At 42.3% G+C, this 121896-nt stretch overlaps 1 protein-coding gene across 1 annotated transcript; it reads right to left on the reverse strand.

Moving 5' to 3' along the window:
- Positions 1-9824: 9824 nt before the first annotated feature.
- ITIH6 (inter-alpha-trypsin inhibitor heavy chain family member 6) lies at positions 9825-114154 on the reverse strand. The gene is made up of 15 exons (XM_077479416.1): positions 113840-114154; positions 88702-88737; positions 71349-71503; positions 62254-62364; positions 54968-55215; positions 52776-52945; positions 52562-52678; positions 28921-29092; positions 23329-24882; positions 20345-20374; positions 18623-18679; positions 17795-17839; positions 15409-15522; positions 11946-12326; positions 9825-10282 (listed from the first exon to the last, which is right to left on the reverse strand). Exons 1-15 carry the CDS (start codon positions 113942-113944, stop codon positions 10041-10043), a joined length of 3537 nt encoding a protein of 1178 aa, XP_077335542.1. The 5' UTR covers positions 113945-114154; the 3' UTR covers positions 9825-10040.
- Positions 114155-121896: the final 7742 nt, after the last annotated feature.

Consider the following 121896-nt stretch of genomic DNA (forward strand, 5'->3'; position numbering starts at 1 on the left):
AGCATTGTATTCACCGCTCCAAAAGCGCTGCAAAGAATCTGCTTGCAGGACTTTTTTTTGACGGCCTGCAAGCGCAGCGCCTCGGTGTGAAAGCACTCAGGCTTTTACATTGGGATTGCAGTTGCGGCTTCTTTCAGGCGCTTTTTTTAAAGCTAAAGTGCCTGAAAAACGCTCCAGTGTGAAAGGGATCTCAGTGTGAAAGCACTCGGGCTTTTACATTGGGATTGCAGTTGCAGCTTCTTTCAATCGCTTTACAGGCGTTTTTTTAACGCTAAAGCGCCTGAAAAACGCCCAAAAAATGCCCTAGTGTGAAAGGGGTCTTACTGACTCCCAGACTGAAAAGCTGGGTGTCATTGTGATCTGGTGAGTGGGGATGCATGTGGGGTGTCTTGGGACACCTGAATATTTTTTATGCAACATTCTCTTTGCACTTTTTGCACAGCAGATGTGAAGCATTCTCTGCAACTTTGCACAGCAGTTGTAAAGCATTTCTGTAGTTTTATATGGACTGTATATTTCGTGTTTGCATTTATTATGGGTCTTTGTTTGTGAGCGCTGTATTTTTATATTTTGTCAAGTTGCAATTGTTGGCTTGCATGTGATAATGTCATATTAAATAAAACATAATAAAAACATCTGAAAAAGCTCAGTAAGATTACTAATATATGAACCATGATAATATGGACACATTTGGTGTGAAATTATTAACCACTTTAATACCGGTACTTTCACCCCCTTCCTGCACAGGCCAATTTTCAGCTTTCTGCGCTGTTACAATTTGAATGACAATTGCACGGCTATGCAACACTGTATCTAAATTTTATTTTTATATATTTTTTTTCACACAAATAGAGCTTTTCTTTTGGGGGCATTTAATCAACGCTGGTTTTTTTTGTTTTTTTTTTTGTTTTTTTTGCTGAATACATCAAAAATTTTGAAAAAAAAGTGTTTTTCTACATTTTTGTTATAACATTTTGCAAATAAACAATCTTTCTTTCTAAATGTACACTGCTACATTTCTGTGGTGAAAATAACCCAAATCAGTGTATATTATTTAGTCTGTAGGAAAGTTATAGAGTCTACAAACTATGATAGATATATCTGAAAATGGATCCCGATGTACTGACAGAATTCTTGAGGCCCAAAAATACCAGGACTGTTCAATTATCCCCCCCCCCCCCCAAATTGCCCCTTTTTGGAAAGTAAACAGCCCAAGGTATTTAGTAAGAGGCGTGGCAAGTTTTTTGAAGTTGTATTTTTTTTCATCACAATTTTTGGGAAAATGAAGAAATTTAAAAAAAATTTTTTCACAGTTTAAAAAAAGTTTACATACTGTCACCAGTGCAGTACAGCATCATGATATAATTGGTGTGGCGATGATCAGGGACATTGACAGTATGTAACAGAAAGAACAAAGTAATAACAATATATATTTATTTTTTATATTTTTTTTATTACTTTTTTTTTTTTTCTTTTTTTTTACATACAGTGACCAAAGAAATACAGTGTTACCATACTAACACTGTACTACGCTAGGGAGGTGATTTTTTTTTTTTTTTACACACTATGATTGCTTATACCAGTGAATTTTACTGTTATAAGCAACCATTTTTTCTGAATGAAAACTATTCATTCAGGGGGTAATTTACCAAAATTAGTGCACCCAGAATCTGGTGTAGCTGTGCATAGTAACCAATCAGCTTTAAGGTTTATTGTCAAAGCCTAATTGAACAAGCTGAAGTTAAAGAGGATGTAAACTTCCCTTGATTGTATGTACCTATAGGTAAGCCTAAAATAAGGCTTGCCTATAGATACTGTAAATATCTCCTAAACTTGCACCAATTAGGAGATATTTACTGTATACACCGCCAATGACGTCATCACCTGTACTGTTTCTTCAGAGCCCTGTGCCGTGATATCCTGCTCCCGCGCTCATGTGCGGGAGTGACGTTACACGGCTCTGGTCAGTCACACAGTCCGTGGACCCAGAAGGAAGGTGGGTGAAGGTGGGTGAAGATGGATGAAGATGGATGCGGCCTCCAGTGGGGATAATAAAGGCTTGGTTTGCCGGTAAGTTCCACATAACCTGCTAGTATACGATGCATACTAGCACATTATGCCTTTACTTTGCAGTTCCAAAAAAAATAGGTGTTTACTTCCTTACTTTAATTGCCAATTGGTTACTATGCACAACTGCACCAGATTCTGGGTGCACCAGTTTTAGTAAATCTACCCGGCAGTGTTTACTACTGTGATTAGCTGTGATTGGCCACAGGTCATCATATGGCACAGATGGGCTGTGATTGGCCCTGTCTGTACCATGTGATCACTGTGACCAGAGAGATCAACACAAAAGTACACAATGAATGACATGAATTAAAGCCATTCATTGTGTTAAATTGTCATGGGATCTGCTGTGATTGGTAACAGCAATCACATGGTACCGGCAGCAGGCCGGTAAACTGATCTGTCACCTGCTGTGTCCAGTCCGCCTACTGGCCTTGTTTCCACCCCTCTTCATAATGTTATCACTGCTGCGGTTTTTGGGAGCTGAAAGCACCCTTGCCACTGGGCAACTAATACAAGTGCATCTAAAAAATATCAAAAATGTAATTTATTTCAGTAATTAAATTCAAAAAAATGAAACTTGTATATTATATAGATTCATTACACACAGATTGATATATTTCAAGCATCTCTTTGCTTTACTTGTGATGATTATGGCTTACAGCTAGTGAAAACCCCAAATTCTGTATCTCAGAAAATTTGAATATTGTAAAAAAGTTCATTATTGTAGACTGATGGTGTCACACTCTAATCAGCTAATTAACTCAAAAGACCTGTAAAGGTTTCCTGAGCCTTCAAATGGTCTCTCAGTCTGGTTCAGTACCTTACACAGTCATGGGGAAGACTGCTTACTTGACAGTTGTCCAGAAGACAGTAATTGACACCCTCCACAAGGAGGGTAAGTCACAAAAGGTCATTGCTAAAGAAGCTGGCTTTTCACAGAGTGCTGTATCCAAGCATATTAATGGAGAGTTGAGTGGAAGGAAAAAGTGTGGTAGAAAAAGGTGCACAAGCAACAGGGATAACCACAGCCTTGAGAGGATTGTGGCGCAAAGGCCATTCAAGAGTTTGGAGGAGATTCACAATATGTGGAGCATAGCTGGTGTCAGTGCTTCAAGAGCCACCTCACCCAGATGTATCCAGGGCATGGGCTACAACTGTCGCATTCCTTGTGTCAAGCCACTCCTGAACCAGAGACAACGTCAGAAGCATCTTACCTGGGATAAGGAGAAAAAGGACTGGACTGTTGCTTAGTGGTCCAAAGTCCTCCTTTTAGATGAAAGTAGATGTAGAAGCTGCCTGCTCAGGAACCAGATCATTAACATTGTCACAGACCTAGCTGGGACAGAGGCTGTTGGAGGGGACAGAATGCTAGCCTCTTGCCTTGCGATTATGGGCCCTGGCATTTGGGGGAACTGTGCTCTTTCTGAGCTGTATACCTGGGGACCCCTGAGGTGGTGTTACTTGGATTCAGATCCATGTCCCCCCCAAGACACACAGACTCTGGATATGTATTTGCCATATTAGCAATAGACTGAATCACACTGTTGGGACACAAACTGTTAGATGCTAATGTCATCAACTCCAGCCACCTGTCTTTTGTGTAAATGAGTCTAGTCTGGCTTGTAAGAGTATTCCACACATTGTTGTTTGTGCTAATTAACCCTGTGTTTATGTTTATGGTAATGTGTATTGAATAGTCAGTCAGTGAGCTAGGAGACAAAGTCTTACCCTGAAAAGTCCTATCTCTCAGACAACTAGTCTGAGTCAATGATTAGATAATTAGCTCATGCTAATTAGGTTAGGTTTTAGTCATCCTAACTTATATATTTGTGGGACATCTCAAATCAAAGATTATTCCTGGTGTACTTCAAGACTGGTGTTGTCTAGTTCTTGGGGGTTCCTATAGCCAGATCCATTGGCGTTGTGTTCCAGGACCAGGAAGCGGTATACTGATGGAAGCACTCAAGCGGAGCGTGGGGAACGTTCCGTCACAAACATCAACATCAATACTTTAAGATAATAATACCGGTGAGATAGCCCTATGGGTCAAGTGATAGTTTTCTACTTTTGTCAACTAGGCAGCTTATAGGAAGTATCCACGTCATCAAAGCAGCAAAGTTAAGAACAAGCATTCTCTTGTGCAGTCCAAAAGAGAGAAGACTTTGGACCCATCAAGTAACATGACCACTGATTTAGTTATATACATTAGGTTTTTTGTTTTGTTTTTTAACTCAGGGATTTGTTAGAAGAGAAGAAGGGTAATGAGTAGGGGTTGGGGAAATCAGCTCCCTTGACATCAGCTTTCAATATTGGAAATTTGTCCAATGGCTCCTAGAAAATGAAGGCCCTGTTTGCTTTTACTTCATTACATTGGTAGACTATGGGAAATAAGATTCAGCTTTAGTAGTGTAATTTTATATATTATACTAAACATTCTTTGCATTTTACAGGCTTTTCAACAAGACATTTTATACACTTCCATAAACACACAGCTCTGCTGTATAAATATATCAAGCATTAAAGTTATTAAAATACTACACAGTAAATCCTTACAGCTAGAGTGAAAGATTACAGCTCTGGGCTCATGCACACTGACATTTTTCTTTCTCTTCATTTATTCCTTTGGCAGCTGTAGCTCCTCACGCTAACCCTTACACTATAGGACCCACTATAGAACACAACAATCATGTAGGGGTCAGTTGGAAGAACTACAGTGGGCAAAGGAGCACACCTATGTTAAAAAGCACTTAGGCTTGGTTCACACCTACAGGCGCATTTCCACGCATTTTTCGCGGGTAGGGCAGCCCGTTCATTTCAATGGGCTGCCCTACATGTGAGAAATGACAAAAATATGTTTTAGGCTCTTTTCCAAAAACGTGCCACAACCAAGCCGCTTGTGCTATGAAATGATGCAGTTTGGCGAGCATGATGCGTACAAGTGTCATTAACAATTTACATTAATTTTCAGTTGTCACTGAGGAATAGCGGGGGAAATCTTCCACTGGAGACATTTGCTCCAATGACAACTGTCTCTTACTTCTGAGAGATTTCCACTCACTTCCTGTCGTATTTCAAGACAGGAAATTAAGGAAAATGTCCCCAATGGGACACATATAGCATAAAAACAATTGGTTTTGGTTTGGTTTTAACCTTTCCCTACTTAACCAAGGCTAATATATTTACATACACTTTAACCACTTCCCACCCGGCCAATGTATATATACGGCCGGGTGGGAGCCGCCTGCTCCTGATAGGACGTTCAGGAACGTCATTCAGGAGCAGCGGGATCGCGCGCGCGCGCGCCCGCGCAGCGGCGCGATCCCGATGTGCTCGTGTCACCCGGACACGGCACATCTCAGATCGGCAGGAGGGCTCTGTGATTGGCCCTCCTGATCACATGACGGCCGTGTCCAATCACGGCCGTCATGTGATGTAAACAAACAGCCGGTTGCTAGGCAATCGGCTCTCCTCTCCTCACACGGAAGTCACCGCTGAGAAGAGGAGAGCAGAACGCTGCAGCCGGCTGATGATCAGTGAGTATGGGCTGCTTTTCACAGCTTTTTACTCACTGATCATCAGTGTAGTGTAAACACACAACACACCACACAGTGAAAACACAGTCCCCACATATGTCCCCAAAACACACATGTCCCTAAAACATACATGTCCCCAAATAATAAAAATACATGTCCCTAATAATAAAAACATGTCCCCCACATATGTCCCACTAAAATCACATGTCCCAATGATTATCTGCACACATATGTACGTGATCACCTGCACACATATGTACATGATCATTTGCGTACATATGTCCGTGATCACACAAACCAATTATTATACACTTAACGGAATTTTTTTTACCAAAAACATGTAGCAGAATACATTTTGGCTTAAATTTATGACAAAATTTGATTTTATTGGATTTCTTTTCAAATAGAAAAAAGAAAATATTGTTTTTTTCCCAAATTTCCGCTTTTTTTGCGCTTATATCGCAAAAAAAAAAAAACGGAGTCGTGAATAAATAACACCAAAATAAAGCTCTATTTGTGCGAACAAAATGATAACAATTTCATTTGGGTACAGTGTAGCATGACCGCGCAATTGTCACTGAAAGCGCTAGAGCGCTGAAAGCTGAAAATTGGGCTGGGAAGGAAGGGGGTGAAAGTGCCCTGTATTGAAGTGGTTAAGCAATGGAATGGAGTAATTGGATAAGTCAGGGCTCTGGCTTGATAAGCTAGGGTCACCAAGTCCAAACCCACCAGATCATATCTCCAACTCACTTTTCAATGCTTTTTCTCACTCAGCACAATGACTTTCTAGTTAAAGAAGGAAATTCTCAAATCACCTAATTTGCAATATTTTCATAATGGTATGTACACATTATTGGACTTATTCACTGAAATAGACAAAGAAGATTGCATAGCTGAATGGGGGGGGGGGGGATTGGGGGATAATTTTTCGAAACTGGAGTAATCAGAATCTGAAGCATCTGTGCATGGTGCATGGCAACCAGTTAGCTTCTAGCTATCTACTGCTTGTTCAGTTAAGCTTTGGTAATGAAAGATAGAAGCTGATCGGCTGATCGGTTGCCATGCACAGATGCTTCAGATTCTGGATACTTCAGTTTTAATAAATTCCCATTCATGTGTTTCTTCACAGCTCCTGCATGGAGTGATTGCTGATCATAAAGTGACAGAAGCTATTTGGTGAATTGTGTAGGTCAGCCATTCTCAGTCATTTTACCCCAGAGGAGCCCCTAAAATAACTACCAAAACTAGTTCATCTGGGTTCAGTGGAAGAGATGTTCCTTACATTGGTGGTCAGTGGGAAGAATATCTCCTTTACTGTGGTGGTCAAAATACCAACCTTTCAGATAACTAAAAGGATCATAGGTGTCATGAACCCGGCTCGGTCAAGTGGCGTTGGACCTAGGACTATGTAGGCACCATCAAGTAGGAGGTCAATCAGCTGAAGCTCAAGGAACTCCTAAACTTTTGGAAGAACCCTGGCTTTCCAAGGAACCTTAGTTGGAAATGACTGGAGTACATACCTGACAACCACCACTGAAGCTAATGTGAAACATTTCAGGAAACAGCTATGGTCTTTATGTAACCTCCATGAGCAAAAATGCAGCAGAGTCTCCAGATAGTAAATGTATAATTTTGCGCAAAAGTGAAATCCCTCAAAATTCAAGTGCCCGTGGAAGTGGTGACTACTGAGAGGGTGATTATAAAAAATTCCAAAGTATAAGGGAAGGAAGTCGGTGTGGGAAAAAAATAAAATAAATAAAAATTAGAAGGAAATAAAAATAAAGACAGAAATAAGAATGGAAATAAAAATAAAAATAATGATAAAAATAAGAATGAAAATAAAAATGAATATAAATGGAAAAAGAAAAGCTTGCTCAAGTGAAGAGTGTATATATAAATTGCTCTTAAATTAATAAGTGTATCACAAAGTGCTTAGTGAGTTAATTAATAAACAACAAAAATAGATCCAAGAACAAGTAAATAAAATAAATGTGATAATAAAATAATGCATATATACAGATGAAGTGATAAAGCTAATCGGGGTCTGATGTATGACAATAAGTAAATTGTGTGTATAGTTCAATTAATCGGTGATAAAGTTCATAGGGAATTCAAAACAATTAAAGTTCATATGGGGTTAAAATTCATAAAGCATTGATAGACAATCTTCCAATCATATAGTCTGTGTAGACTCTCACCTTCTTTCTTTGTATTAAGTGCATATAATCATCTAATAGATGGACGCTTCCATATACTATTGTTTAGTGGCTCTGGGATATGTTCAATCTCTGAATGGCACTCCTCTCTCTGTTCCTCCGCACACAGAATCTCTGTTTCTCCGCAATGTGTCAAAAAGGAAAAAGAAAAAGGAAAAGGAAAAAAATAAAAGGCTCCCCAGATGAAGGCACCCGGCCGTAACGCGTAGGGATTGGCTGAGGCGGACGTCAGTCACGAGACATGTTAGAAGGCGTATCTGAAGCCGTCCTGTTACTACTTTTTACTCTGCTGTTTTCATATTGTTACAATGTAAGAGACCACCCTTAGTTATTTAATAAATACACCCCTTTGGTCTAAACATACTGGTCTAGTGGAGGCTTTTTTTCTGTTTTCCTTTTTGACACATTGCGGAGAGATGGACATTCTGTGTGTGGAGGAACAGAGAGAGGAGTACCATTCAGAGATTGACCATATCCCAGAGCCACTATACAACAGTATATGGAAGCGTCCATCTATTAGATGAGTATATGCACTTAATACAAAGAAAGAAGGTGAGAGTCCACACAGACTATATGATTGGAAGATTGTCTATCAACGCTTTATGAATTTTAACCCCATATGAACTTTAATTTTTTTTTTACATGAGACCACGATTAGCTTTATCACTTCATCTGTATATACAAATTATTTTATTATTTTATTTACTTATTATTGGATCTATTTTTGTTGTTTATTAATTAACTCACTAAGCACTTTGTGATACACTTATTAATTTAAGAGCAATTTATGAATTAACCATTGTATATAAATATATAAATATATACACTCTTCACTTGAGCAAGCTTTTCTTTTTCCATTTATATTCATCTTTATTTTCATTCTTATTTTTAATATTATTTTTATTTTTATTTCCATTCTTATTTCTATGTTTATTTTTATTTTTTATTTTTTTTCCTACACCTACTTCCCTTATACTTTGGAATTTTTTATAATCACCCTTTCAGTAGTCACCACTTCCACGGGCACTTGAATTTTGAGGGATTTCACTTTTGCGCAAAATTCCACATTTACTATTTTACTTTTGGTGTTATTGTGAACCCTTTTATTTTGCAACACTTGTGAATACATCCACACTTGTTTATACACATACAGCTCTTTCTTATTCACTCCCAGTAGCGCGAAGGCCTCCACTACTTTTACACTTAGAGTCTCCAGATAATTACTGTACATATAAATATAGTAATAATAATAATATCTGTGCACATGAGCCCTCAATTTGCCCTTATAAGTGACAGCAGTATGTACAAACATAGTGATTCAGGCACTACTGGCAATATATAACCTGATGACAACATGGTACATAAGGTATATCTAAACCCAAACAGAAAAATGTAATAGATTGCGGTTTACTAATTCTAAAATGTGTTGGGTTCATTTGTTTTATGTTTAAAAATGTCTTCCTTATTTTCACCTGGTGATCCAGCCACTAACACACTTCCTGTCTTAGGGGTCTCCACTTTATAGAGAGCAATGGAGACATTTTTTGGACAACAGCATTGCAACCTGTAGGAGGGGAGTGTTAGATGTACTAGAAGATTAAAGCTGGCTACACATTATACAATTGTCTATTACAATTGTCCTTTAGATTTACCAAAAGCATATAATATGAGGTGAAACCTAAACACTTTCAAATTGTATGCAATCAGGCAGGCCCTTGCACTATAAAGTTGAAGGTAAATCTAAAGGAATTTCAACAATAAATTTGAACAACATGCAGCCGGCTTTAGATCGATTTAGCAAAATTAAAGGTAAACTCCTGCTAACAATTTTTAAGCAGTTATAGATTTTTTTTTCATTCTGGGATAAGGGTTTTACATAAATGAATAACTGTTGACCATTGTATACACCCCTGTCAGTGGTGAATGATACTGGCAGGATCATGAGGTAAAAATAAAGGAAAAAAAAGCATAAAAAAGAAAAATGAATGCAGTCATCACATCTAACAACTGGTAAGCAGCAATTTATGAAATGTTTGCTTTTGGGTTTCAATATGCTTTAATACAAGCCAATCAGATAACCTCTCCCTACTGTCCCAAGATTTGCTTGGCCAATGGTATTTTTTTTGTTGTGTCTCATCACCTTCTCCAGACTGCATTCTCGTACACACCTCCATATATGACATTTGTTACAAAATAAAGTCCATACATCCTACTGGTGCCTTTACATCTCCTGGAGGTCAGATACCACATATGACATATAGGGTCCATCTAGAATTTGCTCAATATCTGTGTGTTTGACCAGCCAACATTTGGACATGTGCGCTTGTGCTGTGGAGTCCTTTAGGGATTTTACAACAAGAACAGCAGGAGCTGTTTGGTTATTTCTCTTCAAGATGGCTGAGAAGGTCAGGTCATTGCTCTGCTTCTGCTCCGTGACTTCTATGTGGCTGTTTTGGAACTGACCTAAATAAATAAACAGGATTAATTTTTACACATAAAATTGTTGAGTAGAAAATATATTAGAACATAAAAATACAGTTTTTATTTATCTTATTTTATATTATTTTTTAACATTCTTATATCTTGTTTTAATGATGTAATGGTTCCTTCAACATTGGTTCTTTACAAACAGCAGTCATTTTCATCTACTTCATTTTTTTTGTTTTGTTTTTAGGAAAATTGGGTCTAGGAAGTTCATGCATTGTACTTTCCACTGAAACCCCATAATCTGTTAACCAAAAAAAATTCTGATATTCTTTTGGGCTATAAGAGAAAATCTCCCACTGTGATCATAAACAGCAATAAAAACTTGTTATTTTAGTAGAGTAAGTAAAGTTTGGTACCTATGATTTATTTCTACCTGTGTTCTCTTTATAGAGATTCCCCAATTACCTGTCTAGGTGATGAGTATCAAACAGAACAAGAAGTGAGTGGAAATTCCCACAAAGTGGCCACAAACAGCATTTTAAATCTGATCGTTTCTAACCCTTCGTTATATACAAGACTGAAAAAAAGATTTGGAATTATGCTTTAAATAGCTCCTTGCATTAAATAGTTACTAATTAATTTTGTTGATTTTACAGCTCAAAACCTAACCACAACTGGTGGTAAATGGGCCAATCTAACACTGATCTACCGGTTCAATGTAACAATTGGGTTAAGGAAGGTATGTTGAATTGTTATTCTATTAGAAGATGCTGGGAGCACATGTTTTTGCTTATAAAGGTTTTCCAATTTGTACTTAATAAGGAGAAAGCTGGGAATGCTGGGCTAACAGTTGTTCATTCCCTTAAAGGACCACCACTGAAACGCAGAGCAGAGCTCATGCAGAAATTGGGGCTGAAGAGCAAGGGAGAATTGCTGCTTTGGTCAGCAATTTATTATTCATTTATAAAAAGTGGAGATGGACTTTCATGCCATTGGATGGGTCCCAGCACTGAGAACAGTGTGCATATGTATTCTGCCCAATTTTTTCAGCAGATATCTATCAGACTTTGTTGAACCTAAGTAGACAACCAGGCTCTATTTCAGAACCAACCTTTGGAATCCTACAGTGAGGACACTGGAAGGGGTTAGTCAGCAATTCTAGGTTAAGTTTGAACTTGAACTGTGCAGAGTTACTGATGTCAGGACTAAAGAAGTGGAGGTGATGGGTGTTTTGGCCAAGAGCTGTACCTTATGTTTCTGCTACAGTAAAAACATTAACAAGGTTGAACGTGTGGACATTTTTTATTCCTGGGGGTGGGCCTCGGGCTGCAGAATGTAAGTGACCAAAGATGTCAGAGTTCCTTCATGTTACAGGTGTGCGTACCCTGTGCAGACAAACAGTGGAAGGGACCTTTGGCCAACTTGGACGATGATGATGATGGCAAATCAGGGCCCTGCTAACATTTGTATATATTTTGCTCAATCCGCTCAACTGAGGAGGCTTCAATAAGGGGGTTTAAGAGTGCAAGCAACCCTTTTATTCTTAAACCTCATAGTGGTATCATGTAGCTCAAATATTCTTAACTTGACCATGCACCAATAACAGTAATTGTGTTTGTGATGGGATTGTATACTATTGCTGTATCCACAGTGTAAATTGTCTACATACTGTAACACTGTACATGTTACAATGCCTCACCTAACAACCCTTTAGAGCTGGAAGACAAGCCATCTCCTCTGACTATGTAGAAACCCAGGTGATTCAGCTGCAGGTAAGTTGGATGCTGGTAGTGATGAAACATGACCAGCAACTCCACATTGCGCCCAATCCATATGGTGATGTTGGTGGAAGGAGATATTCTTAAGGCCAGTCTGGGTTTTCGTATTAAAGCAGGTCGATTAACTGGAAGAGTAAGTTCCTTCTCTCCTTTGAGTGTCAAGCTGTCCAAAGTTATGTTGATTATGTAGTTGGAGCGTGGCTGGTTGATGGTGATGGTTACAATATTGAGGTAGGTTCGTAGCCGGTCTTCATGGCCAACACGTGGTGGGGCCTTTACCAAATGACCACTCACAGTGATACCTGTTTAGGGTAGCAATAGATCAAATTTATATTGACAAAAGACACATGCGTTTTTTGACTAATTCTGGTTTAAAGTGTATTTCCAACTTCACAGCCAAATTAGGATAACACTTACTTTATGTTTGTTACATGTTTAAAATAAAAATTTTTTTAAAAGATGCTGCTTACTTTTTTTTATTATTTGAATGGGTTACCATAGGTAAAAAGGCTTGTAATCATTCACAATGACCTGTAATGAATTTATGCCCATAATATCCACAATTGTTAGAAAAATACATAAAACAGAGTGTAACAATCAGCGCAAAAATAAGAATAAATATGTTATAAAATATAATGCTGACCCACCAACCACTGTGTAAGTGATTTCACAACACCACAGTTGATAAATGAAAATAGAAATTCAGTGTAGTGCAGCAAAATTGGTTAAACATGTGATTACATACAAACCAATACAATGTGAATATTTAATACACAAAATAAATAAAAATAAATCTAAAAAGTCCTCCATGAATTAATAATGTTCTCCTTCAATACATCTCATGCCTGATCTTAAAACACAAAGTGCCTGCTCACCTCTGTGTACATGAAAAAACTGCTTTGTCTTCTCCACAGTTTTTGAGCAGGAAAAAGAAGGGTTTAATGACAACGACTGTAGTGTTAGTGACACGACACATGATATACCATACCCACTTGGCCAACAGAAGCTGGAGTCAATGATAAGGCCCATACACACGATCAGACTTTTTACAACAAACATGCAAATTAGCTGTTTTGGAGCAACGTCCCACCGTGTGTACTCGCCATCAGACAAACTTTTTTGGTTTTCATCAGACTTTTGTTGGCTGTGCGAATGGACAAACTTTCTGGCAACAAAAGTCCGATGGAGCAAAGTCTGATCGTGTGTACAGAAAACCATAGGACTTTTGTACAAAGTACAAACAGGCATGCTCATAACCCAGTGATGGTGAACCTTGGCACCCCAGATGTTTTGGAACTACATTTCCCATGATGCTAATGCACTCTGCAGTGTAGTTGAGCATCATGGGAAATGTAGTTCCAAAACATCTGGGGTGCCATGTTCGCCATCACTGTCATAACCAATGCAAAAGATCAGACAGCAATACAGAAGTTGACCAAAGGTGGCGGTAAAGAGCAGAAAAGCCACATGATTTGGTGAAAGTTGGCTGAAAAAGTCCTGCCGCGTGTATACAATACAAGTTCTTGGCCGACGCCCTTTGTACAAAAATCCACAGGAAAGTTTGTACAAAGTCCGATCGTGTGTATGAGGCTAAAGACTTAATAGACTTAACACAAATAAATCACCAGGACCAGATGGCTTACACCTGAGAGTCCTCAAAAAACTCAAGTTATAGCCAGGCCATATTCCTGATCTTTGTGGACAGCATAATGCAAGGATTAGTACTAGCTGATTGTAGAAAAGCCAACGTGGTACCAATATTCAAAAAAGGGGGCAGAGACATAGTCCTGGGCATTAAAGGCCAGTCACCCTAACATCAATAGAGGGCAAATTATTGGAGTGGATGATTAAGTGATGGATTATTATAACACATAGTGTAAGCAGGATGCAGATCACACAGAGACCGAGTAATATAAACTGCATATTATAACGGTGCAACAAGAACTAACCAGGCCCGGCGGTTGTGCACAGCCTTTCCGGGGCCACTTACAGGATACGCAGCAGCGATTCTGTAGCTTGGAGAGATGCTGACAGGTTCTGTTACAAGCCTGGTCCAACCCACCTGGGAGGTTTCCCAAGTAGAGACAGCATAGCCCCTAAGCTTTGCCTACTCCTCTGGACCCTTTCCCTGCCTCTAAGTGCTGTCCCTGACAGACAGGGAATATTTCCTTATGTTAACCACTCACACAATGTGCGCCAAATCAGGGGGTCAGGGGCATAAATAAGTTCTGCCCTCATCCAAGATGGCCACGGAGGTCAAGAGAGGCCCAGCATCCAATCAGACAGCTGCTCCCAGGTGACCATAGGAAATCATAGAGGAACTAAGCTGGTGTGCAGACATGTTGGAACAGGAAGGGGCCATCCCCAAACTGTTCCCATAAAGTTGGGAGAATGAAATTGTCCAAAATATGTTGGTATGCTGACACCTTAATAGTTCCCTTCACTTGAACTAAGGGGGCAAGCTCAACCCCTAAAAAACTACTCCACACCATAAATGGACCAGTGTACAAAGCAAGGTCCATACCTCAACCCGAACACCTTTAGGATGAATTAGAGTGGAGACTGCGAGCTGGACCTTCTCATCCAAATTAGTGCCTGGCCTCACAAATGCGCTTCTGGAAGAATGGTCAAAAATTTCCGATAGGCACCCTCCTAAACCTTGTGGACAGCCTTCCCAGAAGAGTTGAAGCTGGTATAGTTGCAAAGGGTGGGCCAACACAATATTGAACCCTACGGACTAAGACTGAGATGCCATTAATGTTTATGTGCATGTAAAGGTGGGCGTCCCAATACTTTGGACTTTCAGCCCTAATAAAGGATTAAAGATCTCAAGTCTTGTGTAATAACCTTAGGGACAGATTGGGTTAAAAGTGCATTAATTGCACATTAATGCACTTTTAACCCAATCTGTCCCTAAGGTTATTCTGAACGATACAAGCTATCTATCAAAGCCCATGTACAATCCTGCTCCAAAGAAAAACTAGAAAGAGAATAAATATTTTTTTTATATATATATATTAAAGTAAGTTGAGTGAATGGGAACACATAGCCATATACCAGGTCCTCAAATTTTACGGCAAAGGTGGAAATACACTTTTGGGGAGATTTACTAAAACTGATGCACTCAGAATCTGGCGCAGCTGTGCATGGTAGCCAATCGGCTTCTAACTTCAGCTTGTTCAATTAAGCTTTGACAAAAAATGGAAGCTGATTGATTTCTGTGCAGAGCTGCACCAGATTTTCCACTCTCCAGTCTTAGTAAATCTGGGGTAGATTCCTCCATCCATCTCTAACCAGCCAACTTAACAGTAAGTACATTATCCCATATATAAGATATTCAAAATTAAAGTTTGTATAAACGTTTAGGCAAAATGTCATGTATACCTGTAGCTGGGTCATTGAGGAGCTTTAAAACATCCCCTGGTTGTCCATCTAGCGTAAAGCACAACTTCTCCTGGATCTGATGTAAATTCACCACAAAATGTGGATCTCCATCAACTGGTAGGGTGAAGAGAAAAATAACTTCAGCTAATATTTCCATCATAGACAATTCAGGGAGTAAGTAAACATAATCACTAAGGAACTGATCTACCCGAGAAATACTGTAGCTCTGTTTTAAATTAGAAAACCTCTTTACTTTTTCCATAAATTGAGGTCTCTGCAATTCACAGCAGCCAGAATCTAGAGCAGTCATTCTTAATCAGAGTTCCTCCAGAGGCTTCTATGGGCTCCTTGAGCTGTCGCTGGTTGACCTTCCATTTGATGGTGCCCTTATCATTCCAGGGCCAATGCCACTTGGTAATGTCAGGGGCATGACAGAATGGATCTTTTTAGCTATCTGAAAAGGTGTAATTTTGGCTACGAGGGGTCAATGACCACCCGATAAAAGTTTTTTGCATGGATTTCCGGAGAATCCTAATTTGTGTTATCCTAATTTGGCTGGAAATTATTCTGATGGTTCCTCTGGGGTAAAACGTTTGAGAAAGGCTGATCTATCTACACTGGTGGTGTACTTTTTGAAGTGAGTATTTCCCTTCCTTCTGCCTCCTGTACGCGTATATTTCTTTTGCTCCTAACACAGAGGTTCTCAGATCACAAGACTACTACAACAACAACAGCAACAACAACAGGGTCTACATGAAAAACTGAAGTATTGAGTAAGTGGGCTGTGCTCCCTGCATGCGTCTAAAGTCTTCATATTCAGTCTTGACTGGAGTCAAACCAGGAAATGTTTTGGGCCATGGAGAGCGAACGATGCCATTACTACCATGACTCTTCATTGGAGATACGTATACTTAAAGAGGTACTTCTGGCAAGAGGTACTTATTCCACAGCAGACACACTTCATTTAACAGTTTAAAATCTTAGCATATGCATTTAATTCAACATATTTTAGTGTAGCTAGTAGTAGCTAGTCTAATTTAACTGGACTTTTCTGTAATGTTGAAAACATTTCGTAGCTTACCAATCCATTTCTTTAATTCCAGCATGTGTCAGGGAGACACCCGTGCATTTATATCCACACTTTAAGACACCTAAATTACCATGGAATGTGGAGATAGCGATTATGCAAGGACAGGAAAGGTATGAAAGTAGTAGAACTACCCTGCTTGTCAGGAACTGGATCACCTGCCGGTGGCACTGTGGTTTCCGGACCAAAAGGTTGTAGTTCTGGTGTCCACAAGCAGGTGTATCCCAAAAGTCAGCAGATCCCAGCAATCAGTCTCCATCTGATGCTGGCTACTGGGAGGGTATTTAGTTCCTCCTCTACCTTTCCCTTATGCTTCAGTGTTTTGCCCTGCTAGCCAGATACTGTTTGCTAATTTATCCTCATCTTCCTTTTGCCATACATCCTGTAACCTACTACCTTGTATCCGCTCCCCTTGTCCTTGATCCCAGTCCTGGTTCCCTCCTTCCTTGCAACATGTGTCTCCCTGTTTTTCTGTGTTCCCCATTTTGTATATATTATGCTGTAGTTAGTTTGCTAGTTAGACTTTCTGTTACTTAGTTTTGTTGCTTGTTAGGTATTTTGTCATTTAATTATGGTTTACTTATATCTTCACGTTTGATGTGTATCCTGTTTGGATGTGTTTTGTTTCACTGCTAATAAACTTGTTTAAATCTAATCTGGCTTCAGTTTCCTAAGTATAGCTAAACAAATCTGCCCATCCCTGCTACTGGTTGCCTGCTCTTGGTATCCCTCACACCGTTTCAATTAGATGCATAGGTGTTAGTGCCTCCATTTATATGGCTAAAGATGTGAATTGTCTATTGGGATACCTTTTGCCATGGGAATTATATAACTAAAACAGGGTAGTGTCACAACTTTCACAAATCCCATCTTGTTCTTGGACAATCAACATCTACCCATTCCATGGTGGTTATATTAGGGTGTTTTAAGGATATAAATGCTGTGGTATCTTTGGACATGCATTGGAACTGAAGATTTGGTTTGGAAAGCTGTGAAATATCTTTAGCATTACAGAACAAGTCCAGTTGAATGTAACCAACTACTATCACGACCTGGATAAATTAGAACAGACATATAGGTGTAGGAATTTATTCATACATTCAAAGCATGGCATGTGTGCACAACCTTTATAAACCTTTGGGGGTCTCCAAAATATTAGTTTAAAGTGTAAAATAAATGGTTATGCATTAGAGAATACAAAGGAAGGGCTTAGTGGTAAAGAGGGGACAAAATATCAAAATGTTGAGGAACACTGGCCTAGAAGATACCAACAGAGTCTGATCTGTAGAATTTACTCACCAGAAGACATAAAAGTCTGAAGCAGAGATGCACCAGCAGGTATTCCTTTCAAGAGAGGGAAAAAGAATGTATAGTCACTAGTTTTACATTTCCTATATGCTTACTGTTGGCTAGTTACTATACAGTTGCAGTCATCTGAGAACACAGGTACGTAATTATAGTGGTCATTAGTGGCCTGAAAAGGGCCAACAAGGAACTAAAGTTGCTATACACAGAACAAATTTTAACTACTTCCTGAGGACCCAGCAGTAATTTGCTCGGTGGGTAGCCTGGTTGTCCACCTCCTGCTCGACATAGCTCAACTGAAAAATCCAAGGAGCCAGGCAAAGATTTGTCAGTTGGACACCACCTGCATCCAATCAAGCATAGGCACTTTTCACAGCTGGTGGAGCCGGCTGTCAAAATACAATGGCCACAGCGGGAGATTCCCACTTCCATGCTGTGTAGTGTGAATGGAGGACTCTATTAGATCTTTTTGTTTGTTCACCTCGCAGTAATGTATGTGGTAATGTTCTAGATGTGTATTGCCAGCTTAATGCAAGCATCGTTTGACAGCATTAGGTAGAAACATAAAATACTGATAGCAGAACAAGACCAATCGATCAATCAAGAGATAATGATATAAAGTGTAATAAACTGTTGTAAAATCTTTATAATGCATACAGTTTGCATGGAGTTTTGTTTTATTAATGATGCTTGTTTGACTGTACAAGGTCCATTATAGTATCTTCTTTTATCTTTTTATCTTCTTTTATGTGTGTAATATTGGCTCCACAGCTATGTAAGCCAACCACATGAACCAGTTGCAGCATGGTTAAGGTATCTTACCATCATAGTCAATATCTGGTTCCATGAATGGGTCTACTATCATTTCGTAATCAGAATCTGCAAAACCAGAAAAGAAGTATTAATATTTTCAAACACTACATACAGGTTTATAAAGGGAGGATGTCAGGGAAAACATGTAGAATTTTTAATTTAGCATACATTGGGGAGATGTACTATATGTTAATGGTGTAGCATAAGTGTTCTTCAAGTGCTGGTGGAATGTTATGACAATGTCATAGATCATCAGCAAAATTGGTTTGCGACTTGTGGTTCTTCCACCATGTGGTCTCTCCCACCTTGGTGTTGCCCAGGACTGAGAGGTATAGGAATCGTCAGATTTCTCCTGATAATTGATATAGCAGCTACCCTGCCAGTACCCAAGCAGCCTGTCAATCAACCTTACTATTTAGCTGTGTTCAAGACAACAGACATTGCCTAAATAATAGGTTAATTTCCTAAAAACAGATTTCCCCCTCTAAAGCATAAATATCCAACACATACTTTCTGCAGTGTTCATATTTAGGGTTTACAGGTCTAAGAAGGGGTAGTGGAGAGCATCTTAAGACTCTGGGACCACCTGCTAGCCCAGTATATTGTAAAGACATTAGCCCAAGGGGCAGACACTCCTATTACCGTGGCCCAGTCTGCCACTCCATTACTTGCTTTAGTACCTCAATAAGCTGGCATACAGTTGCAGGCCCAGTATACTGTAGAGCAGTGGTCTCAAAACTTTTAAAACAAAAGGCCAGTTTACTGTCCTTCAGAATTTAAGGGGGGGGGGGGCAAATTTTGGCCAGTGGGAGTAGAAAATGTCCAAGGATCAGTGGAAGTAATCAGACCTGGTGGTCAGTGGGAATAAAAAATTGGTATCTGTAGTCAGTAGGAGGAGAAATAGTGCCCTATCGTTGGTATCAGTGGGAGGAAAAATGCCTCCTGGTTGGTGTCAGTGGGAGGAATAGTGTTTCATATCATTGGGAGGAAAAATGCCCTATGGTTGGTGTCAGGGGGAGGAATAGTGTTTCATATCATTGGGAGTAATAGTGCCCCAAGGGCCGGATAAAGGCAAAGGGCCACATAATGCCCATCAGTCACAGTCTGGAGACCACTGTTGTAGAGGAAACAGGGGGGGCAGATGCCCAGCCCATGACCCATTCCGCCCCTGTGTTAGATGTTTACAAATAGACATTTTACACTGCCTGGCTTGCCTGGGAGCGGCAAATCATTCATCCCATCACCCTAGTCCATTAACATTAATTGCACCAGTTGTGGTCATATACAATAATGGCCACCTATGCTGTTAGACCAATGCATGGATCTGGGATGGCTGTTGTTTCTAGGATAAGCAATGGTCTATTTGAGGCACCAAAGGAATGGAATTAAATAACAATGTGATGCAACTATATAAATATTTATGCCATTAATAGGTGGGGAAAGAAACTTACATCTGGAGGTATAATTAAGGGTGGAAAATTTGATTTTGTGTCATGTGCCACAAAGAGGGTTTGCCATGCTACACGCTCTTCTTGCTCTGCAGATCAACCAGCATCAGTGGCACAGTCTGTATGCCATCTCCTTTATCCACCGGCATAAAAGCCAAGCACTGTTAAGTCAATGATCTGACCTCACATACAATCTGGTTATCTGACTCTTTAAAATGTAGACAACTTACAAAGAGCCCTCTATATAAATACTACACAGGATTTAATAAGTGACTCAACATACCTTCAGTGGAATATGTTTTACTACTCACTCCTGAAAAATAAATAAATTATATTAAATTATAAAATGCATTTTAAATTGTTTTGCATGCTCAAGTCACCTACACGCAATGAAAGCATAATAAGTAGTGTGACACTAAAGTGGACTTCACGCTCTCAACCAACCTTGATTATTTTTAGTCCTCATGCTGCTAGCCTTAGTAAATAGATATCATACTTTCTTTTCTTTTTTTTTACATTTCTTCACTTACTTCCTGGTTTCTTGCCTAGTAAAATGATGGCATACATTTCAGAAGAGAAAGAGAAGAGGAGGGGTTTTCTCAGCTAAGCACACGCTCCTGCATGCATGCTTGAGGTAAGGGCAGATGGATTCCAGGAAGTAAATGCTACATGAATCATTTGCCCTTACTCAAGCTGGCCGTGGCTGGAAATGCTAGGGGGGTGTTTTTCAAAGTGATTTCTCAGCAAAATAAAGCATAGAAAACTGATAGATGGGGGAGTTTGCTTTAAATATTAGAAATAAATTAAATAGTGTTTTTGGCTTGTGGTGCTCAGATGGAGTTAAGATCCGCTTTAAATATGAAAAGAGATGATAGTTGTACAAATGTCTTCATAATTCAGTGTCAAGTGGTAGACAATGTGACGTCAACTGAAAAGGCCTGCAGACCTGAATTAATACCTAGTTGCTAGTAAATCTATAATAAGATCCTGTGGACTGATAAAATTATCAACACCTCCCAGAACATAAAAGAATCCTTCAGACCTGGTGGTAGGAAGGGGGACAAAGTGAGGTTCTCCCATATTGGAGGCACCACACTGTATATGTTTTCCTTTACTGTGGGAATAGCCTTCATCTGTCATAGGATCAAAATAGTCATTGGGAGAATTATTTCTTCTGATAGTACGCACTATGGATGCAAAATGGTATGTCCTGGCCTTATGGAACACCCTAGGCATTGCCTAACTAGTTTTATGGACCCTGTTAGCCATGTCGTGCTTGGACTTGCTGGAATTGCGATAATGCACTGGTGTCAAAAGGCCTGACTCTGACCCGGCTGTTCCAAATAACCTACAGCTGATTCATAAGGCAGGAATGGGGAAAAAGGCCAATGGGGAAAGGTCCATCCCACAGGTTTCCTCTATAAATGAACCAGCATGAAGATGAACATTGTATTTGATCTGGAGCAAGTTTGAAAACAATTTCCGGTGTGCTCCTACCAACAGGAAAAAACAATACTGCCCAAACAGTAAAAAAAAATTCTGTGCTTTCCTTTTTCCTGCTTAGGGTTATTAAAAAAAATTAATAAGTGGCCTTCTAAGCTAAGAATTCATACCTCCTAGAGAGATTTTTGCATTATATTGGTAGTGCCTGTATGCGCAGTTGTAAACTCACTGCTAATCTGTGTGAGATTGCATTGTGTGTCTGTGCCCTTGTATACTCTGTAATTGTAGCTGGTGGTTGACAGCCAATCTGATTGCATGCATATTTGTTTCGGTGTGTGGGAGCTAGCATATCTGCATCAAGAATGGATCTGTGTATGTATATGTCTAGCAGACCGCTCATTTGACAAACTGCAGATAGTGGCAAGCTACCCTAAGCATGTGTCTGGTGTGGGTCAATGGCAACAGTGTGCAGAAATTCCATCTCACAGATATGCTTAGTGAATCACATACCTACAACCCTTGGAGTGTACCAGAGTATATGCAATATTTCTATCTGTCTGTGTGTTCAGCCAGCTAGATTTTTCTATCCCTCTAGTAGTGGCTGGTGGTATTGCAGTCAGTGATAACATTTATTGCCTTGCTTTACCTGCCAAAGATAAGGTCTGTCCTCATCCCTCTCCCACTGAACAAGGATCTTTGCAAGTCATGCAAAAGTCTCTTACAAAGACCCTGTTATTAACTTAAAAAATGCAGACAAATCCAGTAATTTAAATAATAAATTGCAGTGTTTTTCTTTTCCATAAATATTAGTAATATAGTAATGTGCCTTTGAACCCAATATTGTCCTTTCCAATATTTAATTTGAAGGACACAGTAGATAATATCTAATAAGTCTTTTTGCCAAAACAAGGGTAACATAGAGCACTGGCAGGCTTCAGCTTAATAGTAAGTACAATATAAGTACAATAATTCCCCAGACAATATATCCAATCCTTGAGATTGTAATAGGGCATGCTCTAGGTTCTCCTGTTTCCTCCCACACTCCAAAGACATGCTGGTAGGTTAATTTTTCCCCAGTAAGTGTGTGTATGAATGTGAGTTAAGAACCTTAGATTGTAAGCTCCTTGAGGGCAGGGACTGATGTGAATGTACAATATACATATATATGTAAAGAAATGCATAAATTGGTGGCACTATATAAGTACCTGTAATAAATAAAAAAATCTACAGAGGTCTGAGAATGTCCATGGTCATTCACGGAGGTTGATTTACTTTGTCAAAAGCTTAATTGAACAAGCTGAACTTAGAAGCTGATTGGCTGCTGTGCACGGCTGCACCAGATTTTGCATTCTCCTGTTTTAGTAAACCAATCAGATTATTGCTTTATTGCATCAAAGTCCTTAGGAGTGGTAATTTTCTAACAGCTATGGATATCTACACGCCTTCTAAATGCAGAATACCAAGATTTAAAAAGTCTATATTTTTTAAACTATTAGCATTTTCGACTTCTGTCCTTAACATTCAGAAAATGCAAACTGTTGTGGGGTTTTTCTCATTCTGCCCCACTTCAGTGGAAGAGGGAAATTAGACCCACGCACAAGAACATGCAAACAGCCCAGTCAAATCCTGCCCAAAATTGGAGCTGGTAAACTCTACTTTCAATTTACATTAAATGGCATTAAATTTACTCAAAAGTTGGCCAAACTGTCACGAACAGGACACTCGATCAACTTACAAATATTCTGTGTTTTACCCATCAAAAAGAGGAAAAGAGCATAATTTGGCTACAAAATATTGAAGAGCACTCTTTAAAATGTATTGTACCTGTGATCTCTTCAAAGTAGCTGTAGTCAGGGGGTGGGTTGAGTGACTCCACGAAAGTTGGATACGAGAATGTGCCAGGCAAAAGTTCAGTGTCCTCAGGAAGAATAAGAAGCCTAAGGTGTGTGGGGTTTACAGGGAAAGATGTAGGTGGCACTGTAGTTTGAGACTCTTCTACAGCTTCCACAAACCCTTCACCAAGCGTATTTGTGCTTTCATATGAGGAGACAGAAACTTTACTGGTCATTGCCTCTTGTGTGCTTTCTGTAACATTGACAGTAGAAACACTGGTTGAAACCATCAAAATACTTGGGCTGTCTGAGCTGGTGTAAATGCTAGGAATTTTTTCTGTCCTGGTTAATGTTGTTCCTGTTGGAACCAAACTGGTTGGGTGAAGTGTGTTGGTGGGAAGCAATGTAGTATTGTGACGGATGACTGAAAGTGTTGTCAAAGATGGAGCAGAAACTGAAGCCATGGTCGTCAGTTTTTCCAAAGTGTTGGTTGTCGTCAATCCTTGAGTTACACCAGGCTGATTCCTGGTTATGGTAATCTGGGTAATTGTAGCCTTAGAAGTGGTTGCCTTTGTTGTGCTTATCTTGGCTGTTGTTGAAGGCTTTGAGGTTTTAGTGACTGGTTTTGTAGATCGGGCTGTGGTTGTTATTTTGGCTTTAATGGAAGTAGTGCTTGGAGAAGGGGTAGTCACAGGACTCTGGGATGTAGCAGTTAAAAGCGTGGCTGTAGTGGTAGGATTAGCAGAAGTTGTAGCTGTGGTTGTTTTGGGGTCCTCTAGATCATCAGGTTTCACTATTATGAGAGAAGTAACAGGTGTCACAAAGTTGTATTTAAGAGATAAGTTAGTAGCTTTCTCTGTCAGTATCTTTCGAGCGATGCTGTCATTGGCTTTAATCCTAGCCTGCAACAAATCCTGGATCGTGAAGTAGGCCCAAAGCCTCTGGACAAACCACTGAATTTCATCCACATTGCCTGAACACCCGAAGCTGGGCTGTGTAGCATTATCCACCACAGAGATGTCATTTTCAAGACTTATCTTCTCTTTCTGATTATGTGCAGTCATTCGCACCTGAAGATTTTTGGCTTCTGGCTTTACTTTTCCTGTGACAACCAGCTCTGATCCCTCAAAATAATTGGGAAATAGGGTCTGTGTCACATTTTGGGCCATTTCTCCAAGGTAAGCCAATTCAATGTCAAAGAGGAGAGGGCTGGCAATCTCATCGTAAAATCCTTTTAGCTGCAGAGTGGCATCAGAATGTTCATAGATACGACGTGCTATGCCACGGTTTTCAAGGGATAGCCTTCGCATGAGGTTGTAGTCTGCATCATCGCCAAATGCAAGGCAGAAAAGTGATATGGTTCCTCTAAGGGCTTTATGGGCATTTTCAAGGATGCGAGAGGAAGATGTTACTCCTGAGGTGGCCTCTCCATCTGTCAGGAATATGATGAGAGGGATCTTCTGCTTGGTGCCTCCTTTTTCTGGTTTACTTGATGTCTTGTTAAAGATAGAAGAGGCAGCCAGAACTGCAGCATTAATATCTGTCCCTAAAGAGATATACAATATTAGATCCCTTAAAGTATAAATAAAACCAATCATTGAAATCTCATACACGTTTTATAATGTTAATTTCATTTTAAAAGTCATTTTCAAATTACTCACAAGCCCTACACCATTTAGACAGTAAAGCCATCACATGCACTGATAAAGGCTAAGAAGTCTGAAACAGCTGTATGCAAGTTAGTAATACTGACTCTGTAATATTTTGGCTATATCTGTGCTATACACCAGCAGTTTTAGATGCCCGGTCAGCTAAAAGGGGCAAAATGAAAAAAACGAGGCACCAAACCTAGTGCTAGCTACTGTATATATGGAGCAATTCCCAACACCTTCTCTGTGATGGGGGAGAGTCTGTGATGGGGGGATCTGTGATGGAGAGGAGTAATGGGGGGGGGTGATCTGTGATGGGGAGGGGTCTGTGATGGAGGGCTCTGTGATTAGGGGAGTCTGTGATGGTGGGATCTATGATGGGGGGATTCTCTGATTGGGGGGGGGGGGGAATCTGTGATGGAGATGAGTCTGTGATGGGGGGGGGTTTGTAACGGAGAGGTGTCTGTGATGGGGGAGATCTATGATGGACAGGAGTCTGTGATAAGAGGATCTGTGAAGGAGGGGATCTGTGATGAAGAGGAGTCTGTGATGGGGGGGATTCTGTGATGGGGGGAGATCTGTGATGGAGAGGAGTCTGTGATGGGGGGTTTTGTGATGGAGAGGAGTCTGTGATGAGGGGGATCTGTGATGGAGGGGAGTCTGTGATGAGGGGGTCTATGATGATGGGGGATCTGTGATGGGGGCTCTGTGATGGAGGGCTCTGTGAAGAGGGGAATCTGTGATGGAAAGGAGTCTGTGATGCCCCCCCCCCCCCCCCCGGTCTGTGGTGGAGAGGAGTCTGTGATGGGGGGAATCTGTGATGAGGGGAGTCTGTGATGAGAAGGGTCTGGGGTGGGAGAGGGGAACTGTGATGGAGGGGGTCTGTGATGGGGGGGATCTGTGACGGGGTGGTATGTGATGAGGGGAGTCTGTGATGGGAGGGGAGTCTGTGATGTGGGGAGACTGTGATGGAGAGGGGTCTGTGAAGGAATGGTCGGTGATGAGGGGAGTCTGTGATGGGGGTAGGGGGAATCTGTGATGGGAAGGTCTGTAATGAGGGGAGTCTGTGATGGGGGGGATCTGTGCTGGAGAGTGGTCTGTGTTGGGGGTGGAGGAGTCTGTGTTTGGGGGATCTGTGCTGGAGAGGGGTCTGTGATGGGATGGTCTGTGATGAGGGGAGTCTGTGATGGGGGTGTGGGGAATCTGTGATGGGATGGTCTGTAATGTGGGGAGTCTGTGATGGGGGGATCTGTGCTGGAGAGGGGTCTGTGATGGGGGTGGAGGAGTCTGTGTTGGGGGGATCTGTGCTGGAGAGGGGTCTGTGATGGGATGGTCTGTGATGAGGGGAGTCTGTGATGGGGGTGAGGGAGTCTGTGATTGGGGGATCTTTTATGGGATGATCTGTGATGAGGGGATCTGTGATGAAGAGGGGTCTGTGATGGGGGGGGGGGGGGGGTCTGTGATGGGATGCTATGTGATTAGGGGAGTCTGTGATGGGAGGGGGGTGTGTGATGGGGGTGGTGGAGTTTGTGATGGGGGGGATCTGTGATGGGATGGTCTGTAATGAGGGGAGTCTTTGATGGGGGACCTGTGCTGGAGAGGGGTCTGTGATGGGGGTGGGGGAGTCTGTGATGGGGGGATCTGTTGTGGGATGATCCGTGATGAAGGGATCTGTGAAGGAGAGTGACCTGCACAGAGCCCTACTGCTAACCCTACTGAACACCTTTGAGATTAATTTGAATGTCAATTGCGATTCAGGGTTTCTCATTCAAAACCAGTACCTGACCTCAGGGCCGCTGATAAGGGGGTACCACCATGTCCTGCTGTATGGGGCCCGGGCAATGGGGGGGCCTGGCAGGTATATGTTACATTGTAGAGTGCAGGCACTTTTCAAAGCTTGTAAGCAGCTCTTAGATGCACTAATCTCCTGGGGCCCCATCCTCTCCTCTCTGAGCATCTCCCGGGGCCCCATCTTTCCATCAGTGGAGCCCAAGAGGCAGTAGCAGGAACAGTTTTTTTAGGTAGGTGTAGAGGCAGCCAGTGCTGCGTTTGCCAACAATTTGTTTAAAGTTCCAGACCCCAGCCTGTCTATCCCTGGCGGAGTGATATGGATGGGATGTCTGTCTGCCTTGCTCGCTCAGTAAGTGTTGAGGGCAGAAGGCGGCGCTGCAGCCAGCAGGTGACTGTGAAGGACCATAGCCGTCAATTAGCAAGGTACGTGGAATGGGTATAGTCTGTGCAGATATCATCATCCAGGCAGCAGTGGCAGGGGCACAGAGCAGGGCCAAGGGGGAAGCAGAAGGGCAACAGTAACGTGAGCTGGGGGAGCCTGGAGGCGCATTTTTTCCACTACAAAGCTGACAGGTGTAGTGACAGCAGCATCACTACTCCTGTCAGCTTTGCGCTGGATGAGAGAAGGCAAATCAGGAGACCAGGAGAGACCTGGGAGGAGGTGCGGGAGGTGCTTGCTTTCCTCCCCAGCTTCATGTTGTTACTGTTGCGCTCCTGCATCACCACCATCACATTGGAACTTTACAATTTGCTTACCGGCCCCCATCTCCTCCCAGCAAAAGAAGGGTAAGCAAACTCTGTAAAGTCCCAAACTGGCATTTAGTGGTGTATTCGAGTCAATACCTCTTATGGGAGGGGGGATTTGTGCTACTATGCTATGTACAAATGTGACAGCGAGGATAAGCTTTGCTGCACAAGAACAAAGAGAAATAGAGTATTGGGATTTTTAAAAAATGCTGAAACCTCCTAATGGAATAATATCGGACACAGTGATGTATAAAGTAACAACATTTTATTAAATACATAAAAATGTCTTATATCACAAAAATATGAAACAGCCAACTCTGTATACACCTGTAAACAGCCTCAACATCAAGGTGAACAATATCCTCAATAGTCACATATATGTGTAATCATGAATCATGATTAACACTCAGGGCCAAAGTATGAGAAAAGAGACACAGCCCAACGTGTTTCACATGGTAACTTCTCGTTGACAGAGAGGTCGGTGTACTAGAGCTAATTCCGTAAGTAGTAGTTCTGGGAAACCTCTAAAGAGGCATTGAATGTTCCCACCGGGGTACTGCAAAATTGGTCAAATGTCCATCTCAATCATGTAGGTCTGAAACCAGCCCAAGAAAAGCTGTCCCACAAAGCACATCAGAAATCCCATACACAGGAAATGGCGATTTCAAGCTAAATCGATCAAAGTTCTGCCATGCTGCACTGGGAGAAATCTCCCCAGTATAGCCACAAACAACTGCAAAGGCAAGGAACAGCTTCCAAATGCTGATATGGTCACAATGTTAAATCTTCATTCATGGCAGAAAACATCAAAAAGCCAACCGCAAAAGGCTCCCTTCCTGGTTTCACAATAATAACAACATTCCCTATGGAAAGCAATCTCCAAATGTGGATCCACCAGCTTTGCTGCACAAATAACATCAAACATATGTTGTCCCCTCTGCTGCCTCAGCAGCATACGGGGGAGCAGTGGGGGGGGGGGCAATAAAAACGCATGACAGAGACATGTGTTGAGGGGGCCCAGTCAGGTAAGCTGTACGGGGCCCCATAATTTCTAACAGCAGCCCTGCCTGACCTCACAAATGGACACAAATTGCCACAGACAAAGAACCTTTGAAATTTTGTGGAAAGCCCTCCCAGAAAAGTTGAGGTTGTTATCACTAAAAAGGATGGGGGGTGAGGAAAGATGAGGGGAGATATCCAACAAGCTCTGATCGGTGTAATGGTCAGGTAATGGTTTGCAAACCTTGGGCCATATATTGTATATGAAGTTACAGGGATTTTTACATGGCATGTGCCACTGATTAATGTCCTTTATTTTCCATTTTCACTTTAGCAACAGAATAAGACTTCAAATATCTCTATAATACATAACAGCTCAGTACAATAATCCCACTTACATCCGTCAGCTTCAATCTTGCTCACATACTCCTTTGCACTCTTGATATTCTGAGCTGTGGCCTGGATGGAAGTGCCGGGTCTCCACACCTGTACTACATCTGAGAAGGTAATGATGTTAAAGTGGTCATCTCGGTGGAGGTCATTTAAAATGACGTACATAGCACTCTTTGTCTGAAAGGATAATTATAATGTACTTTGTTACTTGTCTGAGTGCAGCGATGGCTAATTGTACAGTTAACCATTGTCTTCTACTTCTGAAATTACTGTATACAGTTTTATTAAAGACCCATAATGAAGGCAATTAAAGTAATGTATAGGAAAAACTTCTCGTTTTTCAGGGAAGGATTAGAACGTCTGCCAATGATGTGCACTATTTCTCCCACTGACACCAATGATGGGGCACTATTCCTCCCACTAATATCAATGATGGGGCACTATTCCTCCCACTAATATCAATGATGGGGCACTATTCCTCCCACTGACACCCATGATGGGAGGTTAATACAGATGCCTATTTCTTCTCCCACTGGCCACAAATCCAACCCCTCTATAGTTTGAAGGATAGTGAACTGGCCCTTTGCTTAGAAAGTTTGGAGACCCCCTGGTCTATATCATAGTTACATAGTAGATGAGGTTGAAAAAAGACGCAAGTCCATCAAGTCCATCCCATGTGTGTGATTATATGTCAGTATTGCATTGTATATCCCTGTATGTTGCGGTCGTTCGGGTGCTTATCTAATAGTTTATTGAAAGTATAGATGCTCCCCGCTGAGACCACCTCCTGTGGAAGGGAATTCCACATCCTTGCCGCTCTTACAGTAAAGAACCCTCTACGTAGTTTAAGGTTAAACCTCTTTTCTTCTAATTTTAATGAGTGGCCACGAGTCTTGTTAAACTCCCTTCTGCGAAAAAGTTTTATCCCTATTGTGGGGTCACCAGTACGGTATTTGTATATTGAAATCATATTTCTCTCAAGCGTCTCTTCTCCAGAGAGAATAAGTTCAGTACTCGCAACCTTTCCTCATAACTAATATCCTCCAGACCCTTTATTAGCTTTGTAGGCATAAAAAACAAAATATCCATCCAAATAGGCCAAAGGTTGCCTACATCCCAGAATGCAGTAGAGAAGGAAAAACCCCCCAGTGGAGATGGGACTTTAAGGGCAACAGTGTATAATGGTAAACAAATATATATTTTATTCAAAAATTACATATATACATACATAAATAATTACAACAATATACAGAAATTATAAAAACAAGAATAGTGATACTGGTAGATTCTCATGTAGATCCGGGCAGCTCGACGCTTTTCGGGACCAGTTATATCCCTTCGTCAGGGGCACTTGTCAGGAAGAGAGTCATACTATATAACAAGGATTCAAAGAGACATTAATGAGAAGTACAAATAGATAATCTATGCTGACAATGGAAGACTAAAACATGTGGAGCGGCAAGTAATGAAACATACAACATAGCATGTAAAAAACATACCCATAGCACACAAAGGAGTGTTGGCTGTCAGACCAATGGCGAAACAGAGGACCACGACCAGAACAGATAGCCAAGAGCTGTACCCCCACTCATCCACATGATTCCTCCAATAACACAGTGTGATAAGAGGGTTGTGTTCCTTAGATGAATAGTAAAGGTGTATCAATGGTCCTATAAAGGCTCCACGCACACCAGTCTATGAAAAAAAGTATTAATATATTTAGACCAGTAGAGCTGGTACATATATTACATATAATATGAACACAATTACTTTAAAGCAAAAGAACATTTCCCACCTCTACTTGAGCAGTTACTCAAGAAGAAGAAAGGAGAACAGACTGTAGAGGACCGGACCGGCCAAAGAAGGGGATACATAGGATGCCAATCCACAAAGAACTCTAAGAAAAAATTCTAAAAGAGGGGAAAAAAAAATTATAGACCAACTTATAGAATTCTTTCTAATGCCGCGTACACACGACCAGACTTTTCGAGGGATTAAGTCCGACAGACTTTCGAAGGAGTCCTGACGGAGTTCTGGCAGAATTCTGACGGACTTTCCGAATGAGCAGACTTGGCCACACACAATCACACCAAACTCCGACGGATTCGAACGTGATGACGTACGACTCAACTCGAATAAGGAAGTTCATATCCAGTAGCCAATAGCTGCACTAGCGTCGGTTTTAGTCCGTCGGAATAGCATACACACGAGCAAATTTCTCGGTAGGAACTGGGTCCGGCAGAGTTCTGGCCGAAAAATTTGAAGCATGTTTCATTTCTAAAGTCTGTCAGACTTTTGCGAATCAAAAGTCCGTTGCAGCCCACACACGATCGAATAGTCTGCCGGAATCATTCCGTCAGACTTTGGATGTTGAAAAGTCCGGTCGTGTGTACGGGGCTTTAGAGTTCTTTGTGGATTGGCATCCTATGTATCCCCTTCTTTGGCTGAAGTCCGGTCCTCTACAGTCTGTTCTCCTTTCTTCTTCTTGAGTAACTGCTCAAGTAGAGGTGGGAAATGTTCTTTTGCTTTAAAGTAATTGTGTTCATGGTGTCCTGACGTTGATGGCGGTGGACGTGTATCTCTATAGCTCCCTGCACCCACCGAAAAATCCACCGCCATCCGCATTAAATCAAGCACGACTGGACATCATTTGACCACCATTGGATGTAGAACAACAAGCCGCTCCTCCCTGGGCAACAATTTCGATCGCTATCACTCCACAGACGCCTGTTATCCTTTGCTGGGGATTCCTCATAGCCGCCGCCATCTTGCTCTCGCGGGGCCTCCCGCGGGGTTCACACACTACATCCTCCTACAGGTAAGGGACGACCATCTGTCCCCCTTTGCTGGCTTCTCCGCGCCCCGCGGGGGTTCCGGTGGCCGCCCAGCGTTTTTCTGATCCTCGGGGGTGCCGTGGCTGGTCCCGGCCTGCCGCGGCCTAGTCGGGCCTGAGGATCCCCGACCTTTCCTGAGGCGGCGGCCCGGGGGAGCGATCGGCGGCAAGCCCAGCCCTATTTGGACGTTCATCGGTCCTCCCCAACATTCCAGCCTGTCTATATACATAGCTCTGTGGCCACCCTAGTCCTCCACAACCCCGGGAGCTCTACTGCCAGCCCTGGCCTGAAGAGGCCTAATCAGGCCTGAAGATCCCCGGCCTTTCCTGAAGCGGCCACCCAGGGAAGTGCTCCACAGCCAGCCTAGCCCTTTCTTGTGGCCATAGTCTTTAACCATAACTGCCCAGACATCGATTATATGGTCCACAAACAGAAGCTCAGAACAGGGCTTGCTGCCCCTACAGCCAGAGCGCCCCTGAGTCAACAGGCACCCCAGGCTTTGTTTATTGAGGTACCCTCTCCATCTCAGGGACCCCCAGACTCAAGTGAAAATAAATTGTCTTTATGAATCAGCCCTGACTATTCCACGGAGAGCGCCACAATTCCATCGGATTGACCTGCCTCCATCTCAACAACAGATCCTTTCTCTATTTTTAAAACCACTTTTTTTTTTTTTTTCTCTCTTTTTTTGATGGGGAGCATGCGCGGCATGGAAAGGGGCGGCCGCACCTAAAGAGAACTCCGGCATCCACGGGGCTTTCAGCCACAATCCTGGGGCTATAAACACCAGAAAACGCTCATTTTTTACACACCCCCTACAATAAGTCTTTGTGCATGCCTAATTCGCAGAAAGGGAGACGTGGGAGCCACCAGAAGTCCCGTTCTCTATACCCTCTCAGATCACAAACTCCAGGAAACATGGCAAAAAATGGCGCCGACCGCGGTCTTCCTTCATCTGCTACCTTCCCTCATACTACAGAGCCTCTGCAACTAGACTCAGCTCCTGCAAACAGTGAGTACAATCCACTTTCAAAAGCAGAACTGGATGCTAGCTTAGAAGCATTATATACTAAACTACACTCCAACTTTCAAACTGAGATACAAAAATCTACAAACACACTGTCCCAAGAGATAGCAGCCATAGGAACGCGTACAGACCTGTTAGAAAACAAACATGATGAGCTGGCAATCGCTTTTAATGATCTCTCAAGAGAACATGAAACACTTTCTTCTGCATTCTCACAGTTACAGGCGCAAGTAGAAGATTTGGACAATCGTAACAGAAGAAACAATCTTAGAATCAGAGGCGCTCCAGAATCGATCACAGATTTAATCGCCTATTCCACTAAACTATTCCAATCCCTGCTTCCTGACCAGGACCCTATCTCCTTTAAATGTGACCGAATTCACCGCGCTCTGAGGGCTAAACCTCCTCCTGACAAACCCCCCAGAGACATTGTCTTATGTCTCAAAGATTTTCTTATTAAAGAAGAAATAATGCGGGCAGCACGTGGGATCAGGAACATCACTTTGGATGGGATACAACTGCAACTCTTTCCAGACATCTCCCAAGCAACGCTGGACAGACGCAGAAATATGAAGGAGATTACATCGGCTCTCTTCTCAGCCAGAATCAGATATAGATGGGGCTTTCCCTTTAAGCTGATAATCCCTCATAATGGCACCACATATATAGCTACCAACATATCAGAAGGAAGAGACATCCTAACCAAACTAGGCCTCCTGGATCCCAGCAACATTCCTCGCACCCCAGCTACTCCACGTCCTGCTCCAATATGGAACACTCCAGCATCAAGGAGAGAGGGTCGCAGAGCGAGACATGAAAGCGCACAACGGGACTAATGGTCTCCCCTCTCTTACGTGAAGATTGACTAAACATTTTTTACGGGTATACCATTCTACCTCCAACAAGCAGAAATTTTTCCTTTTTTTTTTTTTTTTTCCCTCTTCTTATTTGTATTTTCAAACTTTATTAACTTTAATAATTTTTCCCTTTCTCCATCTAATGTTTGTTTTCCTTTTTTTTTTTTTTTTTTTTTTTTTATCATATATGTTCTCCTTTTTCTCCTCCGCACACTCTGCCCAACAATACAAAGGTTGTTACCCCAGATTTCATAGTGTTCAGAGCTATTTTCAATACTACATTTAGTAGTTAGATTGATTTTTTTTCACAAAAGTCACTTATATTTATGTTTTTTTCTACCAAAGCTCTGGTTTACCCAATACTGCCATCTTGTGTCTGTTTGGGGGAACTGCGGAACCTCTGACAGATTAGGCTGAACACATTAGGTTTGCTCTTTTTAAATTAATAAGAGAACCTCATCACTCATCATTTTTTCCCTTATTTAGCTTTATTTAAACCTTCTCTTAGCACTTAAGCTTACTCTCCGCATATATACTTTTTTTCTCTAATTTTTATTATGTTCCCTTTTAATTTCTGTCTACACTTTTTTCATATATTATTGTTTTTTCCCTATATATATGCAGCCTAGCAACATAAAGGTTGATATCCTAGATTTTATAATGTGCAAAGTTACTCTCAATACTACATGTATTAGCTATACCTGATTTCACAAATACCACTTATTTATACAGGTTCTTTTCTACCAGAGCCCTGCTTTACCTATTGCTGCCATCCTGTGGTTATTTAGAGGTGCTGCGGAGCCTTTAATAGATTTTTGTTGAATATACTGTTTGTTCTATCTAAATTATCAAGAATACCTCTCCACTTACCCTCCCCCCCCCCCCCCCCCCTCCTTTTTTTTTTTTTTTATTTTTTTTCTCATCTCTTCTCCACCCTGTCCTTCATTTAATTTTTATTTAAGCTTTTTTGTATTTTGGCTTACTCTTTACTTTTACATATAATTTTTTATTTATTTATTTATTTTATTTATTTTTATTTTTTCTCTCTTTCTCATTTTCACTACTTACACCCGTTTCTTACAGGCAGCACAAAATTATATATCACTTTTAACCAAAGTGGCTGCCCCGCTCTATGCCGTCATGATTTACCCCCACTCAGTTACTATGTTCTCCCTACACATAGGGACTTCTCAATTATTACCCTATTTTGATTTCAAAGTTTATATATTCAGATATATTATACTGTTTTTGGTTCTTTTTTGTAATTTTCTTACACTGAGTTTTAGACTAGTTGGTCTAAACAAATTTCTCTGTCGGTTGAGGAACCTTTTTTTTCTCAACCCCTTACAACTTTTTTTTTTATTATTATTATCATTAAGTCTATTGTTATTACTCTGGTTATTATTACAGGTTCACATTTGGCAAAACCGAAAATCTACTGAATCATTTCTAACGTTTTTGTTTAATTATAGATATGGTACAATTTTTCTATTAAGCCTAGATATGCATAGTTTAAGAAGAAAAATATTGACTAATTCATCATACACATTAATACACCCAATCACGCTTCATTATTGGTGGTATGAGTTCACCGAATACTTTGCATTACCCTTACTTACAGCTGATCCCAAGACCCATAAAAAATTACAATGACTATTACAATAGTATCACATAATGTTCAGGGCTTCAACTCCCCGAACAAAAGGAAAAAAGCTTTTGTTCAATATAAATAACTCAATGCAAAAATAGTAATGTTACAAGAAACTCATTTCATGAAGGACAATCACCCTACCTTTTTCCATAAAACATTCAATCAATCTTTTTACACAACCTCCTCCTCCAAGACCAAAGGAGTCGCTATTTTTTTACACCATTCCTTCCCACTAGAAGTTCAACAGGTTTACAAGGATCCAGACAGTAGGTTTATAATCATCAAAGGCTCCCTCTCAGGTAGAGATATCACAATTGCTAATATATACGCCCCTAGCGATGCCCAATCCTCTTTTTTCCTACAATTTTTCAATACACTTCAACAATTTCACTCACCACATATTATTTTAGGAGGAGACTTTAACTCGGTCCCCCAACCCAATCTCGACCGCAGCAGACAAAACCCAAATTCTAAATCTTTCTCCAAAACAACCACCTCACACATTAATGACTTACAACTGATTGATTCCTGGAGAGCACTGAATATAGGTGCACGAGAGTACACTTTTTACTCACACCCACATGACTCTTATTCCCGGATTGACCACATACTATGTACCCCAATAATTCTAGCTAATGCGAAAGACGCCACTATACTTCCCTGCTCTTGGTCAGATCACCATATTGTCACATTTTGTACCCAATTTATTGGCTTAACCCCCACCCCCTACTCATGGAGACTCAACGAATCTCTACTAACAGATCCCACCCACCAACATGAAATTGAAATGGAAATAAAAGAATATTTTTCATTAAACTCAACACCAGATATTTCCCCATCTACGCTTTGGATGGCACACAAAGCAGTTCTAAGAGGTCACCTTATCAAATGTGCAGCTCAAAGTAACAGACTGAAATGGGAAAAAATCCATGCTATCACTAAAGACCTTAACAAATTATACAAAGTCCATACAAACACTCATGACCCTGACATCTTTAATATGATATCCCAAAAACGTAACGAACTGGATTCCTTATTAACGTTTAAAGCCGAGAAGGCACTTAGATGGTCGAAGGCTAAATTTTTCTTATCTAGCAACAATTACTCCACAATGTTCGCACGTAAGCTTAACCAATCCATCAAGCCTACACATGTTTATAAACTCAAAAATGATTCCAATCAAATAATCACTCATCCACAAGAAGTACTCTCCATTTTCAGGAATTTTTACTCTAATTTGCTGTCAACCCCATCCTCACCTATCCCTCCCACATCACTCTCTTGGTTAGACAACCTTCCCTTTCCCAAACTTACACAAACACAATTAGATACTTTAAATGCGCCATGCACAGAAGAGGAATTACTTACAACAATTAAATCCCTCAAAAAAAATTCCGCCCCAGGCCCGGACGGATTCTCCTCCTTCTATTACAAACAATTCCACCAAGTTTTAATGCCATATTTGATAAAGTTATATAATAATGTTCTAAAAGGGAACCACTTCCCAGAAGAGATGTTACATGCAAATATGTCACTCATTCCGAAACCAAATAAAGACCATACATTACCACAGAACTACAGACCAATCTCAGTAATAAACAATGATCTTAAAATATTCAGTCGAATCATGTCAAATAGATTGGCTTTAATAATCCCCTCCTTAATTTCTCCCTTTCAATCAGGCTTCATCCCAGGCAGACAAATCACGGACAATATAAGATTGGTTACAAATGTTGTTCAAGATGCCAATATTAACTCCAAATCAGTTCTCCTGCTTAGTCTGGACATTAACAAAGCTTTTGACAGTGTATCATGGAACTTTCTAGATATAATTTTAGATAAATACGGTTTTAAAGGGGAATTTACACATGCATTCCATGCACTATACCATAACCCATCCACCAGAATTAGACTACCAGGTTGTAATTCAGATTTTTTTAATGTAGGGAGAGGCACTCGGCAAGGCTGTCCCCTTTCCCCATTACTTTTCGCTTTAGCGATAGAACCTTTAGCAACAGCTATTCTACTAAACCCTGACATCAAAGGCTATACTACAAATAACAACACATATAAATTAAGTATGTATGCAGATGACATGATCCTTTTTCTTACACAACCAAATATTTCTCTACCGAACCTGCTTCAAACACTTAACACCTTTGCATCTCTATCAGGGCTAACAGTAAACGTTTCCAAGTCTGTAGGTATGCCGATTAATATCCCGCCATCTCAATTAGATACCCTACGCGCTACATTCAATTTTTCCTGGTCACTAGAATCACTCCCCTACTTGGGCATTTTCCTTACCCCCAATATAAATGATTTATATTCCAAAAATTATATACCTTTAATTAATAAAATAAGATCTACCCTCAAAATGTGGAAATCGTTTAAAATTTCATTCTTAGGCAGAATCACGGCAGTTAAAATGACCATTCTACCAAAAATGTTATATCTATTTAGAGCAATACCAATCAGACTAAATAAAATAATGATTTCAAGATTCCAGACAATTATTAATAAATATGTATGGCTGGACTCCCACCCACGCCTACCCAGACTGGTGTTATATAAACCACAGAGAAACGGAGGATTAGGCCTTCCGGACTTTTGGTTATATTATCTATCTGCAAGATGGGCGCAAATGGCCCAATGGCATATTCACAACTCTAAGATACCATGGGTCAGATTTGAACAAGAGTCTATCAAACCACTATCTATCTCTGGTATTCTCTGGGGCAACAAAATCCCAATAAACACTATCGAAGCTCTTAACCAAATAGTCACACACTCTTATCGATTATGGACTTTACACAATAAAAAATTCAATCTTATTTCTAGATCCCCACCCCACGCTTCCTTTGTAGGAGACCCAAGATCCCCACAGGACGACAATGATATGGTGGACTTGTCATGGTGGATCAATCATAATTTGACCTCCCTTAAGAACTTTTTAGAAAATAACAATTTCTCCTCATTTGCATCTCTTAAATCAAAACATCAGATCCCAAATACAGAATTCTGTGGATATCTGCAGATTAGACATTTCTTCAACACATATTTCCAAACAACAAATCCCCCTCCCCCCTCGTTTTTTGAAAATATCTGCCTTAAAACACCAAGGAATCCCGGACTCATATCAGAGATATATCATAACCTTCTCAATCACACTGAAATGACCAAACTCCCATACATGACCAAATGGGAACAGGAAACAAATCTCTTGCTTTCTTCTCACGACTGGGACATTTGTATTAGCAATCTACACAAATGCACGAGATCAATCACAGTCAAAGAGACAGCACTAAAATTATTTACCAGATGGTACTATACCCCAGTAAAATTACATTCAATATACCCCATAACACCTAATACATGCTTCAGAGGATGTAATTCCCTGGGCTCATTCTCACATATCTTCTGGGATTGTTCCAAAATTACATACATATGGAAACAGTTAGAAAATTTTGCCTCAGTGATCTCAAATAAAAAACATAAAACTAACCCTACAGAATTGCCTCCTATATGCCCCTATCCCCTCTCTTTCCACTTACAATATGAGATTGATTCATACAATCTGTGTCGCAATTCATTGGCTAATTGCTTTTCATTGGAAATCGCATTCCGTCCCCTTGGATCACCTCAAAATCAGAATTAATAACATTAATCTGATGGAAAAGATATTCCATACCACACAGAATTCCACACATTTATATAGGAAGAAATGGGATCCCTGGTTTAACCACTCTACCTCCTTTTTTAATACTCCCTGAAATTGGGTCTCTTATACATGATTATCTACGGTTTACTGCACTATTATGGCTCTAGCCCATCACCTTACCAAATGAAAACACAAACTATTGCAATATATATGCACGGTATTTTGTAAAAAAAAATTTGTATCTATGGTGATTTTCTATGTTTGTTTTGATATACATTGCATTTATTATATTATATCTATGCTTACTCCCTGTACTTTCTCTATGTACCAAATAAAAATCGTTTGTAAACAAAAAAAAGTAATTGTGTTCATATTATATGTAATATACGTACCAGCTCTACTGGTCTAAATATATAAATACTTTTTTTCATAGACTGGTGTGCGTGGAGCCTTTATAGGACCATTGATACACCTTTACTATTCATCTAAGGAACACAACCCTGTTATCATACTGTGTTATTGGAGAAATTATGTGGATGAGTGGGGGTACAGCTCTTGGCTATCTGTTCTGGTCGCGGTCCTCTGTTTCGCCATTGGTTTGACAGTCAACACTCCTTTATGTGCTATAGGTATGTTTTTTACATGCTATGTTGTATGTTTCATTACTTGCCATGCCACATGTTTTAGTCTTCCATTGTCAGCATAGATTATCTATTTGTACTTCTCATTAATGTCTCTTTGAATCCTTGTTATACAGTATGACTCTCTTCCTGACAAGTGCCCCTGACGAAGGCATATAACTGGTCCCGAAACGCGTCGGGCTGTCCGGATCTACATGAGAATCTACCAGTATCACTATTTTTGTTTTTATAATTTCTGTATATTGTTGTAATTATTTATGTATGTATATATGTAATTTTTTAATAAAATATATATTTTTTTACCATTATACACTGTTGCCCTTAAAGTCCCACTCCCTCTGGGGGGTTTTTCCTTCTCTACTTTATTATCTTTGTTGTCCTTCTTTGTACTTGCTCCATTTCCAGTACATCCTTCCTGAGGACCGATGCCCATAACTGGACAGCATACTCCAGGTGCGGCCGGACCAGAGTCTTGTAGAGCAGGGGAATTATGATTTTATCTCTGGAGTTGATCCCCTTTTTAATACATGCCAATATTCTGTTTGCTTTGTTAGCAGCAGCTTGGCATTGCATGCCATTGCTGAGTCTATCGTCTACTGGGACCTTCAGGTCCTTTTCCATCCTAGATTCCGCCAGAGGTTCTCCCCCCAGTGTATAGATTGCATTCATATTGTTGCCAAATGCATTATTTTACATTTTTCTACATTGAACCTCATTTGCCATGTAGTTAGCTACCCCATTCATTTGTTCAGATCTTTTTGCAAGGTTTCCACATCCTGCGGAGAAGTTATTGCCCTGCTTAGCTTAGTATCGTCCACAAATACAGCGATTGAACTGTTTACCCCATCCTCCAGGTCGTTTATGAACAAATTAAATAGGATTGGTCCCAGCCAGTTTTCAATCTATGTACTCACCCCATGGTCCATGCCAACGGACTTTATTTTATACAGAAAACATTTATGGGAAACTGTGTTAAATGCTTTTGCAAAATCCAGATACACCACATCCACTGGCCTTCCTGTATCTAGATGGCAACTCACCTCCTTATAAGGTTAATAGATTGGTTTGGCAAGAATGATTCTGCATGAATCCATGCTGATTACTGCTAATGATACTGTTCTCATTACTAAAATCTTGTATATAGTCCCTTATCATCCCCTCCAAGAGTTTACATACTATTGATGTTAGGCTAACTGATCTGTATTTCCCAGGGATGTATTTTGAGCCCTTTGTAAATACTGGTGCTACATTGGCTTTTCTCCAATCAGCTGGTACCATTCCAGTCAGTAGACTGTCAGTAAAAACTAGGAACAATGGTCTGGTAATTACTTGACTGAGTTCCCTAAGTAATCTCGGGTGCAAGCCACCTGGTCCCGGTGATTTATTAATGTTAAGTTTCCCAAGTCTAATTTTAATTCTGTCCTCTGTTAACCATGGAGGTGCTTCCTGTGATGTGTCATGAGGATAAACACTGCAGTTTTGGTTACTGAAGCCCCCTGATTTAATCGTGAATCATACTTTCTCAGGCTTTAAGGTGGAGGAACCCTTGAAGAAACTTTCCGATTTTAAAAAACCCCTGCTAGTAATTGTACAGATTTGTGGTCATTGGGGACATTTCCCCCCTACAGATATCTAAAAAGATCATTGGTGTAAGTGGTTAATTACCCGATAGGCTGAAATTGCTCATTGCTCAAGAAACCCCTAGAAACCTCTGGAGGAACCCTAGGGCTCCATGTAACCCTGGTTGAGAAAGGCTGGTCTATATTAAATAGAAATAGTAGGATGCTCACATGACAATGTAAAGATAATACAGCACTCAAATATACAGTAGCTCACAAAAGTGAGTACACCCCTCATATTATTTGTTAATACTTTATTATATCTTTTTATGTGACAACACTGAAGAAATGACACTTTGCTACAATGTAAAGTAGTGAGTGTACAGCTTGTATAACAGTATAAATTTGCTGTCACATCAAAATAACTCAACACACAGCCATTAATGCCTAAACCGCCGTGAGTACACCCCTAAGTGAATATGTCCAAATTGGGCCCATAGTGTCAATATTTTGTGTGGCCACCATTATTTTCCAGTACTGCCTTAACCCTATTGGGCATGGAGTTCTCCAGAGCTTCACAGGTTGCCACTGGAGTCCTCTACCACACCTCCATGAAGACATTGCAAGGCTGGTGAAAGTTAGAGAGCTTGCAGTGTGTTTGGGGTTTGTCACATACCTAGTAGATGAGCCCAATATGCAGAGGGAGGCCTCTCTTACATCCCTGACTCACGGCCCCTCTAGAGTGAATAGAAGGCAGGGGAGTACAAGGTAACATGAGTGCCTGGCAGGATCAACATCTGCTCGGCGGGTCTGGCACTCCAGAACAGGCTTGTATCAGGAAGGCATACAGAGTATACAGAGAGAAGGTTCCAGGGATTGGAACACAGGAAGGTCAGGCAGGCCGGGTCATACATAGACAAGCAGTACTGGAGCAGATGCAGGAGACTGGAGGAGAGTCACAAGACAAGCCGGGTCGGTAACAGACAGGCACGGATGGACCAGAGGATAAGGCAGGTGCAAGGTCATGGACAGGACGGGGTCAGATGCAGGCAGATAGCAGAGGTAGTCACAGGCAAGCTGGATAATCACAGGAACAGATCAGATAAGCAGGTAACTCACAGGCAATGCTGTAGATCAGAGCTTCATTGTAACAGCTGAGTTTAAATAGCCCACCTGCATGCACACAGGCACCCACAAACATGCACCTGCTTGTGTGGAACTGCTACTCCCTGACATTGCCCCCTCCCCAAAGGGGCAGCCAAATTCTCAGGGTGAGACCTCTAGAAGGACTGGATTAGTCTTTTATCGTGAAAATATTTTAGAAATTGAATTTGGTTGTTTCTCTTCTGACAATCCATGATTGCTTTCACTTCGAATTCTTCTTCCCCATTGATCACCATGGATTCAGGAGGACCCATATTTCATCCTGGGAAATAGTTGGCAACAGCAGGTTTAAGTAAAGAGACATGAAAAACGGGGTGTATCCAAAATGAATCCAGCAGTTCAAGCTCGTAAACCAACTCATTGATCCTACTTTTTACTGAAAAGGGACCCACAAACCTAGGACCCAATGTTTTTGAAGGGCATGCTAGCCTTAGGTTTACCTTGGACAGCCATACCTGGTCTCCGTGTTCCAGGATTAATTCTCCCTGTCTCTTCTTGTCAAAGGTCTCTTTGTTGAGTTCCTGTGCTTTAGCCATTGTTTCTTGTAGCAATTTGTTGTTTGTGCTGAAGAAGTTTACGGTTTCAAGAACGGCTGGCACGAACATTCCAGAATGGAACCTAGTTGAAATTATGGATGGTACCCATAATTAGCAAAGAAAGGGGTTTGTTTTATGGTGGAGTGGGAGGAGTTGTTATAAGCAAACTCAGCCAACGGCAGCAGAGAGATCCAGTCATCTTGGGAAAAGGAAGAAAAACATTGCAGGTACTGTTCAAGGGTCTGGTTGGTCCGAGATGATGTTGGCAGGTACCCTGTGAAGTCTGACAATTTCTCTGATGAAGACCTGTGCTGTTTTTGGGGGTAGAAGGTGTTCCTTTCATAAGGATGAAGTGTGCCATCTTGCACAGCTGGTACACTACCACGAAGTGGCCCTCTGTGGGAGGGAGTTCTAAAATGAAGTCAATGGAAATAAGTTTCCAAGGCCTGTCTGGACTAGGTAAAGGTTTAAGCAAGCCCCAGGCCTAAGTTCGATTACTCTTTCTTCGGATACAGGTAGGACAAGATCCCACATATTTTTTACAGTGTTTTGTTACTTGAGGCCAAGAGAATGCATTGTACCAGATCGGATTTCTTGGATGCGCTAAAGTGCCACATGGTCATGACAGAGTTCAAGTATGGTGACCCGGAGACTCTAAGGTATGAAGCTCTTGTCATTGTGCCACAACAGGCCATCTTTTGCTAGAAACTTTGTTTCAAGAGGAAGAGGAACATTAATGCAAGCCTGTTTGACGTGGGCAAGTAGATCTTCATGCACTAGAAGAAAAATTTCTGTGGGCAGAATGGTATCTGGAGATGCAGTTGTTTTAGAATCATTGAACATAAGAGACAGAGCATCTGGTTTCCTGTTCTTCAGCCCAGCCGGTACGTGGAAGGAGAATCTGGAAAAGAATAATGCCCACCTGGCTTGACGTGGCTCCAATCGTTTTGCCATTCTCAAGTTTTCCAGATTTTTGTGATTAGTATAAACTAGAATCGGGTGAGCTGCTCCTTCCAGCAGATATCGTCACTCCTCCAATGCTGCTTTTATCACCAATAGTTCCCGGTCCCCCACATCATAGTTCCTTTCAACGACAGATAACTTATGGGAAAAGAAGGCAATGGGGAACAGGAGGGCCTTGGATCCCTGTCATTGCAAGTGCACCGCACTGACAGCGACTTCAGAAGCATCGACTTCCAGGATAAAATGTAAGGCAGGGTCAAGATGTTTTAACACTGAAGCAAAGGTAAACAGTCTTTTGAGGGTGTCGAAGGCTACTTGAGCCTCAGGAGTCCAGTGGAATTCCCTTCTTGGTCAACAGAGTAATGGGGGAGATGATGGCTGAGAATCCTTTTACGAATTTTCGGTAAAAGTTCCCAAATCCCACGAACCGCTGAATCCCCTAATTATCTGTAGGGATAGGCCATTCTAAGATAGCAGAAATGTTTTGGGGATCCATCTTAATGCCCTTGATTGATATAATCAGTCCCGGTAATTGTATACTTTGTTATTCAAATTCACATTTTTCGGCTTTGGTGTGTAGGCCGTGCTGCTGGAGTCGCCCCTATACACACTTGACATGTGTGCGATGACTGTCAATGGAGGAGGAGAAGATTAGAATGTCATCTAGGTAGACCATAACAAACAGGTCTAGGTAGTCATGAAAAAAATATAATTGATAACGTGTTGGAAGGTGGCATAAGCATTGCATTGTCCAAATGGTATTACCAGATATTCCAAATGTCCGGATCGGGTGCGAAAAGCTGTCTTCCATTCATCACCTTCCCGAATGCGGACTAGGTTATAGGCCTCTCGAAGATCAAGTTTTGGTAAAGATGGCTGCAGTCCAAAGTCTCTGGAATAGTTCAGGTACTAAAGGAAGAGGGTAGTGATTAGTGATGGACGAACTTCCGATGGGACGTTTCGTGAACGCGGACCGAGAACGCAGCCGATAGTTCGCGAACCGGAGCGTTCGCGGGGGGCCCCATTGACTTCAATGGGAGGTGAACTTCGCAAACCTACAGGTCAAATTTGCAGCCACAAAATAATTAATAGCTGTGCAAACATAGTCCCACCACATGGCCAATGACATAACACATGTATGAGGTGAATCTGGGATCGACAACTACAAGCATTCTTTTTTTATATGGGAAATTGTTGTGACAATTCAGGACTGTGGAGCGCATGAAGGCAATGGAGGAGAGGGAAGGTCAGGGACCAGGGTAGGCAAAGAAGAGGGTGCAGGAGATGATCACCAGCAGCGTGACATACAGCAATGACACCTGCACCGTGATAGAGTCATCTGACACCAGCACCGTGATAGAGAGCTTTGACATCAGCAGCGTGACATACAGCAATGACACCTGCACTGTGATAGAGTCATCTGACAACAGCACCATAATAGAGAGCACTGACATCAGCAGCTTGACATAAAGCACTAACACCAGCACCGTGATATACAGCACCGACAGCAGCACCGTGATAGAGAGCACCGACATCAACAGCGTGACATACAGAAATGACACCTGCACCGTAAGCAGCCCCAGGAGGAAGTCAGCATAGCACAGGGATGGTGGGAGCCCCTCATAATGAGCATAGCACAGGGATGGTGGGAGCCCCTCATAATGAGCATAGCACAGGGATGGTGGGAGCCCCTCATAATGAGCATAGCACAGGGATGGTGTGAGCCCCTCATAATAAGCAGCCCCAGGAGGAAGTCAGCACAGCACAGGGATGGTGGGAGTCCCTCATAATAAGCAGCCCCAGGAGGAAGTCAGCACAGCACAGGGATGGTGGGAGGCTGGGAGCCCCTCATAATAAGCAGCCCCAGGAGGAAGTCAGCACAGCACAGGGATGGTGGGAGCCCCTCATAATGAGCATAGCACAGGGATGGTGTGAGCCCCTCATAATAAGCAGCCCCAGGAGGAAGTCAGCACAGGGATGGTGGGAGCCCCTCATAATAAGCAGCCCCAGGAGGAAGTCAGCACAGCACAGGGATGGTGGGAGGCTGGGAGCCCCTCGTAATAAGCAGCCCCAGGAGGAAGTCAGCACAGCACAGGGATGGTGGGAGCCCCTCATAATGAGCATAGCACAGGGATGGTGGGAGCCCCTCATAATATGCACAGCAGAGGTACAGCCCCAGGAGGATGTCAGCACAGCACAGGGAGGGTGGCAGCCCCTCCCAACCTCTTCAAAGAGGAGGGTACGGGCATATAGTACGGTGTGCTTTTTTTGGACAAGGAAGTAAGCCAAATGAAGAAAGAAGGTCTGTGTGCTCGATTAAAAAAATTGTTTATAGACATATGCATGGTCTACTGGTCACATGTGTTGAATTCCTCCGAGATCCATGCCTCATTCATTTTTAGAAATGTGAAGTAGTTAACACTGTCGTGAGCTAGGCGAGTACGCTTATCAGTCACGATCCCCCCTGCTGCGCTGAACGTCCTTTCGGATAGGACACTGGATGAGGGGCAAGCCAACAGTTCGATTGCAAATTGGGCAAGCTCTGGCCAGAGGTCAAGCCTGCCCACCCAGTAGTCCAGGGGTTCATCACTCCTCAGAGCGTCCACATCGGCCGTTAACCCGATGTAGTCGGACACCTGACGGTCTAGGCATTCCCTGATGCTGGATCCGGATGACACCTGTCGATGGGTCGGCTGAAAGAATTACCTCATATCCGAAGTCACCAACACATCTTCAAACCGGCCTCTTCTTGCAGGCGCTTTTGGATTGGTACCCGCAACTCCTTCTCTGGGAGTGGAAATTGCTCCTCTGCCAGCGCACGCGAAAGCAGAATGCAGCATTTCTCGAAGCAAGACCTGGAAGTGCTCCATTCTGCCAGCCCTCTGTGACGGCGGTAACATTTCCGCCATTTTGTGTTTGTACCGGGGGTCTAAGTACGTTGCCACCCAGTACTGGTCCTTGACCCTTATGCTTTTTATACGGGGGTCCCAATTAAAACACTGGAGCATGAAGGCCCCCATTTGCACTAAACTGGAAGCGGTGTGGTGGCCTGGCTCCTGCTCATCATCCAGGATAATGTCGTCCTCTTCATTCTCCTCTCCCCATCCACGAACAACAACAGGGGTCCCAGAAAGATTTAAAGCATGCTCTTCTTGCTCCTCCTCATCCCCCCCGGCACCATCCTCCTCTGACTCCTCTTCAGACTCCTGTTGTTCACTTGTCTCAGATAGAGTAGCCCCCCCCTGGGAATTCATCCAGCATTGCGACTTCCTCATCTTCCCCCTCCTGCTCCTCCACAGCTTGATCAATGACACGACGCAATGCAGGCTCCATAAAGAAGGCATAAGGTACCATGTCACTGATGGCGCCATGGCTGCGACTGACCCGTTTGGTGATCTCCTCAAATGGGCGCAGAAGTCTGCATGCGTCGCGTATGAGCAGCTACTGGCGCGGTGAAAAAACCCCCAGCTCCCCAGAACCTGTTCTGCCGCAGAGTTCATACAGGTAGACGTTAACTGCACGTTTGAGTTCCATCGCGTCGGGCAATCGCAAATAAGACGTCTGACCGGCAGATTGTGTCGCCGCTGAATGTCAGCAAGGCGAGCCATGGCCGTGTAAGATCTTCTGAAATGGGCCGAGATTTTCCTTGCCTGCCGCAAGATGTCCTGGACCCCAGGGTATTTGACAACGAATCGCTGCACGACCAAGTTTAAGACGTGTGCCATGCATGGCACGTGCGTGATTTTGTCCTGTTTCAATGCGCTAAGCAGATTGGCACCGTTGTCACACACCACTTTACCAACTGTCAAATTGAGCGGTGTTAGCCACTGATCTGCCTGTGAACGCAAAGCTGAAAGGAGTGCCGGGCCAGTGTGGCTCTTGGCTTCCAGGCACAACAGACGCAGCACGGCATGGCAACGTCTCATCTGGCATGTCGAATAGGTTCTGGGGAGCTTGGGTGGCGCAGCGGAAGAGACGCTAGCAGCGGAAAAGGAGGAGTCAGCCGAGGAGGAGGATGGAGTAGAAGGAGGAGGAGAAGAAGGGCCAGGCCTGCATGCAATCCGTGGCGGTAAAACCAAATCTACACGGGTGCCACGGGTTACATGCTTGATGGCCGTCAGAAGGTTCACCCAGTGGGCAGTAAAAGTGATATACCTTCCCTGCCCGTGTTTGCTAGACCACGTGTCTGTGGTCAGATGTATCTTGGCACCAACACTGTGTGCCAGAGATACATTCAATTGCCGCTGAACATGGCCATATAGCTCTGGGATGCCCTTCTGTGAGAAATACTTCCTTCCTGGGACCTTTCACTGCTGCAGTATAGGGCAGCGGTCAGCAGTAGTGCACCTCAACCCTATGTATTGTGGACCTATACCAGTCCTTATAGAATAGCAGACTGTACCTCACTCAACCCTATGTACTATAGCACCCTACACCAGGTTATTACCTTACCAGTCCTTATAAGGAGCTTTGTGAAACAAGTGGGTTGTGAATGATTAGCAGACTGCAGCAGAAGGGCAGCAGTCAAGTATAATATTCTTTCTATATTTGGAAGAAAGAATATTATACGTGTACAAGCCTATTACCATATCAGTCCTGAAAAGAACCTTTGTGGAACTAATAGTAACAGCTACTGATTAAACTGACCCTCACTGCCTTACACACTGCTTCCTGCCTGTCCCTATATAAACTGACAAAACAGAGGCTACTGGAACAATACCTGGAATAGCACTTTTGTGGACCTGATAGTAACAGCTAATGACTAAACTGACTGTCCCTACAGCAGACACACCGTCCTGTCCCTTTCTCTAAACTGACAAAAGACGCTCAGGCTGCTGCAACAATCAGTAGCACAGCAAACCTATATACACCTAACACCTATACCAGTCCTGAAAATAACTTTTGTGTACCAAATAGCTAGCGATTTGGGTCACTGCAATCTCTCCCTGCTCCACACAGCAACCTCTCCCTATAGTGACAGAAGAAAGAATGTAAAATGGCCGCCGGATCGGGTGTATTTATAAGTTAGGGGGAATGTCCAAGTGTCCATGTGCTGTAATGTCTCAATTGGCTGTCCTGTACCCCATGATGGATGTGTCATCATAGGTCAAAGTTCTTTTACACAGTAAAAACACAGAAGTCCGCCGGGCGAACGGCGGCAATAGTCCGCCGATCGGGCGAATCGCGAACAGCAGAAATTCGCCGCGAAACGACCGCCGGGCGAACCGTTCGGCCATCACTAGTAGTGATTCTTAATGGTGATTTTATTAAGTTTGTGATAATCAATACAGGGTCGAAGAGTGTGGTCCTTTTTTCCATGAAGAAGATGCCAGCTCCTGCCGGGGATGTGGATGGGCCGATGAACCCCTTCTTTAGATTATCATCAATGTACTCTTTGAGTGTACCCAGCTCTTGTTCAGTTAGAGGGAAAATTCTTCCAAAGGGCACCTCTGCCCCTGGGAGGAGCTCAATAGGGCAGTCATAGACTCGGTGAGGAGGAAGAGTTTCAGCACCTTTTTTACTGAAGACGTCCAAGAAGTCATGGTATGCCACTGGGACTGACTGGCGGGCTTCGGAAGCCCAACTGATGTGAGGGTTTTGGGCCTGTAGCCAGGGCATGCCAAGAATGACTAGAAACAGTGGTGACGTGATGATATCCAGACGTAACATTTCTTGGTGAAGATTAGCAATGGTGCCTGGAAGAGGGGTCGTCTCCTGTGTGACAGGATCTGACTTGATGGCAGACCCATCGGCTAGATGTACTAGGAGTCCTTGAAGCCTTGGGCAGTAAAGGGATAGAGTGTCTTGCTGCAAAGGTAGAGTCCATGAAGCAACTGCATGCTCCCGAAACAATGATAGCGGGTACCTGGATGTTCCTTCCGGGGAGCAGGATTTGAAAGACAAGACACTCGGTTCGGACGTGTCAGGAACGAGTGTTGACTGTACCGGTGGAGCTGAGTTCGAGAAGCTGGGAACTCTTGGCAACATCCAGGTAGGGCAAGGTTGACCCATGACCCTTTCGGATCTGCGTTCTCGCAGATGTTGGTCAATCTGTATGGCCAGGTTGATGAGTGCATCCAGGGTTGGGGTACCCCAGCCCTGGCCTGTTCGACCTTTATAGGATCTGATAGTCCCATACGAAACTGGTAGCGGAGATCCACATCATTCCAGCTGGTGTCAGCACTCCATTGTCTAAACACTGCACCATAGTCCTCTGCTGCTCTGTGACCTTGCTGTAATGTATAAAGTGCGGCTTCCGCAGTTGCAGATAGCTGTGGATCTTCATAAAATTGAGCCATGGCATCGAAGAACGTGGTCAGGTTAGTCAGTACTGAGCCCTTTTATTAAAGAAGTAGTGTGCCCAAGACTGAGGCTCATTCGGTAGCAGGGAGAGCACAAAGTCCACTTTGGTAGCCTCTAAGGAAAAGGTGTGTGGCTGCAGGGCAAAATAAATTTCACAGGAATTACGGAAGGTCCTGAATTTGCTGTGTTCTCCTGAGAATATTTCAGCTGTGGGTCCACAAGGCTCTGGGAGTAGCATCACTACTGCAATTGGAGCAGAGGTGCTGGCTGAGACATGCAGAGACCCCTGGGTTGCATCAGGAGATGAAAGTGCTTGAACACGCCCTTTCAAGTGGATATAGCCTTCTTGGAGGTTCTTGACAGCCTGAGTCGGGCCTGCTAGATGTAAATAAAGTTCATCCATCGGAGAGGCTCCATACTCGGGCTCAGACATGGCTGTTTGATACTGTCATGTACCTAGTAGATGAGCCCGATATGCAGAGGGAGGCCTCTCTTACGTCCCTGACTCACGACCCCTGGTAAAGTGAACAGGAGGCAAGGGAGTACAAGGTAGCAGGATAGGCAGGATCAACAGCTGGTCAGCAGGTCTGGAGCTCTGGATAATGCTGAAGCTCGGGGTCCGCAGACTGGAACAGCAGGCTGGATAAAGCAGACTGGAAACTGGAACATGCTTGTATCAGGAAGGCACTCACAGGATACAGAGAGGAAGTTTCAGGGATTGGAACACAGGAAGGTCAGGCAGGCCGGGTCATACACAGACAAGCAGTACTGGAGCAGATGCAGGAGACTGGAGGAGAGTCACAAGACAAGCCGGGTTGGTAACAGACAGGCATGGATGGACCAAAGGATAAGGCAGGTGCAAGGTCATGGACAGGTTGGGGTCAGATGCAGGTGAGTTTGAATAGCCCGCCTGATGCCAGGGATCACGCAGCAGAGCTTCATTGTAACAGCTGAGTTTCAATAGCCCGCCTGATGCCGGGGATCGCGCACATGCACGCTCACGCATGCGCACAGGCACCTGCAAATGTGCACCTGCTTGTGTGGAACTGCTACTCCCAATAAGCCTTTCCTGATAGGGTCGTTTTGATGTTGGAATACTGCCCTGCGGCCCAGTCTCCGAAGGGAGGGGATCATGCTCTCCTGCAGTATGTCACAGTACATGTTGGCATTCATGGTTCCCTCAATGAACTGTAGCTCCCCAGTGCCGGCAGCACCCATGCAGCCCCAGACCATGACACTCCCACCACCATGCTTGACTGTAGACAAGACACACTTGTCTTTGTACTCCTCACCTGGTTGCCGCCACACACAATTGACACCATCTGAACCAAATAAGTTTATCTTGGTCTCATCAGACCACAGGACATGGTTCCAGTAATCCATGACCGTAGTCTGCTTGTCTTCAGCAAACTGTTTGTGGGCTTTCTTGTGCATCATCTTTAGGAGAGGCTTCCTGTCCTGTTAAACCGCTGTATGGTCTTGGCAACCTTGCTGCAGCTCAGTTCCAGGGTCTTGGCAATCTTCTAATAGCTTAGGCCATCTTTATGTAGAGCAACAATTCTTTTTTTCAGATCCTCAGAGAGTTCTTTGCCATGAGTTGTCATGTTGAACTTCCAGAGACCAGTATGAGAGAGTGAGAGCGATAACACCAAATTTAACACACCTGCTCCCCATTCACACCTGAGACATTGTAACACTAACAAGTCACATGGCACTGGGGAGGGAAAATGGCTAATTGGGCCCAATTTGGACATTTTCACTTGTACTTGTTGCCAGTGGTTTAAATATTAATGGCTGTGTGTTGAGTTATTTTGAGGGGACAGCAAATTGACACTGTTATACAAGCTGTACACTCACGCTAATTTACATTGTAGCAAAGTGTAATTTCTTCAGTGTTGTCACATAAAAAGATATAATAAAATATTTACAAAAATGTGAGTGGTGTACTCGCTTTTGTGAGATACTGTATATAGATGCACATAGAGAGAGTACGATACATAGGATACACAGGGGTTGATTTGCTAAAACTGGAGAGTGCAAAATTTGGTGCAGCTATTCATGGCAGTCAATCAGCTTCTAACTTCAGCTTGTTCAATTAAACTTTGATAAAAAATAAAAAAAAAAGCTAGAAGCTGATTGGTTTCTATGCATAGTTTCACCAAATTTTGTACTCTTCAGTCTTATTACATCAACCCCATAGAGTATATTTTCTATGTGCCCCAGTGACCATTGCTATGTAATAGGAAACCAAAATTTTGACAGTTGTCACCAAAACAGATGTCAGTTGGCTTGGCACAATTTGATTGTACTATATATTTAGTCACATTTTGTGTCTGCCCATCTAGATTCAATGTGCTGACTTATGTAGCTTGTATAATGTATTATGCTGATTTGCATAGGTGCCAGGTTCACTGCAACAACTGGACCCGTTGTGGCACAGATGGACTCACCTGTTTAATCTTAGTGCCAAACATTGACCCGCTGACGTCAATAACAAAGATAACATTTTTCTGGATGGTTGGAAGTCCTCGTGGAGCGAAGTAGTGAACAAAATATCCATTGTATATCTAGGTTACAGACATGAGAAATGGTGAATTATTTTTACAGGTTTATAACTCTCTGTGATCTAAATAGCACCTTGTGTGTTACATATCACACATCTACCTGAACATCTCCTGCAAGGTCTTTCAAGGCCACATCGTACTGGATAACAAAATCTGCTGCAATGCCGGTACTGGATTGGGCAGCTTGTTCCTTTGGAGTTGGACTGAATGTGACTCGAGCACAGTGGGGGGTTTTCTCTAATTCTGTGGATGGAGGCATTTTTGTTTCCCCTGTAAAACAGACATATAAAGGGTTCAACAAACTTTGCTTTCTTTTGTAATTTTTTGGGGGTTTGTTTTTTACATACGTGGAACATCCTTAAGTGTTCAACCTATCTAAAAGGTTGGATGCTTGTTTGGCCAATAAACACTTCAAAATTTATCTAAAACCAAAACTTTTTGTAAATAACTTTGGATAGAGCAGGGAATGATAAACCCATGTTTGATCTTTTGTTTCCATCTGTTACATTTCAAGGATTTCCTTCTCTTTCCAGCCTTTAGACACAGCAGGAACTGAAAGGAACCCTATCCCGTCCACTGTCATCAATACAGGTGTCCTAATTAGAAGACTTTCCCTTTATTCTATCTTCAGGTACCAACTTAAAACTTGTGAGAGCACAAATATCTTAGCAGGGACGCAGACGGCAAACAAAACCAGGCAGGGCTTCTAAGTTCTTACCACTCTATCCAAAACTAATAATGTTTGTTTCAGAGACATTTTAATAAACCCTTGGAGGGTGTAGTGTAACAAAAATTTAAGTACCAAACCACTGTTAAGAGATCCAGATACAATTTTATTCACCTAAAATTCAGGGAGACTATCCAAAAAGTAGTCAACACATTTTGGAGGTCCAAGGGTTTGCATCATGAAGCTAGTTCAGCTACTTCTTATGCAGCTAATGCTCATTCTCCTGCAGCTACTGCTCATTCCCATGAAGCTTATGCTCATTCACATGTACCAGCACACAGACAAGCTCAGCCTAATGTCCAGCGCGCACTGACACATAGGCGCATTTCTGTGCAAACGTTTTTGCACATTGGCACCAAATGGCCTATTTGAAGGAGACCCTGCTGGATGATAACTGCTGGATGTTCTTCAGCTTCCCCTGATCTGTGTTCCTATGTTCCTACTTGTGCTGAGTGATCTTCCGTTGCTTACCCAGCTTGTTCCTGACCTTGCTCTGTGGATTCTGGATTCTGACTTCAGGTTGCCTCTGACTATTCTCTGCCTGATCTCAACTTGCTACTGGATCTTGCTCTGCCTGTTTCCCTGGTACCAACCCTGGCCTGCATCCTGACCACGCTGCTGTCTCACGCTGCTATAAAGCTACTGGCACCCGTGCTTCTTTGAGCCTTGTACCTCTGTCACCATATTCAGGGGTGCTTGGATCAGAGCTGCAAGGGAAGCCCTCTGGTCAGCTCAGCCTCCAACCAAGGTACGTGACAGCTTGATTGACAACAATGTTAATAAACTAGATTTGAATTGGACCTCTAGTATTATTTTGCCAGTGTTATTACAAGTACAAACCTTGTCATCAGCAGGCAAGTTTCTGACAAACCAGCTGCTGATAAGGCCTGTGCTCTCAGACCCCTGAAACACGTTGGCTACTTTTTGGATTGTCCCCCTGACTTTTATCAGAATAAAGTGGTATCTGAACCTTTTGTAATTTTTGTTTTGCTATGAAATAAATGATTTGATTGTTATATTTGTGCTATAAAGTTCATGGGGGAACAATAAAATTTTCATTTAAGTTCCGTAATCACATAGATCTAGGAATGTGGTGCTGCCATTTTTGTTTTTATGGTAAGGCACTGACCCAGTATGTGTTCAACCTGTCCATAATAGCAAATAGCAACTTTTCGGAGCCTCCCAGGTCACATGCCTGATGAAGGGGTCCTGCAGGCCTTCGAAACTTTGCTATTTGCTGTGATGATGTACCGAATAAAGCTTTAGACCCACTCTGGAGATTCATGGTGTGCTGGTGACATTCTCACGCTCTGACTATTTACAGTTCCAGCCAGTGGTCACTTCAGCACCCACTTATATGCACAGCCATTTCTACAGGAATGTGTGCATTGGCAATAGTGTGTTGCAACCTGTCCATAAGAAGCCAGAGGATAGATAAATCCACAAGCAACAACCCCCTCCAAATTAATTACTTGACAAAAAATTAGGAGAATTTAATGATTCATGATTTTTAAATGTTAACAAACCATAACTGATGTTTGCCCTTACCAGTACTCCACACATACCTCGAACAGAGTTGGTGATCAGTCGGCTGGTACGCAGAGGCAACACCCGGACATACTCTATCCCAGTCCTTTCAGAGATTGTCACCTGCACAGTGAGGTTCTGGATTATCTGGCCGGGCCTCAGACTGACAGCATGCTCATATTTCCCCAGCTGTCTTCTCAGCAGCTCTTCGTAGGTGAGATCAAAGGTTATTTCACCTCCGGTCTCCACATTGACTGAAACACGAAACTTTTCTGTCTCTCGATCCCTGTGGTGATGTAAAGTCAGACACTTTTATGTACAATGTTTTATAAGTTGACTGCAGAATTAGGCTGAAAGTCTGACAAATGTAATATTTGTTAGAAGGGTTTCTGTGTCAGAAACTACTTTGGGTTGGGCAATTAAATTGGAGTGGTATCTCAAAGCTTTTGAGTTTTAAAGCCTAGGTTCGTGTTTTATTTAACTTTAGTTTGTTTGGACCAAGCTGTTCTAAATAAAATATTTCCTTCCCTAATACATGCACCAGCTGTGTGCGCTGCATCATGTGTATGTAGCGCTGGTATTTTTAATACCGATGCTAGTATTTTTGTAAATTTAAGTTTGTCTGAAGCTGTAGTTTGGCTCAGACTAATTATGCTAAAGTTCTGGCTTCTGTACCAGTTTGGCTGGGTTGTGTTAATTTCCACTTGACCATGAGTGTCACTGTCAGCAACGGTAAGTGTTGGAAATGGAACAGGCTGAATGCATTGGGTACCCCTTTTACTCAGAAACAGCCCAGTGGGAGTGGTCTACCCACTGTGCATTCTGGGTAAGGGTACCAACACCATTTTCTGGGGTTTGTGTTTCCCGACCTCATGGCCCTCCTGGCCTGAGGTGTGTGCTGCCTTATTCAATGTCTGAACATATCATCGGCTGCTAGGTCAGTGAGAGAGGCCTATCTGGTGGTTGTTGGATCCAGTCGGTGGAAATTTTTGTCCTCTGGATCAAAGAAATACATTTAACCCGCAAAACTACCAAGGTACCTGAATCCCCCCTATCCTCTACCCCTCTATTGCAAAAGTGTGTGCTTTTGTTAAATAAACATCCAAAAAAAGGACTACGTTTCGGAGCACTATTCTTTGACCAACCCTTTTTACAGGACCCCTTGGGGGTCAGTGCTACATGTATATAGCAACAGCTACATACAGTATACAGAGATGTGTTCCGGCAGGGGTACGGGGACTTTCCCGTCCCATTTCCTGAACAAAATAGGGATGCTTAGCCATTTGCAGGAAGCTTTGTATTTTCTGAATCATAATCTCCACCTTAGCCAATCAGAGGAAGCCTTATATAAAATACAAAGCTTCTTGATATTTGGTGGACCTGCCCCAGAGCACTATGCTCCAGTCGGTCTTGCAAATTAACCTTGTTCACAACTCATGGGAGCCCCTCCTTCACAGATCCATACCACACCTGCTTAAGCATCAATTAAAGCTGGAGGGGTTTATGTTCTTGGCAAACTCTAGCCCATCAATAAGCTTTGCTGAGGTTAATCAGCGCCTTATGGGGACCATGATACATAAAACGCTAACCTCTGTACTTACTGACACCCATGCTAAATATTTGAAGATTTGGGGTCCATGGCTGGACTACAAAGGATACCTAGATACAGTGCCTTGAAATAGTATTCATACCTCTTGAAATGTTCTACGGTTTGTCATGTTACAACCAAAAACGTAAATGTATTTTATTGGGATTTTATGTGATAGACCAACACAAAGTGGCACATAATTGTGAAGTGGAAAGAAAATGATAAATGGTTTTCAAATTTGTTTGCTAATAAATAGCTGAAAAGTGTGGAAAATTCCAATGGGTATGAATACTTTTTCAAGGCACTGTAGTTCACTCCTCTAGCTATGACCAACCTCTCGGGGCTAGGTGGGCGCTGCCAAGGTCAGGCTTCATGGCATTCCCTAAACCCATCCCCTTCTCCCTTGTTCCCCTTGCTCCCTCTACTCCCTTCCTCTTTGAACCTACCTTTCTCTCTACTCACTTATGTCTTCTTCTCAGCCTTCTCCTATATCACAGTTGTTCACTTTCCAACATACAGATCATTTTCACATTTCCTTTGCTCAACCATTTGATGATATTTATTGATTTGACAATGAGGAACACCCAAAAGACTTGGTACCTATCACTCTTTTTTTTATATCGGAATCATTAAGTTGTTCTTTTTTTTTTTTTACGTTAAACATACGGTGCATACACAGTATATTGACGTCATATACATACTCAAAAATGATTTTGCATTGCATAGTTCAGATAAGTTATAAGGATGAGTTCTATAAAAGCATATACCACAATAAATGGAGCACCACATGCAACTGTACATGGCATAGTAGTTGCTTCAATTTACTGTGATTTTGCAACACTACACACAGGTATCAGACTCTTGTAACCAGCGATCCCATATCTTATTGTATTTATCGGGGCAGCCTCTGTTAATGTATATAAATTTTTTGTACAGTAAAGTAGTATTCACTTCAAGTTTCCACTCTACCATCCTTGGGGGTGATTGTCTCATCCATTTTTTTGGCTATTATTTTCCTAGCTGAGAATAGTGTCTCATGCAGAAAGATGTTGGTGTATATTTCAATGGTATCAGGAAGGATTCCAAGGAGGCACTGTTTTGGGTCAAGTGCTAGGGGTGAGCCCATAGTGTCATGAAGGAATGTTACTACTTGCTTCCATAGTCCCTGAATCTTGGGACAGGCCCAAATCAGATGGAAAAAGTGCCTGCTTCCAGTCCACACAGCAAGCACATTGTGGACTGAGTTTGTTTGTACCTTGCCACCCTGAGGGGTGTAAGATACATTAAGTTGTTCTTTTAAAAGTGTTAGGCCGCGTACACACGGGCGGACTGTTCGTCCAACTTTGTCCGCTGAACAGTGTTTGGGCGGACAGTCCGCTCGTGTGTGGGCTTTCAGCGGACAGTTTCAGCGGACAGTTGGACGGAGAAGGTTTTTAGGAAATTCCGTAAAACTGTCCGCTGAAACCTTGTTTCAGCGAACAGTCCGCTCGTGTGTAGGCTTGTTCGTCAAACAAAGTTGCGCGCATGCTCAGAAAGGATTTTCACGCCGAAAGCTATAATGCAGTGTATAGGACGTCGTATTTTTCGTCCCGTCGTACGTGCCGTTCACGTCATCGCGCACGGTTTCAGCAAACTGTTCGTCCGTCGTGTGTGGCCATGTCCGTCCATGCTAAGTTTGAGCGGACTGTTTGCCGAAACTGTTTGACGGACAAAGTTGGGCGAACAGTCCGCCCGTGTGTACGCGGCCTTACTTGTTTTTTGTATTGACATTCTTCTTGATAACCAGTCAGCAGAAATTGTACCTCATTATTGTTATAATCCTTTTATGTCATTTGTACCCTAACACATACTTGCTGAGAAACATTAAATAAATCTTTTGTGAAACAAAATACAGTACAAATCTTCCCGTGAACAGCATTCTGTATTGATATCAGACTACCGGTAGTACAAGATGGGATTTTATGTGTTGATTTGGGTACCTGTACTTAAATTAGATCTAATCTCAAGCCCTAAAATTTCATATAACAAGTTTTAAGATGTTCGTGCTAATTTAAAAGATGTTTTGAAATTTTGTTTGCTTTTTATATGACTTTTTTTTACAAACAATTAAAATGGTATTAGACTCTTTCATCTGAGTTTTGGTCTGGTGCTCTTTTCTGTATTTCTATGGTTTGTGAATGGTGCCAAGTCAGCAGATGACTTTACTGTCCAGACAGACTTGGTCTGTTATGCCAATGTATAAAACGGCATTTGAAACAGAACTCTAGGACTACACTTTTCTACTGGGAGATTTAACTGTCTGTTTGCATTTATTTTATTTCAGATAAAAAAAAAAGACCTTCAAATCAGGTACTAGTAATATATTGCTATCTAGAGACCACAGCAAAGTTAATTGTTCAAACTAATAACCTTTACTCCCCAAATTACTGTTTACAGGGCTACAATGGAAAAATCCACACAAAAAAAAAAAAATAAAAAAAAAAATAAAATGATAAAAATAAACTAACCAGCTATTTGCTTTAGAGTTTTTATTTTTAATCATGAACAATAAAAAAAAGACAGTATAACATTAGGTATACCATCCTAAAAAAAATATGCAAATCCCCCCTTCCCTGTTTGAATCATATACCAGCAAATTATTGAATCACAAGACTTAAATAACAAAACCTCTAAATGTCTCCAAGCCTTCACGGTTATAGACTAATCAGCCATCACTTTAACCACTTGCCGACCAGCGCACGACGATGTACGTCGACAGAATGGCACGGGCAGGCAAATGGGCATACATGTACGTTCCTTTAAATTTGCCGCCCTGCCATCGGGTGCGCTCCCGCGCTGGTGGGGACCCCCGTGAGTCCGGTCGCGGGACCCGTGGACTCGATCGCCACGGGCATACCCGCGATCGTCTCACGGAGCGGCCAAATGAAGAAATGCCGTTGTAAACAGCATTTCTCCATTCTGCCTAGCAGCTAGTGACGCTGATCTCTGCTCCATGTGATTGGAGCAGAGATCAGTGTTCACTAAATGAAAGCCCAACCCCCCCCACAGTTAGTAACACACCCCTAGGAACACTTAACCCCTACACTGCCACCCACTGGTTAACCCCTTCACTGCCAGTGTCATTTACACAGGAATCACTGCATTTATATAGCAGTGATTACTGTATAAATGACAATGGTCCCAAAAATGTGTCAAAAATATCCAATGGGTCCCCCACAATGTCGCAGTCACAATAAAAATCGCTGATCGCCGCCATTACTAGTAAAAAAAATAATAATAAAAAATCATTAATAAAAATGCTATAAAACTATCCCTATTTTGTAAACGCTATAACTTTTGCGCAAACCAATCAATAATCGCTTATTGCGATTTTTTTTACCAAAAATATGTAGAAGAATACGTATCGGCCTAAACTGAGGGAAAAAAATGTTTTTTTATATATTTTTAGGGGATATTTATTATAACAAAAAGTAAAAAATAATGCATTTTTTTTCAAAAATGTCGCTCTATTTTTGTTTATAGCGCAAAAAATAAAAACCGCAGGGGTGATCAAATACCACCAAAAGAAAGCTCTATTTGTGGGGAAAAAAAGGACGTAAATTTTGTTTGGGAGCAACGTCGCGCGACTGCGCAATTGTCAGTTAAAGCGACACAGTGGCGAATCGCAAAAAGTGGTCTGGTCTTTGACCAGCAAATTGGTCCAGTCTGAAAGTGGTTAAAAAATTTAAAAATGGTGTCCCTAAGGTTGATGGATTGAAAGCAGAAAAAAAATGGGAAGGCATAAGGATTTGACCAACTTTGAGAAGGGGCAAATTGTAATGGCTTAAAAGAGAAGTATGGAAATATTTTTTTCCCCATTCATGCTTACCTAGGTGGATGCAGCATGGGTCCAATGCTGCATCTGTCCCCTGACGTCTCTGCACTGAAAACCGAGCGATCGAACACCACCAATCACTCGGTTTTCAGAGCTCCGTGAACAGAGAGCTGCAGACTGTTAGTCACAGCTCTCTGCTCTGCTCCCTCTCCGCTCATTGGAGAGCTAAGCAGTAGAGCGGGCAGAACGGGCCATCATAGGCTCTCAATGGCTTGCTGAAAGGCTGAGACAGGTGTCAGTCCAGGCACCTGGTGGATCCAGACTTTACTGTCGCGATGAGGCGGTGCATGGAATGAAATCTGTGACATCAGCAGAAAGCGGACTTCAGTCCGCTCTCTGCTGCAAATGGTCAAAACGAATTGCACTCCTGTGACCTATAGAAGAAGCCCAGCCAAACCAGCTTTGACTGGACTTCTCTTTTAATAACTGGGTCAGAGCAACATCACTGCAGCTCCTGTGGGATATTCCTAGTCTGCAGTGGTTAGAACCTATCAAAAGTAGTCCAAAGTGGGAAAACTGGCCAACTAGCAACAGGATCATGGGTGACCAAGGCTCATTGATGCAGTGTAGTCCAATCCAATAGAAAAGCTACTATAGCTCAAATTTCTGATAAATGGATCCTATAGAAAGGTGTTAGAACACACAGTGCATCGCAGTTTGTGTATGGGGCTGTGTAGCCACAGACCAATCAGGTACCCATGCTGACTCATGTCCACAGTCAAATTTGATTACAATGACCATCCGAACTGGATCACAGACAAATGGAAGAAGGTGGCCTGGATTAATGAATCATGTTTTCTTTTACACCATGTGGATGGCCATGTGCATGTGCTTTGCTTACCTGGTTAAGAGATGGCACCCGAGTGCTTTGTCTCATGCAGTCCATCCCTCAATGGGTCAGGGCTGTTTTGGGGTGTATATAGTAAAAACAAAGGGCTGTAAACTCTTGGTGCAGGCAGTTCAAAACCCATACAGGGGCTATTGTTAGGTTTTATTTTCCTCTAAGGAACTGGTTGATGACTACATAAAAGTATTGGTGGGTTTAACCCATGAACTATATCCATCTGTGTTGTTGTGTTCAACTTCATTGGAACCACCAATAACAAAAATATTCAAAGTTATATTTCATATAAGCATATTGGTGTATGCTATCATTCAAGCCTGGTAGTAAACAATGCAAGGAATTCCATAGATCCATACAGATATGTCAGATAGCCATAAGGCAAGTGCCCTTTCATTTAGTGTCAAAGCACTTCCATACAAGAAGCATTTACGGTTGATTAATCCTAGAATCAGATGTATTAAAGAAACATCCATACATTTATAATATGTTTTAGGGACCAATGAAGCATCATCATATAAAGCATGTGTCCATCACTTGCTTTAAGACCCCCCAAGCAGAAAACACCAACCAAGATAAAAATAAAGTCACTCACTGCACCCATAAGTATCTATAAAGTGGAACATCCATCTTCTCAGTTGATAGTAGTAAAGTGCCAGTAAACATCAATGGGTCCAATCAGCAGAGGCATCGCCATAGAATCAAAAAATCAGGGGAGGGAGAACAAGCTCAGCTTGTCTGGTTTCATCAGATAAACCAACTTCCTCTGCGGCTAACTGACAGTTATTTTATTTGCAGCCCACTAACACCAACTTGAAGCTAATGAGATAGCTATCAGTAAGTAAGTAAATCTCTCAGTCACCAGTGATACCCATGGTCTAATGTCATTCATTTAGGGTTTACATCTTCTATAATAATTAGCAATTAGGAATAAGATATATTTATTTGGTAAAGTGGCAAATTGAGTATAAACCATGATAGGATTGTATGATACTGGTTCTAATGCAAAGAAGGTGGTTACCTCGTTCCTACGTGGGCTGTGGTCTTCCCCTGTCGCCTTGCTTCATCATACATCTTCTTAGCTTGATGTTTCTCCTTAACCTCTGCTACATGTGTCTTACCATTCACCGTGCTGCAGGAAAACATTGTTTTATTAGGTAACCCAAGATGCTTTTTCAGCTATAAACATGATGCCATACATTTGTAAAGGCTTCCTACCTTTTGGTGCTAAACACAATGCATCTGGAAAAGTATTCCCAGAGCTTCGCTTTTTCCACACTTTACAGCCTTATTCCAAAATGTGTTAAATTCATTATTTTCCTCAAACTTCTACAAACAATACCCCATAATGACAATGTGAAAGAAGTTTGTTTGAAATCTTTGCAAATTTATTATAAATGAAAAAAATCCCATGTACATAAGTATACACAGCCTTTGCACAAAACATTGTTGAAGCACTTTTGGCACCAATTACAGCCTCAAGTAATTCCTCTTGAATATGTAAAGAGTAAGCTTCTGAACCAGCCAACGTCGCTATACTGCGGCAGGTTAGCTCCCTTGCGTGAGCCGTCGTAGCTGTACATCGGCTCCTTAAGACGCCTCTGGTGGAGTGCGCGTGCGCCCAAAGCGTGTCTCCGGAGCCGATGCAGGTTGCTTGTTACAGAATGAGAACGGGGATGTCTGTGTAAACACACAAATCCCGGTTCTTTCGGGGGAGTAGAGACAGATTGCGTGTTCATACTAACTATGAACACTGATCTCTCTCTTCCCCTAGTCAGTCCCACCCCCCCTACAGTTAGAACACACCTAGGGAACACAGTTAACCCCCGATCCCCCCTAGTGTTAACCCCTTCCCTTCCAGTGTCATTTATACAGTAATCAGTGCATTTTTATAGCACTGATCGCTGTATAATTGTCCCTGGTCCCAAAAATGTGTCAAAAGTGTCTGATTTGTCCACCACAATATTGCAGTCTGATAAAAATCGCTGACTGCCGCCATTACTAGTAAATAAAAAAATAATAATAAAAATGCCATAAATCTATCCCCATATTTGTAGATGCTATAACTTTTTTGTGCAAACTAATCAATATATGCTTATTGCTAATTTTTTTACCAAAAATATGTAGGATACATATAGGCCTAAACTGAGGAAAACAATTGTTTTTTTTTTTAATTTGGGATATTTATTATAGCAAAAGGTAAAAGATATTGTGTTTTTTTTCAAACTTGTCATTCTTCTTTTGTTTATAGCACAAAAAATAAAAACCGCAGAGGTGATCAAATACCACCAAAAGAAAGCTTTATTTGTGGGGGAAAAAAAGACTGTTAATTTTGTTTGGGTACAGTGTCGCAGAACTGCACAATTGTCAGTTAAAACAACGCAGTACCGTATCGCAAAAAATTGCCTGGTCATTGAGCAGCCAAATCTTCCAGGGCTGAAGTGGTTAAAGTATTTGTTTTTGGTTAAAAAAGAGATCCTGTTCCCTTAAAGCATTTTATAGAGCACCGTGCTTAGCACCCTGTATCACCTAAAAAAACCTGGCTCCCCCTTCCTGGTTGTGCCCTCCCCTCTGTAAACTGGCCACAGTTTATCATGGCTTCTGAGCCCTGAAACTGTGGTCAGTTTACGTGCCTCCGTCATCCGCAGCCCTGCTCTGTCCTCCTCTCCCCCTAACTCCCTGCCTGTCTGCTCGTGACAGTGCCCGCCCCTTCCCCTCCTGCTGCTTTAAAAACTAATATATTCATGCCATCCCCTCTGTTATATAACAATATGTATCCCAGTGTCTGATCTATATAAAAAAAATGCAGATTATACCTTATATTAGTGTCTCCCGGCGCTCACGTGACTCCTCTGCTCTCTCTCTCCTCCCCTCCTCCCCGGCTGAGGTCAGCGAGAGTGCTTGGCCCCACCCACTATAGCTGTCAGCCAGGGAGAGGAGAGAGCCAAAGAGTCATGTGAACACCAGGAGATGCTCTGATATAAGGTGTAATCTGCATTTTTTTTTATACAGATCAGCCACTGGGACACATATTGTTACATAACAGAGCGGATGGCATGAATAGATTATAGTGGCTTAACAACCACTTTATCTGGATTATGGTTAACAATAGACTCGCCTATATACTTCGTTACAGCAGTAAAAAAAATTGACAGTACACAAGATCCGTTGATCCACCATATCTCGATCTCTTTGTGAGCTCCGAGTTGACCTCTTTTCTCCTTTTCTCCCTTTTTTCTTTCTTCTCTTTTCATTTTGTTTATTTTTTCCCCCTTTTTCCTCCATTCTTTTCTGCGTTTTACCTTGTCTGCTTTAGGTTGTCATTAGGGCCTTCTAAAGGTATTATGTTGGACTATATTCTCAGGAACAGGTACAGGGGTTTTCCCATTAGCTTCTATTCAATACCCCCCTCCCATTTCTTATTTCCCCACTGAGCATTTACCTTTAAAACTGATCATATTTTCACTTTATGAATGGAATGGTTATATTTCTGGTCCCTTTTTGGATCAGGTCTGTGCTTTCTAAAGTTTGATAATGGCTTTGGTATATTTATCTGAGAATATTCCATTACTATTGTGTGTTTCTTTTGCCAATGGTCTAAATTATTTTTGTTTGTTTTTATCCTCATGGGCTTATGTCTGTGACATAACAAAACCTGTGAATTGTCTAATGTTTCAATGATATATTTGTTATTGTCTGAACTGTTTTCAATATAAATACTGAAATATAAAATACAAAACATTAAAAACAATGTACAATCTCTATTTTATGTTGAGGGCTGCCCAAAGACTTTACAATGCCATGTGTGGTGAATGGGAGGTCCTCGTCCACCTTGTTGTGGCCTCTATGCATTTTGTGGGGAAAAAAATTGCTTCCTCAGGAGAATTTCAAGGTGTAATGGTCTAGAGTGGTAGTCACAAATATAAGCAAGAATCTTGATAGTGAAGTCCTCCTGAGGAAGCGGGTTATTTCACCGTGAAACGCGTAGAGGCTGTAAAAGGTGGATGAGGACCCCCGTACATCCCACATGGCATTGCTCAGTCTTTGAGGAGCCTTTGACATAAAATAGAGTTTCTTTTTCTATTGTTTTCAAAGTTATGTATTTTATTTCAAACATTTGTCAATAAAATTTGGTAAAGATATTTGACCTTGTCATCCTTACGTATCGGATAAAGTCCACAGTGTAGTCGCCCCCCCCCCCTTTTTATTTTTTTTGCAAGGATGAACTTTTTTGTCTTTTGACTAAATTTGAATGTGATGCATTAGAATGTTAATTCCCTCTTTATTTAAACAAATATCACTGTATGTAGCCATCAGCAGATTCTCATCTCCATGGTTGAGCCCTGGTGCATGTTGTAGTTGTGGTCTGGAAGAATCAAGCTGAGGCTGCTTTTACCCACTAACCCCTCGGGCCGGGTGAGGTGCATGCGGCAGCCGGCTATCTCTTCCTATTTTTGCAGTATGCTTTGGGTCTGGATTAGGGTTGCCACCTCATCCCTTTAAAACCAAACATATATTAATTACACAGGTTCTGTGGCTGATTAAGGTGGTAATTAAACTCACTTGGTGCCTTATCTGCATTAAATTAGCCTCAAAACCTGTGTAATTCATATGTGTTTGGGTTTAAACGGATGAGGTGGCAACCCTAGTCTGGATGGACCTTTCCTGCACCCTCACTAATCAGTGGCATCCAACTGGTTAGACCTTAATAGCCTGAGAGGAGACCCTTAAGCATTTATCATGGGTCACATGTAGAGTGGGGTGCTACAGTGGTTTTCAACATGCCCAGTGGCCCTTCAGATATAAGATACAGATAATTACATTATGCCAAGCTGGACCAATGTGAGTTGACAACATAGACAATTACACTTTAAATATTGGATAAGCTTCCTTAAAGGGACACTAAAGGTTCCCTTTTTTTCTTTTAAAATAACAAGCATGTCATACTTACCTCCTCTGTGCAGTTGGTTTTGCACAGAGTGGCCTCAATCCTCCACTTCTGGGGTCCCTTCGCTACGCTTCTGCTTCCACCTTCAGGGCACCCTTGCAGGCACGCTCCCGTGTCCTGCTGCTGTGTCCATTGGCACAGACAGCAGGACTTGGCATCGCCCTCCCTGGTGCCTGTGCAATTGGATTTGATTGACAGCTGCGGGAGCCAATGGCTGTGCTGCTATCAATCTATCCAACCAAGAGCCAAGACACTGACCAGAGAGGGTGTGCAGATCTCCGGCATGGGAACAAACGGGTTCAGATGAGTTAAACGGGTGGGCTGGTGCTCTATAATGGGTTTTTCCCCTCAATGCATAGAATGCATTGAGGTGAAAAACCGGGAGGGTTTGCATCCCCTTTAAATGAGACATTCTACGTTTGTATAATCTATGGGAGAATCATTTATCTGCCTTGTTTTGCATTGAGCACCACCTTTTGAAAGCATTGCCTCCGATGAAAGGAAACTTCTTATTCCCAGTTGTAATTCACATTCTAGCACACCGTGTTCTGAACTTAGGCGATCTCCCTATTTTTTGTAAAAAAGGTTAGCAGAATAAATTACCGATGGACTTTAGGACACAAACATCTCTAATTGGTAATGTCCCTGACTTCAAATTAAAGAAGAAAAAACTTTTGCTTTGAACAAATAATGTTGAGTCTTGCTTTCTTTTTTTTCTTTTTTTCTCTCCTTAAAAATCCCAAGAGACTAAAACAGCTGCTCCTCTGTTTCCAGGTCTCCAGGCAAGCTGAAGTTTAAGAGAGACACGCATAGACGCCAGGCCAGCATAAACTGGAGAAGGACAGGGGCCAGCCAAGATTAACTTGGCCTGAGTGACAAAACCTTTCCTTGTGACAGGGAGTTGTGTGTGCGCTCGGATGCTTTGCACCACTTATTCCCCCCTCTTCTGTGTATCCTTGGTTGTTTTCCAAACCTTACTTCAAAGCCATGGGTTATTTTTGAATTATTTTCCTGTAGCCAACATCAACAGGACTGAATGAAAAAGGCAGCAACCTCCTCCGTTAATGTCTTCCATCTTTTAATTACCTAGAGACGGGCATGCTACACGCCGACCAAAACATCCAGGGAGTTCATTGTTGCTCCATACAAACTCCCTGAGGATATAAAGATGACAGCTGGGATATTTAATGGTATTACTAGTTCTCAGATTATGGCGGGTGCTACCGTGGGGCAGAGTTGGCAAAGGCTACGTGCAACTTTTCCTTTAAAGTGTAAGTAAAGTAAAGTGGAAGTAAACTGCCATCTCTTGCTTTTACCTCTAGGTAAGCCTATAATAAGTCTTACCTATAGGTAGTGTAAATATCTCCTAAACGTGAGCCGTTTAGGAGATATTTACTGTACATGCAGCCAGTGACATCACTGGCGCATGGGTCTGAAGGAACAGCCACCCGTACCGTTCCTTCAGAGCCCTGTGTCGTGACCGACGGCTCCCATGCACATGCACCCAGTGACAGAGCAGGAGTCCGTGAACCCGGAAGCAAGACAGGTGAAGTTGAGGACGCCTGTAGCACTGACATTTTAGTGTGGGAGGGTTTCGTTTTAAGGTAAGTTTAACATAATGTGCTCGTATGTAATTGTGTTGCTATGGATATTTAGGTGATTTTTATAGCATATGTATTTGTTAATTGTTAGTATATCATAGTTTTATTTTTTAGCCAATGTGTTGTAAAAATCTTAGCCCTTAGACACAGTCGGAGATTCTGACAACCAAATCCGTCGGATTTTGTCCGACGGATCTTGTCCGAAACTGTTGCATAAACACGGTCGGACAAAGATCTTTCAGAACGTGATGACGTAATTTCATTACGATGGGACTACGTTCAGGCTAGTAGCCAATAGCTTTGATGTAGGAATTTGATCTGAGTATGCGTGGCACTTTGTCCGATCGGAATTCTCTACACATGATCGGAGTATGTCCGATCGGAGCAGTTTGTCGGAAAATATTTCAGGCAAGTTGGAAAATTTGGTCCGACGGATACTCCGACGGAAACAGTCCGATGCATACCACACACAGTCGGAATATCCGACAAAACGCTCCGATCGGACACATTCCGTCGGAATCTCCGACCGTGTGTACAAGGGCTAAGGCTCCCCCTATTGATATGCAAATGTACAGTTGGACTGGTCTCAGAGGAAGCTCTTTACAGGATATAAGCAGAGGACAGGATGTGACATATATAGGAAGTGGGGGGAGGAGCTTAGGATTTTTGAACGAAGCACATCAGTCAGACAAAGGAGTTGTGTTTTGGAAGACAAAAAGGCAAGACGTGGCTGCCAGAAGCTGGAGAACTTTGGATACATTTTGAGTTGGAGAAAAGAACCCTGAAGGACATTACATCTTTGATTCCATCTGTAAGTTGAGTAACTGTTAGTTTACTTATTGCATACATTTTGTACATGCTTATTTTGCAACAAAGGATAATGCTTGTGCATGTTGCAGGCATGTTTTGTAAGCTATGAATTGTGTTATATTGTGTTTTGTGAAGTTGTATGTGCAGCTTTTCTGTCTAGTAAAGCATTCATACACTACAGAAGTCTAAGCTTCCTTTTTTTTTTACCACAAGAACCTTTATTAGACACAAAGCAAAACAGTGGTGCATACTAGCACATTATGACATTACCCTGCAGGGGAAAAAATGTACAGCGGTTTACAACCGCTTTAAACATCTTGTATAAGAATAATAAGCAGTTACAACAGTATTCTTCTCCTTATTCACTTGGGAACAACAAGGCTTGCATATGGGCGAACACAATACTGAGGTTTTCTCTGCTGGAATTAAAGAGGAGCCCTAGGCTCCTTCAGAAAAATGTAAAAGTCAGCAACTACAAATACTGTAGCTGTTGACTTTTAATATAAGGATACTTACCTGTCCAAGGTTCCCACAATGTCCTCACCCAAACCGATTCTTCAATCAGCTTCGGGTGCAGGCACCAGCATCTGTGCTAAGGGAAACAGGAATTAAAGCCTGGTGGCCTCACAGACTGTTTCCTACTGTGCATACGCGAGTTGTGCTGCGTCTTGTGAATGGTCCTGTAGTCTTCTGGGACCTGTGATGTGTCCCAGAAAACTGCAGGGGAAAGAGGGGGGGTTGAACTTTCCGGCTCAGTTTGCCACAGTGATCTGAGCTGGAAGTGGGAGCAGGTACCTATCAAAACCAGGTACCCACTCCCCCTAAAAAAGTGCAAAATGTAGCAGTGAAGGGGGGGGGAGGTGCAAGCAAGCAGAGCTTTCTCTGTTAGATGGAGCTCCTCTTTAATCAATAAAGCTAGGTCATCTCCCGGCCTCGAGCATGTGATTGGGAAAAATATATGCACCAATGGAAAGAGCATCAGACCAAGGGATAAAAAGGTCAAAGTAATTTATTGGTTTACTTAAATGGACTCAAAATAGGGCTTGATTGCGCATGCAGATGGTACTGATTGTTAACTATCCTAATTCAGCAATTCACATCCGTATATAGATTTACAAGGGATGGGCCTATCTCGAGACCATTCGAGGTTTTCATTTTGATGAAAGAAAAAGGGAGATCTCAGAAACCCCTTCTACCTGTGCACCCTGGAATGTAAACAAAGTCATATACAGTGCACTAACAAAATATTAATCAAAATCAGTATATAAAAAAAGCAGCAGGTAGTAAGGTTCAAAGCCTCAATGTGTAAAGAAAAACAACTGATTTCATACCGCGCTAGAAACATTAAAAATAAATATATAATCATGTATCTGGGATGACTAACAAGTGAATATAATATAAACAAAAAGGTCCAATGATTCGCCTCCGATTAGTTAGACCCACATAAAGTGCTGGTAATTCTTCTATACATCAAACATGACGGTGAAGAAAACATATATGGCTAAGGTCTCCAGTGCATCTCCTTCAACCAACTTCTAGGCAAAATGTCCTACTCACCAGACAAAATTGACACCCATGAAGCTCCTAAATGGTACTGCACTATGAGGAGCTTCTGTTCTTGTCTTTTTGATGCATATGCCATTTCCATTTGGTGATTGTGCCAAACCCTGAGCTGCTGTTTCTTTGGACATCCCTTTGTCTTGCTGTTTTTGACTACCTGTCATGGGTGTCAATTTCGCCTGATGAGTAGGACATTTGTCTAAAAGTTGGTGGAAGGAGATACACTGGAGACATTAGCCATATATGTTTTCTTCATCGTCACGTCCAGTACTTTATGTGGGTCTAACTAATCGGCGGTGGATCATTGGACTTTTTTGTTTATATTATATTCACTTGATATTCATCACAAATACATGATTATATATTTATTTTTTTAATGTTTCTAGCACGGTATGAAATCACAGTTGAGGTTCTTATTTCAACTGAAGCCCAAATTCATGTATTTGTTTACACTAAAGTATCCAATGTGTTTCAGTGATCAAAAAAAAACTCCCCCTTCATCAGCGCTTCAGGTTAAATAAGAACTTTGAATGAACTTAAAATAGGGCTTTCTCCTGTGAATCTATGTAGGGAAGCGAATTGCAGGATTTAGAGAGTTACCAGTCAGTAGCATCTACAGTACATGAGCAATCAATCCCTGTTTCGAGTCCATTCAGGGTTCTTATTTTAACTGAAGCCCTGATGAAGGTAGAGTTTTTCTGATCATTGAAAGGAGTTGGATTTTTTCTTAGTAAACTAATACATTTATTTGATCCGGTGCTCTTTCCATTGGTGCATGTTTTTTCTACTATTTCTGCTAACTTGTTGGGTACAAAAACTTTCATATTAAGCAACTCAGCCTTGCCTGCTCACAGTTTTATGTCCTCTGTCTACCCAGATTTGTGTGGCTCTGTATGAAATATCAGACATACTTATGCAGCCCTTTGTTGTAGTTAGACCTGAATAGCAAGAGACAACAGTACACTGGCTAGTCACATCATAGCAGTAAGTTATTCAAGCACACCACCTGCTGGCTGCAAATGGTAAATAACAAACATTTATAGGCAATATTTCATATAGAGCTGAGAAAGAAGAAATAAAGAACACAATTTTTTGCTTCTGAACCTAATAAATGCCATATTAGACCATTGTTACAGACAATGAAAAATGGAACAGGTGATTGAACAAGATTTGTTAAAATAGCTGTAATTTACTTACAGTGTGAAGTTAGATATGAATGCTGAACTGGGCAGCTCCAATTCAAAGATGGCTTCCTTCGACTCAGCATGAGGATTGACCATAACAGTTCGCACCTTGGTATGGGCATATCGGGATACTATGGTTGACTGAATGTAGAGGCTGCTGATTTTCAGCTATAAAAACAAAAGATTACTGAGATATGTAAAATATTATATCTAGTTTTAGACCTTAAAGTGGACCTTTACTCAAAGAAGATTAGAAAGGCTGCAATATTTACAGTTCCTTGAAAAAGTATTCATACCCTTTGAAATTTTAGACATTTTGTCATGTTACAACCAAAAATGTAAATGTATTTTATTGGGATTTATGTGATTGACCAAAATATAAATATCTGAAAAGTGTGGCGAGCATTTGTATTCAGCCCCCTTTACTCTGATACCCCTAACAAAAATCTAGTGGAACAAATTGCTTTCAGAAGTAACCTAATTAGTAAATAGAGGCCACCTGTGTGTAATTTAATCTCAGTATAAATACAGCTGTTCTATGCAGCCCTCAGAGGTTTGTTAGAGAACCTTAATGAAGTAACAGCATCATGAAGGTCATGGAACAAACCAGACAGGTCAGGGATAAAGTTGTGGAGAAGTTTAAAGCAGGGTAAGGTTATAAAAAAAATATACCAAGCTTTGAACATCTCACAGAGCACCATTCAATCCATCATCTGAAAATGTAAAGAGAACGGCACAACTGCAAACCTACCAAGACATGGCCGCCCACCTAAACGGACAGGCCGGGCAAGGTGAGCTTTAATCAGAGAAGCAGCCAAGAGGCCCATAGTAACTCTGGAGGAGCTGCAGAGATCCACACCTCAGGTGGGAGAATCTGTCCACAGGACAACTATTATCATACACTCCACAAATTTGGCCTTAAGGCCTGGTTCACACTTATGCATTTTTAGTGCGTTTTCTGTTTTACAGAAACACACTACAGTCCATTTAACATGGTTTCCTATGGATGTAGTTCACATCTGTACATTTTATGGAAAGGGCCAGGGATTTGTTTCTGGTTTTTGGTTCCATAGACTTCAATGGGTCAAAAATGTGTATTGAAAAACCCAGAATACACCAGCAAAGGTGTGAACCAGGCCTTATGGAAGAGTGCCAAGAAGAAAGCCATTGTTAAAAGTCACAAGAAGTCCCATTTGCATTTTGCGAGAAGCCATGTGGGGGACACAGCAAACATGTGGAAGAAGGTGCCCTGGTCAGATGAGACCAAAATGTAACTTTTTGGCCTAAAAGGAGAAGCTAAACACACCCCAAGCCTCCCCCCCACCATGAAACATGGTGGTGGCAGCATCATGTTGTGGGGATGCCTTTCATCATCAGGTACAGGGAAGCTGGTCAGAGTTGATAGGAAGATGGATGGAGCCAAATACAGGGCAGTCTTAGAAGAAAACCTGTTAGAGTCTGCAAAAGACTTGAGACTGGAGCTGAGGTTTGTCTTCCAGCAGGATAACAGCCCTAAACATACAGCCAGAGCTATAATGGAATGGTTTAGATCAAAGCATATTCATATGTTATAATGGCTCAGTCAAAGTCCAAACCTACATCCAATTGAGAATCTGTGGCAAGACTTGAAAATTGCTGTTCACCGACGCTCTCCATCCAATCTGACAGAGCTTGAGCTATTTTGCAAAGAAGAATAGGCAAAAATGTCACTCTCTAGGTGTGCAAAGCTGGTAGAGACATCCCCAAAAAAACTTGCAGCTGTAATTGCAGAAAAAGGTGGTTCTACAAAGTATTGACTCGGGGTGCTGAATACAAATGCACGCCACACTTTTTACATATTTATTTGTAAAAAATGTTGAAAACCATTTTTCATTTCCCTTCCACAAATATGTGCCACTTTGTGTTGGTCTATCCAATAAAATCCCAATAAAATACATTTACGTTTTTGGTTGTAATATGACAAAATTGGGAAAATTTAAAGGGGGTATGAATATTTTTTCAAGGCACTGTACCTATGTTCTAGTCCTTCCAAGCTGCTCAAATAACATAAACCCTGGCATTTACTTGGTAACGTTAATAGGATTAGAGGGAAAGATCAGCAATCAGATTGGTCGATTCTCCACTGAGACCCAGGCCTAGGTTTTCAGCCATGTGATTAATACTGAAGGAAGAGTTAACAAATATTCAAATATTTTACCATTTAATCTGTTTGTGTAATTGTTTATGTATAGCCAAGTTCCAATCTGAAGCGGACCTAATATGCAATCTTGCAAAAATTATGCCTTTGAAGGGTTTTGATGCTCTCCCCAAACTCAACTGTGTTGGATCTCTTTTAATATAGATGTTTCTGGTTCACTGCTATAAAATCAAAGCAATGGAGCAAGAGACCACTGTAACTTTATGAGCCATACCAGCTTCTATATTACTTATGATGACAGTAGACTCAGGTCCCACCGCTGCCACCGCTAGGTGACTGTAGCAGTCTCAGCCTCATTGTTACCCTCAGAATGTGGCTATTGTACTATCAGCCTGCACATTGCAGAGATTTTCAAACTCTTGGGACAACGATTTAAGCTTCAGTAGACTGCGAGTCCTAGTCACTGGGGTGGGTTAACTCTGTGATTAACCCAATACACACATCAAGAGTAGCAATATGTAATATACACTGGCTGTCCACAGCATCTTCTACAACAATAGAGAATTTTATTAATGTCTGTGACACCTGCTGCCACGCCTAGACAGGAAAGTACAGAGTTTAAAATGTCATAGCAAGAACATGCAGCAAGGTTAATTTGGGGGACACCCCCTTGGACTTTAACCACTTCCCGACCAGCGCACGACGATGTACGTCGACAGAATGGCACGGGCAGGCATATTGGCGTACATGTACGTCCAATATTCGATGCCGCCCTGCCATCGGGAGTGCGCCGCCGGCGGCGCGCTCCCGCGCTGGTCGGGACCCCCGTGAGTCCGGTCGAGGGACCCGCGGACTCGATCGCCGCGGGCATCCCCGCGATCGTGTCACGGAGCGGCCGAATGGAGGAAATGCTGTATAAACAACATTTTTCCATTCTGCCTAGCAACTAGTGACGCTGATCTCTGCTCCATGTGATTGGAGCAGAGATCAGTGTACACTAAATGAAAGCCCAACCCCCCCACAGTTAGTAACACACCCCTAGGAACACTTAACCCCTACACTGCCACCCACCGGTTAACCCTTTCACTGCCAGTGTCATTTACACAGGAATCACTGCATTTATATAGCAGTGATTACTGTATAAATGACAATGGTCCCAAAAATGTGTCAAAAATGTCCAATGGGTCCCCGACAATGTCGCAGTCACAATAAAAATCGCAGATCGCCGCCATTACTAGTAAAAAAAAAAATAATAAAAAATTATTAATAAAAATGCTATAAAACTATCCCTATTTTGTAAACGCTATAACTTTTGCGCAAACCAATCAATAATCGCTTATTGCGATTTTTTTTACCAAAAATATGTAGAAGAATACGTATCAGCCTAAACTGAGGGAAAAAAACGTTTTTTTATATATTTTTGGGGGATATTTATTATAACAAAAAGTAAAAAATAATGCGTTTTTTTCAAAATTGTCGCTCTATTTTTGTTTATAGCGCAAAAAATAAAAACCGCAGGGGTGATCAAATACCACCAAAAGAAAGCTCTATTTGTGGGAAAAAAAGGACGTCAATTTTGTTTGGGAGCCACGTCGCACGACCGCGCAATTGTCAGTTAAAGCGACGCAGTGCCGAATCGCAAAAAGTGGTCTGGTCTTTGACCAGCAAATTGGTCCGGTCTGAAAGTGGTTAAAGGGCAGAGAAGAGTAATAAAAAGTAGTGTATGTAAGAAAAATGCACAAGGGTGCCAACTTTATTGATATACAAAAGTAGACAATATAGTGTCTATTACACTATATTGTCTACTTTTGTATATCAATAACGTTGGCACCCTTGTGCCTTTTTCTTACATATGCTACATTTTATTACTCTTCTCTGCCCTTTAAAGTCCAAGGGGGCATCCCCCAAATGCACCTTGCTGCATGTTCTTGCTATGATGCAACGTAGGATGTTGGCAGGCCAGCACACCACTCAATTCCCATATTTTCTCCTCTTCACAGTTTAAAAAGTAGTAGCATTCTCCAAAGAGGCAAGGATTCTTTAAAGCAGAACTCCGACCATAAAGGGAAGTTCCACTTAAAAGCCTCCTCCCCCTCTTCTCTTTAACATTTGGCACATTTTTTTTTGAATTGGGGGAGGGTGGTTACATAATTTTGTCAGGTATGCACTCCCGTTTGATCTGAGCGGAAGTTCTCTCCCCCGATGTCTCAGGTCTCAGAAGACTGCAAAACCATTCACAAAGTGCAGCGTTGCTTGCACATGCACAGTGGGCAGCCGACCGTGAAGCCGAAAGCAGCATAGTCGGCTGTGTACAGTTAGGATGCCAGCGCTGGGAACTTGAAGGCTAGTGAAAATTTAAGAACTGGCTTGGGTGAGGACAGTGCTGGGTCCCTGGAAAGGTAAGTGTTCTTTTATTAAAAGTCAGCAGCTACAGTATTTGTAGTTGCTGAATTAAAAAAAAAATTCTCAGACTGAACAACTAATTTAACTTCTTATTTAGAGTACTCAGAGATTCAGCTTAATGTTTTTGAAATATTGTTTTAATTAAAGAAAATAAAAAATGGTGCAAGAAATAATTACAGAAAAAGGATCTTACAAAAAAGACAATGACAATAAGGGGAACTTAGCAAAGTTTGCCTGGTCTTTAGTTCCTGTGCAGACTCCAATGCGCTTCTAAGTAAGCCCGATTTGATAAAGCCACTGGCTTTTTTTTAAATGACCACATCAGTATTCTTAGCAGTTCCAATGTTAAATGGGAGCTGCAGACTGCCAAAAGCTTTATGTGGACTCCATAGAGCAGGGTTTCTCAACCAGGGTTTCGCCTAAGGTTCTTCCAGAGGTTGCTAGGGGTTCCTTCAGCAATGAGAAATTTCTGCCTCTCAGATACAGTCCCACTGACAGCATTGATCTTTTTAGCTATCTGTAATGGAGGAATTCTTCCCAATGGCCACAAGTGTAAGGTGCGTTCTTTCCACTGACCATCACACTAATGTATCATAAGTTGTAGTAAATTTTAGCAGGGGTTCCCTGAGATTGGAAAGTTATTTTAAGGATTCCACTGTGTTGAAAAGGTTGAAAAAGGCTGCCCTAGAGGGTGTCCTGAGCAAACTCACATCCAATCAAAACAGCTTAGGGGTGTGATATAGAAGTGCTGAAGTGTTTTATTAGACTTCAGCAGAAACTTCCTTAATGCTAGTTATTCAAATTGTATCGATATTTTCAGATGGCAAGGTTTTACAAACCTACAACCAGCATATCACTGAACGGAATGAAATTATGGGTTAATAAAGACCAAACATGATATAAATTGTATGCACATATAGCTTAGGGGATTTAATGTGACCATTTGGGCTGCTGTATTTATAGCAGTGCTTCTCATCCAGCAGGCTGCAGCACCCAGGCTTGCTTAAGTCGGCAAGCAAACTGAGTGAGCCACTTGTTGGTAGTACAGGTTAACCTCAAATACATTTATAAAAGAAAATACGGAATCATGTTAGGTTAAATTTAACACTGCTTTACGTTTTGCTTTTAGTGGACCTGTTTTTTCTATCCTTGTAGGATCAGTTTGTATATCTAGGAACTAATTTCTCATTCTCTAGTAGTAAGAAAATATTTGAATGTTGCTCATTTCCTTTCTTCTGGACAAAGTTCCATTCAAAGTGAAAATAACTGGAAATCATGAACCAAAGAGATTATACTTCCATTTCATCATTTTTTTTGTACACAAAAAAAGCAGTTAAATAAGCAGCCTTTTCTTTCAACGTCCATATGTTTAAGCTCTCAGACAACTCTGAAAGAAGAAAATGTATGAAGGAGCCATGATACTCTACTTGTTGGAATCACAGGAAGTATTAAAACACCTGCTACATTTAGGAGCGACTTAAAGACGCACCACTGGAAAAAGTATTCAGAATTGCATCTCTAATTTCTAAAAGAAGCTTTGCTGTCATGGTCAATGAGTTACTACTGGCTATTGACGGACTAAGGAGAAACTATATAGTTAAAGTGGACCTTCCCTCAAAATCTTCACTTAACATCAATTTAATGCTTCCTCCTCCATGTTACACATTTACAGGTATATATTTTGAGGGGGGAGCAAGTACCTGTTTCAGGTGCCTGCTAGACATGTGCGATTAGTTTAGTACGAAACGAAATTACATACGAATCCGAAATACAAATTTTTATGCATACGAATTCCGTATGAAATTATGTTTATGAATTTCGGATCCAAATTCATAACAAAAATGTGGAATTTATGAAAAGTTAACAAACCTAAAAGTTAAAAACCCAGGAAGTCAGCACAGCACAGGGATGGTGGGAACCCCTCATAATGATAAATTCATCATAAGAAAATTTGTAATTGTTACGAAAGTTAATGAACCTAAAAGTTAAAACCCCAGGAAGGCAGCACAGGGATGGTGGGAACCCTATGGGAATTTCTATGCTTACGAATTTCATACGAAATACGAAATTTCGTTAACAAATTTTGGATCCAAATTAACAGAGACATGACTGGTGTTTTGTTCACCAATCTGAGAGAGTCAGCACAGCACAGGGATGGTGGGAACCCCTCATAATGGGCACAGCGGGTGTACACTCAGACCCAGGAACTCAGCACAGGGATGGTGGGAACCCCTCATAATGGACACACAGCAGGTGTACAGACCTGGGAACTCAGCTCAGGGATGGTGGGAACCCTATGGGAATTTTTATTCTTACAAATTTCATACAAAATATGAAATTTTGTTAACGACTTTCGGATCTAAATTAACAGAAACATGACTGGTGCTTTGTTCACCAATCAGAGGAAGTCAGCACAGCACAGGGATGGTGGGAACCCCTCATAATGATAAATCTATCATAACGAACATTTGTAATTGTTACGAAAAGTTAACAAACCTAAACGTTAAAAACCCAGGAAGTCAGCACAGCACAGGGATGGTGGGAACCTCTCATAATGATAAATCCATCATAATGAACTTTTGTTTTGTTTTTGATAACAAATCTAACGAAAATTCATATTTCATACAAATCCCAATTGAATTTCATACACGAATTACGAAATACTAATTTTTTTTGTACGAAACTAAACAAATTTTTTGACGGTGCCCATGTCTAGTACCTGCTCCCACTTTGCTATTCTTTGCCTAGGCAAAGATTACATAGCTCTGCCCATAGCCTCCTGGAATTTATGTCACACATCTCAGGAGTCTTCAGCACAGTCACTCTGCAGTAGTCCATGCATGATTTCATGCATATGCAGGGGAAGTGGGGAAGCAGCTGAGAGTGAAAGAGAAGGAGGCTGCATAGTGCAAATTGACCTACTGTCATAGGCGTGCGCAGGGGGTGTGCCAAGTGTGCCTGGTCACACCCTAATCACCCAAAGCGTATTAGCATTATCACTCTGTGTGTCAGCGGGGAGATGTGAAATATCTCCCAATGACCAGTTCTGCCATTAATAAAGTGCTACTATACCTCTCTTTCACTGCATCGGCTCTGCCATAAGAGTGTGTGTGTGTGTAATATACATACATATACATATAAATACACATACATACATACATACATACACGCACCTGTGTGTTTGAGCTTTGGGGTGCACACCCTAATTCAATAGGTTGTGCACACCTATGCCTACTGTTATAGTAATTTCAGAAATCCTGCCAGGACTTTCAATGGTACTTGTAGAGTCCTTGTAAGGACTTCTGATGGTACTCAGAATCCCTGCCAGGACTCCCAATGGTACTTGCAGAATCCCTACCAGGACTTCCAATGTTACTCAGAATCCCTGCCAGGAATTCCAATGGTACTCTCCACCTTTAGGAGCTCTGGTAAAAACCACCAAATGTCATTTAGATGTCGCACCTCAGGTGAGCCTGCGTCACCTGCCAGGGTGCACCATAACACCTTCAATATGTCATGTATCTGGTGGAGATCAAGCTGGAGAGGGCGTTTCTCTTGCACTTCTTGTCCAACACCCCTGATAGTGGTGACAGGAGATATGAGGACACAGATTGTAAAGACAGCCAAAGTATTATGCAGAGCCAACTGTTGGATGCGAGACATAGATCACTGTGGACCAGCACATAAAGACCAGAGAAACTCCCTGGAGGATGACCCTCACCAAGTGTTGATGGTGCTATCAGAAGAGGACCAGCCTACCCTGAAACAAATTGTAGAATGCCTGTAAGGCCTGTTTGGAGAGAAGGTGACAGTTCAAGGGTTGAGGTGAAGGTTCTTTGTCCGGAGGCCACAGAATGACGATAGCCTCACCCACTTTGTGGTAGCACTCCAGAATCTGTGGAAATGTCTAGAGAAGAGGGATGTCCACAGATGTGACGATATATCCACCTCAGACCGTCTACTGAGGGAGCAGTGGCTTGCCCATCCATACGGGGCACAGGGGGGTCGCCCCCCCAATCCATGTGTCCGGCCCCTAATCTACATGCAGGGAGCTGGACACATGGATTTAAATATTGTTTTTTTTAAGCACATGATTAAAGCCTGAGGCTCTAATTGGCTTCAAGAAAGAGTGGGCTCAGGCCGCAGAGCCGCAGAGCACTGTGCCCTGAGCTCACCCAATTTATCTTATTTTATCTTAGCACTTGGAGCATTATAAAGTGTTTTTACCCATCCTATAAAGGTGGGTCCAACCCAAATGCCTCCAAGGCACACCACAGATAGGCCCACTCCAGGCTATCAAAAGCCTTGGCCGCGTCCAAGGATAAGACGGCCCTTGATCCCGTATTCTCAGTCGGAACCTACATATTCAAATATACTCTCCTGATGTGAATACTTGTGGATCTATTGGGGATAAACCCCGATTGGTCCGAATGTATGAGACTGTGAATGCATTTGTTCATCCTGGCTGCCAACACCCTTGCCAATATTTTGCCATCTGAACATAGCAATGATATAGACTTATAGGAGGATGTATCTAAGGGATCTTTACCTTCCTTGTGCAGCACTATTGTCATCGAGGAAGGCAGCCCCCCCCCCCCCCACCCCCCACTGCAACCTCTCCCAGTGTCTTTAACAGTTCTGGAAGTAACACCTCTCCATACTGCTTGTAAATCTCTATTGGAAGGCCCAGGATATTTCTGGTTGGACATCCCAGTTACTGCCTGCTACAGCTCCTCCAGATTAATAGGGGCTTCCAAAGTGCCTCTATCCTTCTCTGTGAGAGCCGGTACATCTATACTCCCGAAAAAAGTTTCCATTGCTCCAGTCTCCTCCCTAGATTTATATAAATTTGCATAATATTGTCTAAATGTATCAACAATCTCAATTGAGTATGAGGAGATCTCACGGAAAAAATTAATGGCAAAATCGCGTGACTTTCAGGTCGCAATAGTAGAAACCTAGCCTTAGTGTGCATGCTAATACGTTTAAGTATACATGCTAATACATGACCTACGATGAACCTTCACTTGGAAACGTGCATACGATGGTCCTCCCGTTCCATCACATACTGAAATTTTCTCACACAGTGAGTGAGAGTGTTAATTAGACATGTGCAATTAGTTTCGTTCCAAATTTGGTATAGTAATGAATGGTAACGAATTTCATTGAAATCCATTAAAATTAGTTCAGTTTATTCGTTTTCTAATGGATTCAAACTGTTCAGTTGGATTAGAATTCGGATAGGTAGAAAAATTATCAACTGATTAGAATTCTGTGTGAAGAAAAAGCTGGTTGTTAAGCAGCGGGCCGGGAAGCCAGCTGCCCCTGTCCTTAACAACCATGAATCATCTCTCAGCAGGCTTCCCCACTGACATGAATGTAAAAGGTAAAGAATGCTGGCAATAGAAAAAAATGTTTAAAAAAAACGGGGTAGGGTCCCTCCACAGCCCATACCAGGCCCCTCAGGTCTGGTATGGATTTTAAGGGAAACCCCATGCCAAAATGTAAAAAAGAAAAACGGCGTAGGGTACCCCCCTGAAATCCATACCAGACCCTTATCTGAGCATGCAGCCCGGCAGGTCAGAAAAACGAGTGAGCTCCACCCCCCTCCTGAACCATACCAGGCCACATGCTATCAACATAGGGGGTGGGGCTTTTGGGCAGGGAGGGCTCTGCGCTCCCCCCCAATCCAAAGCACCTTGTCTCCATGTTGATGCCAGATCCCGCCCCCCCATGTGAATGGGTAGGGGTACATAGTACCCCTACCCATTCACCAAAAAAGTGTCAAAAAGTAAAAACCACAGAAGTTCTCGATTTTTTGAAAAATGAATAAATAAAAATTGTGTCCCTTGATGTTTAGCCATCAATCACGATGTCCTTGACACAAAAAATTGAAAAAAATGCAAAAATGCTCCACCTCCTGGGAGGCCTCCCACCACCTGCCATCCACGTGACGTCACGTGACATCACGTGATGTCAGAAGGGGGTGGTGCCACCGGGTGACATAGCCTGGTGGCTCCATCTCTTGCCTATATAAGAACTGTCAAAGCGAAGAGCGAGCAGACGGCAGGAGACCTCCCAGGAGGTGGAGCGTTTTTTGCATGGATTTACTGTACATCGAGGGACACTTTTTTTTTTACCCTGGATGTGTAGTGAGGAGGAGAGCTGTTTCAATGCTAACTGATTGTTTTTAAATGTGTTTCTTGACTGCGCAAATGTGAGTGTACATTTTTTATCTAGTAAAAGCAAGTATTTCTTAGCAATCTTGCGCAATGATGTTGTTTTCATTTATTTCGAGAAATTGAACCTGAAGGAATCAGCTGGTTGTGGAGAAGTTTTCCAAAGCTGGAGCCATTAGCTGGAACCTGATTATTCGCGAGTTGATCACAAACTGAGCCTTATTATTGAAAAGTGTCATTAGACCCAAGGGGGTCTTAAAGTGAGGTGAGCAGGCATTGCACACTGAGGTGGCGGTGATCATCTATCTGTACATATTTTCCGTAAAGACTGTCACGGAGCATATATTATTTTGGATTGACGTTTTCCAGCAATCAAGAGTTTGTTTTTTTATTTTGCATGTTTTATTACAGTTTGTCACATTATTTATTGTAAGCTAATTTGAATTAATAATTTTGAAATTTAGCGCACTATTATCTGTTATTACATTTCTGTCTCTGCTTTAGAAATTAATAGCAAAATCTTGAGGTTATTCATAAAGGGATGCTGGGACATTGAGGCACATTGATGATTGGGACTTTTCTACCATTTTCCCAGCAGGCGGGAGCACAGACTTGTTGAGTAAACATCCTGTCTACCTCACATTCTTGGGATGCTTCCTCTAAAATTAGAAAATTCAGGATCTTAGCAAGAGGTACTTTGTAATCAGTGAAAGTGTATTCGCGAAGATGCCAAGAATAAAAGCAGTGTTTTGCAAAATGTTTTGTCATGCACTGGGATTAAAAATATGTCTGTACTGTATATTATAATAAATTCAATCTTACAACACATGGTATTCATATTTATTATGTTAGTATTATGTAATGTAATGTAATTATGTAGTTATGTTATGTAGTTATGTAAACCTTAACAATTATCTTCTCTTGTTTTCTCCCTTTTGGTCTGTTAAAGCTAAGCTCTGTATTCAGGATTACATCATTAGGGACCCATTCACCCTTTTTTTTTCTGAGGAGCTCTGAAGGTCTCTGAAGAGCTAGATACATTCAAATGCAGAGAGCATTTTAAAAAAAAGGTGGTGGAAAGGCTTTGTATTGTTTCACTGCCTGCTTTAACTCGTTTAACTGCACTACCACTCCACAAATACGTGCATTGTATGTGGTTGCGGGGCGCATGCAGAGCGGCCCCATTCATCTGAATGGGTCATGCTACGTGGGCGCATTTGAAAGGCTGTGGGAAGGCTTGGTATTGCCTCACTGCCTGCTTTAACCCCTTGAACCCTGCACTAGCACTCCACAACTAAGTGCATTGTATGTGGTTGCGGGGCACATGCAGAGCGGCCCATATTCATCTCAATGGGTCGTGCTAGGTGGGCGGTATGCCCGCCGAAAAAGCGACAGGAGGTATCTTTTATCTTTTTTCGTTTTTGGGTTTAGATACACTTTAAGCTGCTCGCAGATGGTGGCTGGCACTGGGAACACTTGCATGTTTGTGGGAGGAGATGAGGCAATTCTGTGGGTGTTTGCCTGACTCCAGGGAACAATAGTTATTGGCCTGAAAAATGTATCCTATGTAATCAACTTCTCCTGAGCAGTCTCAGCCAGGGAATAGCATGTGCAAAGATATGAATGTCCACTGATCCACCTATGATTAAGCGACACTTTCCTCCAGTGATACCAGACTGTATCTTCAGCAGACAGCCCCTCATTCAGCTCTCTGCAGCTTCAGCATCCATGCCCCCAGGTTGCCCACCTGAGGCCTCACGAACAGCAAGCACAGGGAGCACTACCCTGGAAGGCAAAAAGACTTCCAGGCTGGACTGATACTCTCTCTCTGGGAAAAGACCCAGAGTTCAATGTGCTCAAATAATATGTACAGTCTCCAAGCAGCCCTCAGGGCCCTGCTCCCTGGGATTGGCCAGAGCAGCATAAATATTCATTCTGCCATCTGCATGGCTCCACACATACAGTATGTTGCATTTCTTATCCCTGCTAGATCACTCCTACATATCAATTCCCAGCCCCTAATTAAAATGATACTCTGCCTGCAGGAAAAAGTGTCCTTTAAACATTTTTCAGAAGGTTGGCAATTATGGAATTCTCCCAGCTCGCTGGAAGAGAACCTAAATTTATCTAAAACAAAAATTACAGCCACACTGATTACAATATGATAAGCTAAATTTACCTATCAAAAACACAGCTCCACAAAACACAGTGGGCCAGCACTAAATATATCTATCTATCTATCTATCTATCTATCTATCTATCTATCTATCTATCTATCTATCTATCTAATCCTAGCACCTATCTAGGAGGGTGATACACAATGTCACTATTCTGCTGTAAGCTACAGTGGTATTCTCAGTTTCATTATGCTTGTGGGACAACAATCTGAGGCCAGCAAATTAAGAATAATCATTATTGGGGCTGATTCTCAGTTTAGTCAACCCTTTACCCACACACAACAGCTACCATCACATGTTTTATTGGAAACATGCACAGTATATGCTTTTGTAATACATCTATTGTATAAAAAGCACCGTGCACCAATCCAATAATATTCAAACATAAAGTGAATTCACAATACATCCTGCCACATCAGACAGGAATATGACAGAGGTTAAAATATTGCAGTGCTCCTTTATGAGCCAGGAATCCTTTACATTTCTGGTTTAGAGCGTTAGAGCTAAAGTTTAAAGGAGATGTTTGAGGTATGTAAAGAAACAAATACACATACTCATCTCGATGCTGCAGTTGTCCAACGTCAGCTCTAAGACCAAGAATTGAGCGATCATGTGACCACTGGTTGCTCAGTTATTGGTCAGCTCTGAGCAGAGAGTGGTGACTGTCGCTCTGTGCTCTGCTCCTCCAGTGCTCACAGGAGCACCAGGCCAGAGAGGGTGTGAGTGCAGCTGCCTTTAACTCTCAGCCATATGCTTAAAGGCAGAGCCAGCTGTCTATCAGGCAGCTGGGTAGATCCCGACTATATGGTCGGGATCCTTCCAGAGCTTGGAGCAGCTCTGCCCCATCAGCAAAGAGGAGCGCATCAGGAATAGAAGAGCAAATGTAAGTGAACTCTTGTGACCCACAAAAGAAGTATGGATACAAAAGATTTGGACATACTTCTCGTTAAGGGTAGATTTAGACATACTATATTTAGATGTACGTCTAAATCTCCCTTTCCTCTGAAGCCCTATCCATGTTTGGATCATGCTCCAGTGACTACTGAGAGGCAATCAGGATTTGACGCCTCTGACAGTCTTTGTTTGCCATCTGTGTCCCAGTAGGGAGCTCTACAGTACATTAATTTCCTGTCCCACAGCCATAAGAGAAATAAGAGGAAATCCCTCCTAAGTGAGGGAATGCCTGGTTGGCATCAGATCTAATGTTCCATTGGAAGGTTTGCCTTTTATTCCTGTTCTGGGGACAACCCAAGATTCAAAGATTTTTTTAACTTTCACTTTGATTATGGTAAACAGGAAAAATAGAGAGGGTGAGACAGCAATAAAAACCGACAGGAGTTCTAATTCCTCTCCACGCTACCAAAAATGAAAATCTACCCTTTGCCTTGAATTCTTCATGAAAAATGGCATGGCACTTCATCTTTGGAATTTGGAGTGAGATTTGGTGATGCTACCACTGTGCTCTTTAATGTTCTCCTTAATGGAGATGAAGCTGTACCCGAGGACCTTCAGGGCAAGCATCTCCCTGCTTCGTTCATTCTGTTAATCTACACCTCCTTTACCTTTCCTGCTGCTTCTTAAATCAGAACTTCACACAAACGGGGAAGTTCCACTATATGTCCTCCTACTGTCCTCTTTATCTTTTTTTTTGGGAGGGGGTTGCGACAGGTACCTGCTCCTCACTTTCACTGGAATCACCTAGGAAATTCTTCAGCCAGGTCATTCCGCCACAAGCTTTCTCTCTCTCCCTTCCAAAACCTTCTTATGGGACATGTTGCAGGTCCCAGAAGGCTGTGGGACCATTCACACAGCACAGCTTGCATATGTGCAGTGGAAAGCCAACTGTGGAGCTGCAAGGAGCCACAGCTGACTTCTCACTCTAAACATGCCAACACCGGGGACCCAAAGACCAGCAAAGAACCGACCCAGGTGAGGAGGGCACTAGATCTCTGGACAGGTAAGTGTTTTTTTATTAAAAGTCATCAGCTACAGAATTTGTAGCTGCTGACTTAATTTTCGGAAACCTGGCTGAAGAATTGCTTTAAATATTATCCCATCAGTTAACCAGTTATTGGGTGGGAGGCAGCTCTGATAAGAGGGAGCATTGACCTGCCTCTACCAAGCTGGCCAACTCCACACAGCAACACATGGTATGGTAAACATGGCATTGTAAGCCAGTTATAGGAAATATATCATCTGTAGGGAGCCTACAGGCAATATTGATGTGGTGACTAGTACTTGGTCCTCTGCTTTCCTAGGTAGTCTTCCTAATCTGCCTCTTCCTATTCCGTGGCGCTTCCTCCTCTTTGGTGAGCGGCCTCATTGCCTTCTGGGACATATGTGTGTCCCAGAAAACAATGGGGCCATTCACACAGTCTCCTGCATGCGCAGTAGGGAACGGGCAGTGAAGCCACAAGGCTCCACTGCCTGTTTCCCTTCGTTAGGATGGAAGCGCCGGCAGCCAATCGGATGGACGGATCGGCCTCGGGGTGGCCGACATTGCGGGATCATTGAACAGATAAGTGTCCTTATTAAAAGTCAGCAGCTACAGTGTTTGTACCTGCTGACTTAAAAAAAAAAATGATTGGCCAGAACACCTCTTTAAGCTTGAACAAAAAACCCTGGAAGCTGATTGGCTTCTATGCAGAGCTGCACCATATTTTGCACTCCAGTTTTAGTAAATCAACCCCATTATATAGTAGTTATATGGAGTTAAATATTACAGAAACTTCCATTTTATGGAAGCAAATATTCTGAGCAAAATTGGCAGACTGAATGCCAAAACTGCTTCAAGATGTTTTAGTGGTTATTCATATGTGTTAGCTATTTATATCTTTACTCTGAGTATATATACTCTGTGTTGGTCTATAAAGAATGTAAATACTATTTGGCTTTCTGCTTCTCGTGTATGTGGAATAACATTATTTTGGAACTAAAAAAAATGTTGTAAGGAGATTTACAGACTGTTGAGTTATGATCTACTATTTTTTAAAGCCGAACTCCAAGAGCAAGAATTTTTGTCGACCGCCTAACTAGGAACATACATTGTGATTCTGATGGTAAACACCATTGTTAGGTAGCCAGCTTTCCGATAAAAGAGATCCCAGTGGTGGATTATAGGTGGCGGGAGAGACGCCGCTTCCGGTCATTTCTGAGCTTACCGGAGACGTCAGTAAACCAATCTGATGCACCCGATGGCTAGACAGGAAGTCAAGTGAGGGCAAGATAGCCCCCACATGGCTCTATGTCTTTGGGGGAACAGAGACAACCTCCGAAGTTACTTCCGGTGCCACTGATGATTTTTTACATTTATTTAGTCTAAGTGTCAAAACATAACTTTTTTTTTTTTTTGTTTTTTGCTTTTTTTGCCTATTAACCCCAGATCTCTTCATAAAGAAGCCCTGCCAATGTGCTCCCTACATTGCTGGTCAGTGGGAAGAATGAGCCTTACATTTGTGGTAAGTGAGAAGGAAGCTCCTTACACTAGTGGGCAGTTAGTAGAATTCTTCCCTTAGGCTCCATGCACACAGGACATTCTGAAATGTCTTTTTGGATGTTGGACTGCTGGCAGGCATACGTTGCTGTAAAAACGTGTGTTTATGAGTGGTTTTTAATAGCGTTTTTTAGCGTCAGCATTTTTGAGCGTTTTTGTCAATTTACACCAAGAACGCTTTCAGCTCTGCAATGTCAAAAACTCTGAAGCTGCTAAACACGTTTTTGAGCATTTGTGGCCGTTTTTTTAGTGTTAGACTTTTTTTTGGTCAGAAGAACTACTCTTGAACGCGATTTTTGGTGCATTCTGGCAACAACCCATAAACGCCTCTGCTGATGGAGTTTATCCTCTACTGTTAAACGTCAAAAAAGTTCCATATGTGCATGGACACATAAGATAACATAGAGAGGAGTTTAAGGACTGTTAGAAAAAATGCCCAAACTCCCAAAAACTTGAGTTTATCAGCTTCAGTGTGCATGAGGCCTTAGAAATGACTAAAAACATCACTAGTGTCAGTGGTTTCTGATTATAAAGAAGAAAATGCTTTTTTTTCAAGCTTGAGGTGTAATTTCTCAAGTCAACTCCTAGCAACTTCTTGAAGAACCCTACATTTCCACAGAATCCTGGTTGAGAAAAGCTGTGGTGTGGGGAGACAAAAGACAACCTACACAATAAGAGCTTGAATTATTATCAGTTCTGAATCTGTCAAAGTTCTCCTTTTACTTGAAGCATTTTGAAGCTACAAAAGTCAATCACAAAGCAGCCGTATTCACTTTGTTCTGGTTGCATGAAAAAGAGCAACATCATCAATAAGGAATTTACTGCTGCTAAACTTTGAGAGATTGAAAAAAAAGCCAGGCTGCTTTGTATGAGCTGGCTGCCAACATGCGAATAATGTAAATGACAATTTCTAGTAGCAACAGTTCAAGTTTCAATAACTATGCAGATAAAAAAAAAAATACTATCATTTTCCTTACCTCTGTCTTTGTTGCTCGAAGTTGACGTTTAAATCTCTGCAATAATAAACATAGTAATCAGTATTCTTAAAGTCTAAAAAAATCATAGATTTGCCATGATTTGATTAATTAAGAATTCTAATATTCAGTGAAATGGATATTTTGATGATAGGCAACTCCTATCCTCATATTGATTAGTGGTTCCAAATTAATAACTACTGCAGTAGGGAACAGACACAAAAGATACACTCAGCATCTTTCCAAATAACCGTTCTCCTTTATTATGACGCATTTGAAGGTTTTCATACACATGATTACGTAGGTATCACATTAATATTACAATTGTAAGTTTATGGTAACAAGGGGCGTTACATAGGCAGGCTAATTCTAATCAGGACTCGAAAGAATGCAAAACATGTACTGAAAACATTGTTAGTGCCGTGTGAACAGTGAGGGCATCGTGCAATACATATAAAATAGAATACAATTATATACAGAACCTACAAATTTCCATTACATCAGTTTTATATTATTTCCACCTGAATCGTTTAAAATTGTCAATTATAGTCAACTTAATGGAATCACTCCCAAAAAGAAGGATCATTGATCACCTACAAATACACAAATTGCTGGATCCAAAACAGCATGACTTTACTGAGGGCAGATCATGTCAGACCAACCTGATTGACTTTTATGACTATATTACCAATGGGTGGTGCTGTGGACATGGCCTATCTTGACTTCAGCAAGATATTTGATACAGTTCCACATAATGATCTAATACAAAAGTTGTACAAGCTAGGACTTAACCCTTGGATTATGCAGTGGATATGGATTTGGCTAAAAAATAGATACCAGAGTGGGGTGGTTGTAAATGGGGTTCACTCAGAACAGAGACCAGTCACTAGTGGTGTACCCAAAGGCTCTGTACTGAGTCCTGTTCTATTTAATCTATATGTAAGTGATATAACTAAAGGTTTGTTGGGCAGGGTATGTCTTTTTGCTGATGATACAAAGGTGTGTAATAGGGTTGATATCCCGATGTGTCTGTAACATGGAATATCATTTGGCATTGCTGGAAGATTGGTCAATGTTTCTAAATGTAAAATAATGCACCTAGGGAAAAAGAACCCCCTGGAAGAGTACATTGGGGGTACAGTGTTAGCCAGCACTACATAAGAAAATGATTTGGCAGTACTTATTTCAGATGAGCAAATAGTGTGATCAGACAGTAAGAAAAGCAAATAAAGTTCTAGGATGCATCACTAGAGGGATCACCAACAGGAGGTAGGAGGTCCTGATTCCTCTATATAGATCTTTATGTCACTAGTGGGATCACCAGCAAGAGGAAGGAGGTCCTGATTTCTCTATATAGATCTTTATATCACTAAAGGGGTCAACAGAAGGGAGGAATGAGGTCCTGATTCTCTATATAGATCTTTAGTTTTCACTAGAGGGGTCACCAGCAGGAGGAAGGAGGTCCTGATTCCTCTATATAGATTTTTATATCACTAGAGGGGTCACCAAAAGGGAGGAAGGAGGTCCTGATTCACTATATAAATCTCTATATCACTAGAGGGGTCACCAGCAGGATAAAACATATCGAGAATGACGTCAGGAACTTAATCTGGAATCTGGAGCTTTCTGGAGGAAAAGAGAGGAAAGGGGAGACATGATTGAAACCTTTAAAGTGGTTGTAAACCCTTACAACACACTTTGACCTACAGGTAAGCCTAGATTAAGGCTCACCTGTAGGACCAAGAAATATCTCCTAAACCTACATGGTTTAGGAGATATTTGCCGAAAGACAGGCACCGCTGTCTACGGCGCATGTGCCATAGACAGCGGCGCGCAGGTGCACTGAGCGCGCCGCTGTCAGCGGCGATATGCCGCGAGTGGCGGCTCCCGTGCGCATGACGTCATCGCGGCTTCACCGAATGACAGCGGCGGAGCAGGAGACCCACCGAGAAGATGGATGCGCCGCACTACAGGGGACAGCGGTGACTTCGCTGGCTCCTGTGTCAGGTAAGTGACACATAATGGACTACTATGCGATGCATAGTAGTCCTTTATGCTTTACCTTTGCAGGGAATGAAAGAGGAAGTAAACTCATCAGGATTTACTTCCTCTTTAAATACATTAAGGGTTTACTTCCTCTTTAAATACATTAAGGGGGTGAATAAGGTTTAGGAAGGAAAATATTTTTTCAATATGAAACCAAAGTCAAGAACACGGGGGGACATGACCTCAAACCAGGGCCCGACTGGGGGTAAAAACCAGCCCTGGAAAAAATTTCATACTAGCCCCATAGCATTATTATACCAGCCCAACAGCATAACGTCATTATTTTCTTGTTCATAAAAGGGAAAATCATGCATTTTAAAGCAAATTTGAAGAGCGTATTATACAAAGATAAGACAGATATGAAGGCACATAGGGCTAGGGATATATATATATATATATATATATATATATATATATATATATATACACATACAGCAAATTCCAGTTAAAAGTGGTAAAAGTGGAGCAATCATTAAGGGGGACTCTGATGACCAGAGACGACCTTCCGCACAAAGAATACACTAGGGTAAAGGGGGGGGTGGGTACTGTTATAAGGAGGAAATCTTTATATCAGTCCCCCTTACATTATTGTATTCACTCCCCCCCTTGCATCAGTGACCCCCCCCCCAGACTGGCCTGGCGGCGCTGTCACTGACCTCCTCTCAGGTGCACCATGCAGGGCTCAATCAGTCAGCTCCAGCTTGGTGGCTCTGGTTTTCTATAGTCTCCTCTCCGCAGTCTACACAAGTCTGACTTCTCCTATGACCCCCATCCCTGCGGTGTTCCCACTGTTGACTCCTCTCCAGACTGCAGACATGATATGAAACAGGAAATGGTCAGAGGTTGCAGACATGATACAGGAGATGTCAGAGGCTGTGGGCATGGTACAGTAGATGTCAGAGACTGTGGGCATGGTACAGAAGATGTCAGAGGCTGCGGGCATGGTACAGGAGATTTCAGAGGCTGCGGGCATGGTACAGGAGATGTCAGAGGTTGCTGGCATGGTACAGGAGATGTCAAGATGGCAAGGCTGCGGGCATGGTACAGGAGATGTCAGAGGCTTCGGGCATGGTACAGGAGATGGTTAGAGATTGCAGACATGATACTAAAGATGGTAAGATATGTAGACATGATACAGGAGATAGTCAGAGACTGCAGACATGGTACAAGAGATGCAGCCTCAATGCAGCCTCACCAGTGCCCATCAAATGCAACCTCACTGTGCCCATCAATGCAGCCTCAATGTGCCCGTCAATGCAGCCTGACTGTGCCCGTCATTGCAGCCTTATCGTGCCCATCATTGCAGCCTAACCAAGCCCATAATCGCAGGCTTATCCTGCCCATAATCACAGCCTTACCGTGCCCATAATCTCAGCCTCACCATGCCCATAATGCAGTCTCACCGTGGCCATAATCGCTGCCTCACCGTGCCCATAATCGCAGCCTTATCGTGCCCATAATGCAGTCTCACCATGCCCATAATCGCAGCCTTGCCATGCCCATAATTGCAGCCTCACTGTACCCATAATGCAGTCTCACTGTGCCCATAATCTCAGCCTCGCCGTGCCCATAATGTAGTCTCACCGTGTCCATAATCGCAATCGTGCCCATAATGCAGTCTCACCATGCCCATAATCGCAGCCTCACCGTGCCCATAATCTCAGCCTCACCGTGCCCATAATGCAGTCTCACCGTGTCTATAATCACAGCCTCACCATGCCCATAATCGTAGCCTCACCGTGCCCATAATCACAGCATCACCGTGCCCATAATTTCAGCCTTACCGTGCCCATAATGCAGTCTCACGTGCCCATAATCACAGCCTCACCGTGCCCATAATCGCAACCTCACCGTGCCCATAATCTCAGCCTCACCATGCCCATAATGCAGTCTCACTGTGCTCATAATCTCAGCCTCGCCATGCCCATAATCTCAGCCTCACCATGCCCATAATTGCAGCCTCACCATACCCATAATGCAGTCTCACCGTGCCCACAATCTCAGCCTCACCGTGCCCATAATCGCAGCCTTACTGTGCCCATAATGCAGTCTCACCATGCCCATAATCTGAGACTTACCTGCCCATAATCGCAACATCACCGTTCCCATAATGCAGTCTCACCTTGCCCATAATGCAGTCTTACATGCCCATAATTGTAGCCTCCCCGTGCCTATAATTGCAGCCTCGCCGTGCCCATAATCGCAGCCTCACCATGCCCATAATCTCAGCCTCACCTTGCCCATAATGCAGTCTCACTGTGCCCATAATCTCAGCCTCAACGTGCCCATAATCTCAGCCTCACCATGCCCATAATCGCAGCCCCATCGTGCCCATAATGCAGTCTCACCATGCCCACAATCTCAGCCTCACCATGCTCATAGGCGCAGCCTCACCATGCCCATAATCGCAGCCTTACCGTGCCCATAATGCAGTCTCACCGTGTCCATAATCGCAGCCTTACCATGCCCATAATCGCAGCCTCACCGCGCCCATAATCTCAGACTTACCGTGCCCATAAGAGCAGCCTCACCGTTCCCATAAAGCAGTCTCACTGTGCTCATAATCGCAGCCTCACTGTGCCCATAATGCAGTCTCACCGTGCCCATAAGAGCAGCCTCACCATGCCCATAATCTCAGCCTCACCATGCCCATAATGCAGTTTCACTGTGCCCATAATCTCAGCCTCACCGTGCCCATAATTGCAGCCTAACTGTGCTAATAATGCAGTCTTACCGTGCCCATAATCGCAGCCTCACCGTGCCCATAATCGCAGCCTTACCATGCCCATAATGCAGTCTAACCACGCCCACAATCGCAGCCTCACCGTGCCCATAATCTCAGACTTACCGCGCCTATAATCACAGCCTCGCCATTCCCATAATGCAGTCTCACCATGCCCATAATCACAGCCTCACTATACCCATAAAGCAGTCTCACAGTGCCCATAATCAAAGCCTCGCTGTGCCTATAATCGCAGCTTCACCATGCCCATAATGCAGTCTCACAGTGCCCATAATCACAGCCTCACCGTGCCCATAATGCAGTCTCACCGAGCCCTTAATCTCAGCCTCACCATGCCCATAATCACAGCCTCACCGTGCCCATAATCGCAGCCTCACCGTGCCCGTAATGCAGTCTCACTTGCCCATAATCTCAGCCTCAATGTGCCCATAATTGCCGCCTCACCATGCCCATAATGCAGTCTTACCGTGCTCGTAATGCAGTTTCACCATGCCCATAATGCAGTCTCACTGTGCCCATAATCTCAGCCTCACTGCAGTCAGTGCATGTGCCTGGATTACACAGTCTGCAGACAAGTCCCGCCCTCCTCCTAGATCAGCTTGTGTGATAAACAGAACACTGCGTCTATCACATGAGCTGGTCTAGGAGGAGGGCGGAACTTTTCTCACAGCGCGGCCAAAGTTTTCACACACAGCTCCGAGACACAGCAGGAGATGTCCGCAGGCTGTGTATGACATGTAGTGGAGGAGGAGGAGGAGGGAGTGGAGCGGAGCACTGCGCTGCAGCCATAGCTTAGCCCAAAGCAGCCCCAGGGCTGCCAGCCTACCGGGAAATGTCCCGGTATCCCGGTAGGCCAGTCCGGCCCTGCCTCAATCTAACTGGAGGGAAGTTCAAAACTAATCTTAGAAAGCATTATTTTACTAAAAGGGTAGTTGAAGTCTGGAATAAAACTACCAGCTGAGGTAGTGAGACAGTCAACAGTAAATAGATAAAAAAAATGCTTGGGATGAATATAGATCTACCGTACAGTCAGACAACAAAGTTAACAAAAAAAAAACTCAAAAACAAAAAAAGTTAAAAAAATTAGCAGACTCAATGTATTTTTCTGCCGCCACTTTTCCATGTTTCTATGTCGTTAGCTTTGCTTACATTCTCTAAACCTGACCCTTGAGTGTGAGAGACAGTTTTGAGATCCCCTGATGTATGACAGATAATGCCCTTTCAACTAAGTGGCCTTATGATAACACATGCTTTCCTTTAGCACTAGAGTATGCATAACTAGATCAAATAACATATAATTGTTTTACTTTTTCCTTACTATGGGGCTTTGTCGATACTGTTATGCACACTGAGGGGTAAGGATGAACTTGCCTTTGGTCTGAACTTGAGGCCATATTAGGTCAATGATGTGTATGTGCAGGTGCGGAGGCCTGGTCGCAGTTGATTGGGCAGCAGTGAGCAGGAGTGACAAATTCTTTACAGGTTTGGTTCAAACCCCAGTTCAGGCTAAACCTGAGCTCATCCCTATTGAGGAGCTCATAATAGCATGTGTTATCAACATAAGGTCGGATAGTTAACAGGGTAGCTACAAAGTCACCTCTCTCTGACTCCCAAGTACAGGACTCCAATTAAGAAAAGCATCCTAGAGGCGCTGGGATTTTGATTTGATGAGTTCATACAAGGTAGTGAGAGAAGAAAAGCCTTCAGAGAGCTCACTGGCTCGGGTTAGGATGCTCACAACAGGCACCAGAGAGTACCCAGCAGGTTACGAGAAAAAAAACATGCACTTATAGAAGGAGCGCCAGACCAAAGGTTAATGCTCCGTACACACAAGCAGATTTTCCATCGGAAAAAACTTGAATGTTTTTTCCGACGGAATTCCGCTCAAGCTTGGCTTGCATACACACGGTCGCACAGAAGTACTCTGAACTTTCGACCATTAAGAACACGGTGATGTACAACACTATGATGAGCCAAGAAAAGAAGCTCAATGCTTCCGATTATGCGTCAAATTGTTTCCGAGCATTTTGCGTGTTGGAATTTCTGATCGGAACTTTTTCTGACCGAAAAATAGAGAACCTGCTCGCAATCTTTTGCTGGCTGGAATTCTGCCAATGGAGCATACACACGGTCAGAATTTCTGACCAAAAGCTCGCATCTGACTTTTGCTGGCAGAATTTCTGATTGTGTGTATGGGGCTTAAGAGTCTAAGTTCATTTATTAGCTAATATAAAAAAAAAAGCCAACATGTTTCAGGGGTCAGAATGAACTCGAAATAAAGCTTTGCTGTGTAGGGAAGCAAATTGCTGGATCAGGAGAGTTACTGGCTAGCAGTATCCACTTCCTGCCTGTCCAAAGTAGCTGTACTGCGAGCAGGCAACAGCTCAAGGCCAGGTGATGTACCTGTAGATTGCAGCTTTCTTCTGGGTTTAGGGTGTGCATAGGTGCACCCCCCACCAGACCTGTGCTGTGACTGGACACAGCACGAGTTTGGCAGCTGACTTCAGCCAATGATTTTGGCTAAAGTCAGGTGATCAGCTGTGGCCACTAACAGAGTTCTGTGTTTACAAAAACACAGAACCCTGCGTACTATGAACAGTGATCTGGCTGTTTAATCTCCCTGCTTTGCAAATAGTTAAGTAAAAGCAGCACACAGTTAACCCTTTGATTGCCCCTAGATGTTAACCTCTTCTTAGCCAGTGTCATTAGTACAATGACAGTCACTGATCAGCTTCTTTATTAATATAATGTAATAGCTGCGTAAATTATTATTATTATTCACGATTTATATAGCGCCAACAGTTTATGCAGCACTTTACAAAGTGGAGGGGGGGCAGCACAATTACAGTACAATACAGAAGGGACAGGAGGGCCCTGCTCATACATTCTAAAGGGAGGGGGTGGAGCTACAAAAGGTAATAGATGTGAGGAATGATTTGATGGGGTTGTTAGGTGGGTGTGGGGTAGGCTTCCCCGAATAAGTGAGTTTTTAGGGATCTCCTAAAGGTGGACAGGTTAGGGGCTGATCAGATATATACGGGGCAGGGAATTCCAGAGGCTGAGAGAGGCTCTGGAGAAGCCCTGAAGATGAGCATGAGAAGTGGTAACAAGGGAGCTAGGGAGCAGGAGCTCTTGGGAGGAGCGGAGGAGACTGTTTGGGCAATATCTGCAGATGAGGTTAGTGATGTAGCTGGGATGGCCTTGTATGTTGTGGTTAGCATTTTGAATTCCAGTACTTTCACACAAACCAATCAATATACACTTACAAAAGACATGTAGCAGAATACATTTTGGCCTAAATTTATGAAGAAATTAGATTTTTTAGATTCTTTTATTGGTTATTTTTTATAAAGAAAATAAATATATATATATATTTATATATATAATTTTTTTTGGTCTTATTTAGTTAATATCCCAAAAAAGAAAAAAAATCAGTTGTGATCAAATACCACCAAAAGAAAGCTTTATTTGTGTGAAATAATTGCTATAAATTTTCTTTGTGTACAGTGTTGCATGACTGCGTAATTACCAGTTAAAGTAGCGCAGTGCTGAATAGCAAAGAATAGCTAATGTGGGTATCTGAGTGAGTAAATGTCAGGGCTGACTTAGCCCTTCCTTCTCTGGGCTGGCTGCTCAGCTGTCAGCTAATTGCCAGCTCTCATATCTCTTCATAGTTACCCAGCTGTTCCTAATCATGCTCGTCTGACCTGCCTACTTAAAGCTGTCCAGCTCACTTCATCTCTGCCTTCGCCTTGATCACATCACAAGAAACCATCTCCTGCGTTCCTGTTTAAAGACTGGCTTGCTGACATCCCTTCTGGCTCCTTATCCTGCTTGCTGTTCCTCCACTTGGATCCCTGACTTCTGGCCTGGCTGATTACCTGATTTGGTTACTGAACTCTGGCCTGGCTGACCACTCGATTCGGTTACTGGACTCTGGCTATGCTTTGACTATGCTTACTATCTACCTTTTTATTTTTTATTAATAAACAAGTGTGATTTAATTGTACTTCTGTCTCGGTCTGGTTCATGGTTTCTGACAGTAAAAGAGTAAGATAAATTAGCTTCCCTACACAGATTCACACAGTTTGAGTCCATTCCATATCTGTTATTTTTAGTGAAGTCCTGATGAAGAGGGAGTTTTTTTTATGACCCCTTAAACACATTTTGTATAAATGAATAAATTAAATTTGGACTCCTTTATCCTTTAGTCTGGTGAGCCTTCTATTTAGTTCAAGAGTCAGACAAATTAAAATCTTTCATAAGTAACCTATTATTTATTATGTATCATTACGTTATATTAAATAAAATAATTCTGCAGAAATCTTAATTTCTAACATAAAATGTCCTCAATGGCTTTGTGTAATGATCACACATGAAGCTACACACACATTCATCATTTGAGGTCAATCGTAATTATAAAGTACTTTTGCCAGATCAGGCAGTCTTCAGTGGAAAATGCAGATCTTTAGTATTACAGTGGCAAAATCAAAGCACAAATCCCCAATTTTGTTAAAAAAAACAGTTTTATGTGTTAATGCTGCACTTTTCTTTTCTTCTATGCATTGCTCCTTGTTGAACACTGCATGTCCATAGGAAGTACCGTATATACTCGAGTATAGGCCGACCCGAATATAAGCCGAGGCCCCCAATTTACCCCCAAAAAAACTGGCAAACTTATTGACTCGTGTATAAGCCGAGGGTGAGACATGCCTGTCCATCCCTGTGTGTGTGTCCGTCCATCCCTGTGTGTCCGTCCATCCCTGTGTGTCCGTCCATCCCTGTGTGTCCGTCCATCCATCCCTGTGTGTGTCTCCGTCCATCCATCCATCCATCCCTGTGTGTGTGTGTCTCCATCCATCCATCCATCCATCCCTGTGTGTGTGTGTCTCCATCCATCCATCCATCCATCCCTGTGTGTGTGTGTCTCCATCCATCCATCCATCCGTGTGTGTGTGTGTATCCATCCATGTGTGTGTGTGTGTGTGTGTGTGTGTGTGTGTGTGTGTGTGTGTGTGTGTGTGTGTGTGTCCAGCCTACCTGTGTCCCGAGCCTTTGTCCCGAGCCTCCGTCCCGTGCCTTGCCTCCTTGCCTCCGTGCCTTGCCGCCGTGCCTTGCCTCCGTCCCGTCCCGTCCCGTCCCGTCCCGTGCCGTGCCTTGCCTTGCCTCCGTCCCGTGCCCTCTTCGTCGGGCGCCTCGGCGGCCATTGTAAAATTCAAAAGCTGCGCCGCCGCCTTCGCCTGTGATAGGCGGAACACTGAATTTCCCAGCAGCCTGTGTTCCGCCTATCACGTACATCGTATCATCCTCGTCCGTAGTACGAGGATGATACGATGTCCGTGATAGGCGGAACACAGGCTGCTGGGAAATTCAGTGTTCCGCCTATCACAGGCGAAGGCGGAGCCGGAGGCGCGGCTTTTGAATTATAGAATGGCCGCTGTCTGTCTGCTCGACACGCTGATCGAGCGGGCAGACAGCGATGACTCGAGTATAAGCCGAGGGGGGCACTTTCAGCCTCAAAAAAGAGGCTGAAAATCTCGGCTTATACTCGAGTATATACGGTAATAGTACCCCTATGCCAAATTACATACATACACAAAGTAACCAATATATTCAGAAAAAAACACAAATGAGTGGTAGAAGTGATGGCCATGGGAGGGTGATGCTCTCTTGTGGTGAGGGAAGAAATATTTTAACAGCACATGTTGTGATGACGCGTTTTGTGATAACTAGTCATTTCCTCCTTCCTTCCTGCGATCAATAAAATCATTATCCATAATGATACGTGTGGTCAAGATATTCCATTCCTCTTGTTCGACCTCAGTAGAACATCACTCCCCCAGGGGCACCTCTGCTAACACTCTTTTGGGTATTTTCTTAATACATCAGCTTCATCCCACCATCTTGTCATCCCACCAGTGGACCTAGAACTGGGCTCCAGGGCATTGACCATCCTCACCCCTAAGCTCGTAGGGGCATGTTGGGGGACATCTATTCCAAGAGCAGCCCAGGAATACCAAATGCCAGGGCATGCTGATATACAAAAAAGTTAACAGTTCCTGTGGTCTCCAACCAAAGCATGTCCCTTTCTAGTTTCTTCACCTTGCTATTGACTAGTGAGTTTGCCTATCACAATAATGGGTCAATATCAGGGCATAAAAAGCAAGAGGGTGCATGCCCAGATTTGCAACCAATCAGCTGGTCTTTCTATGTAAAATGGCTTGCATCCAGGTTTTAGAGCTTCTGTGATCTTCAACTATAACATGCTCCTTACTGGTTCCTTCACCTTACTATTAACTAATAAGGATGACTATTACAATGATGAACCAATATCAAGGCATATAAAGCAAAGGGGGCATACCAAGCTTAGCAATGATTAAGCTAGTCCCTTTTTCTATAATAGAATTTCCCCAGGTTTTAGAGCTCCTGTGGTCTCCAACTATAGCATGCCCCGGTCTGGTTCCTTCACCTTACTACTAACTAATGAAATTGTCTATCACAATCACACAGTCAACCTAACTAACTATGTCTATGTAACTATGACATATAAAACAAGAGGGGCCATGCTGCCAAGGTTTGCATTCATTAAGCTGATTTCTCTTTGTATAATAGCATCCCTTCAGGTTTTAGAGCTCCTGTAGTCTCTATAGCATGCCCATTTCTGGTTACTTCACCCTACTATTAACTAGTTAACTAGTAAGGTTGCCTATCATATTGATGGACCAATACCAAGGCAATAGGGGGTGTGGCAAATGGTAATTTGTATAATAGTATGCCCCCAGGTTTTCAGAGCCCTGTGTGATTTACAGGAGATAGGCATGCCATACAAGTGCCTAGGAGGGTGCTTACTAAGGAGGATATGAGTTGTCTTAGAAAGTACACTGCTCAAAAAAATTAAAGGAACGCTTTTTAATCAAAGTATATCATCAAGTCAATTAAAGTGGTTGTAAACCGTTACAGACCACGTTTACCTACAGGTAAGCCTAGATTAAGGCTCATTATGCCTTTGCCTTGTAGGTGCATTTTTTTAAATTTTTTGTTTAGGCTTACTTCCTCTTTAAGCTCCTGGTATATTGATTTGGTCAGTTAAGTAGTAGAGAGGGTTGTTAATCAGTTTCAGCAGCTTTGGTGTTAATGAAATTAACAACAGGTGCACTAGATAAGCAACAATGAGACATCCAAAATAGGAATGGTTTTACAGGTGGAGGCCACTGACATTATTTTTCCCTACTCATCTTTTCTGACTGTTTTTCACTAGTTTTGCATCTGGCTAGGGTCAGTGTCACTACTGGTAGCATGAGGCAATACCTAGACCCTATAGAGGTTGCACAGGCAGTGCAACTCCTCCAGCATGGCAAATCAATAAGTGTCATTGCCAGAAGGTTTGCTGGATCTCCCAGCACAGTCTCAGGAGCTTGGTGGAGATTCCAAGAGACAGGCAGTTAGTGTAGAAGAGTTGGACAGGGCCATAGAAAGTCCTTAACTCATCAGCAAGACCTGTATCTGCTCCTTTGTGCAAGGAGGAACAGGATGAGCACTGCCAGAGCCCTACAAAATGGCCTCCAGCAGGCCACTGGTATGAATGTCCTTGATCAAACAATCAGAAACAGACTTCATGAGGGTGGCCCGAGAGCCTGACATCGTCTAGTGGGCCCTGTGCTCACTGCCTGGCACTGTGGGGCTAGATTGTCATTTGCCATTCAACACCAGAATTGGCAGGTCCGCCACTGGCGCCCTGTGCTTTAAACAGATGACAGCAAGTTCACCCTGAGCAGATGTGACAGACGTGAAAGGGTCTGGAGAAGCCATTGAGTTATGCTGTCTGTAACATCATTCAGCATGACCGATTTGGTGGTGGGTCAGTGATGGTCTGGGGAGGCTTATCCATGGAGGGTGCACATACCTCTACAGGCTAGACAATGGCACCCTGACTGCCATTAGGTATAGGAATCCTTGGACCCATTGTTAGACCCTACGTTGGGTCAGTGGGACCTGGGTTCCACCTGGTGCACAACAATGCCCAGACTCATGTGGCAAGAGTATGCAGCCAGTTCCTGGAGGATGAAGGAATTAATACCATTGAATGGCCCCCACGCTTGTGTGACCTAAATCCAATAGAATACCCTTGGGACATTATGTTTCGGTCCACCAGCAGGTTGCACTTCAGTCTGTTCAGGAGCTCAGTGATGCCCTCGTCCAGGTCTGGGAGATAATACTCCAGGACACCATCCCTCCTCATTAGAAGCATGCCCTGACGTTGTCAGGCATGCATACAAGCACACGGGAGCCACACAAATTACTGAGAACCATGTTGAGTTGCTGCAATGAAATTTCAGCAAAATGGACTAGTCTGTGGCAGAATTTTTTCGCTTTGATTTTAAGGGTGTCTTTGAATTCAGCCCTCTGTAGGTTGATAGGTTTCATTTCCATCAAACTATATGGCCTCCTTTCCTTCCTAACACATTACCCAGTCCATATGAGTATAGATATCCAGCATGAGATTTTTCCCCATTGAGATCTTCTGATGTGTTTTTAAAGTGTTCCTTTCATTTCTTTTTTTTAGCAGTGTATTTGATGGCCGCAAGTTTACTTAAAAGCCAAATACAAGAAAAAAACAGCTGACAAAAGATTTTTGTTTAAGTTCATCCAGTTCTGAGATTTACACAGCTTTGCTATACAACACAACCCTTGGCTGCCAGGGCAGGGAACCTGATTTTGGTTTGCTGCAGCCATGGAGCACATACAGGTCTTGCCCCTCCTCAGGCTGTGACTGTATAGTCAAAGAAGAAAACAGCAGCCTGATGAGCTTATATCTCCGTCACTCTGCTCTCTTCTCCTATCAACCATCCGCATCCACACTGAGTGTGCTGGGTGGGCCTGGGCACACCCTAATCACTTAGTGCACATTAGCATTATCCCTGTTTAGCAGCGGGAGTTGGGAAAGATCTCCCTCTTACTGGCTCTGCCATCTGCCATAAGAGTAGTGCTTACGCACTTCCTTCATTGTGCCATTGTGCAGGGAGATCAATGTGCCAGGGCCATATATATATATATATATATATATATATATATATATATATATATATGTTAGCACACAAGCACTGCAACACAACTGATTGGTTTCTTTTGCTGCTTTTCCCTCTCTTAGCCTGAGCCCTGCTGTATAGGGGGTTGCAAAAAGCTGACACTAGGTCAAATTCACACCCTTACACTGCTTGTATTATAATAACTCATTTGATGATGTATTCAGGAATATCAAGCTGTCTCTCTGGATTTTGGTTTCCTAGAATGGTTACAGTTACTATGTAAATTGTTGGCAGTCACTATATAAATTCATGTAATAAATAAATCAATGAAATATTCTGAAGTTATGTCAGTGATGATACAATTGCTTAGTGTGAGTTACATTACTTTATACATTTCCCTTGACTTTATTAAATAATTCCAATAGTGGTAATATGAAAAGTAATAAAAATACATTATCTATTCAGAAATAATGTTGAAAATGTTCTACCCTCAAAAATAACAGGAAGGGGACAAAATCCAGACAAAAATGTGCAAATGATGTGGAAAGATTTTCCATCATGCTAGTAAACAGAGAATTATCCATGACTTCTATGGAATATTCACTCCATAGATACGCACATGTCCCTTTTTCAATGTTGGGTTATGCTTGATGTAAGAATGTTCACTTTTACCAGTGCAAAAAATAGATGTATATTGTAGGAGAGGTGGACCCCTTAATTGGGGAAGGTGAGATAAACCAATTTCTGAATTTCTTAGAGGCAGCTCTCTGTCAGCAGGGGTACCCCAAAAAGCCTTCAGAAATGTTTTTGGGGTAATGGAAAAAATGAGAGCACCATAATCATTGGATCATTCAAGTGCAGTTTTTTTTTTTTCAGTTTCAATAATTTTACTTACATTTTTGTACAAATAACAAGATTGCCCATGCAGAGGCTGAGGTATCTGGTGAAAGTAAAGCCGCGTACACACGGGCGGACTGTCTGGCCAACTTAGTCCGTCGAAACACATTTCAGCGGACAGTCCGCTCGTGTGTGGGCTTCAGCTGACTTTTTCAGCGTGCAGTCTGGCGGACTAAGTATTTCGGAATTTCCGTAATATTGTCCGTCCAACTTTGGTTTCAGCGGACAGTCCGCTCGTGAGTAGGCTAGTTCGACGGACTAAGTATGGCGCATGCTCAGAAAGGATTTACACGGCGAAAGGTTGCATTGCTGTGTATTGGACGTCCTATTTCTAGTCCCGTCGTACGTGCTGTACACGTCATCGCGCAAGCTTTCGACGGACTGTTTGTTCATCGTGTGTGGTCAAGTCCGTTCATTCAAAAGTAGGACGGACTGTCCGTCGGATTGTCTGACGGACTAAGTTGGCCATACAGTCCGCCCGTGTGTACGCGGCTTCACAGGTAATAGGAATACAGAGTCGGGTGCGTTTAGAAGCTAATTTACAGAGCCCCATAAGTGTGTGCAGCCTACGGTATTGTATTAGGACGTGCACTCCTAATACATAGGATGTGCACTCCAGAGCTCAAAAACACTTGTGTGTATATACACTATGTTACCAAAAGTATTTGGGGCGCCTGCTCATTCCTTGTTAGCACATGAGCACTACAGAAAAACTGATTTGCTCCTTGAGCTGCTTCTTTCTCTTCAAGTCTTATGCCCTGTACACACTGTCGGAAATTCCAACGGAAATAGTCCGATCGGATTATATTGTCGGACTTTTTCCGTCAGAAATTCCAACGGAAAAAATTTGAGAGCAGGATGTAAAATTTTCTGCCCAAAAAATCCGACTGACAGACTTTTTCCGATAGTTTGTAGAGAATTCCGACGAACAAAGTGCCGCGCGTGCTCAGATCAAATTACGAGACCAAAGCTGTTGGCTACTAGCCTCTACGTAGTGCTGTTGTATGCAACAAACGTCACCATGTTCCGAACGATCGCATTTTCCAACAACTTTGTCCGACCGTCTGCATGCAACACCAGTTTTGGACAAAATCTGTCGGAAAAAATCCAACGGATTTTGTGGTCGGAATGTCCGGCCGTGTGTACAAGGCATAAGCTCTGCTGTGCAGGAAATTGCAAAAGGCTACTACCAAGTAACAAATCAGGTACCTGCAATGCTTGCCTAAAAGGGAAACTAAACTCTCCCAATCACCACTAAATATTTTTAAACATTATGCTGCTAGTATTTGTAAATACAGTATCTCACAAAAGTGATTACATCCCTCTTTATGGGCCTTGCTTTTTGCACTGGTCCAAATCATTTTATGGAGGTTGTTCAGGGGTCGCACAAAGTTGTCGGAAAATCCGATCGTTCGGAACGAGGTGACGTACAAAATGTACGATGGGACTATGTAGAGGCCAGTAGCCAATAACTTTCATCTCCAAATTTTTTCTGAGCATGCGTGGCACTTTGTGCGTCGGAATTCTCTACACATGATCAGAAAAAGTCTAATCGGATTTTGTGGTCGGAAAATTTTAGATTTTAGATCCAGCTCTCAAACTTTTTCCGTCAGTCCAATAGAGCCCACACACTATCGGATTTTCCGACAACATAATCCGATCTGACTTTTTCCATCGGAATTTCCGACCGTGTGTATGGGGCATTGAGGTATCAGCATACCAAGACATTTTGGACAATTTCATGCTCCCAACTTTGTGGGAACAGTATGGGGGTGGCCCCTTCCTCTTCCAGCATGACTGCGTACCAGTGCGCAAAGCAAGGTCCATAAAGACATGGATGAGCGAGGGGGTGAAGGAACTTGACTGGCCTGCCCCTTAACCTGATAGAACACCTTTGAGGAGAATTAGAGCAGAGACTGCGAGCCAGGCCTTCTCATCCACATCAGTGCCTGACCTCACAAATGCGCTTCTGGAAGAATAATGAAACATTCCCATAGACACACTCCTAAACCTTGTGGACAGCCTTCCTAGATGAGTTGAAGCTGTTATAGCTGCAAAGGGTGGGCCAACTCAATATTGGATGGACCAAGACTGGGATGCCATTAAAGTTCATGTGCGTGTAAAGGCAGGTGTCCCAATACTTTTGATAATATAGTGTATATATGTAGAGCAGTGGACAGCATCAGTAAAGCAGAGATTGGTGTCAGTAGGGCAGTGGACGGCGTCAGTAGAGCAGAGATTGGTGTCTGTAAGTCAGAGGACGGTGTTAGCAGAGGAAAGTTTGTTGTCAGTAGGGCAGTGGACGGCGTTTTTTCTTAATTATTATTTCTTTTTAATTATTTTTTACAATTTTATTTTTTTACATTTTTTTTTTACAATAATATTTTTATTATTTTTTAGGAGCCCCATTGGAGGTTTTGGTGAAATATCAAGAGTCTAAATAGACCCCTATTGTCTCACTTTTGAGATAGGGAAAGAAACTGAGGACAGAGATTCCCCAGTTCCTTTCTCTGTAGCCTCAGCTGCACTGGACAGTGAATGAATAGGAAGTGCTTTTTGCTAAACGGCTGCCTGTTCATTGATAAAGTGAAGCATAGTAAACACAGTTTACTATGATTCAGTTATAAATGGACAGAGGAGCAGTACCGATTACCCATTGTATTCATTTAGGGAAAAAAGGGGGCGATAAATGAAATATTTACCGACCCCTTCCTCTGCTCTCTATCCTGAAACATTCCTCCAGCAGCCAGCAGGAGAGGAGAGTAGAGAAGCCAGAAGTGCTGTGCGAAAGGGTGGGAGGCCCAGGCAACAGGGAAAATCTGTGTCACATGGAGTGATTAGGGTGTGCCAGGCACACCCAGCACACCCTGTGCACACATGTGTGAAGGGCCCCATCTATCTCATGTTTCATCTGAGGGCAGATAACGTTAGCGAGCAAAGTGAGCCTGCATGGAAATTCATGGGTCCAAATAAAGTACTGAAAGGAGGAAGAGGCTGAGGAGGGAGGGTTCTGAGGGCCCTTAGGAAGAGGAGGGGAGTTAGATGGTGTGAATAAGGGTTTTTTAGCTGGAATTCTGCTTTAAAGAATGGCATGACTGTCTACAGTGACTTCACATTACTTGTATTTGCATGCAGAAACTTGCAATTCCCCAAAGGTTTTAAGGAAGAGGCTGGATCATCTCTTGTCTTCATTTTATTAAACTGGAACTCCAATGACACCTGTTTCCCTTTACTGACCAATTCTTGCCATGGTACATAACCCTATAAAACCCTTAGCAGGCTACAAAATAGCTCTGACAATGGCACTTGGGGCCAGCCAAGGAGAGTTTACTGGTAAATATGCTTCGTATGAAATAGTTGCATGCTTGGGAATGTAGCAGGAAATAATTTGCAATACTCAAGAGATAAAAAGTCAAATGGGCTATAATTACATACTCCACCACCATCATAACTTTGCTGGGAACAATGTTTATGTGTCCCTGTCTGGATTCATTTAAACTGTACAAACTTACATACACCCTGCTTCAATATGAGATGACTTTCTCTATGTATACTGTGGTTTTCACAATAGAACTATATAAAGCAATGCATCAAAACCAATCCATACTATATAATCCACTGGCCTGGGATGTTACCATGTAGGAACAGTACAATAAAATGCTTGTCCTAGTGTATAATCGTTACAGCGAGGATTTATAGACCATGAAGCCTTGTTCTGCTGATACGTGGAAGAGAATTCTATATCCTTCTTGGTCTTCAGGGGTTCCTTGAATATCTGACTCACAAAAGTCTACTTATTGGTATGCAAAGTACAGAAGGTATATGACTGTTAGAAATTGCGGGAAACAGCTTGTAGAACCCATATAAAATCTATTTATCTTTCTATCTAGTTACCTGCAACACTGCTATATAGCCAATGAGCTACAAACATTTGAACTCTTGCAACCCAACCTGAGCCTTGATGAAGGGGGATTTCTTGGACCCCAAAACACATTGGCTATCTTCCCACTAGTTGGGACTTCACTGTAAACAATAAAGGATATATGGACTTTTCAACTTATCATTTGGCACTTGGTTTCTTCTGTTCACATGAGCTTCTGAAGTTGAGTGTGTCTCATTTCTGTGGGACTATCCCCCATTTTATAAGAACTACTACCAACCTGTGTCTGAAGAAAGTCAAGCTTTAAGTCCATTTCCGCTTTTTTCTCCATTAGGTAATCTATCTACTATACAGTATATCCATTAAGTTCTACACATCTATCCATGTTCCTGGTTGAGATATCCATCTAGATTTAATTATAGTCCATATTTAATTATAGTCCATATTTGAACTCTAGCAACCAAACCTGAATCCTGATGAACAGGGCTTCTTTGGCCCCAAAATTTGTTGGCTACTGTCAACTGGTAGTTACTTCACAGTCAAGAATAAATGATATATGGACTGTTGAACTGATCATTTTCAACTTTGTTTCTTCTGTTCACATGAAATTCTGAAGCTGGGTGTGTCCCACTTCTGTGGGACTATCCCCCATTTGATAAGAACTACTACCAACCTGTATCTAAAGAAAGCCAAACCTCAAGTCCCTCATGGCTATTTTATTTCATTAAATTATTTATCTATCTACCTGATTAGTTACCAGCAACGCTGCTATATAGCCTTTAGGTTTAATGCCGCGTACACACGACCAGACTTAGGTCCGACAGACTTTCGACGGAGTTCTGACAGAGTTCTGACTGACTTTCCGAATGAACGGACTTGGCCACACACAATCACACCAAAGTCCGACGGATTCGAACGTGATGACGTATGACTGGACTAGAATAAGGAAATTCATAGCCAGTAGCCAATAGCTGCCCTAACGTCAGTTTTTGTCCCTCGGACTAGCATACACACGAGCGGATTTCTCGGTAGGAACTGGGTCCGGCGGAGTTCTGGCGGAAAAATTTGAAACATGTTCCATTTCTAAAGTCTGTCAGACTTTTGCGAATCAAAAGTCTGCTGCAGCCCACACACGATCGAATAGTCTGCCGGAATCATTCCATCAGACTTTTGATGCTGAAAAGTCCGGTCATGTGTACGCGGCATTACACATCTATCCATGATCCTGATTGAGATATCTATCCAGGTTTAATGACAGTCCACATTTGAACTGTAGCAACCAAACCTGAGCCCTGATTAACAGGGATTCTTTGGTCCCCAAAAAATGTTGGCTACTGTCCTTCATCTGGTTGTTACCTCACTGTCAAGAATAGAGGATATATGAACTTTTGAAATGATCATTTGGCACTTGGTTTCTTCTGTTCACATGAACTTCTCAAGATGGGTGCGTCCTTTCTGTGGGACTAGCCCCCTTTTGAAAAAAATCTACTACCAACCTGAATCTGAAGAAAAGCCAAGCTTCAAATCTATTGCTTCTATTTTATTTTTTGCATTACATTATCTACCTATCTATCCATCTAGTTACCAGCTATGCTGCTATATAGCCACTAAGGTCTACACATCTATCCATGTTCCTGGTTAAGCTATCCATGCAGGAGGTTTCATCACTGACCACATTTAAACGCAAGCAAACCTTGATGAAGGGGCCCTTGAAATGCACTGGACTCGGTCTTTTCACTGATTGCGACTTTACTTTCAAGAAAGGATACACAGTATGTATCTGGAGAAAGTAAAGCTTCAAGTCCATCTCTTTTACTTTATTCCATTCATTATCTATCTTTCTTTCTGTCTATCTCTCAATCTCTGTCTGTCTGTCTATCTATAACTCTTCTATATAGTTCTACATATATGGCCATGTTCCTGGTTGAGATATACATTCAGGAGGTTTCTACATTTGAACTCCTGGTACCAATCCTGTCAGTATGCTGTCCATGAAGATTAGGAATAGCGGGCTGGCTATAACCTGACTGGGTTCTGTAAGGACTCTTGGGTGTAAGCCATCTGGTCCTGGTGATTTATTTGTGTTAAGCTTATCCAGTCTTTCCTTAACTCTGGCCTCTGTTAGCCACAAGGGTATACCCCGTGATGTGTCACTAACAATACTTTTCCTGCATAAAAACTGAAGAGAAAAAAAGCATTTAGTATAGTTGCCCTCTCTGTGTCATCTGTAAACATCCTCCCATCATTGTATTTTATGTGGGCAATGTGTTCTGATCTTGCCTTTTTACGGTTAATATATCTAAAAATATAGACTGAACCAAGGTGTATTTCAAAAGGCCTATAATGCACCTCTCAGTGCCAAATTCAGCAAACCAAAAATCCCCCCCAAAAAAATGTATAACATATATACGTGACCCGTCCAGTTACTAAAAAGTACCAAAGAGGTCAACAAGATAGCAGCCGTTTAACCACTTTCAGACCGGACCAATTTGCTGGTCAAAGACCAGACCACTTTTTGCGATTCGGCACTGCGTCACTTTAACTGACAATTGCGCGGTCGTGCGACGTGGCTCCCAAACAAAATTGACGTCCTTTTTTTCCCACAAATAGAGCTTTCTTTTGGTGGTATTTGATCACCCCTGCGGTTTTTATTTTTTGAGCTATAAACAAAAATAGAGCGACAATTTTGAAAAAAACGCATTATTTTTTACTTTTTGTTATAATACATATCCCCAAAAATATATAAAAAAACATTTTTTTCCCTCAATTTAGGCCGATACGTATTCTTCTACATATTTTTGGTAAAAAAAATCACAATAAGCGATTATTGATTGGTTTGCGCAAAAGTTATAGCGTTTACAAAATAGGGATAGTTTTATAGCATTTTTATTAATTATTTTTTATTATTTTTATTTTTACTAGTAATGGCGGCGATCTGCAATTTTTATTGTGACTGCGACATTGTCGGGGACCCATCGGACATTTTTGACACATTTTTGGGACCATTGTCATTTATACAGTAATCACTGCTATATAAATGCAGTGATTCCTGTGTAAATGACACTGGCAGTGAAAGGGTTAACCTGTGGGTGGCAGTGTAGGGGTTAAGTGTTCCTAGGGGTGTGTTACTAACTGTGGGGGGGTTGGGCTTTCATTTAGTGTACACTGATCTCTGCTCCAATCACATGGAGCAGAGATCAGCGTCACTAGTTGCTAGGCAGAATGGGAAAATGTTGTTTATACAGCATTTCCTCCATTCGGCCGCTCCGTGAGACGATCGCGGGGATGCCCGCGGCGATCGAGTCCACGGGTCCCGCGACCGGACTCACGGGGGTCCCGACCAGCGCGGGAGCGCGCCGCCGGCGGCGCGCTCCTGATGGCACGGCGGCAACAAATATTGGATGTACATGTACGCCAATATGCCTGCCCGTGCCATTCTGTCGACGTACATCGTCGTGCACTGGTCGGGAAGTGGTTAAGATTAAAAAATAAAACAATTATGTAAAAGTAGTACAAAAATCAATCAGTCCAATTACTAAAAGCTTCAGTACTAAAACAGCGCTGTAGGAAAAGTCTGAGATAGAACCGTGTAAAATTAATAAAAGTCCTTAATGTGCAGAAAAGGTGACAATAGTGGTTTAATCAGCGTTGCAAGGTGATATCGGTGTTTTATTCCAAGTGTTATTAGTATGCCATTCACCAGATTTTCAGAGGCTTTCACCACGTGTAGCACGTCCCCCTAGGGGGTTAAACTCACCAGACAAAGCTGAAAAAAGTGCCTTTAAGGAGGTATTCCCTCTCTAGGTTTACCAATTTTCCATTGCCATCCACTAGGGTCCAGCTGCCAAAAGTGCTCCAAACACGTCATAGAATATAAACAAGAATTTGCACATAGCGTAATTCTGTTTTATTTAAACGTTAGTCACACAGGCTACAAAGACCCCCTATAATAATCTGCGTACATTTATTCAAAGTAATACAGCATTTTAAAAATGTGTGTTCTGTCACCGTATTTTCCAACGTCACTTCCGACTTCAGACGCCCTCTGTTGAAGTCGGAAGTGACGAAATGCGTCAGAGCGTGGCCTACACGACGTTCCCGGAAGTGACGATTGCATTCTACCGCTAACCAGATCCAGGAAGTAACACACATTGTCAGCAAGGAGACACATGCGGACGCTCCTGGCGTTGGAAAATACGGTGACAGAACACACATTTTTTAAATTCTGTATTACTTTGAATAAATGTTCCCACAAATTTTAAGTCCTCCTCATATAATAGCAGCTCCAGTTCCAGTTCTCTTTGAAATTCTACCTGCACAAATTCCACCTCCCCCTTGTCCCATTCACAATGTCACTCCTCTCAACCACCCTTACATAATTCTTGAGATATAGGCACACCCCTCCCCCTATTCTACCTTCCCTGTCCTTCCAATACAAGGAATAGCCCTTGATATTTGCCAGCCAATTGTGTGAGCTGTCAAATCAAGTTTCTGTTGTTCCCACAAATTTTAAGTCCTCCTCGTATAATAGCAGCTCCAGTTCCTCCATTTTATTAGCTAGGCTCTTGGCATTTGTGTATATGCCTCTCAGTTTTGTATAAGTGCATATTATTCTCTCCTCATGTGTTCTCTAGCTTTGTTTTTGATTTGTGCGCGTATTCACCATGGGATTAGATGTTACAGCTGTATTATCACTACTGACTCCACTATTACCTTCTGTCTTTTGCTCACCGATGGCTATTACTTCCTTTAACCCCTACCCCCCCCCCCCCTACCTAGTTTAAAAGCCCCTACAACTTTGTGGCCATCTTTCTTCCCAATAGAGCTGTACCCTCCCTCACATGTTTGCTGTGTCCCCAATATGGCTTCTCGCAAACTGCAGACGAGACTTCTTATGGCTTTCTTTCAACAATGGTTTTCTTCTTGCCACTCTTCCATGAAGGTCAGATTTGTGGAATGCAGGACTAACAGTTGTCCTGTGGTCAGATTCTCCCACCTGAGCTGTGGATCTCTGCGGCTTCTCCAGAGTTACCATGGGCCTCTTGACTGCTTGAAGCTTGGGATATTTTTTTATAACCTAACCCTGCTTCAAATTTCTCCACAACTTTATCCCCGACCTATCTGGTGTGTTCCTTGGCCTTCGCGATGCTGCTTGTTCATTAAGGTTCTCTAACAAACCTCTGAGGACTTCGCAGAACATCTGTATTTATACTGAAAAAAATGACACACAGCCGGACTCTATTTACTAATTAGATGACTTCTGAAGGCAATTGGTTCCACTAGATTTTAGTTAGAGGTATCAGAGTAAAGGGGCTGAATACAAATGTATGCCACACTTTTCAGATATTTATTTGTAATACCTTTTAAAAACCATTTATCATTTTTCTTCCACTTTACATTTATGTGCCACTTTGTGTGGGTCTATCACATAATATCTCAAAAAAATACATTTAAATTTTTGGTTGTAACATGAGAAAATGTGAATACTTTTTCAAGGCATTGTATATGTCTATCAGTCTAATTTCTGACTGTGTGCCTGTCTATCTATCTTTTTATCTACCCAAGCCAAGCTTCCTGTCTACAGCCTCTACACTATTATCTATCTATCTATCTATCTATCTATCTATCTATCTATCTATCTATCTATCTATCTATCTATCTATCTATCCTTTTTAATGTTTCCTCTAGTTAGGCATCCTTGCACAACAGACAAATAATGCTAGTCCTCATTGCACAATAAATAAGGCATTCCAAGCACTACTGATATTACGCAAAGTACAGTAATTCAATACACCAATCAAATGTAACTTTTCAATGGTGTAGAACAGACATAATATATACTTATATTTATAATATACCTTGATCAGTCATTGGTTGTTATGGGTTACCTCAGTGTAAAAATATTCTATTATATATATTTGTGTATATATATATATATATATATATATTTTTTTTTTTTTTTTTTTCTTTAACATGTTAAATGGCTACTCTTTTTAAACCTCATGTAATGTAATAAAATTGAAAGTTTTGGTTACATATTTTTGAAAACATATTTTCCCTTTGCTCCATATAGGCTGAAAACATAATTGTATATATACATATATATATATATATATATATATATAAAAACACACACACACAGTATATATGTGTAAGTATGTATATATACACAGTATATATTCAATATATAAAGTGTATATATAGAACAGTATACAGTATATGATAATATATGTGTGTGTGTGTATGTATATATATATATATATATATATATATATATATATATATATATATATATATATATATACACACACACACACAATATACATGTTTATAAATTTAGATATATATTATGGAGATTAGATATATTTTATGGCGTTTATATAGTCTAGAAATATTCTACAAAAATGTTATTTCTGCAAAAGTATTTCATTTCTCATCTTCAAAACAAAATGTAACTTTTTTTTAGCCTCTTCAAGAACTAAAATCATATGAAAAGGAGACAGTCTGTACATAAGTGTTAAACACAACTAATAGGACGTGCTTGCTTACCTTCAGATAGGGGCTTTCCAGTCTGTTCTGAACTTGGAGAGACAAGTCAGTAATGGATAGGATCCCCATCAGTAGTATCATGAACTTTCTTAATAAGTTCTCCATACCTGACAGTCGAAAACTGTTACTGAGCGATCTGTGAAGCGTCACGAGGAAGACTCAGCTTTTCAAATTCACTTTGGACGAACGGACTTTCTTTTGCACTTTTAAACCTAGAGAATTTTTTCTTTTGGGTGTTAAGGTCCATAAAAGATGCATTCATTCCTTTACAAGCCATGATTGTCCAGATGAGTTAGGCTCAGGACGCTTAATTGGAGCCAGGCCAGCTCCTTCCAAACCTCCCCCTTTGCTCTAAATGAAACCAAAATATTTTGAAGTTCAGCCCAGTTTTCTGAAGTGTGTCAATAGCTCTTTAAATGAAAGCAAACCCGGAGCAGGACATCAAAGAGGCCAAGAAGGTGGATGGTTGGAAGTTAGGTTTACTTATTTACTGTTGGGTCAACTTTGACAACTGCTCCTGCTACCATACAGGAGATGGGGGCTGTAGAACGTACCAACGTAAACCACCATATTCTATATATAATCTTTATCTTATTTTTAGAGTTTATTTAATTTAAAATAGTAAGTATAATATATACAGTGGGAAAAATAATTATTTGATCCCCTGCAGATTTTGTAAGTTTGCCCACTTACAAAGAAATTAAGGATCTTTAATTTTTATCATAGGTCTATTTTAAATCATAAAGATAGAATATTAACCAAAAATCCAGATAAAACACATACAAATTTTATAAACTGAATTGCAGTTCAGTGAGTAAAATAAGTATTTGATCTCCTACCAACCAGCAATACTTCGACATGAAGACAACTCGTCATGTGTATAAAAGATATCTGTTTATGGAATCTTTCTTCCATTCAAACCACACCATCATGGGCAAGACCAAAGAGCTGTCAAAAGACGTCAAGGACAAAATTATAGACCTGCACAAGGCTGCAATGGGCTATAAGACCATTAACAAAAAGCTTAGTGAGAAGAAGACAACTGTTGGAGCGATTATTCTCAAATCAAAGAAATACAAAATAGCTATCAATGAGCCCTTGGTCTGGAGCTCCATCCAAGATTTTGCCTCATGGGCTAATGAGAAAAGTGAGGGAATAGCACCGAACTACATAGGAGGAGCTTGTGAATGATCTCAAGGCAGTTGGGACCACAGTCACCAAACAAGCCATAGGTAACAACCAAAAATCCAGAAAAAAAACACATGTACAAATGTTATAAATTGAGTTGTAGTTCAGTGAGTAAAATAAGTATTTGATCCCTAAGCAAAACATGACTTAGTACTTGGTGGAGAAACCCTTGTGTGAAAGCACAGAGGTAAGACATTTCTTGTAGTAGGTTACCAGGTTTGGGCATAGGAGGGTTAAGGTTTCTTGGCTCGAAGTTTCAGCTCCCTCCATAAAATTTTTAATGTGCTTCTTCTTGAGCCACTACTTTGTTGCCTTGGCTGTATGTTTTGGGTCATTGTCATGCTGGGAAGACCCATCCAGGACCTATCTTTAGTGTTCTGGCTGGGGGGGTGAGCCAGGGGGAGAGAAGCAGCAGTACTTTGATCTTCCCAATGGCTGTGGGGGGGGGGGGGGGAGTGTGCCAGTGCAACTCTTATCATTGAAGGCTGTTCTCCCAGCACAGCCAGAAAACAGATCATGCTGGGATAGATGTGGCTCTGATGCCTAGCATAGTCAGTTTGATATAAGAAAGCAGAGGGACTGGCAGGATCACCAGGTAATTCACACAAAGGAAGCAACCCAAAGATACTTTTTAGCACAAGTACATGGAACAACAGGTACATATCAGGAATATGAAATGTTGCCGTAACATATTCTTTTAGACTCCAAACAAAAAATGTACTGTTTGGCAGCTTACCAATCATTAGATGTGGTGGCTGCAATAGTTTTCTTTTTTAAGGGCCAGTTCACACTAGAACATGCACGTTCCTATGCAATCCCGCACATTCTGGTTTTAACAGCCCACTCATTACATTGAGTTGCCAAACGTACTGGAACCTGGAGAAAATGGTATAAGTACTGTACTACGTTTTCAGATCATGACCTCGGGACCATGTGGTTTGGTGGCAGCAAATGTGCTGGGTTTGTGAAATGCGTATGGGGTGCCATCACCAATTGATGGCACCTTTGCACGTCTAGCAAGGGCAGTGCAATCAGATGTGGTGTGGAAAAGCCGCACGGGTCGTGTCTTTTTTTCACCTCGTTCTAGTGTGAATCAGTCCTTAGGCTTTCTTTCCCTCTGTTTTCACCTGGTGATGTGACCAGCAACACACTCCCTGCGTTAGGGCTGATTCACACTAGAGAACAGTGCGTTTAGTGCTCTGTTCTTGCACTGCAGGTGAATGTGATACCCTTGTGAGATGTAGGCAGGTGCCAATAATACTTATTGGAACCCCAAACGTATCTCTCAAGCACAGCTACCATGTAGAGAGCATGATTCAGCCAAACTGACAGAGCCTGTTGAGAAAGGCAGAATGCGGCCTCACTGTCTTGTACCCAGCAGGTAGATGTCCAGAGAAGTTGTAAACCCTTCGCTTTCTCTCCTGGTCAGGAACCTTTCCCTGACACTACCCAGATAGCAAGAATAACTTGCCACAAATTTGTGGCAATGTTGAACTGTAAGTCTTAACTCTACGTGGTATAGATTCAAGAAGGTGTTGGAAACATTCCTCAGAGATTTTGGTCCATATTGACATGATAGCATTACACAGTTGCTGCAGATTTGTCAGCTGCACATCCATGATGAAAATCTCCCATTCCACTACATCCCAAAGGTGTTCTATTGGATTGAGATCTGGTGAGTGTGGTGGCCATTGGAGTACAGCGAACTCATTGTCATGTTCAAGAAACCAGTGATGAGATGATTTGAGCTTGGTGACGTGGTGCAGTATCCTGCTGAAAGGAGAAATCAGAAGATGGGTACACTGTAGTCATAAAGGGATGGACATGGTCAGCAACAATACTCAGGTAGGCTGTGGTGTTTAAATGATGCTCAACTGGTACTAAGGGGCCCAAAGTGTGCCAAGAAAATATCCCCCACACCATTACACCACCACCAGCCTCAACCATTGATACAAGGCAGTATAGATCCATGCTTTCATGTTGTATGCCAAATTCTGACCCTAGCACCTGAATGTTGCAGTTAAAATCGAGACTCATCAGACCAGGTGTCATTTTTCCAATTTTTTTATTGTCCAATTTTAATGAGCCTGTGTGCAATGTAGCCTCGGTTTAGTGTTCTTAGCTGACAGGAGTGGCACCCGATGCGGTCTTCTGTACTGTAGCCCATCTGCTTCAAGGTTCGATCTGTTGTGCGTTCAGAGATCGTATTCTGCATACCTTGGTTGTGGCGAGTGGTCATTTGAGTTACTGTTGCCTTTCTATCATTTCCAACCAGTCTGCCCATTCTCCTCTGACCTCTAATATCAACAAGGCATTTTCCTCCATACAGCTGCTGCTCACTGGATATGTTCTCTTTTCAGGCCATTCTTTGTAAACCCTAAAGATGGTTGTGTGTGAAAATCCCAGTAGATCAGCAGCTTTTGAAATACTCAGGTCAGCCCTTTTGGCATCAACAACCATGCCATGTTAAAACTCACTTAAATTCCATCTATTTTGATGCTCAGTTTGAATTTCAGCAAGTCGTCTTTGCCACGTCTAGATGCCTAAATGAATTGAGTTGCTGCCATGTGATTGGCTGATTAGCAATTTGTGTTACCAAGCAAATGAACAACAGGTGTATCTAATAAAGTGGCCAGAGAGTGTATATATATATATATATATATATATATATATATATATATATATATATATATATATATATATATATATATATATATATATATATACACCTACATACACATATACACACACAGTATCTCACAAAAGTGAGTACACCCCTCGCGTTTTTTTGTAAATATTTTATTATATCTTTTCATGTGACAACACTGAAGAAATTACACTTTGCTACAATGTAAAGTAGTGAGTGTATAGCTTGTATAACAGTGTAAATTTGCTGTCCCCTCAAAATAACTCAACACACAGCCATTAATGTCTAAATATGAGTGGTGCCAACATTGCTGCAGAGGTTGAAGGGGTGGGGGGGTCAGCCTGTCAGTGCTCAGACCAAACGCTGCAAATGCATCAAATCGGTCTACATGGCTGACATCCTCTTCTAAAGATGATGCACACGGAAGCCTGCAAACAGTTTGCTGAAGACAAGCAGACTAAGGACATGAATTACTGGAACCATGTCCTGTGGTCTGATGAGACCAAGATGAACTTATGCCACGTACACACGAGCGGATTGTATGGCGTACTTAGTCCGTCGAAACACATTTCAGCGGACAATCCGCTCGTGTGTGGGCTTCAGCTGACTTTTTCAGCGTGCAGTCCGGAGTACTAAGAATTTCGTTTTTTTCGAAATTCTGTCCGTCGTACTTTGGTTTCAGCGGACAATACGGTCGTCAGTATGCTAGTTCGACGGACTAAGTATGGCGCATGCCCAGAAAGGATTTACACGGCGGAAGGGTGCTTTGCTGTGTCTTTGACTTCCTATTTCTAGTCCCGTCGTACGTGCTGTACACGTCATTGCGCAAGCTTTCGACTGACTGTTTGTGTATCCGTGTGTGGTCAAGTCCGTTCAGTGGAAACTACGACGGATTGTCCGTCGGATTGTATGACGGACTAAGTACGCCATACAATCCGCTCGTGTGTACGCGGCATTATTTGGTTCAGATGGTGTCAAGTGTGTGTGGCGGAAACCAGGTGAGGAGTACAAAGACAAGTGTGTCTTGCCTACAGTCAAGCATGGTGGTGGGAGTGTCATGGTCTGGGGCTGCATTAGTGCTGCCAGCACTGGGGAGCTACAGTTCATTGAAGGAACCATGAATGCCAACATGTACTGTGACATACTGAAGCAGAGACTGGGCTGCAGGGAAGTGTTCCAACATGATAATGACCCCAAACACACCTCCAAGACGACCACTGCCTTGCTAAAGAAGGTGAGGGTAAAGGTGGTGGACTGGCCAAGCATGTTTCCAGACCTAAGCCCTATTGAGCATCTCAGAAGGTGGAGGAGCACAATGTCTCTAACATCCACCAGCTCTGTGATGTCATCATGGAGAAGTGGAAGAGGACTCCAGTGGCAACCTATGAATTGACACTTTGGGCCCAATTTGGACATTTTCACTTAGGGGTGTGCTCACTTTTGTTGCCAGGCGTTTACACATTAGTGGCTGAGTGTTGAGTTATTTCGAGGGGACAGACAATTTACACTGTTACACAAGCTGTACACTAATAATATTATATATATATATATACACACACACACACACAGTATACAGATGTAGCACCCTGTTGTTTAAGCAGGGTTTCTAACCAATTTAGTCTGCCAGGTAGTAATTGTCCTGGCTAATGTTTAGGAGATTCACTGATTTCCGCCTAATTCTGGAATTGCTGCAATTTTTCTCTTCTGTCACTAGATGGCATTATAGCTGGTGACATTAGATAGACAAAGGCATTGCAAGGACAGATTATGAATGAATGGGTTGTCCCAGCCAATGGGAAAGGGATTCTTTAAGTCCCTTGGCCCGCAGGGAGAGCCTATTTATTTGAATGGAGTCAGGTGATTGGGGTTCTGTGCCACCTGGACGGCTGTCTGGGTGGACGTGTGTTATGTTGCCCAAGGGCTGCTAGGCCAAAAGCCTGAGGCTGATTCTGGGGACACCTGGCTGCTAGGCTGCCCGAGGCCTATCCAGGAGCAGGAGAAGCAGCGTAGGGTTGGGACTGCAGGATTGGAGTCTAACCGAGTTGAGAAGTTTCAGCCGGACGGAGAACCAGTTGTGGTTGGAGGTAGAGGGGAAGCTGTCGCCACTAAGGGACTGTCCACCTTGTTAGCGGAGATTACTGTGAGTAAGCTGAAGCAAGTATCAGAGCAGTCTTTTCACCAGCCGGGGACGGTGATGTGTAAAGCATCAGCAGGTGCCAAGCCAGGGACCCAGCAGGATAGCTGGGGTAATGCTTAAGGAGTATACAGCGGGATAGCTGTGGAAGAGCTCAGGGCATCCAGTGACTACTGAGATCTGGAAGTCTAGTGAGAGACTGGGAGCTCAGTGGGATAAGTAAAAGGACTGTTCCGTGTTACCAAAAGTTATGGATAACTACTGTTGGTGACTGTTACAAGATTTGTTGCCATAGGAAATAGTGGTCCTACCTATACAGAAGCGGTGTCCTGCTGGATGCCTTCCACTGTATAGCTGTCTACCTATAGAAGTCTCAGAGTCTGCCAATTGTCATTGCATCTACTTAAGGGTCTCCTGGCCCTAACCCTCTCTCTCGCAGTTCTTGTTCAATAGACAACAAATCTCTTTGCATTCAAAAAGTGTCTGATGCCCATCACTTCAGCTTGTATTACACCCACCATGCCTAGTAACCCACTCTACAAGGAAGGATGTCAGCTTTCCCTAACCCTTGAAGTCACCATTAGGCCTCTTGGGCTCCGGACCTTGCTACACCAGAATCTTCCAGAGGGCAGGGGGAAGCAGTCAAACCCACAGTCAGTTAAGCCCAAAGCAATCACAAAATACTTCCCGGATTACAGGGGAGCCAAACACTACATTTACCTAGCCTTTCTAGCAACTTATGTAGGAGGGTGCTACAAGAAGAAAAAAAGTTACTATGGAGGAAAAGTGACTCTGCCAACATGCAAAATTTGAAGGATCTATGCAAGGTAATAAGAAAGTTATGCCCACTTTTGCATTACTTTTGGTACAGCCCTCGTATGTTTAGTGCCTTCATTGCAGATTTTTGCAATCACCAATGCTAATCATAATTTAGCCTGATGTTTGGTCTAACAACCACTATTATAAAATGTAGCCTGTGCAAGTGATTTATCCAGTCTTGCTGGCCAAAGGGGCATAGGTAATTTTACACAATTTACTGGGCTCTAAGGGTCCTTTCACACGGGGCGGATCAGTTCTGATCCGCCCCGTGGATGTCCGTTTGCTCAGCGGGGATCACTCCGCCGATCCCCGCTGAGCAGGGAGATGACAGGTCTGTCTCCGCACACTGTGCAGGGACGGACCTGTCACAGCGCCGCTCTCCCCTATGGGAGATCGGATGACGACGGACCGCAGTGCCCGTCGTCACCCGATCCGATCCGCAGACGGATGGAAAAATAGCTTTTTCCTCCGTCACACTTTTTCGGATCGGAGCGGGTCGGATGTCAGCGGACATGTCACCGCTGACATCCGACGCTCCATAGAGCTCTATGGAGCACCCGTTCAGGTCCGCCTGAAAAACTGACAGGCGGGCCTGAATGGGACGTTAGTGTGAAAGGGGCCTTATGGTCCTGGCATGGCTGCTGTGAGAGCAAGTTCCTGGTCTTCTCTGCATTTCAATATTTTGAAAGGCCTTTTATTGACAGTTCTCTAAAAAAATCCGACATCATTGTTTATTTTTCTAATATGGTCTCTATGTAACGGAGCTGTGGAAAAGGATGAGCCACTGGGGAGATGTCCCAAACTATCTGTCAGTTAACGTCAACTGACAGGCAAAGTGTGTAGAAAGGGAGTCCACAAACTAACACTATGATGACTTGAATTCTTTACTCTTCTATACTCTAAATTACTTTAAAATTAAACAAGACTTCCAACCAGGATTCCATCATACTTACACAATCTCATGTTATGTCTGAATGCTGCTGGTGAGCTAAAACTAGACCTGCACTTAATTGCTAGTACCTGATTGGACCCCCTTTTGCCTTCAGAACGACCTTAATTGTTTATGGCACAGATTCTGCAAGGTTTTGGAAACATTCCTCAGAGATTTTGGTCCATATTGACATGATGGCATCACGCAGTTGCTGCAGATTTGTCGGCTGCGCATTCGTGATGGCGATCTCCTGTTCCACCACATCCCAAAGGTGCTCTACTGGATTGAGATCTGGTGACTGTGGAAGCCATTGGAGTACAATAAACTCATAATCGAGA

This window comes from Lithobates pipiens, unplaced genomic scaffold, assembly GCF_037356315.1.
Source record: "Lithobates pipiens isolate NorthernLeopardFrog02 unplaced genomic scaffold, aLitPip1_a1.2 Scaffold_1, whole genome shotgun sequence".
NCBI classification, from domain to species: Eukaryota; Metazoa; Chordata; class Amphibia; order Anura; family Ranidae; genus Lithobates; species Lithobates pipiens.

Bases quoted from the DNA above. Each gene is read 5' to 3' on its own strand.
- ITIH6 (XM_077479416.1), bottom strand. From the start codon at position 113,944: ATGGAGAACTTATTAAGAAAGTTCATGATACTACTGATGGGGATCCTA. The intron at 29,093-52,561 runs GTGAGTCCATCT...TTATCCTTTCAG, and splicing joins TTGGCACTAAGATTAAACAG to ACAAAGAGTGCTATGTACGT. The intron at 18,680-20,344 runs GTATGTTGAGTC...CTGGTTTTGCAG, and splicing joins TAAAACATATTCCACTGAAG to ATTCTGATTACGAAATGATA.